This window comes from Macaca nemestrina, chromosome 4, assembly GCF_043159975.1.
Source record: "Macaca nemestrina isolate mMacNem1 chromosome 4, mMacNem.hap1, whole genome shotgun sequence".
Classification (NCBI taxonomy): domain Eukaryota; kingdom Metazoa; phylum Chordata; class Mammalia; order Primates; family Cercopithecidae; genus Macaca; species Macaca nemestrina.
In genome coordinates this window covers 129,017,684-129,158,993 of record NC_092128.1, presented here as the reverse complement: position 1 = coordinate 129,158,993, position 141,310 = coordinate 129,017,684, and the positions used below count along the sequence as shown (strand labels likewise).

Sequence of the window (141,310 nt, the reverse complement as noted above, 5' to 3'; positions counted from 1 at the left end):
TCCTGTCCAGGCCCAGCTCCTCATGCTCCTGGCTGCGGCCGCAGGCCCTGCTCTGGACTCCCAACAACTTCTTTGGACTCGGCTGCAGCCCAGCTCACGCTCAGCGGGCTTTTAGGCCCCAAACGTCCTGAAGCCGGGCCCCATGGTGGCCTCTCCGGGCCCGGCTCCTGCCCTCCGATGACGTCTTCATGCCCCACACTTCCTCCAGCCAGCCTCTCCAGGCCCAGCTCCTCCGCCCGGCGGCCTCTGCAGGCCCAAGCTGGCCTCGAGTCAGCCTCTCCAGGGCTCGCTACTGCTCCCGGGGGCACCTGCTGGCCCAACTCGTCGCCCAGTCGGCCTCCGCCGGCCCAGCTCCTGCCTCTCCGCGGCCTCTCCAGCGGCCAGACTTCCTCCGGTCAGCCTCTCCAGGCCCAGGTCCTCCTGCCTGCCACTGGCCTCTAGAGGCCCAGCCCCGCTCACGCCTCTGGGCGGCCTCCTCAGGCCCGGGACTTCACCTCCAGTCGGCCGCGCCAGGCCCAGCCTCCTGCCTCCAAAAGATCTGCACGGGCCCGTCCTCATGCGCCCAGCGGACTCTCCACGCCCAGCTCTCGCCTGACTGCGGCCTCCCCAGGCCAGAGCTCCTCCTGCCTTTCGGCAGCTCCGCCGGGGCCCGCTCCTGCCTCCCAGTGGCCTTCTTAGGCCCGGCGCATTTGTCACGGGGAACGGCCTTTCCCGGCCCAGCCTATGCCTTTTGGCGGCCTCCCCAGGCCCCGACCTTCCTGAGGCCGCCCTCTCCAGGCCCAGTTGCGGCCTCCCGGCCTCCCGTCCAGGCCCAGGTTCTCCTGCTCTCGGCTGCGGCCGCGAGCCCAGCCCCGGCCTCACGACAACCTCTTTGGACTCGGCTCCGGCCCAGCTCCCGCTCCGCCGCCTTTGTAGGCCCCAAATGTCCTGAAGCCGGGCGACACGGTGGCCTGTCCGGGCCCGGCTCCTGCCCTCCGACGGCGTCTCCACGCCCCAGACTTCCTCCAACCAGCCTCTCCAGGCCCGGCTCCTCCTCCCGGCGGCCTCTGCAGGCCCACGCTGGCCTCGAGTCGGCCTCTCCAGGGCTCGCTCCTGCCCCCGGCGCCCCCTGCGGGTTCAACTCGTCGCCCAGTCGGCCTCCGCCGGCCCAGCTCCTGCCTCTCTGCGGCCTCTCCAGCGGCCAGACTTCCTCCGGTCAGCCTCTCCAGGCCCAGGTCCTCCTGCCTGCCACTGGCCTCTAGAGGCCCAGCCCCGCTCACGCCTCTGGGCGGCCTCCTCAGGCCCGGGACTTCACCTCCAGTCGGCCGCGCCAGGCCCAGCCTCCCGCCTCCAAAAGATCTGCACGGGCCCGGCCTCAGGCGCCCAGCGGACTCTCCACTCCCAGCTCTCGCCTGACTGCGGCCTCCCCAGGCCAGAGCTCCTCCTGCCTTTCGGCAGCTCCGCCGGGGCCCGCTCCTGCCTCCCAGTGGCCTCACTAGGCCCCGTGCATTTGTCACGGGGAACGGCTTTTCCAGGCCCAGCCTTTGCCTTTCGGCGGCCTCTCCAGGCCCCGAACTTCCTCAGGCCGGCCTCTCCAGGTCCCGTTGCAGCCTCCCGGCCTCCCGTCCTGGCCCAGCTCCTCCTGCTCCCGGCTGCGGCCGCGGGCCCAGCCCCGGCCTCACGACAACCTCTTTGGACTCGGCTCCGGTCCAGCTCCCGCTCCGCGGCCTTTGAAGGCCCCAAAGGTCCTGAAGCCGGGCCCCACGGTGGCCTCTCCGGGCCCGGCTCCTGCCCTCCGACGGCGTCTCCACGCCCCAGACTTCCTCCAGCCAGCGTCTCCACGCCCAGCTCCTCCTCCCGGCGGCCTCTGCAGGCCCACGCTGGCCTCGAGTCGGCCTCTCCAGGGCTCGCTCCTGCTCCCGGTGGCCTCTGCGGGCCCCACTCGTCGCCCAGTCGGCCTCCGCCGGCCCCGCTCCTGCCTCTCCGTGGCCTCTCCAGCTGCCAGACTTCCTCAGGTCAGCCTCTCCAGGACCATCTCTTCCTGCCTGTCACTGGCCTCTTGAGGCCCAGCCCCGCTCACGCCTCTGGGCGGCCTCCTCAGGCCCAGGACTTCACTTCCAGTCGGCTTCGCCAGGCCCAGCCTCCTGCCTCCCGAAGGCCTGCACAGACCCGGCCTCTGCCTCCCAGCGGGCTCTCCACGCCCAGCTCTCGCCTGACTGCGGCCTGCCCAGGCCAGAGCTCCTCCTGCCTTTCGGCATCTCCGCCAGGCCCCGCTCCTGCCTCCCAGTGGCCTCATTAGGCCCAGCTCATTCTTCACGGGGAAGCGCCTTTCCAGGCCCAGCCTTTGCCTTTTGTCGGCCTCTCCAGGCCCAGAACTTTCTCTGGCCGGCCTCTCCAGGCCCAGTTACGGCCTCTGAGCCTCCTGTCCAGGCCCAGCTCCTCATGCTCCTGGCTGCGGCCGCAGGCCCTGCTCTGGACTCCCAACAACTTCTTTGGACTCGGCTGCAGCCCAGCTCACGCTCAGCGGCCTTTTAGGCCCCAAACGTCCTGAAGCCGGGCCCCATGGTGGCCTCTCCGGGCCCGGCTCCTGCCCTCCGATGACGTCTTCATGCCCCACACTTCCTCCAGCCAGCCTCTCCAGGCCCAGCTCCTCCGCCCGGCGGCCTCTGCAGGCCCAAGCTGGCCTCGAGTCAGCCTCTCCAGGACTCGCTCCTGCTCCCGGGGGCACCTGCTGGCCCAACTCGTCGCCCAGTCGGCCTCCGCCGGCCCAGCTCCTGCCTCTCCGCGGCCTCTCCAGCGGCCAGACTTCCTCCGGTCAGCCTCTCCAGGCCCAGGTCCTCCTGCCTGCCACTGGCCTCTAGAGGCCCAGCCCCGCTCACGCATCTGGGCGGCCTCCTCAGGCCCGGGACTTCACCTCCAGTCGGCCGCGCCAGGCCCAGCCTCCTGCCTCCAAAAGATCTGCACGGGCCCGTCCTCAGGCGCCCAGCGGACTCTCCACGCCCAGCTCTCGCCTGACTGCGGCCTCCCCAGGCCAGAGCTCCTCCTGCCTTTCGGCAGCTCCGCCGGGGCCCGCTCCTGCCTCCCAGTGGCCTTCTTAGGCCCGGCGCGTTTGTCACGGGGAACGGCCTTTCCCGGCCCAGCCTTTGCCTTTTGGCGGCCTCCCCAGGCCCCGACCTTCCTGAGGCCGCCCTCTCCAGGCCCAGTTGCGGCCTCCCGGCCTCCCGTCCAGGCCCAGGTTCTCCTGCTCTCGGCTGCGGCCGCGAGCCCAGCCCCGGCCTCACGACAACCTCTTTGGACTCGGCTCCGGCCCAGCTCCCGCTCCGCCGCCTTTGTAGGCCCCAAATGTCCTGAAGCCGGGCGACACGGTGGCCTGTCCGGGCCCGGCTCCTGCCCTCCGACGGCGTCTCCACGCCCCAGACTTCCTCCAACCAGCCTCTCCAGGCCCGGCTCCTCCTCCCGGCGGCCTCTGCAGGCCCACGCTGGCCTCGAGTCGGCCTCTCCAGGGCTCGCTCCTGCCCCCGGCGGCCCCTGCGGGCCCAACTCGTCGCCCAGTCGGCCTCCGCCGGCCCAGCTCCTGCCTCTCCGCGGCCTCTCCAGCGGCCAGACTTCCTCAGATCAGCCTCTCCAGGCCCAGCTCCTCCTGCCTGTCACTGGCCTCTTGAGGCCCAGCCCCGCTCACGCCTCTGGGCGGCCTCCTCAGGCCCAGGACTTGACCTCCCGTGGGCCGCGCCAGGCCCAGCCTCCTGCCTCCCGAAGGCCTGCACAGGCCCAGCCTCTGCCTCCCAGCGGACTCTCCACGCCCAGCTCTCGCCTGACTGCGGCCTCCCCAGGCCAGAGCTCCTCCTGCCTTTCGGCAGCTCCGCCGGGCCCCGCTCCTGCCTCCCAGTGGCCTCACTAGGCCCCGTGCATTTGTCACGGGAAACGGCCTTTCCAGGCCCAGCCTTTGCCTTTCGGCGGCCTCTCCAGGCCCCGAACTTCCTCAGGCCGGCCTCTCCAGGTCCCGTTGCAGCCTCCCGGCCTCCCGTCCTGGCCCAGCTCCTCCTGCTCCCGGCTGCGGCCGCGGGCCCAGCCCCGGCCTCACGACAACCTCTTTGGACTCGGCTCCGGTCCAGCTCCCGCTCCGCGGCCTTTGAAGGCCCCAAAGGTCCTGAAGCCGGGCCCCACGGTGGCCTCTCCGGGCCCGGCTCCTGCCCTCCGACGGCGTCTCCACGCCCCAGACTTCCTCCAACCAGCCTCTCCAGGCCCGGCTCCTCCTCCCGGCGGCCTCTGCAGGCCCACGCTGGCCTCGAATCGGCCTCTCCAGGGCTCGCTCCTGCCCCCGGCGGCCCCTGCGGGCCCAACTCGTCGCCCTTTCGGCCTCCGCCGGCCCACCTCCTGCCTCTCCGCGGCCTCTCCAGCGGCCAGACTTCCTCAGATCAGCCTCTCCAGGCCCAGCTCCTCCTGCCTGTCACTGGCCTCTTGAGGCCCAGCCCCGCTCACGCATCTGGGCGGCCTCCTCAGGCCCAGGACTTGACCTCCCGTGGGCCGCGCCAGGCCCAGCCTCCTGCCTCCCGAAGGCCTGCACAGGCCCAGCCTCTGCCTCCCAGCGGACTCTCCACGCCCAGCTCTCGCCTGACTGCGGCCTCCCCAGGCCAGAGCTCCTCCTGCCTTTCGGCAGCTTGGCCGGGCCCCGCTCCTGCCTCCCAGTGGCCTCACTAGGCCCTGTGCATTTGTCACGGGGAACGGCCATTCCCGGCCCAGCCTTTGCCTTTTGGCGGCCTCCCCAGGCCCCGACCTTCCTGAGGCCGCCCTCTCCAGGCCCAGTTGCAGCCTCCCGGCCTCCCGTCCAGGCCCAGGTTCTCCTGCTCTCGGCTGCGGCCGCGAGCCCAGCCCCGGCCTCACGACAACCTCTTTGGACTCGGCTCCGGCCCAGCTCCCGCTCCGCCGCCTTTGTAGGCCCCAAATGTCCTGAAGCCGGGCGACACGGTGGCCTGTCCGGGCCCGGCTCCTGCCCTCCGACGGCGTCTCCACGCCCCAGACTTCCTCCAACCAGCCTCTCCAGGCCCGGCTCCTCCTCCCGGCGGCATCTGCAGGCCCACGCTGGCCTCGAGTCGGCCTCTCCAGGGCTCGCTCCTGCCCCCGGCGGCCCCTGCGGGCCCAACTCGTCGCCCAGTCGGCCTCCGCCGGCCCAGCTCCTGCCTCTCCGCGGCCTCTCCAGCGGCCAGACTTCCTCAGATCAGCCTCTCCAGGCCCAGCTCCTCCTGCCTGTCACTGGCCTCTTGAGGCCCAGCCCCGCTCACGCCTCTGGGCGGCCTCCTCAGGCCCAGGACTTGGCCTCCCGTGGGCCGCGCCAGGCCCAGCCTCCTGCCTCCCGAAGGCCTGCACAGGCCCAGCCTCTGCCTCCCAGCGGACTCTCCGCGCCCAGCTCTCGCCTGACTGCGGCCTCCCCAGGCCAGAGCTCCTCCTGCCTTTCGGCAGCTCCGCCGGGCCCCGCTCCTGCCTCCCAGTGGCCTCACTAGGCCCCGTGCATTTGTCACGGGGAACGGCCTTTCCAGGCCCAGCCTTTGCCTTTCGGCGGCCTCTCCAGGCCCCGAACTTCCTCAGGCCGGCCTCTCCAGGTCCCGTTGCAGCCTCCCGGCCTCCCGTCCTGGCCCAGCTCCTCCTGCTCCCGGCTGCGGCCGCGGGCCCAGCCCCGGCCTCACGACAACCTCTTTGGACTCGGCTCCGGTCCAGCTCCCGCTCCGCGGCCTTTGAAGGCCCCAAAGGTCCTGAAGCCGGGCCCCACGGTGGCCTCTCCGGGCCCGGCTCCTGCCCTCCGACGGCGTCTCCACGCCCCAGACTTCCTCCAGCCAGCGTCTCCACGCCCAGCTCCTCCTCCCGGCGGCCTCTGCAGGCCCACGCTGGCCTCGAGTCGGCCTCTCCAGGGCTCGCTCCTGCTCCCGGCGGCCTCTGCGGGCCCCACTCGTCGCCCAGTCGGCCTCCGCCGGCCCAGCTCCTGCCTCTCCGTGGCCTCTCCAGCTGCCAGACTTCCTCAGGTCAGCCTCTCCAGGACCATCTCTTCCTGCCTGTCACTGGCCTCTTGAGGCCCAGCCCCGCTCACGCCTCTGGGCGGCCTCCTCAGGCCCAGGACTTCACTTCCAGTCGGCTTCGCCAGGCCCAGCCTCCTGCCTCCCGAAGGCCTGCACAGACCCGGCCTCTGCCTCCCAGCGGGCTCACCACGCCCAGCTCTCGCCTGACTGCGGCCTGCCCAGGCCAGAGCTCCTCCTGCCTTTCGGCATCTCCGCCAGGCCCCGCTCCTGCCTCCCAGTGGCCTCATTAGGCCCAGCTCATTCTTCACGGGGAAGCGCCTTTCCAGGCCCAGCCTTTGCCTTTTGTCGGCCTCTCCAGGCCCAGAACTTTCTCTGGCCGGCCTCTCCAGGCCCAGTTACGGCCTCCCAGCCTCCTGTCCAGGCCCAGCTCCTCATGCTCCTGGCTGCGGCCGCAGGCCCTGCTCTGGACTCCCAACAACTTCTTTGGACTCGGCTGCTGCCCAGCTCACGCTCAGTGGCCTTTTAGGCCCCAAACGTCCTGAAGCCGGGCCCCATGGTGGCCTCTCCGGGCCCGGCTCCTGCCCTCCGATGACGTCTTCATGCCCCAGACTTCCTCCAGCCAGCCTCTCCAGGCCCAGCTCCTCCTCCCGGCGGCCTCTGCAGGCCCACGCTGGCCTCGAGTCGGCCTCTCCAGGGCTCGCTCCTGCTCCCGGCGGCACCTGCTGGCCCAACTCGTCGCCCAGTCGGCCTCCGCCGGCCCAGCTCCTGCCTCTCCGCGGCCTCTCCAGCGGCCAGACTTCCTCCGGTCAGCCTCTCCAGGCCCAGGTCCTCCTGCCTGCCACTGGCCTCTAGAGGCCCAGCCCCGCTCACGCCTCTGGGCGGCCTCCTCAGGCCCGGGACTTCACCTCCAGTTGGCCACGCCAGGCCCAGCCTCCTGCCTCCAAAAGATCTGCACGGGCCCGGCTTCAGGCGCCCAGGGGACTCTCCACGCCCAGCTCTCGCCTGACTGCGGCCTCCCCAGGCCAGAGCTCCTCCTGCCTTTCGGCAGCTCCGCCGGGGCCCGCTCCTGCCTCCCAGTGGCCTTCTTAGGCCCGGCGCATTTGTCACGGGGAACGTCCTTTCCCGGCCCAGCCTTTGCCTTTTGGCAGCCTCCCCAGGCCCCGACCTTCCTGAGGCCACCCTCTCCAGGCCCAGTTGCGGCCTCCCGGCCTCCCGTCCAGGCCCAGGTTCTCCTGCTCTCGGCTGCGGCCGCGAGCCCAGCCCCGGCCTCACGACAACCTCTTTGGACTCGGCTCCGGCCCAGCTCCCGCTCCGCCGCCTTTGTAGGCCCCAAATGTCCTGAAGCCGGGCGACACGGTGGCCTGTCCGGGCCCGGCTCCTGCCCTCCGACGTCGTCTCCACGCCCCAGACTTCCTCCAACCAGCCTCTCCAGGCCCGGCTCCTCCTCCCGGCGGCCTCTGCAGGCCCACGCTGGCCTCGAATCGGCCTCTCCAGGGCTCGCTCCTGCCCCCGGCGGCCCCTGCGGGCCCAACTCGTCGCCCAGTCGGCCTCCGCCGGCCCAGCTCCTGCCTCTCCGCGGCCTCTCCAGCGGCCAGACTTCCTCAGATCAGCCTCTCCAGGCCCAGCTCCTCCTGCCTGTCACTGGCCTCTTGAGGCCCAGCCCCGCTCACGCCTCTGGGCGGCCTCCTCAGGCCCAGGACTTGACCTCCCGTGGGCCGCGCCAGGCCCAGCCTCCTGCCTCCCGAAGGCCTGCACAGGCCCAGCCTCTGCCTCCCAGCGGACTCTCCACGCCCAGCTCTCGCCTGACTGCGGCCTCCCCAGGCCAGAGCTCCTCCTGCCTTTCGGCAGCTCCGCCGGGCCCCGCTCCTGCCTCCCAGTGGCCTCACTAGGCCCCGTGCATTTGTCATGGGGAACGGCCTTTCCAGGCCCAGCCTTTGCCTTTCGGCGGCCTCTCCAGGCCCCGAACTTCCTCAGGCCGGCCTCTCCAGGTCCCGTTGCAGCCTCCCGGCCTCCCGTCCTGGCCCAGCTCCTCCTGCTCCCGGCTGCGGCCGCGGGCCCAGCCCCGGCCTCACGACAACCTCTTTGGACTCGGCTCCGGTCCAGCTCCCGCTCCGCGGCCTTTGAAGGCCCCAAAGGTCCTGAAGCCGGGCCCCACGGTGGCCTCTCCGGGCCCGGCTCCTGCCCTCCGACGGCGTCTCCACGCCCCAGACTTCCTCCAGCCAGCGTCTCCACGCCCAGCTCCTCCTCCCGGCGGCCTCTGCAGGCCCACGCTGGCCTCGAGTCGGCCTCTCCAGGGCTCGCTCCTGCTCCCGGCGGCCTCTGCGGGCCCCACTCGTCGCCCAGTCGGCCTCCGCCGGCCCAGCTCCTGCCTCTCCGTGGCCTCTCCAGCTGCCAGACTTCCTCAGGTCAGCCTCTCCAGGACCATCTCTTCCTGCCTGTCACTGGCCTCTTGAGGCCCAGCCCCGCTCACGCCTCTGGGCGGCCTCCTCAGGCCCAGGACTTCACTTCCAGTCGGCTTCGCCAGGCCCAGCCTCCTGCCTCCCGAAGGCCTGCACAGACCCGGCCTCTGCCTCCCAGCGGGCTCTCCACGCCCAGCTCTCGCCTGACTGCGGCCTGCCCAGGCCAGAGCTCCTCCTGCCTTTCGGCATCTCCGCCAGGCCCCGCTCCTGCCTCCCAGTGGCCTCATTAGGCCCAGCTCATTCTTCACGGGGAAGCGCCTTTCCAGGCCCAGCCTTTGCCTTTTGTCGGCCTCTCCAGGCCCAGAACTTTCTCTGGCCGGCCTCTCCAGGCCCAGTTACGGCCTCCGAGCCTCCTGTCCAGGCCCAGCTCCTCATGCTCCTGGCTGCGGCCGCAGGCCCTGCCCTGGACTCCCAACAACTTCTTTGGACTCGGCTGCAGCCCAGCTCACGCTCAGCGGCCTTTTAGGCCCCAAACGTCCTGAAGCCGGGCCCCATGGTGGCCTCTCCGGGCCCGGCTCCTGCCCTCCGATGACGTCTTCATGCCCCACACTTCCTCCAGCCAGCCTCTCCAGGCCCAGCTCCTCCTCCCGGCGGCCTCTGCAGGCCCACGCTGGCCTCGAGTCGGCCTCTCCAGGGCTCGCTCCTGCTCCCGGGGGCACCTGCTGGCCCAACTCGTCTCCCAGTCGGCCTCCGCCGGCCCAGCTCCTGCCTCTCTGCGGCCTCTCCAGCGGCCAGACTTCCTCCGGTCAGCCTCTCCAGGCCCAGGTCCTCCTGCTTGCCACTGGCCTCTAGAGGCCCAGCCCCGCTCACGCCTCTGGGCGGCCTCCTCAGGCCCGGGACTTCACCTCCAGTCGGCCGCGCCAGGCCCAGCCTCCCGCCTCCAAAAGATCTGCACGGGCCCGGCCTCATGCGCCCAGCGGACTCTCCACGCCCAGCTCTCGCCTGACTGCGGCCTCCCCAGGCCAGAGCTCCTCCTGCCTTTCGGCAGCTCCGCCGGGGCCCGCTCCTGCCTCCCAGTGGCCTTCTTAGGCCCGGCGCATTTGTCACGGGGAACGGCCTTTCCCGGCCCAGCCTATGCCTTTTGGCGGCCTCCCCAGGCCCCGACCTTCCTGAGGCTGCCCTCTCCAGGCCCAGTTGCGGCCTCCCGGCCTCCCGTCCAGGCCCAGGTTCTCCTGCTCTCGGCTGCGGCCGCGAGCCCAGCCCCGGCCTCACGACAACCTCTTTGGACTCGGCTCCGGCCCAGCTCCCGCTCCGCCGCCTTTGTAGGCCCCAAATGTCCTGAAGCCGGGCGACACGGTGGCCTGTCCGGGCCCGGCTCCTGCCCTCCGACGGCGTCTCCACGCCCCAGACTTCCTCCAACCAGCCTCTCCAGGCCCGGCTCCTCCTCCCGGCGGCCTCTGCAGGCCCACGCTGGCCTCGAGTCGGCCTCTCCAGGGCTCGCTCCTGCCCCCGGCGGCCCCTGCGGGCCCAACTCGTCGCCCAGTCGGCCTCCGCCAGCCCAGCTCCTGCCTCTCCGCGGCCTCTCCAGCGGCCAGACTTCCTCAGATCAGCCTCTCCAGGCCCAGCTCCTCCTGCCTGTCACTGGCCTCTTGAGGCCCAGCCCCGCTCACGCCTCTGGGCGGCCTCCTCAGGCCCAGGACTTGACCTCCCGTGGGCCGCGCCAGGCCCAGCCTCCTGCCTCCCGAAGGCCTGCACAGGCCCAGCCTCTGCCTCCCAGCGGACTCTCCACGCCCAGCTCTCGCCTGACTGCGGCCTCCCCAGGCCAGAGCTCCTCCTGCCTTTCGGCAGCTCCGCCGGGCCCCGCTCCTGCCTCCCAGTGGCCTCACTAGGCCCCGTGCATTTGTCACGGGGAACGGCCTTTCCAGGCCCAGCCTTTGCCTTTCGGCGGCCTCTCCAGGCCCCGAACTTCCTCAGGCCGGCCTCTCCAGGTCCCGTTGCAGCCTCCCGGCCTCCCGTCCTGGCCCAGCTCCTCCTGCTCCCGGCTGCGGCCGCGGGCCCAGCCCCGGCCTCACGACAACCTCTTTGGACTCGGCTCCGGTCCAGCTCCCGCTCCGCGGCCTTTGAAGGCCCCAAAGGTCCTGAAGCCGGGCCCCACGGTGGCCTCTCCGGGCCCGGCTCCTGCCCTCCGACGGCGTCTCCACGCCCCAGACTTCCTCCAGCCAGCGTCTCCAGGCCCAGCTCCTCCTCCCGGCGGCCTCTGCAGACCCACGCTGGCCTCGAGTCGGCCTCTCCAGGGCTCGCTCCTGCTCCCGGCGGCCTCTGCGGGCCCCACTCGTCGCCCAGTCGGCCTCCGCCGGCCCAGCTCCTGCCTCTCCGTGGCCTCTCCAGCTGCCAGACTTCCTCAGGTCAGCCTCTCCAGGACCATCTCTTCCTGCCTGTCACTGGCCTCTTGAGGCCCAGCCCCGCTCACGCCTCTGGGCGGCCTCCTCAGGCCCAGGACTTCACTTCCAGTCGGCTTCGCCAGGCCCAGCCTCCTGCCTCCCGAAGGCCTGCACAGACCCGGCCTCTGCCTCCCAGCGGGCTCTCCACGCCCAGCTCTCGCCTGACTGCGGCCTGCCCAGGCCAGAGCTCCTCCTGCCTTTCGACATCTCCGCCAGGCCCCGCTCCTGCCTCCCAGTGGCCTCATTAGGCCCAGCTCATTCTTCACGGGGAAGCGCCTTTCCAGGCCCAGCCTTTGCCTTTTGTCGGCCTCTCCAGGCCCAGAACTTTCTCTGGCCGGCCTCTCCAGGCCCAGTTACGGCCTCCCAGCCTCCTGTCCAGGCCCAGCTCCTCATGCTCCTGGCTGCGGCCGCAGGCCGTGCTCTGGACTCCCAACAACGTCTTTGGACTCGGCTGCAGCCCAGCTCACGCTCAGCGGCCTTTTAGGCCCCAAACGTCCTGAAGCCGGGCCCCATGGTGGCCTCTCCGGGCCCGGCTCCTGCCCTCCGATGACGTCTTCATGCCCCACACTTCCTCCAGCCAGCCTCTCCAGGCCCAGCTCCTCCTCCCGGCGGCCTCTGCAGGCCCACGCTGGCCTCGAGTCGGCCTCTCCAGGGCTCGCTCCTGCTCCCGGGGGCACCTGCTGGCCCAACTCGTCTCCCAGTCGGCCTCCGCCGGCCCAGCTCCTGCCTCTCCGTGGCCTCTCCAGCGGCCAGACTTCCTCCGGTCAGCCTCTCCAGGCCCAGGTCCTCCTGCCTGCCACTGGCCTCTAGAGGCCCAGCCCCGCTCACGCCTCTGGGCGGCCTCCTAAGGCCCGGGACTTCACCTCCAGTCGGCCGCGCCAGGCCCAGCCTCCTGCCTCCAAAAGATCTGCACGGGCCCGGCCTCAGGCGCCCAGCGGACTCTCCACGCCCAGCTCTCGCCTGACTGCGGCCTCCCCAGGCCAGAGCTCCTCCTGCCTTTCGGCAGCTCCGCCGGGGCCCGCTCCTGCCTCCCAGTGGCCTTCTTAGGCCCGGCGCATTTGTCACGGGGAACGGCCTTTCCCGGCCCAGCCTTTGCCTTTTGGCGGCCTCCCCAGGCCCCGACCTTCCTGAGGCCGCCCTCTCCAGGCCCAGTTGCGGCCTCCCGGCCTCCCGTCCAGGCCCAGGTTCTCCTGCTCTCGGCTGCGGCCGCGAGCCCAGCCCCGGCCTCACGACAACCTCTTTGGACTCGGCTCCGGCCCAGCTCCCGCTCCGCCGCCTTTGTAGGCCCCAAATGTCCTGAAGCCGGGCGACACGGTGGCCTGTCCGGGCCCGGCTCCTGCCCTCCGACGGCGTCTCCACGACCCAGACTTCCTCCAACCAGCCTCTCCAGGCCCGGCTCCTCCTCCCGGCGGCATCTGCAGGCCCACGCTGGCCTCGAGTCGGCCTCTCCAGGGCTCGCTCCTGCCCCCGGCGGCCCCTGCGGGCCCAACTCGTCGCCCAGTCGGCCTCCGCCGGCCCAGCTCCTGCCTCTCCGCGGCCTCTCCAGCGGCCAGACTTCCTCAGATCAGCCTCTCCAGGCCCAGCTCCTCCTGCCTGTCACTGGCCTCTTGAGGCCCAGCCCCGCTCACGCCTCTGGGCGGCCTCCTCAGGCCCAGGACTTGACCTCCCGTGGGCCGCGCCAGGCCCAGCCTCCTGCCTCCCGAAGGCCTGCACAGGCCCAGCCTCTGCCTCCCAGCGGACTCTCCACGCCCAGCTCTCGCCTGACTGCGGCCTCCCCAGGCCAGAGCTCCTCCTGCCTTTCGGCAGCTCCGCCGGGCCCCGCTCCTGCCTCCCAGTGGCCTCACTAGGCCCCGTGCATTTGTCATGGGGAACGGCCTTTCCAGGCCCAGCCTTTGCCTTTCGGCGGCCTCTCCAGGCCCCGAACTTCCTCAGGCCGGCCTCTCCAGGTCCCGTTGCAGCCTCCCGGCCTCCCGTCCTGGCCCAGCTCCTCCTGCTCCCGGCTGCGGCCGCGGGCCCAGCCCCGGCCTCACGACAACCTCTTTGGACTCGGCTCCGGTCCAGCTCCCGCTCCGCGGCCTTTGAAGGCCCCAAAGGTCCTGAAGCCGGGCCCCACGGTGGCCTCTCCGGGCCCGGCTCCTGCCCTCCGACGGCGTCTCCACGCCCCAGACTTCCTCCAGCCAGCGTCTCCACGCCCAGCTCCTCCTCCCGGCGGCCTCTGCAGGCCCACGCTGGCCTCGAGTCGGCCTCTCCAGGGCTCGCTCCTGCTCCCGGTGGCCTCTGCGGGCCCCACTCGTCGCCCAGTCGGCCTCCGCCGGCCCAGCTCCTGCCTCTCCGTGGCCTCTCCAGCTGCCAGACTTCCTCAGGTCAGCCTCTCCAGGACCATCTCTTCCTGCCTGTCACTGGCCTCTTGAGGCCCAGCCCCGCTCACGCCTCTGGGCGGCCTCCTCAGGCCCAGGACTTCACTTCCAGTCGGCTTCGCCAGGCCCAGCCTCCTGCCTCCCGAAGGCCTGCACAGACCCGGCCTCTGCCTCCCAGCGGGCTCACCACGCCCAGCTCTCGCCTGACTGCGGCCTGCCCAGGCCAGAGCTCCTCCTGCCTTTCGGCATCTCCGCCAGGCCCCGCTCCTGCCTCCCAGTGGCCTCATTAGGCCCAGCTCATTCTTCACGGGGAAGCGCCTTTCCAGGACCAGCCTTTGCCTTTTGTCGGCCTCTCCAGGCCCAGAACTTTCTCTGGCCGGCCTCTCCAGGCCCAGTTACGGCCTCCGAGCCTCCTGTCCAGGCCCAGCTCCTCATGCTCCTGGCTGCGGCCACAGGCCCTGCTCTGGACTCCCAACAACTTCTTTGGACTCGGCTGCAGCCCAGCTCACGCTCAGCGGCCTTTTAGGCCCCAAACGTCCTGAAGCCGGGCCCCATGGTGGCCTCTCCGGGCCCGGCTCCTGCCCTCCGATGACGTCTTCATGCCCCACACTTCCTCCAGCCAGCCTCTCCAGGCCCAGCTCCTCCGCCCGGCGGCCTCTGCAGGCCCAAGCTGGCCTCGAGTCAGCCTCTCCAGGGCTCGCTCCTGCTCCCGGGGGCACCTGCTGGCCCAACTCGTCGCCCAGTCGGCCTCCGCCGGCCCAGCTCCTGCCTCTCCGCGGCCTCTCCAGCGGCCAGACTTCCTCCGGTCAGCCTCTCCAGGCCCAGGTCCTCCTGCCTGCCACTGGCCTCTAGAGGCCCAGCCCCGCTCACGCCTCTGGGCGGCCTCCTCAGGCCCGGGACTTCACCTCCAGTCGGCCGCGCCAGGCCCAGCCTCCTGCCTCCAAAAGATCTGCACGGGCCCGTCCTCAGGCGCCCAGCGGACTCTCCACGCCCAGCTCTCGCCTGACTGCGGCCTCCCCAGGCCAGAGCTCCTCCTGCCTTTCGGCAGCTCCGCCGGGGCCCGCTCCTGCCTCCCAGTGGCCTTCTTAGGCCCGGCGCATTTGTCACGGGGAACGGCCTTTCCCGGCCCAGCCTTTGCCTTTTGGCGGCCTCCCCAGGCCCCGACCTTCCTGAGGCCGCCCTCTCCAGGCCCAGTTGCGGCCTCCCGGCCTCCCGTCCAGGCCTAGGTTCTCCTGCTCTCGGCTGCGGCCGCAAGCCCAGCCCCGGCCTCACGACAACCTCTTTGGACTCGGCTCCGGCCCAGCTCCCGCTCCGCCGCCTTTGTAGGCCCCAAATGTCCTGAAGCCGGGCGACACGGTGGCCTGTCCGGGCCCGGCTCCTGCCCTCCGACGGCGTCTCCACGCCCCAGACTTCCTCCAACCAGCCTCTCCAGGCCCGGCTCCTCCTCCCGGCGGCCTCTGCAGGCCCACGCTGGCCTCGAGTCGGCCTCTCCAGGGCTCGCTCCTGCCCCCGGCGGCCCCTGCGGGCCCAACTCGTCGCCCAGTCGGCCTCCGCCGGCCCAGCTCCTGCCTCTCCGCGGCCTCTCCAGCGGCCAGACTTCCTCAGATCAGCCTCTCCAGGCCCAGCTCCTCCTGCCTGTCACTGGCCTCTTGAGGCCCAGCCCCGCTCACGCCTCTGGGCGGCCTCCTCAGGCCCAGGACTTGACCTCCCGTGGGCCGCGCCAGGCCCAGCCTCCTGCCTCCCGAAGGCCTGCACAGGCCCAGCCTCTGCCTCCCAGCGGACTCTCCACGCCCAGCTCTCGCCTGACTGCGGCCTCCCCAGGCCAGAGCTCCTCCTGCCTTTCGGCAGCTCCGCCGGGCCCCGCTCCTGCCTCCCAGTGGCCTCACTAGGCCCCGTGGATTTGTCACGGGGAACGGCCTTTCCAGGCCCAGCCTTTGCCTTTCGGCGGCCTCTCCAGGCCCCGAACTTCCTCAGGCCGGCCTCTCCAGGTCCCGTTGCAGCCTCCCGGCCTCCCGTCCTGGCCCAGCTCCTCCTGCTCCCGGCTGCGGCCGCGGGCCCAGCCCCGGCCTCACGACAACCTCTTTGGACTCGGCTCCGGTCCAGCTCCCGCTCCGCGGCCTTTGAAGGCCCCAAAGGTCCTGAAGCCGGGCCCCACGGTGGCCTCTCCGGGCCCGGCTCCTGCCCTCCGACGGCGTCTCCACGCCCCAGACTTCCTCCAGCCAGCGTCTCCACGCCCAGCTCCTCCTCCCGGCGGCCTCTGCAGGCCCACGCTGGCCTCGAGTCGGCCTCTCCAGGGCTCGCTCCTGCTCCCGGTGGCCTCTGCGGGCCCCACTCGTCGCCCAGTCGGCCTCCGCCGGCCCAGCTCCTGCCTCTCCGTGGCCTCTCCAGCTGCCAGACTTCCTCAGGTCAGCCTCTCCAGGACCATCTCTTCCTGCCTGTCACTGGCCTCTTGAGGCCCAGCCCCGCTCACGCCTCTGGGCGGCCTCCTCAGGCCCAGGACTTCACTTCCAGTCGGCTTCGCCAGGCCCAGCCTCCTGCCTCCCGAAGGCCTGCACAGACCCGGCCTCTGCCTCCCAGCGGGCTCACCACGCCCAGCTCTCGCCTGACTGCGGCCTGCCCAGGCCAGAGCTCCTCCTGCCTTTCGGCATCTCCGCCAGGCCCCGCTCCTGCCTCCCAGTGGCCTCATTAGGCCCAGCTCATTCTTCACGGGGAAGCGCCTTTCCAGGACCAGCCTTTGCCTTTTGTCGGCCTCTCCAGGCCCAGAACTTTCTCTGGCCGGCCTCTCCAGGCCCAGTTACGGCCTCCGAGCCTCCTGTCCAGGCCCAGCTCCTCATGCTCCTGGCTGCGGCCACAGGCCCTGCTCTGGACTCCCAACAACTTCTTTGGACTCGGCTGCAGCCCAGCTCACGCTCAGCGGCCTTTTAGGCCCCAAACGTCCTGAAGCCGGGCCCCATGGTGGCCTCTCCGGGCCCGGCTCCTGCCCTCCGATGACGTCTTCATGCCCCACACTTCCTCCAGCCAGCCTCTCCAGGCCCAGCTCCTCCGCCCGGCGGCCTCTGCAGGCCCAAGCTGGCCTCGAGTCAGCCTCTCCAGGGCTCGCTCCTGCTCCCGGGGGCACCTGCTGGCCCAACTCGTCGCCCAGTCGGCCTCCGCCGGCCCAGCTCCTGCCTCTCCGCGGCCTCTCCAGCGGCCAGACTTCCTCCGGTCAGCCTCTCCAGGCCCAGGTCCTCCTGCCTGCCACTGGCCTCTAGAGGCCCAGCCCCGCTCACGCCTCTGGGCGGCCTCCTCAGGCCCGGGACTTCACCTCCAGTCGGCCGCGCCAGGCCCAGCCTCCTGCCTCCAAAAGATCTGCACGGGCCCGTCCTCAGGCGCCCAGCGGACTCTCCACGCCCAGCTCTCGCCTGACTGCGGCCTCCCCAGGCCAGAGCTCCTCCTGCCTTTCGGCAGCTCCGCCGGGGCCCGCTCCTGCCTCCCAGTGGCCTTCTTAGGCCCGGCGCATTTGTCACGGGGAACGGCCTTTCCCGGCCCAGCCTTTGCCTTTTGGCGGCCTCCCCAGGCCCCGACCTTCCTGAGGCCGCCCTCTCCAGGCCCAGTTGCGGCCTCCCGGCCTCCCGTCCAGGCCTAGGTTCTCCTGCTCTCGGCTGCGGCCGCAAGCCCAGCCCCGGCCTCACGACAACCTCTTTGGACTCGGCTCCGGCCCAGCTCCCGCTCCGCCGCCTTTGTAGGCCCCAAATGTCCTGAAGCCGGGCGACACGGTGGCCTGTCCGGGCCCGGCTCCTGCCCTCCGACGGCGTCTCCACGCCCCAGACTTCCTCCAACCAGCCTCTCCAGGCCCGGCTCCTCCTCCCGGCGGCCTCTGCAGGCCCACGCTGGCCTCGAGTCGGCCTCTCCAGGGCTCGCTCCTGCCCCCGGCGGCCCCTGCGGGCCCAACTCGTCGCCCAGTCGGCCTCCGCCGGCCCAGCTCCTGCCTCTCCGCGGCCTCTCCAGCGGCCAGACTTCCTCAGATCAGCCTCTCCAGGCCCAGCTCCTCCTGCCTGTCACTGGCCTCTTGAGGCCCAGCCCCGCTCACGCCTCTGGGCGGCCTCCTCAGGCCCAGGACTTGACCTCCCGTGGGCCGCGCCAGGCCCAGCCTCCTGCCTCCCGAAGGCCTGCACAGGCCCAGCCTCTGCCTCCCAGCGGACTCTCCACGCCCAGCTCTCGCCTGACTGCGGCCTCCCCAGGCCAGAGCTCCTCCTGCCTTTCGGCAGCTCCGCCGGGCCCCGCTCCTGCCTCCCAGTGGCCTCACTAGGCCCCGTGGATTTGTCACGGGGAACGGCCTTTCCAGGCCCAGCCTTTGCCTTTCGGCGGCCTCTCCAGGCCCCGAACTTCCTCAGGCCGGCCTCTCCAGGTCCCGTTGCAGCCTCCCGGCCTCCCGTCCTGGCCCAGCTCCTCCTGCTCCCGGCTGCGGCCGCGGGCCCAGCCCCGGCCTCACGACAACCTCTTTGGACTCGGCTCCGGTCCAGCTCCCGCTCCGCGGCCTTTGAAGGCCCCAAAGGTCCTGAAGCCGGGCCCCACGGTGGCCTCTCCGGGCCCGGCTCCTGCCCTCCGACGGCGTCTCCACGCCCCAGACTTCCTCCAGCCAGCGTCTCCACGCCCAGCTCCTCCTCCCGGCGGCCTCTGCAGGCCCACGCTGGCCTCGAGTCGGCCTCTCCAGGGCTCGCTCCTGCTCCCGGTGGCCTCTGCGGGCCCCACTCGTCGCCCAGTCGGCCTCCGCCGGCCCAGCTCCTGCCTCTCCGTGGCCTCTCCAGCTGCCAGACTTCCTCAGGTCAGCCTCTCCAGGACCATCTCTTCCTGCCTGTCACTGGCCTCTTGAGGCCCAGCCCCGCTCACGCCTCTGGGCGGCCTCCTCAGGCCCAGGACTTCACTTCCAGTCGGCTTCGCCAGGCCCAGCCTCCTGCCTCCCGAAGGCCTGCACAGACCCGGCCTCTGCCTCCCAGCGGGCTCTCCACGCCCAGCTCTCGCCTGACTGCGGCCTGCCCAGGCCAGAGCTCCTCCTGCCTTTCGGCATCTCCGCCAGGCCCCGCTCCTGCCTCCCAGTGGCCTCATTAGGCCCAGCTCATTCTTCACGGGGAAGCGCCTTTCCAGGCCCAGCCTTTGCCTTTTGTCGGCCTCTCCAGGCCCAGAACTTTCTCTGGCCGGCCTCTCCAGGCCCAGTTATGGCCTCCGAGCCTCCTGTCCAGGCCCAGCTCCTCATGCTCCTGGCTGCGGCCGCAGGCCCTGCTCTGGACTCCCAACAACTTCTTTGGACTCGGCTGCAGCCCAGCTCACGCTCAGCGGCCTTTTAGGCCCCAAACGTCCTGAAGCCGGGCCCCATGGTGGCCTCTCCGGGCCCGGCTCCTGCCCTCCGATGACGTCTTCATGCCCCACACTTCCTCCAGCCAGCCTCTCCAGGCCCAGCTCCTCCGCCCGGCGGCCTCTGCAGGCCCACGCTGGCCTCGAGTCGGCCTCTCCAGGGCTCGCTCCTGCTCCCGGGGTCACCTGATGGCCCAACTCGTCTCCCAGTCGGCCTCCGCCGGCCCAGCTCCTGCCTCTCTGCGGCCTCTCCAGCGGCCAGACTTCCTCCGGTCAGCCTCTCCAGGCCCAGGTCCTCCTGCCTGCCACTGGCCTCTAGAGGCCCAGCCCCGCTCACGCCTCTGGGCGGCCTCCTCAGGCCCGGGACTTCACCTCCAGTCGGCCGCGCCAGGCCCAGCCTCCCGCCTCCAAAAGATCTGCACGGGCCCGGCCTCAGGCGCCCAGCGGACTCTCCACGCCCAGCTCTCGCCTGACTGCGGCCTCCCCAGGCCAGAGCTCCTCCTGCCTTTCGGCAGCTCCGCCGGGGCCCGCTCCTGCCTCCCAGTGGCCTCACTAGGCCCCGTGCATTTGTCACGGGGAACGGCTTTTCCAGGCCCAGCCTTTGCCTTTCGGCGGCCTCTCCAGGCCCCGAACTTCCTCAGGCCGGCCTCTCCAGGTCCCGTTGCAGCCTCCCGGCCTCCCGTCCTGGCCCAGCTCCTCCTGCTCCCGGCTGCGGCCGCGGGCCCAGCCCCGGCCTCACGACAACCTCTTTGGACTCGGCTCCGGTCCAGCTCCCGCTCCGCGGCCTTTGAAGGCCCCAAAGGTCCTGAAGCCGGGCCCCACGGTGGCCTCTCCTGGCCCGGCTCCTGCCCTCCGACGGCGTCTCCACGCCCCAGACTTCCTCCAGCCAGCGTCTCCACGCCCAGCTCCTCCTCCCGGCGGCCTCTGCAGGCCCACGCTGGCCTCGAGTCGGCCTCTCCAGGGCTCGCTCCTGCTCCCGGTGGCCTCTGCGGGCCCCACTCGTCGCCCAGTCGGCCTCCGCCGGCCCCGCTCCTGCCTCTCCGTGGCCTCTCCAGCTGCCAGACTTCCTCAGGTCAGCCTCTCCAGGACCATCTCTTCCTGCCTGTCACTGGCCTCTTGAGGCCCAGCCCCGCTCACGCCTCTGGGCGGCCTCCTCAGGCCCAGGACTTCACTTCCAGTCGGCTTCGCCAGGCCCAGCCTCCTGCCTCCCGAAGGCCTGCACAGACCCGGCCTCTGCCTCCCAGCGGGCTCTCCACGCCCAGCTCTCGCCTGACTGCGGCCTGCCCAGGCCAGAGCTCCTCCTGCCTTTCGGCATCTCCACCAGGCCCCGCTCCTGCCTCCCAGTGGCCTCATTAGGCCCAGCTCATTCTTCACGGGGAAGCGCCTTTCCAGGCCCAGCCTTTGCCTTTTGTCGGCCTCTCCAGGCCCAGAACTTTCTCTGGCCGGCCTCTCCAGGCCCAGTTACGGCCTCCGAGCCTCCTGTCCAGGCCCAGCTCCTCATGCTCCTGGCTGCGGCCGCAGGCCCTGCTCTGGACTCCCAACAACTTCTTTGGACTCGGCTGCAGCCCAGCTCACGCTCAGCGGCCTTTTAGGCCCCAAACGTCCTGAAACCGGGCCCCATGGTGGCCTCTCCGGGCCCGGCTCCTGCCCTCCGATGACGTCTTCATGCCCCACACTTCCTCCAGCCAGCCTCTCCAGGCCCAGCTCCTCCGCCCGGCGGCCTCTGCAGGCCCAAGCTGGCCTCGAGTCAGCCTCTCCAGGACTCGCTCCTGCTCCCGGGGGCACCTGCTGGCCCAACTCGTCGCCCAGTCGGCCTCCGCCGGCCCAGCTCCTGCCTCTCTGCGGCCTCTCCAGCGGCCAGACTTCCTCCGGTCAGCCTCTCCAGGCCCAGGTCCTCCTGCCTGCCACTGGCCTCTAGAGGCCCAGCCCCGCTCACGCCTCTGGGCGGCCTCCTCAGACCCGGGACTTCACCTCCAGTTGGCCACGCCAGGCCCAGCCTCCTGCCTCCAAAAGATCTGCACGGGCCCGGCTTCAGGCGCCCAGGGGACTCTCCACGCCCAGCTCTCGCCTGACTGCGGCCTCCCCAGGCCAGAGCTCCTCCTGCCTTTCGGCAGCTCCGCCGGGGCCCGCTCCTGCCTCCCAGTGGCCTTCTTAGGCCCGGCGCATTTGTCACGGGGAACGTCCTTTCCCGGCCCAGCCTTTGCCTTTTGGCAGCCTCCCCAGGCCCCGACCTTCCTGAGGCCGCCCTCTCCAGGCCCAGTTGCGGCCTCCCGGCCTTCCGTCCAGGCCCAGGTTCTCCTGCTCTCGGCTGCGGCCGCGAGCCCAGCCCCGGCCTCACGACAACCAATTTGGACTCGGCTCCGGCCCAGCTCCCGCTCCGCCGCCTTTGTAGGCCCCAAATGTCCTGAAGCCGGGCGACACGGTGGCCTGTCCGGGCCCGGCTCCTGCCCTCCGACGGCGTCTCCACGCCCCAGACTTCCTCCAACCAGCCTCTCCAGGCCCGGCTCCTCCTCCCGGCGGCCTCTGCAGGCCCACGCTGGCCTCAAATCGGCCTCTCCAGGGCTCGCTCCTGCCCCCGGCGGCCCCTGCGGGCCCAACTCGTCGCCCAGTCGGCCTCCGCCGGCCCAGCTCCTGCCTCTCCGCGGCCTCTCCAGCGGCCAGACTTCCTCAGATCAGCCTCTCCAGGCCCAGCTCCTCCTGCCTGTCACTGGCCTCTTGAGGCCCAGCCCCGCTCACGCCTCTGGGCGGCCTCCTCAGGCCCAGGACTTGACCTCCCGTGGGCCGCGCCAGGCCCAGCCTCCTGCCTCCCGAAGGCCTGCACAGGCCCAGCCTCTGCCTCCCAGCGGACTCTCCACGCCCAGCTCTCGCCTGACTGCGGCCTCCCCAGGCCAGAGCTCCTCCTGCCTTTCGGCAGCTCCGCCGGGCCCCGCTCCTGCCTCCCAGTGGCCTCACTAGGCCCCGTGCATTTGTCATGGGGAACGGCCTTTCCAGGCCCAGCCTTTGCCTTTCGGCGGCCTCTCCAGGCCCCGAACTTCCTCAGGCCGGCCTCTCCAGGTCCCGTTGCAGCCTCCCGGCCTCCCGTCCTGGCCCAGCTCCTCCTGCTCCCGGCTGCGGCCGCGGGCCCAGCCCCGGCCTCACGACAACCTCTTTGGACTCGGCTCCGGTCCAGCTCCCGCTCCGCGGCCTTTGAAGGCCCCAAAGGTCCTGAAGCCGGGCCCCACGGTGGCCTCTCCGGGCCCGGCTCCTGCCCTCCGACGGCGTCTCCACGCCCCAGACTTCCTCCAGCCAGCGTCTCCACGCCCAGCTCCTCCTCCCGGCGGCCTCTGCAGGCCCACGCTGGCCTCGAGTCGGCCTCTCCAGGGCTCGCTCCTGCTCCCGGTGGCCTCTGCGGGCCCCACTCGTCGCCCAGTCGGCCTCCGCCGGCCCAGCTCCTGCCTCTCCGTGGCCTCTCCAGCTGCCAGACTTCCTCAGGTCAGCCTCTCCAGGACCATCTCTTCCTGCCTGTCACTGGCCTCTTGAGGCCCAGCCCCGCTCACGCCTCTGGGCGGCCTCCTCAGGCCCAGGACTTCACTTCCAGTCGGCTTCGCCAGGCCCAGCCTCCTGCCTCCCGAAGGCCTGCACAGACCCGGCCTCTGCCTCCCAGCGGGCTCACCACGCCCAGCTCTCGCCTGACTGCGGCCTGCCCAGGCCAGAGCTCCTCCTGCCTTTCGGCATCTCCGCCAGGCCCCGCTCCTGCCTCCCAGTGGCCTCATTAGGCCCAGCTCATTCTTCACGGGGAAGCGCCTTTCCAGGCCCAGCCTTTGCCTTTTGTCGGCCTCTCCAGGCCCAGAACTTTCTCTGGCCGGCCTCTCCAGGCCCAGTTACGGCCTCCGAGCCTCCTGTCCAGGCCCAGCTCCTCATGCTCCTGGCTGCGGCCACAGGCCCTGCTCTGGACTCCCAACAACTTCTTTGGACTCGGCTGCAGCCCAGCTCACGCTCAGCAGCCTTTTAGGCCCCAAACGTCCTGAAGCCGGGCCCCATGGTGGCCTCTCCGGGCCCGGCTCCTGCCCTCCAATGACGTCTTCATGCCCCACACTTCCTCCAGCCAGCCTCTCCAGGCCCAGCTCCTCCGCCCGGCGGCCTCTGCAGGCCCAAGCTGGCCTCGAGTCAGCCTCTCCAGGGCTCGCTCCTGCTCCCGGGGGCACCTGCTGGCCCAACTCGTCGCCCAGTCGGCCTCCGCCGGCCCAGCTCCTGCCTCTCCGCGGCCTCTCCAGCGGCCAGACTTCCTCCGGTCAGCCTCTCCAGGCCCAGGTCCTCCTGCCTGCCACTGGCCTCTAGAGGCCCAGCCCCGCTCACGCCTCTGGGCGGCCTCCTCAGGCCCGGGACTTCACCTCCAGTCGGCCGCGCCAGGCCCAGCCTCCTGCCTCCAAAAGATCTGCACGGGCCCGTCCTCAGGCGCCCAGCGGACTCTCCACGCCCAGCTCTCGCCTGACTGCGGCCTCCCCAGGCCAGAGCTCCTCCTGCCTTTCGGCAGCTCCGCCGGGGCCCGCTCCTGCCTCCCAGTGGCCTTCTTAGGCCCGGCGCATTTGTCACGGGGAACGGCCTTTCCCGGCCCAGCCTTTGCCTTTTGGCGGCCTCCCCAGGCCCCGACCTTCCTGAGGCCGCCCTCTCCAGGCCCAGTTGCGGCCTCCCGGCCTCCCGTCCAGGCCTAGGTTCTCCTGCTCTCGGCTGCGGCCGCAAGCCCAGCCCCGGCCTCACGACAACCTCTTTGGACTCGGCTCCGGCCCAGCTCCCGCTCCGCCGCCTTTGTAGGCCCCAAATGTCCTGAAGCCGGGCGACACGGTGGCCTGTCCGGGCCCGGCTCCTGCCCTCCGACGGCGTCTCCACGCCCCAGACTTCCTCCAACCAGCCTCTCCAGGCCCGGCTCCTCCTCCCGGCGGCCTCTGCAGGCCCACGCTGGCCTCGAGTCGGCCTCTCCAGGGCTCGCTCCTGCCCCCGGCGGCCCCTGCGGGCCCAACTCGTCGCCCAGTCGGCCTCCGCCGGCCCAGCTCCTGCCTCTCCGCGGCCTCTCCAGCGGCCAGACTTCCTCAGATCAGCCTCTCCAGGCCCAGCTCCTCCTGCCTGTCACTGGCCTCTTGAGGCCCAGCCCCGCTCACGCCTCTGGGCGGCCTCCTCAGGCCCAGGACTTGACCTCCCGTGGGCCGCGCCAGGCCCAGCCTCCTGCCTCCCGAAGGCCTGCACAGGCCCAGCCTCTGCCTCCCAGCGGACTCTCCACGCCCAGCTCTCGCCTGACTGCGGCCTCCCCAGGCCAGAGCTCCTCCTGCCTTTCGGCAGCTCCGCCGGGCCCCGCTCCTGCCTCCCAGTGGCCTCACTAGGCCCCGTGGATTTGTCACGGGGAACGGCCTTTCCAGGCCCAGCCTTTGCCTTTCGGCGGCCTCTCCAGGCCCCGAACTTCCTCAGGCCGGCCTCTCCAGGTCCCGTTGCAGCCTCCCGGCCTCCCGTCCTGGCCCAGCTCCTCCTGCTCCCGGCTGCGGCCGCGGGCCCAGCCCCGGCCTCACGACAACCTCTTTGGACTCGGCTCCGGTCCAGCTCCCGCTCCGCGGCCTTTGAAGGCCCCAAAGGTCCTGAAGCCGGGCCCCACGGTGGCCTCTCCGGGCCCGGCTCCTGCCCTCCGACGGCGTCTCCACGCCCCAGACTTCCTCCAGCCAGCGTCTCCACGCCCAGCTCCTCCTCCCGGCGGCCTCTGCAGGCCCACGCTGGCCTCGAGTCGGCCTCTCCAGGGCTCGCTCCTGCTCCCGGTGGCCTCTGCGGGCCCCACTCGTCGCCCAGTCGGCCTCCGCCGGCCCAGCTCCTGCCTCTCCGTGGCCTCTCCAGCTGCCAGACTTCCTCAGGTCAGCCTCTCCAGGACCATCTCTTCCTGCCTGTCACTGGCCTCTTGAGGCCCAGCCCCGCTCACGCCTCTGGGCGGCCTCCTCAGGCCCAGGACTTCACTTCCAGTCGGCTTCGCCAGGCCCAGCCTCCTGCCTCCCGAAGGCCTGCACAGACCCGGCCTCTGCCTCCCAGCGGGCTCTCCACGCCCAGCTCTCGCCTGACTGCGGCCTGCCCAGGCCAGAGCTCCTCCTGCCTTTCGGCATCTCCGCCAGGCCCCGCTCCTGCCTCCCAGTGGCCTCATTAGGCCCAGCTCATTCTTCACGGGGAAGCGCCTTTCCAGGCCCAGCCTTTGCCTTTTGTCGGCCTCTCCAGGCTCAGAACTTTCTCTGGCCGGCCTCTCCAGGCCCAGTTATGGCCTCCGAGCCTCCTGTCCAGGCCCAGCTCCTCATGCTCCTGGCTGCGGCCGCAGGCCCTGCTCTGGACTCCCAACAACTTCTTTGGACTCGGCTGCAGCCCAGCTCACGCTCAGCGGCCTTTTAGGCCCCAAACGTCCTGAAGCCGGGCCCCATGGTGGCCTCTCCGGGCCCGGCTCCTGCCCTCCGATGACGTCTTCATGCCCCACACTTCCTCCAGCCAGCCTCTCCAGGCCCAGCTCCTCCGCCCGGCGGCCTCTGCAGGCCCACGCTGGCCTCGAGTCGGCCTCTCCAGGGCTCGCTCCTGCTCCCGGGGTCACCTGATGGCCCAACTCGTCTCCCAGTCGGCCTCCGCCGGCCCAGCTCCTGCCTCTCTGCGGCCTCTCCAGCGGCCAGACTTCCTCCGGTCAGCCTCTCCAGGCCCAGGTCCTCCTGCCTGCCACTGGCCTCTAGAGGCCCAGCCCCGCTCACGCCTCTGGGCGGCCTCCTCAGGCCCGGGACTTCACCTCCAGTCGGCCGCGCCAGGCCCAGCCTCCCGCCTCCAAAAGATCTGCACGGGCCCGGCCTCAGGCGCCCAGCGGACTCTCCACGCCCAGCTCTCGCCTGACTGCGGCCTCCCCAGGCCAGAGCTCCTCCTGCCTTTCGGCAGCTCCGCCGGGGCCCGCTCCTGCCTCCCAGTGGCCTCACTAGGCCCCGTGCATTTGTCACGGGGAACGGCTTTTCCAGGCCCAGCCTTTGCCTTTCGGCGGCCTCTCCAGGCCCCGAACTTCCTCAGGCCGGCCTCTCCAGGTCCCGTTGCAGCCTCCCGGCCTCCCGTCCTGGCCCAGCTCCTCCTGCTCCCGGCTGCGGCCGCGGGCCCAGCCCCGGCCTCACGACAACCTCTTTGGACTCGGCTCCGGTCCAGCTCCCGCTCCGCGGCCTTTGAAGGCCCCAAAGGTCCTGAAGCCGGGCCCCACGGTGGCCTCTCCTGGCCCGGCTCCTGCCCTCCGACGGCGTCTCCACGCCCCAGACTTCCTCCAGCCAGCGTCTCCACGCCCAGCTCCTCCTCCCGGCGGCCTCTGCAGGCCCACGCTGGCCTCGAGTCGGCCTCTCCAGGGCTCGCTCCTGCTCCCGGTGGCCTCTGCGGGCCCCACTCGTCGCCCAGTCGGCCTCCGCCGGCCCCGCTCCTGCCTCTCCGTGGCCTCTCCAGCTGCCAGACTTCCTCAGGTCAGCCTCTCCAGGACCATCTCTTCCTGCCTGTCACTGGCCTCTTGAGGCCCAGCCCCGCTCACGCCTCTGGGCGGCCTCCTCAGGCCCAGGACTTCACTTCCAGTCGGCTTCGCCAGGCCCAGCCTCCTGCCTCCCGAAGGCCTGCACAGACCCGGCCTCTGCCTCCCAGCGGGCTCTCCACGCCCAGCTCTCGCCTGACTGCGGCCTGCCCAGGCCAGAGCTCCTCCTGCCTTTCGGCATCTCCACCAGGCCCCGCTCCTGCCTCCCAGTGGCCTCATTAGGCCCAGCTCATTCTTCACGGGGAAGCGCCTTTCCAGGCCCAGCCTTTGCCTTTTGTCGGCCTCTCCAGGCCCAGAACTTTCTCTGGCCGGCCTCTCCAGGCCCAGTTACGGCCTCCGAGCCTCCTGTCCAGGCCCAGCTCCTCATGCTCCTGGCTGCGGCCGCAGGCCCTGCTCTGGACTCCCAACAACTTCTTTGGACTCGGCTGCAGCCCAGCTCACGCTCAGCGGCCTTTTAGGCCCCAAACGTCCTGAAACCGGGCCCCATGGTGGCCTCTCCGGGCCCGGCTCCTGCCCTCCGATGACGTCTTCATGCCCCACACTTCCTCCAGCCAGCCTCTCCAGGCCCAGCTCCTCCGCCCGGCGGCCTCTGCAGGCCCAAGCTGGCCTCGAGTCAGCCTCTCCAGGACTCGCTCCTGCTCCCGGGGGCACCTGCTGGCCCAACTCGTCGCCCAGTCGGCCTCCGCCGGCCCAGCTCCTGCCTCTCTGCGGCCTCTCCAGCGGCCAGACTTCCTCCGGTCAGCCTCTCCAGGCCCAGGTCCTCCTGCCTGCCACTGGCCTCTAGAGGCCCAGCCCCGCTCACGCCTCTGGGCGGCCTCCTCAGGCCCGGGACTTCACCTCCAGTCGGCCGCGCCAGGCCCAGCCTCCTGCCTCCAAAAGATCTGCACGGGCCCGTCCTCAGGCGCCCAGCGGACTCTCCACGCCCAGCTCTCGCCTGACTGCGGCCTCCCCAGGCCAGAGCTCCTCCTGCCTTTCGGCAGCTCCGCCGGGGCCCGCTCTTGCCTCCCAGTGGCCTTCTTAGGCCCGGCGCGTTTGTCACGGGGAACGGCCTTTCCCGGCCCAGCCTTTGCCTTTTGGCGGCCTCCCCAGGCCCCGACCTTCCTGAGGCCGCCCTCTCCAGGCCCAGTTGCGGCCTCCCGGCCTCCCGTCCAGGCCCAGGTTCTCCTGCTCTCGGCTGCGGCCGCGAGCCCAGCCCCGGCCTCACAACAACCTCTTTGGACTCGGCTCCGGCCCAGCTCCCGCTCCGCCGCCTTTGTAGGCCCCAAATGTCCTGAAGCCGGGCGACACGGTGGCCTGTCCGGGCCCGGCTCCTGCCCTCCGACGGCGTCTCCACGCCCCAGACTTCCTCCAACCAGCCTCTCCAGGCCCGGCTCCTCCTCCCGGCGGCCTCTGCAGGCCCACGCTGGCCTCGAGTCGGCCTCTCCAGGGCTCGCTCCTGCCCCCGGCGGCCCCTGCGGGCCCAACTCGTCGCCCAGTCGGCCTCCGCCGGCCCAGCTCCTGCCTCTCCGCGGCCTCTCCAGCGGCCAGACTTCCTCAGATCAGCCTCTCCAGGCCCAGCTCCTCCTGCCTGTCACTGGCCTCTTGAGGCCCAGCCCCGCTCACGCCTCTGGGCGGCCTCCTCAGGCCCAGGACTTGACCTCCCGTGGGCCGCGCCAGGCCCAGCCTCCTGCCTCCCGAAGGCCTGCACAGGCCCAGCCTCTGCCTCCCAGCGGACTCTCCACGCCCAGCTCTCGCCTGACTGCGGCCTCCCCAGGCCAGAGCTCCTCCTGCCTTTCGGCAGCTCCGCCGGGCCCCGCTCCTGCCTCCCAGTGGCCTCACTAGGCCCCGTGCATTTGTCACGGGGAACGGCCTTTCCAGGCCCAGCCTTTGCCTTTCGGCGGCCTCTCCAGGCCCCGAACTTCCTCAGGCCGGCCTCTCCAGGTCCCGTTGCAGCCTCCCGGCCTCCCGTCCTGGCCCAGCTCCTCCTGCTCCCGGCTGCGGCCGCGGGCCCAGCCCCGGCCTCACGACAACCTCTTTGGACTCGGCTCCGGTCCAGCTCCCGCTCCGCGGCCTTTGAAGGCCCCAAAGGTCCTGAAGCCGGGCCCCACGGTGGCCTCTCCGGGCCCGGCTCCTGCCCTCCGACGGCGTCTCCACGCCCCAGACTTCCTCCAGCCAGCGTCTCCACGCCCAGCTCCTCCTCCCGGCGGCCTCTGCAGGCCCACGCTGGCCTCGAGTCGGCCTCTCCAGGGCTCGCTCCTGCTCCCGGTGGCCTCTGCGGGCCCCACTCGTCGCCCAGTCGGCCTCCGCCGGCCCAGCTCCTGCCTCTCCGTGGCCTCTCCAGCTGCCAGACTTCCTCAGGTCAGCCTCTCCAGGACCATCTCTTCCTGCCTGTCACTGGCCTCTTGAGGCCCAGCCCCGCTCACGCCTCTGGGCGGCCTCCTCAGGCCCAGGACTTCACTTCCAGTCGGCTTCGCCAGGCCCAGCCTCCTGCCTCCCGAAGGCCTGCACAGACCCGGCCTCTGCCTCCCAGCGGGCTTTCCACGCCCAGCTCTCGCCTGACTGCGGCCTGCCCAGGCCAGAGCTCCTCCTGCCTTTCGGCATCTCCGCCAGGCCCCGCTCCTGCCTCCCAGTGGCCTCATTAGGCCCAGCTCATTCTTCACGGGGAAGCGCCTTTCCAGGACCAGCCTTTGCCTTTTGTCGGCCTCTCCAGGCCCAGAACTTTCTCTGGCCGGCCTCTCCAGGCCCAGTTACGGCCTCCGAGCCTCCTGTCCAGGCCCAGCTCCTCATGCTCCTGGCTGCGGCCGCAGGCCCTGCTCTGGACTCCCAACAACTTCTTTGGACTCGGCTACAGCCCAGCTCACGCTCAGCGGCCTTTTAGGCCCCAAACGTCCTGAAGCCGGGCCCCATGGTGGCCTCTCCGGGCCCGGCTCCTGCCCTCCGATGACGTCTTCATGCCCCACACTTCCTCCAGCCAGCCTCTCCAGGCCCAGCTCCTCCGCCCGGCGGCCTCTGCAGGCCCACGGTGGCCTCGAGTCGGCCTCTCCAGGGCTCGCTCCTGCTCCCGGGGTCACCTGATGGCCCAACTCGTCTCCCAGTCGGCCTCCGCCGGCCCAGCTCCTGCCTCTCTGCGGCCTCTCCAGCGGCCAGACTTCCTCCGGTCAGCCTCTCCAGGCCCAGGTCCTCCTGCCTGCCACTGGCCTCTAGAGGCCCAGCCCCGCTCACGCCTCTGGGCGGCCTCCTCAGGCCCGGGACTTCACCTCCAGTCGGCCGCGCCAAGCCCAGCCTCCCGCCTCCAAAAGATCTGCACGGGCCCGGCCTCAGGCGCCCAGCGGACTCTCCACGCCCAGCTCTCGCCTGACTGCGGCCTCCCCAGGCCAGAGCTCCTCCTGCCTTTCGGCAGCTCCGCCGGGGCCCGCTCCTGCCTCCCAGTGGCCTTCTTAGGCCCGGCGCATTTGTCACGGGGAACGTCCTTTCCCGGCCCAGCCTTTGCCTTTTGGCGGCCTCCCCAGGCCCCGACCTTCCTGAGGCCGCCCTCTCCAGGCCCAGTTGCGGCCTCCCGGCCTCCCGTCCAGGCCCAGGTTCTCCTGCTCTCGGCTGCGGCCGCGAGCCCAGCCCCAGCCTCACGACAACCTCTTTGGACTCGGCTCCGGCCCAGCTCCCGCTCCGCCGCCTTTGTAGGCCCCAAATGTCCTGAAGCCGGGCGACACGGTGGCCTGTCCGGGCCCGGCTCCTGCCCTCCGACGGCGTCTCCACGCCCCAGACTTCCTCCAACCAGCCTCTCCAGGCCCGGCTCCTCCTCCCGGCGGCCTCTGCAGGCCCACGCTGGCCTCGAGTCGGCCTCTCCAGGGCTCGCTCCTGCCCCCGGCGGCCCCTGCGGGCCCAACTCGTCGCCCAGTTGGCCTCCGCCGGCCCAGCTCCTGCCTCTCCGCGGCCTCTCCAGCGGCCAGACTTCCTCAGATCAGCCTCTCCAGGCCCAGCTCCTCCTGCCTGTCACTGGCCTCTTGAGGCCCAGCCCCGCTCACGACTCTGGGCGGCCTCCTCAGGCCCAGGACTTGACCTCCCGTGGGCCGCGCCAGGCCCAGCCTCCTGCCTCCCGAAGGCCTGCACAGGCCCAGCCTCTGCCTCCCAGCGGACTCTCCACGCCCAGCTCTCGCCTGACTGCGGCCTCCCCAGGCCAGAGCTCCTCCTGCCTTTCGACAGCTCCGCCGGGCCCCGCTCCTGCCTCCCAGTGGCCTCACTAAGCCCCGTGCATTTGTCACGGGGAACGGCCTTTCCAGGCCCAGCCTTTGCCTTTCGGCGGCCTCTCCAGGCCCCGAACTTCCTCAGGCCGGCCTCTCCAGGTCCCGTTGCAGCCTCCCGGCCTCCCGTCCTGGCCCAGCTCCTCCTGCTCCTGGCTGCGGCCGCGGGCCCAGCCCCGGCCTCACGACAACCTCTTTGGACTCGGCTCCGGTCCAGCTCCCGCTCCGCGGCCTTTGAAGGCCCCAAAGGTCCTGAAGCCGGGCCCCACGGTGGCCTCTCCGGGCCCGGCTCCTGCCCTCCGACGGCGTCTCCACGCCCCAGACTTCCTCCAGCCAGCGTCTCCAGGCCCAGCTCCTCCTCCCGGCAGCCTCTGCAGGCCCACGCTGGCCTCGAGTCGGCCTCTCCAGGGCTCGCTCCTGCTCCCGGCGGCCTCTGCGGGCCCCATTCGTCGCCCAGTCGGCCTCCGCCGGCCCAGCTCCTGCCTCTCCGTGGCCTCTCCAGCTGCCAGACTTCCTCAGGTCAGCCTCTCCAGGACCATCTCTTCCTGCCTGTCACTGGCCTCTTGAGGCCCAGCCCCGCTCACGCCTCTGGGCGGCCTCCTCAGGCCCAGGACTTCACTTCCAGTCGGCTTCGCCAGGCCCAGCCTCCTGCCTCCCGAAGGCCTGCACAGACCCGGCCTCTGCCTCCCAGCGGGCTCTCCACGCCCAGCTCTCGCCTGACTGCGGCCTGCCCAGGCCAGAGCTCCTCCTGCCTTTCGGCATCTCCGCCAGGCCCCGCTCCTGCCTCCCAGTGGCCTCATTAGGCCCAGCTCATTCTTCACGGGGAAGCGCCTTTCCAGGCCCAGCCTTTGCCTTTTGTCGGCCTCTCCAGGCCCAGAACTTTCTCTGGCCGGCCTCTCCAGGCCCAGTTACGGCCTCCCAGCCTCCTGTCCAGGCCCAGCTCCTCATGCTCCTGGCTGCGGCCGCAGGCCCTGCTCTGGACTCCCAACAACGTCTTTGGACTCGGCTGCAGCCCAGCTCACGCTCAGCGGCCTTTTAGGCCCCAAACGTCCTGAAGCCGGGCCCCATGGTGGCCTCTCCGGGCCCGGCTCCTGCCCTCCGATGACGTCTTCATGCCCCAGACTTCCTCCAGCCAGCCTCTCCAGGCCCAGCTCCTCCTCCCGGCGGCCTCTGCAGGCCCACGCTGGCCTCGAGTCGGCCTCTCCAGGGCTCGCTCCTGCTCCCGGGGGCACCTGCTGGCCCAACTCGTCGCCCAGTCGGCCTCCGCCGGCCCAGCTCCTGCCTCTCCGTGGCCTCTCCAGCGGCCAGACTTCCTCCGGTCAGCCTCTCCAGGCCCAGGTCCTCCTGCCTGCCACTGGCCTCTAGAGGCCCAGCCCCGCTCACGCCTCTGGGCGGCCTCCTCAGGCCCGGGACTTCACCTCCAGTCGGCCGCGCCAGGCCCAGCCTCCTGCCTCCAAAAGATCTGCACGGGTCCGGCCTCAGGCGCCCAGCGGACTCTCCACGCCCAGCTCTCGCCTGACTGCGGCCTCCCCAGGCCAGAGCTCCTCCTGCCTTTCGGCAGCTCCGCCGGGGCCCGCTCCTGCCTCCCAGTGGCCTTCTTAAGCCCGGCGCATTTGTCACGGGGAACGGCCTTTCCCGGCCCAGCCTTTGCCTTTTGGCGGCCTCCCCAGGCCCCGACCTTCCTGAGGCCGCCCTCTCCAGGCCCAGTTGCGGCCTCCCGGCCTCCCGTCCAGGCCCAGGTTCTCCTGCTCTCGGCTGCGGCCGCGAGCCCAGCCCCGGCCTCACGACAACCTCTTTGGACTCGGCTCCGGCCCAGCTCCCGCTCCGCCGCCTTTGTAGGCCCGAAATGTCCTGAAGCCGGGCGACACGGTGGCCTGTCCGGGCCCGGCTCCTGCCCTCCGACGGCGTCTCCACGCCCCAGACTTCCTCCAACCAGCCTCTCCAGGCCCGGCTCCTCCTCCCGGCGGCCTCTGCAGGCCCACGCTGGCCTCGAATCGGCCTCTCCAGGGCTCGCTCCTGCCCCCGGCGGCCCCTGCGGGCCCAACTCGTCGCCCAGTCGGCCTCCGCCGGCCCACCTCCTGCCTCTCCGCGAACTCTCCAGCGGCCAGACTTCCTCAGATCAGCCTCTCCAGGCCCAGCTCCTCCTGCCTGTCACTGGCCTCTTGAGGCCCAGCCCCGCTCACGCATCTGGGCGGCCTCCTCAGGCCCAGGACTTGACCTCCCGTGGGCCGCGCCAGGCCCAGCCTCCTGCCTCCCGAAGGCCTGCACAGGCCCAGCCTCTGCCTCCCAGCGGACTCTCCACGCCCAGCTCTCGCCTGACTGCGGCCTCCCCAGGCCAGAGCTCCTCCTGCCTTTCGGCAGCTTGGCCGGGCCCCGCTCCTGCCTCCCAGTGGCCTCACTAGGCCCTGTGCATTTGTCACGGGGAACGGCCATTCCCGGCCCAGCCTTTGCCTTTTGGCGGCCTCCCCAGGCCCCGACCTTCCTGAGGCCGCCCTCTCCAGGCCCAGTTGCAGCCTCCCGGCCTCCCGTCCAGGCCCAGGTTCTCCTGCTCTCGGCTGCGGCCGCGAGCCCAGCCCCGGCCTCACGACAACCTCTTTGGACTCGGCTCCGGCCCAGCTCCCGCTCCGCTGCCTTTGTAGGCCCCAAATGTCCTGAAGCCGGGCGACACGGTGGCCTGTCCGGGCCCGGCTCCTGCCCTCCGACGGAGTCTCCACGCCCCAGACTTCCTCCAACCAGCCTCTCCAGGCCCGGCTCCTCCTCCCGGCGGCCTCTGCAGGCCCACGCTGGCCTCGAGTCGGCCTCTCCAGGGCTCGCTCCTGCCCCCGGCGGCCCCTGCGGGCCCAACTCGTCGCCCAGTCGGCCTCCGCCGGCCCAGCTCCTGCCTCTCCGCGGCCTCTCCAGCGGCCAGACTTCCTCAGATCAGCCTCTCCAGGCCCAGCTCCTCCTGCCTGTCACTGGCCTCTTGAGGCCCAGCCCCGCTCACGCCTCTGGGCGGCCTCCTCAGGCCCAGGACTTGGCCTCCCGTGGGCCGCGCCAGGCCCAGCCTCCTGCCTCCCGAAGGCCTGCACAGGCCCAGCCTCTGCCTCCCAGCGGACTCTCCACGCCCAGCTCTCGCCTGACTGCGGCCTCCCCAGGCCAGAGCTCCTCCTGCCTTTCGGCAGCTCCGCCGGGCCCCGCTCCTGCCTCCCAGTGGCCTCACTAGGCCCCGTGCATTTGTCACGGGGAACGGCCTTTCCAGGCCCAGCCTTTGCCTTTCGGCGGCCTCTCCAGGCCCCGAACTTCCTCAGGCCGGCCTCTCCAGGTCCCGTTGCAGCCTCCCGGCCTCCCGTCCTGGCCCAGCTCCTCCTGCTCCCGGCTGCGGCCGCGGGCCCAGCCCCGGCCTCACGACAACCTCTTTGGACTCGGCTCCGGTCCAGCTCCCGCTCCGCGGCCTTTGAAGGCCCCAAAGGTCCTGAAGCCGGGCCCCACGGTGGCCTCTCCGGGCCCGGCTCCTGCCCTCCGACGGCGTCTCCACGCCCCAGACTTCCTCCAGCCAGCGTCTCCACGCCCAGCTCCTCCTCCCGGCGGCCTCTGCAGGCCCACGCTGGCCTCGAGTCGGCCTCTCCAGGGCTCGCTCCTGCTCCCGGCGGCCTCTGCGGGCCCCACTCGTCGCCCAGTCGGCCTCCGCCGGCCCAGCTCCTGCCTCTCCGTGGCCTCTCCAGCTGCCAGACTTCCTCAGGTCAGCCTCTCCAGGACCATCTCTTCCTGCCTGTCACTGGCCTCTTGAGGCCCAGCCCCGCTCACGCCTCTGGGCGGCCTCCTCAGGCCCAGGACTTCACTTCCAGTCGGCTTCGCCAGGCCCAGCCTCCTGCCTCCCGAAGGCCTGCACAGACCCGGCCTCTGCCTCCCAGCGGGCTCTCCACGCCCAGCTCTCGCCTGACTGCGGCCTGCCCAGGCCAGAGCTCCTCCTGCCTTTCGGCATCTCCGCCAGGCCCCGCTCCTGCCTCCCAGTGGCCTCATTAGGCCCAGCTCATTCTTCACGGGGAAGCGCCTTTCCAGGCCCAGCCTTTGCCTTTTGTCGGCCTCTCCAGGCCCAGAACTTTCTCTGGCCGGCCTCTCCAGGCCCAGTTACGGCCTCCCAGCCTCCTGTCCAGGCCCAGCTCCTCATGCTCCTGGCTGCGGCCGCAGGCCCTGCTCTGGACTCCCAACAACTTCTTTGGACTCGGCTGCTGCCCAGCTCACGCTCAGTGGCCTTTTAGGCCCCAAACGTCCTGAAGCCGGGCCCCATGGTGGCCTCTCCGGGCCCGGCTCCTGCCCTCCGATGACGTCTTCATGCCCCAGACTTCCTCCAGCCAGCCTCTCCAGGCCCAGCTCCTCCTCCCGGCGGCCTCTGCAGGCCCACGCTGGCCTCGAGTCGGCCTCTCCAGGGCTCGCTCCTGCTCCCGGGGGCACCTGCTGGCCCAATTCGTCGCCCAGTCGGCCTCCGCCGGCCCAGCTCCTGCCTCTCCGCGGCCTCTCCAGCGGCCAGACTTCCTCCGGTCAGCCTCTCCAGGCCCAGGTCCTCCTGCCTGCCACTGGCCTCTAGAGGCCCAGCCCCGCTCACGCCTCTGGGCGGCCTCCTCAGGCCCGGGACTTCACCTCCAGTTGGCCACGCCAGGCCCAGCCTCCTGCCTCCAAAAGATCTGCACGGGCCCGGCTTCAGGCGCCCAGGGGACTCTCCACGCCCAGCTCTCGCCTGACTGCGGCCTCCCCAGGCCAGAGCTCCTCCTGCCTTTCGGCAGCTCCGCCGGGGCCCGCTCCTGCCTCCCAGTGGCCTTCTTAGGCCCGGCGCATTTGTCACGGGGAACGTCCTTTCCCGGCCCAGCCTTTGCCTTTTGTCAGCCTCCCCAGGCCCCGACCTTCCTGAGGCCGCCCTCTCCAGGCCCAGTTGCGGCCTCCCGGCCTCCCGTCCAGGCCCAGGTTCTCCTGCTCTCGGCTGCGGCCGCGAGCCCAGCCCCGGCCTCACGACAACCTCTTTGGACTCGGCTCCGGCCCAGCTCCCGCTCCGCCGCCTTTGTAGGCCCCAAATGTCCTGAAGCCGGGCGACACGGTGGCCTGTCCGGGCCCGGCTCCTGCCCTCCGACGTCGTCTCCACGCCCCAGACTTCCTCCAACCAGCCTCTCCAGGCCCGGCTCCTCCTCCCGGCGGCCTCTGCAGGCCCACGCTGGCCTCGAATCGGCCTCTCCAGGGCTCGCTCTTGCCCCCGGCGGCCCCTGCGGGCCCAACTCGTCGCCCAGTCGGCCTCCGCCGGCCCAGCTCCTGCCTCTCCGCGGCCTCTCCAGCGGCCAGACTTCCTCAGATCAGCCTCTCCAGGCCCAGCTCCTCCTGCCTGTCACTGGCCTCTTGAGGCCCAGCCCCGCTCACGCCTCTGGGCGGCCTCCTCAGGCCCAGGACTTGACCTCCCGTGGGCCGCGCCAGGCCCAGCCTCCTGCCTCCCGAAGGCCTGCACAGGCCCAGCCTCTGCCTCCCAGCGGACTCTCCACGCCCAGCTCTCGCCTGACTGCGGCCTCCCCAGGCCAGAGCTCCTCCTGCCTTTCGGCAGCTCCGCCGGGCCCCGCTCCTGCCTCCCAGTGGCCTCACTAGGCCCCGTGCATTTGTCATGGGGAACGGCCTTTCCAGGCCCAGCCTTTGCCTTTCGGCGGCCTCTCCAGGCCCCGAACTTCCTCAGGCCGGCCTCTCCAGGTCCCGTTGCAGCCTCCCGGCCTCCCGTCCTGGCCCAGCTCCTCCTGCTCCCGGCTGCGGCCGCGGGCCCAGCCCCGGCCTCACGACAACCTCTTTGGACTCGGCTCCGGTCCAGCTCCCGCTCCGCGGCCTTTGAAGGCCCCAAAGGTCCTGAAGCCGGGCCCCACGGTGGCCTCTCCGGGCCCGGCTCCTGCCCTCCGACGGCGTCTCCACGCCCCAGACTTCCTCCAGCCAGCGTCTCCACGCCCAGCTCCTCCTCCCGGCGGCCTCTGCAGGCCCACGCTGGCCTCGAGTCGGCCTCTCCAGGGCTCGCTCCTGCTCCCGGTGGCCTCTGCGGGCCCCACTCGTCGCCCAGTCGGCCTCCGCCGGCCCAGCTCCTGCCTCTCCGTGGCCTCTCCAGCTGCCAGACTTCCTCAGGTCAGCCTCTCCAGGACCATCTCTTCCTGCCTGTCACTGGCCTCTTGAGGCCCAGCCCCGCTCACGCCTCTGGGCGGCCTCCTCAGGCCCAGGACTTCACTTCCAGTCGGCTTCGCCAGGCCCAGCCTCCTGCCTCCCGAAGGCCTGCACAGACCCGGCCTCTGCCTCCCAGCGGGCTCTCCACGCCCAGCTCTCGCCTGACTGCGGCCTGCCCAGGCCAGAGCTCCTCCTGCCTTTCGGCATCTCCGCCAGGCCCCGCTCCTGCCTCCCAGTGGCCTCATTAGGCCCAGCTCATTCTTCACGGGGAAGCGCCTTTCCAGGCCCAGCCTTTGCCTTTTGTCGGCCTCTCCAGGCCCAGAACTTTCTCTGGCCGGCCTCTCCAGGCCCAGTTACGGCCTCCGAGCCTCCTGTCCAGGCCCAGCTCCTCATGCTCCTGGCTGCGGCCGCAGGCCCTGCTCTGGACTCCCAACAACTTCTTTGGACTCGGCTGCAGCCCAGCTCACGCTCAGCGGCCTTTTAGGCCCCAAACGTCCTGAAGCCGGGCCCCATGGTGGCCTCTCCGGGCCCGGCTCCTGCCCTCCGATGACGTCTTCATGCCCCACACTTCCTCCAGCCAGCCTCTCCAGGCCCAGCTCCTCCTCCCGGCGGCCTCTGCAGGCCCACGCTGGCCTCGAGTCGGCCTCTCCAGGGCTCGCTCCTGCTCCCGGGGGCACCTGCTGGCCCAACTCGTCTCCCAGTCGGCCTCCGCCGGCCCAGCTCCTGCCTCTCCGCGGCCTCTCCAGCGGCCAGACTTCCTCCGGTCAGCCTCTCCAGGCCCAGGTCCTCCTGCCTGCCACTGGCCTCTAGAGGCCCAGCCCCGCTCACGCCTCTGGGCGGCCTCCTCAGGCCCGGGACTTCACCTCCAGTCGGCCGCGCCAGGCCCAGCCTCCCGCCTCCAAAAGATCTGCACGGGCCCGGCCTCAGGCGCCCAGCGGACTCTCCACGCCCAGCTCTCGCCTGACTGCGGCCTCCCCAGGCCAGAGCTCCTCCTGCCTTTCGGCAGCTCCGCCGGGGCCCGCTCCTGCCTCCCAGTGGCCTTCTTAGGCCCGGCGCATTTGTCACGGGGAACGGCCTTTCCCGGCCCAGCCTTTGCCTTTTGGCGGCCTCCCCAGGCCCCGACCTTCCTGAGGCCGCCCTCTCCAGGCCCAGTTGCGGCCTCCCGGCCTCCCGTCCAGGCCCAGGTTCTCCTGCTCTCGGCTGCGGCCGCGAGCCCAGCCCCGGCCTCACGACAACCTCTTTGGACTCGGCTCCGGCCCAGCTCCCGCTCCGCCGCCTTTGTAGGCCCCAAATGTCCTGAAGCCGGGCGACACGGTGGCCTGTCCGGGCCCGGCTCCTGCCCTCCGACGGCGTCTCCACGCCCCAGACTTCCTCCAACCAGCCTCTCCAGGCCCGGCTCCTCCTCCCGGCGGCCTCTGCAGGCCCACGCTGGCCTCGAGTCGGCCTCTCCAGGGCTCGCTCCTGCCCCCGGCGGCCCCTGCGGGCCCAACTCGTCGCCCAGTCGGCCTCCGCCGGCCCAGCTCCTGCCTCTCCGCGGCCTCTCCAGCGGCCAGACTTCCTCCGGTCAGCCTCTCCAGGCCCAGCTCCTCCTGCCTGCCACTGGCCTCTTGAGGCCCAGCCCGGCTCACGCTTCTGGGCAGTCTCCTCAGGCCCAGGACATGACCTCCAGTGGGCCTCTCCAGGCCCAGCCTCCTGCCTCCCAAAGGCCTGCACGGGCCCAGCTTCTGCCTCCCAGCAGACTCTCCACGCCCAGCTCTCGCCTGACTGCGGCCTCCCCAGGCCAGAGCTCCTCCTGCGTTTTGGCTGCTCTGCCGGGTCCCGCTCCTGCCTCCCAGTGGACTCACTAGCCCCGCGCATTTGTCACGCTGAACGGCCTTTCCAGGCCCAGCCTTTGCCTTTTGTCGGCCTCTCCAGGCCCCGAACTTCCCCAAGCCGGCCTCTCCAGTCCCCGTTGCGGCCTCCCGGCCTCCCGTCCAGGCCCAGTTCCTCCTTCTCTCGGCTGTGGCCGCGGGCCCAGCCCCGGCCTCACGACAACCTCTTTGGACTCGGCTCCGGACCAGCTCCTACTCCACGGCCTTCGTAGGCCCAAAAGTCCTTAAGCCTGGCCCCATGGTGGCCTCTCCGGGCCAGGCTCCTGCCCTCCGACGGCGTCTGCACGCCTCAGACTTCTTCCAGCCAGCCCCTCCAGGCCAATCTCCTCCTCGCGGCGGCCTCTGCAGAGACACGCTGGCCTCGAGTCGGCCTCTCCAGGGCTTGCTCCTGCTCCTGGCGTCCCCTGTGGGCCCAACTCGTCACCCAGTCGGCCCCCGCCAGCCCAGCTCCTGCCTCTCCACGGCCTCTCCAGCTGCCAGACTTCCTCAGTTCAGCCTCTCCAGGCCCAGTTCCTCCTGCCTGCCACTGGCCTCTTGAGGCCCAGTCCGTCTCACACCTCTGGGCGGCCTCCTCAAGCCCAGGACATGACCTCCAGTGGGCCTCTCCAGGCCCAGCCTCCTGCCTCCCGAAGGCCTGCACGGGCCCAGCCTCTGCCTCCCAGCGGACTCTCCACGCCCAGCTCTCGCCTGACTGCGGCCTCCCCAGGCCAGAGCTCCTCCTGCGTTTTGGCTGCTCTGCCGGGTCCCGCTCCTGCCTCCCAGTGGACTCACTAGCCCCGCGCATTTGTCACGCTGAACGGCCTTTCCAGGCCCAGTCTTTGCCTTTTGGCGGCCTCTCCAGGCCCCTAGCGTCCTCATGGCGGCCCCTCCAGGCCCCGTTGCAGGCTCCCGGATTCCGTCCAGACCCAGCTCCTCCTGCTAACGGCTGCGGACGCGGGCCCAGCCCTGGCCTCACAACAACCTCTTTGGACTAGGCTCCGGCCCAGCTCCCGCTGCGCGGCCTTTGTAGGCCCCAAACGTCCTGAAGCCGGGCCCCACAGTGGCCTCTCCGGGCCCGGCTCCTGCCCTCCGACAGCGTCTCCACGTCCCAGAGTTCCTCCAGGCAGCCTCTCCAGGCCCAGCTCCTCTACCCGGCGGCCTCTGAATGACCACGCTGGCCTCCAGTCGGCCTCTCCAGGGCTCGCTACTGCTCCCGCGGCCCCTGCGGGCCGAACTCGTTGCCCAGTCGGCCTCCGCCGGCCCAGCTCCTGCCTCTCCGCAGCCTCTCCAGCTGCCAGACTTCCTCAGGTCAGCCTCTCCAGGTCCAGCTCCTCCTGCCTGCCACTGGCCTCTTGAGGCCTACCCGCTCACGCCTCTGGGCAGCCTCCTCAGGCCCAGGACTTGACCTCCAGTGGGCCTCGGCAGGCCCAGCCTCCTGCCTCCCGAAGGCCTGCGCAGGCCCAGCCTCTGCCTCCCAGCGGACTCTCCACGCCCAGCTGTCGCCTGACTTTGGCCTCCCCAGACCAGTCCTCCTCCTGCCTTTCGGCAGCTCCGCCAGGCCCCGCTCCTGCCTCCCAGTGGCCTCACTAGGCCCCGCACATTCGTCACGGGGAACACCTTTCCAGGCCCAGCCTCTACCTCTTGGCGGCCTCTCCAGGCCCCGAACTTCCTCACGCCGGCCTCTCCAGGACCCGTTGCGGCCTCCCGGCCTCCCGGCCTCCCGTCCAGACCCAGCTCCTCCTGCTCCCGGCTGCGGCTGCGGGCCCAGCCCCGGCCTCACGACAACCTCTGTGGACTCGGCTCCGGCCCAGCTGCCGCTCCGCGGCCTTTGTATGCCCAAACGTCCTGAAGTCGGGCCCCACGGTGGCCCGGCTCCTGCCCTCCGACGGCGTCTCCACGCCCCAGACTTCCTCCAGCCAGCCTCTCCAGGCCCAGCTCCTCCTCCCGGCGGCCTCTGCAGGCCCACGCTAGCCTCGATTTGGCCTCTCCAGGGCTCGCTCCTGCTCCTGGCGGCCCCTGCGGGCCCAACTGGTCGCCCACTCGGCCTCCGTTGGCCCAGCTGCTGCCTGTCCTCCACCTCTCCAGCTGCCAGACTTCCTCAGTTCAGCCTCTCCAGGCCCAGCTCCTCCTGCCTGCCACTGGCCTCTTGAGGCCCAGCCCCGCTCACGCCTCTGGGCGGACACCTCAGGCCCAGGACTTGACTTCCAGTGGGCCTCGCCAGGCCCAGCCTCCTGTCTCCAGAAGGCCTGCACAGACCCGGCCTCTACCTCCCAGCAGACTCTCCACGCCCAGCTCTCGCCTGACTGCGGCCTCCCCAGGCCAGAGCTCCTCCTGCCTTTTGGCAGCTCCGCCCGGCCCTGCTCCTGCCTCCCAGTGGCCTCACTAGGCCCCGCGCATTCGTCACGGTGAACGGCCTTTCCAGGCCCAGCCTTTGCCTTTTGGCGGCCTCTCCAGGCCCCGAACTTCCTCAGGTTGGCGTCTCCAGGTCCCGTTGTGGCCTCCCGGCCTCCCGTCCAGGCCCAGCTCCTCCTCGTCCTGGCTTCGGCCGCAGGCCCAGCCCCAGCCTCACTACAACCTCTTTGGCCTCGGCTCCGGCCCAGATCCCGCTCCACGGCGTTTGTAGGACCCAAATGTCCTGAAGCCGGGCCCCACGGTGGCCTTTCCGGGCCCGGCTCCTGCTCTCCGACGGCATCTCCACGTCCCAGAGTTCCTCCAGCCAACCCCTCCAGGCCCAGCTCCTCCTCCCGGCGGCCTCTGTAGGCCCACGCTGGCCTCGAGTCGGCCTCTCCAGGGCTCGCTCCTGCTCCCGGCGGCCCCTGCGCGCCCAACTCGTCGCCCAGCTCCTGCCTGTCCGTGGCCTCTCCAGCTGCCAGACTTCCTCAGGTCAGCCTCTCTAGGACCAGCTCTTCCTGCCTGTCACTGGCCTCTTGAGGCCCAGCCCCGCTCATGCCTCTGGGTGGCCTCCTCAGGCCCAGGACTTCACTTCCAGTCCGCCTCACCAGGCCCAGCCTCCTGCCTCCCGAAGGCCTGCACAGACCCGGCCTCTGCCTCCCAGCAGGCTCTCCACGCCCAGCTCCCGCCTGACTGCGGCCTGCCCAGGCCAGAGCTCCTCCAGCCTTTTGGCATCTCCGCCAGGCCCCGCTCCTGCCTCCCAGTGGCCTCATTAGGCCCAGCTCATTCTTCATGGGGAACCGCCTTTCCAGGCCCAGCCTTTGCCTTTTGTGGCCTCTCCAGGCCCAGAACTTTCTCAGGCCGGCCTCTCCAGGCCCAGTTACGGCCTCCCAGCCTCCTGTCCAGGCCCAGCTCCTCATGCTCCCGGCTGCGGCCGCAGGCCCTGCTCCGGACTCCCAACAACTTCTTTGGACTCGGCTGCAGCCCAGCTCATGCTCAGCGGCCTTTTAGGCCCCAAACGTCCTGAAGCCGGGCCCCATGGTGGCCTCTCCGGGCCCGGCTCCTGCCCTCCGATGACGTTTCCATGCCCCAGACTTCCTCCAGCCAGCCTCTCCAGGCCCATCTCTTCCTCCTGTCGGCCTGTGCTGGCCCGTACTGTCCTCGAGTTGGCCTCTCCGGGGCTCGCTCCTACCCCTGGCGGCCCCTGCAGGCCCAACTCGTCCTCCAGTCGGCCTCCGACGGCCCAGCTCCTGCCTCTCCATGGCCTCTCCAGCTGCCAGACTTCCTCAAGTCAGCCTCTCCAGGCCCAGCTCCTCCTGCCTGCCACTGGCCTCTTGAGGCCCAGCCCCGCTCATGCCTCTCGGCGGCCTCCTCCGTCCCTGGACTTGACCTCCAGTCGGCCTCTCCAAGACCAGCCTCCTGCCTCCCGAAGGGCTGCACAGGCCCAGCCTCTGTCTCCCAGCGGACTCTCCACCCCTAGCTCTCTCCTCACTGCGGCCACCACAGGCCAGAGCGCCTCCTGCTTCTCCGCTGCTCCGACCGGCCCTGCTCCTGCCTCCCAGTGGCCTCTTTTTACCGAGCTCATTTTTCACGGGGAATAGCCTCTCCAGCCCCCGTCTTTGCCTTTTGGTGGCCTCTCCAGGGCCAGACGTTTTTTAAGCCGGCCTCTCCAGACCCAGTTGCTGCGTCTCATCATCCCCTTCTTGCCCAGGTCTTCCTCCCAGTTTTGGCTGGTGCTTAAATTTTTCCTCACCACAATCTGTTTGGACTCAACTCCTGTCCAGCTCCTCGTGGCCATTTAGACCGAGAAGTTTCTCAAGTCCAGCCCTCCAATTTCACTACCTTACTTGTGGCAGCATGAGCTGTCACAGCTTTTGCCTGACTATTTCTTCTCCAAGCTACCTTAGCATTCTCACATTGGTGTTTCTAGGCCCGGATGCTGCATTTTGCTTTTTTCACGTTGCCCGTCTCTTTCCTTGTGCCTGCCTCCCAAGTCCCAGCTTCTGTCTTATTGTGTTGTGTGTTATACTAGCTCCTGTCTCACGATGGCCTCTTCTGGCCCACCTTCGTCGTTATAGTGGACAGTCAAGCCCATCCTCTGCCTCTTCGTGGCCTTTTCTCCCTTTCCTCTTGCCCCACAGTCACCTCTTCTGGATCCATCTTTTTAATCTTTGGTGGTCCAGAGTATCAAGGAACCTAAAGCTTCTCTGGACTCTTATTTATTGGTAACTTTAAAGCAGAGTGCTTTAGCAAAACACCTGCCTCTTCTTTTAACCTTGAAAATGGATTTGTGACAAATTTATAATAAATTCTACCTGCGTGGTTTCATACTGAGTTTTGTTTTATTTAGTGTCTCATCATTTTTCTTTTCTTTTTTTGGTGGTAATGGGAATGAGCCTCTGCTCGGGCCCTTTTTCTTCACTCTGGACATGGTAGCTTCTCACTTCATGTCTTCTGTATTTATGTTGTTTACAGTTACGTTTTTTTTAGGGTCTTGCTCTGTCACCCAGGCTGGAGTGGAGTCGTGTGATCATGGCTCACTGCAGCCTTGGCCTTTTGGCCTGAAGTAATTCTCCCAACTCAGCATCTTGAGTAGCTGATACTACAGGCACATGCCACCATGCCTGGCTAATTTCTGATTTTTTCTGAGAGATTGGTTCTCACTATGTTGCTCAGGCTGTTCCCAGACTTTTGGACACAAGCAATCCTTTTGCCTGAGCCTCCCAAAGTGCTGAGATTACAAGCATAAACTACCATACCTGGCTTGCTATTTGCTTGTCATGAACTATTAAGAGTTTGCTTTTTGATTAATATACTATTTCTGTATAGATTTATGTAGATGTAGACAGTTTAAATTTTTCATGGATACCAATTTTTTCCCTTTCTTTGAGGCAAAGTACCACTTTTCCTTTAGGATTTAGTGCAGTGGTATAATCCCGGCTTACCACAACCTCTTCTTTCTTGGCTTAAGTGATCCTCCCCCCTCAGCCTGCTGAGTAGCTGGGATCCCAGGTTCGAGCTGCCATAGCCAGGTAATTTGTATATTTCTTGTAGAGAGGGGGTCTCACCATGTTTCCCAGGCTGGTTTCAAACTCCTGGACTCAAGCGATCCTCCCCCCTCAGCCTCTTACAGTGCTGGGATCACAGGTGGGAGCCACCACTCCTGGCCTACCATTTTCTTTTCATGGATCATTAAGAATTTACTTTATGCCAGCACAGTGACTCACGCCTATAATCCCAGCACCTTAGGAGGATGAGGTGTGTGGATTACGAGGTCAGGAGTTCAAGACCAGCCTGTCCAAGGTGGTGAAACCCCATCTCTACCAAAAGTTAGCCAGGTGTGGTGGCAGGTGCCTATAATCCCAGCTACTCCAGAGGGTGAGGCAGGAGAATTGCTTGAATCTGGGATGCGGAGGTGGCAGTGAGCTGAGATTATGCCACTGCACTCCAGCCTGGGTGACAGAGTGAGACTCTATCTCAAAAAAAAAAAAAATTACTTTTTTTTAGTATAATGTAAATATATAAATGTGTGTATGTATTCGTATGTGAATATATGTGTGTATATATTTTCATAGCATACACACACGCACATATACAGTGTGAAATAGATATTTGAATACCTAGAAATTGATAAGCTTCTTCCTGGTTTTGAAACCACCTTTAGCACAAACACGAAAGAAGTACAAACTATCATTATTAATGACAATGGACCAAGATGACCGTGAGTCAATAGTACTTTGCACCTCAACCACCTTCCAGCAGAGCATCTCAAAGGGCTGGGTATATCTGAAAATCACACCCTTTCACATAGACTAGGATGATTTGTAATTCTAACTTATTTTAAGACCTCATTGTGATCCTTGTCAGAATGAAATCAAACCATTTCTCAAATCACAGAGATACTGAATAACAGGTTTGGTCAGGAAATAGGTATTGCATTTGGTTTGTCATGACAAGCTCCTGGCCTAGGCAGATGGAATATAGCAGAAATGTGTGTGTGTGAACATTCTTGCTCACAGATGTGGCTGAGGAAGTGGGGGGTAGAATTTGATAAAACCAGCAGGGAGCAGGCTTCTGGGAAGAGGGCACTTGTTTTGGCAGCAGCTGTGTAACTCTAGAATGAACAAAGTCTTGTAATCCACAGTTTTTCCTCCTAGAAAATAAAGATTATAATTCCTTCCTTGATATGTGGACTACGTGATTTGCTATATGCAAAATATCTAGTATATAATAGGTGCTGAAGTAATACTACTTTCTGTAGCTCATTCTTAATCACTGCTTAATTTTAAAAAGTTTAGAATGACTACTGCTTTTGTAAAAATTGTTTGTTATTATTATATAAAATCTAAGTCCTATAGAAAAGTACAAAGCAGGCCGGGTGCTATACCTTACACCTGTCATCCCAGCACTTTTGAAAGGTAGGGTAGAAGGATTGCTCAAGGCCAGGAGTATGAGACCAGCATGAGGAACATAGCAAGATCTCATCTCTATAAAAAATTAAAACCCAGTTATGGTAATATGCACCTATAGTCTCAGGTACTCGGGACTCTGAGGCAGGTGGATCACTAGAACCCAGGAGTTTGAGACTGCAGCCTGGGTAACAGAGTGACACCCTGTCAGAGAGATGGAGGGGGAGAGAGAGAGAAGAGAGAGAGAGAGAGAAAAAAAGTACAAAGAAGCCAGTAATAAATCATGAAATTTTCAGCCACCAAGAAATAACTCAACATTAAGTGATATTGCCAGGCCTGATAGCCCATGCCTGGCCGAGGCACAAGAATCACTTGAGCCTCGGAGGCAAAGGTTGCAGTGAGTCAAGATTACATCATTCCACTCCAGCCTGGGCAACAGAGACAGACTCTGTCTCGGAAAAAAAAAAAAAATGTTGATAATTCATACCCCTTTTTTTGCTAATAGGTAGTTAGGTAAGTTGATATATTAATGCATTAAAAATAACTTTGCCTGGTGTGGTGGCTCAGGCCTGTAATCCCAGCACTTTGGGAGGCCAAGGTGGGCAGATCATGAGGTCCGGAGTTAGAGATAATCCTGGCCAACAGAGTGAAACACTGTCTCTACCAAAAATACAAAAATTAGCCGGGCATGGTGATGGGTGCCTGTAATCCCATCTTCTTGGGAGGGTGAGGCAGGAGAATCGCTTGAACCTGGGAGGCGTAGGTTAGATTGAGCCGAGATCACGCCACTACACTCCAGCCTGGCAACAGAGTGACACTCTAAAAAAACCAAACAAATAACTTTACGTATTTTATATGTGTTTTAGTTCAAATATATATAACTTTCATTTTGCTTGATACAACAGAAGCTGAAGAAACTAAAGTAAGGTGGGAGAATTTCTGAACTTCAGATAAATGCCTATGTGAAAGTGATATCTTTTTATTCGACATTCATTAAAATTATGAAAGAAGATAATAAAAGTATCATGATTCTTTTTAATCTGCAGTTTCTATTTTCACCTACAGCTGCCGTATTTTTTGAATTGGTGCATGTTTGAGAGTTTCTGTTTAATGCGTTTATACTTGGATAGCTATTTCTTTTTATTTTTATTATTTATTTATTTATTTTTTTGAGAAGGAATCTTGCTCTGTCGCCCAGGCTGGAGTGCAGTGGTGCAATCTCGTCTCAGTGCAACCTCCACCTCCCGGGTTCAAGCGATTCTCCTGCCTCAGCCTCCTGAGTAGCTGGGATTACAGGTGCACGCTACCATGCTTGGAAATTTTTCTTTTTTAGTAGAGATGGGGCTTCACCATCTCGGCCAGGCTGGTCTCGAACTCGTGGCCTCAGGTGACCTGCCCGCCTCGGCCTCTCAAAGTGCTGGGATTGCAGGCGTTCAGCCATCGCGCCTGGCCTGGGAGAATATTCTTGATTCATTTTCCTTTTCTTCAGTTTTTCCTTTAACTTCTGACTTTATTGTCATCTAGCTTTGGCTGGGGTTATGGGAACTCTGAGCCTGGCTGGAGGTTCTTCCCACATGTACTTATGTTTTCCTGCCCAAAGGCCACTGGAATACTTTCTTTATCATTAAAATTCAATAGTTTAGCCAGGGTTGGCTCCAGGCCAGTCATTCTGTATTAGTTTTTCCAGGTATACGGTTTGCCCTTTGATTACTATGTACTTCTCTATCTCTGCACACAATCTTCTCTTTCTTTCTTTCTTTCTTTCTTTCTTTCTTTCTTTCTTTCTTTCTTTCTTTCTTTCTTTCTTTCTTTCTCTTTCTCTCTCTCTCTCTTTCTTTCTTTTTCTCCCTCTTTCCTTTTCCTTCCTTCCTTCCTTCTTTTTTCTTTCTTTCATTTTTTTCTCTCAATAGGAAAAAAAATCTAATAATCTGATTTTTAAATGGGCAAAAGATCAGAATAGATATTTCTCAAAAGAAGACATACAAATGACAAATGGGTATTTGAAAATGTACTCAACATCATTGATCATCAGAGAAACAGAAATCAAAACTACAATGAGCTATCATCCCACCCCAGTTAAAATGGTTTATATCCAAAAGACAGGCAATAACAAATTCTATTGAGTATGTGGAGAAAAGGGAACCCTGGTACACTGTTGGTGGGAATGTACATTAGTACAACCACTACGGAGAACGGTTTGGAGGGTCCTCAAAAAGCTAAAAGTAGAGCTACTTTATAATCCAGTAATCCTACTGCTAAGTATATATCCCAAAGAAAGAAAATCAGTATATTGAAGAAATATCTGCATTTCTATATTTATTGCAACACTATTCACAATAGCCAAGACTGGAAGCAATCTAAGTGTATATCAACAGGTAAATGGATAGAGAAGATGTGTTACATACACACAATGGAGTATTATTCAGCCATGAGAAAGAATAGAATCCTGTTATTTGCGACAACGTGGGTAGAACTGAAGATCATTATGTTAATTAAAATAAGCCAGACACAGAAATGCAAATTTTGCACGTTCCCAGTCATTTGTGGGTGCTAAAAATTAAAACAATTGAACTCAAAAATAGAGAGTAGAATGATGATTACCAGAATCTGGGAAGGGTAGTAGGCTGGAGGGGGTGCACAGGAATAATTAATGGGTACAAAAATACAGTTAGAATGAATAATATGTAGTATTTAGTAGTACAACAGGGTGACTGTAGTAAACAATAATTTATTGCATATTTAAAAATAGCTAAAAGAGGTCAGATGTGGTGGCTTATGTTTGTAATCCCAGCACTTTGGGACGCCAAGGCAGGTGGATCACCTGAGGTCAGGAGTTCGAGACCAGCGTGACCAACATGGCAAAACCCAGTCTCTACTAAAAATACAAAAATTGGCCAAGTGTGATGGCACACACCTGTAGTCCCAGCTATGCAGGAGGCTGAGGCAGGAGAATTGCTTGAACCTGGGGGAGGGGGGTGGACGTTGCAGTGAGCCAAGATCGCACCACTGCACTCCAACCCAGGTGACAGAGATAGACTCCATCTCAAAACAAAACAAACAAAACAAAGCAAAAAAGTGATAAGAGCATAATTGGATTGTTTGTAAAGCAAAGAAAGGATAAATGCTTAAGGTGATGGGTATCCCAGTAACCCTCCTGTAATTATTACACATTACATGCCTGTATCAAAACGTCTCATGCACCCCAAAAATATATATACCTACTAAGTACCCACAAAAATTTAAAGTAAAGCTTTTAAAACTCCCTATCTTGGCCATATGTGGGGCATCCACCTGTAATGCCAGTGTTTTTTGAGGCCAGGATGGGATGATCACTTGAGTCTGGGAGTTTGAGACCGAGACCCACCCAGGCAACATAACAAGACTCCTGTCTCTAATAATAAAAAAACTTAGCCAGGCATGGTGGGGCTCATGCCAGTAGTCCCAGCTCCTTGGGAGCCTGAGACAATAGGATCCCTTGAACCCAGGAGGTTGAGGCTTCAGTGAGCTATGATTGCCCCACTGCACTCCAGCCTGGGTGACAGAGCAAGACCATGTCTCTTAAAAAAACAAACCAATCCTAGCATGATCTGACCCTGCCTGCCACCCTCTATTCTTTTCCTCTTGCTTATTGTGCAGCAGGCATCTGGGCTGCTTTTCTACTCCTGTAAATGCCAAGTGGTTTCCCTCTTCAGGACCTTTGCACATGCTCTCCCCTGCCCGAAATGGACTTCCCATACCTCCTGCTGAAGCTGGATATTTCTCATGTTTCAGACCTCAGCTCCCATATCACCTTGGCAGAGAAATCCTCCCTCATCCTGTGGAGGGGGAATCATCCTCCTTTTCATTGCCTCCTCCTGCCGGGTTTTCCCAAAGCAGATATCACACTCAAAAATCAGCTTGCTATTTATTGAATTGCTTGTCTGTATGTCCTCCTCCCAAACTCACACCAAACCAGAACAGAGGCTCCCTGCGGCAGGAGTCCCATCTTATTCATTCTCAGAACCTAATACAGTACTTGGGACATAGTAGACACACAATAAATGTCATTAGAATGAATAAGTATCAAGGGGCCGGCTGTAGTGGCTCATGCCTGTAACCTCAGCTCTTTGAGAGGCCGAGGCAGGTGGATCACCTCAGGTTAGGAGTTTGAGACCAGCCTGGCCAACATGGTGAAACCTCGTCTCTACTAAAAATACAAAAATTAGCTGGGCATGGTGGTGCACACCAGTAATCCCAGCTACTGGGGAGGCTGAGGCAGGAGAACCACTTGAATCTGGGAGGTGAATATTGCAGTGAGCTAAGATTGTGCGACTACACTCCAGGCTGGGTGACAAAGTGAGACTCCATCTCAAAAAATAAATAAATAAAAAGAACAAAAAAAGAAAGAATAAGTATCAAGGAAGGAAGATTTTGTGATTTGCCATCTTTACATGGAAATCCTGCTTAACATTGACATTTTCTATTTGATGGTATTTCTATAATAAGAAATTGAAACTGAGCTAATTGAAAGAGAATGAGTTTGGGCACGGTGATTCATGCCTCGAATTCTAGCACTTTGGGAGGCTAAAGGGTGAGGATCATGTGAGGGTAACATTTTGAGACCAGCCTGGGCAACGTACAGAGAACCCTGTCTCTGCAAAAATAACATTTAAAAACTGAACCAGGTGTGCCAGGTGCAGTGGCTCATGCCTGTAATCCCAGCACTTTGGGAGGTTGAGGCTGGTGGATCACCTGAGGTCAGGAGTTCAAGACCAGTCAGGCCAACATAGTGAAACCCCATCCCTACTTAAAATACAAAAATTAGCCAGTGTGATGGCGAATGCCTGTATTTCCAGCTACTTGGGAAGCTGAGACAGGAGAATTGCTTGAACCTGGGAGGCAAAATTTGTAGTGAGCTGAGATCAGGCCATTGCACTCCAGCCTGGATAGCAAGAGTAAAACTTCATCACATGTGGTGGCACGTGCCTGTAGTGCCAGCTCTCAGGAGGCTGAGGGGGGAAAATCACTTGAGCCCAGGAGATAGAGGCTGCAGTGAGCCATGGTTGCACCACTGCACTCCAGCCTGAGGGACAGAACTAGACCTTATAGCAAAAAACAAAAAACAAAATAATCAAATGAAAAAAACCGGGCACGGTGGCTTATGCCTGTAATTCCAGGACTTTGGGAGGCCAAGGCGGGTGAATCACCTGAGGTAAGGAGTTCAAGTCCAGCCTGGCCAACATGGTGAAACACTGGATGTCTCTAGCCCACAGCCAGAGAGGACCTGAGGCCTGCCAGCAGCCGCGGAAGGGGGTTTGAAAGAGGATTCTGAAGCCTTGAGAGAGCTGCAGCCCTGGCTGACAGCTCGATTGTATCCTGGTGAGAGCCTGAGCCAGAGGACACAGCTAACCTCACCCAGATTCATAGCCCATGGAAACTGTGAGAAAAAAAAAAAAAAAAGTTTATTGTTTATTAAGCTGCTGAATTGGGGGCAATTTTTACCCAACAAGAGATAACGATTACAAGGATATTGCTTATTGCTCAAAATCACTATATAAAGCCCCTGAAAAATTGAAAGCTGCAACCAGGGAAACACTGAAAATCTCCAAGAACACTGTGTTTCTTCTTGAAGACAGTGAGAAAGCATATACATTTGTTTCCCTTTTAGTTTTGGCCACCAGGAAGCTCAGAGCCAAATTTACGACGCAATTTTATAATTTTGTAAGCCCCTATAGCCTGCTTATCTGTGTTCTGATTCCTGGCCTTTCATTTTATTCTGACTTTTGGTTTTCTTCGTCCTGATTGTATTAGCTCATCTTTATATTTTTCTATATTATTTGAATTATGGCAAACCACCTCAAATTCGGCTTACAGAGAAGCAAGGCATTCGTAAGTTTTTGTTGTTGTTGAGTCTTTCACTCTGTCACCCAGACTGGAGTGCAGCGGCACGATCTCAGCTCACTGCAACCTCTGCCTCCTGGGTTGCAGCAATTCTCATGCCTCATCCTCCCTAGCAGCTGGGATTACAGGCGCTCACCACTACACTCGTCTATTTTTTTTTTTTTTTTTTTTTTTTTTTAGACGGGGTTTCACTATGTAGACCAGGCTGGTCTCGAACTCCTGACCTCAAGTGAGCCACCTTCCTCGGCCTCCTAAAGCGTTGGGATTACAGGCTGTGCACCACCGCGCCCGGCCCATAAATCAATTTATAAAAACAGTTTTTTAATTTAAAACATAGTTTCGCACATTAAAAAAAAAAGTTTTGCACAGGTTGAACACAGAGTGCCTAGAGATGGTAGTGGGAAGATGAGGTCATAGGAGTGTGGCTCTAAAGTTCCGAGAATTGGCCAGGGTTGATTTGGATTGGGTCAGAAATACCAAGTGATAACGACGAAAAAGTGAAAAAGGATGGGAATCCAGAGGGAGGGGCCGAGGCCTCCCCCAGTCACCCACAGTAGCATCCTTGCAATGTTTTCCTTGCACCGGTCCCCTAAATCCCTCCCGCGCTAGCCGCCCGGTCCCGCCCGGTCCCGCCCGGTCCCGCCCGGCCCCGCCCCTCCCCGGCCCCCCCCTCCCCCGCCCTGCTCCTCCAGACACCGCCCCTCCCGGCTCCGTGCCTCTCTCTCCCGGGCCCCACCCTTCCCCGGGCCCCACGCCTGGAGCACGCCTGCCCCCTGGCCTCAGTCTCCGCCGGCCATCGGGGGTCCCGGCGGTTGCGTGCTCCGCCCCCTCCCTCCGCGCGGCGCTCGCCTTTCTCGGCCCACAGGCCTCACTCGGTTCAGGGCGGTTGGGCCACACGCCTGTGGGGGCGGGGCCGGAGCGGGAGACGGAGCCAATAGGGCGCGGCGGCAGCGGTGGCTGTTGCGGTGGCGGCTGCGTCGGACCCAGGCGGGCTGAGAAGGAGGCGGAGGGAGGCGGAGGAAGGCGGCGGCGGCGGCGGCGGCGCCCGTCCTGCTGAGAGTGTCGGTGCGGCGGTGGGAGAGGGTAACCGACATGCAGTGTGCGCCGCCGCTGGGATCCTGCTCTCCATCTGCGCCTACCATGTGGAGCTGGAGAAGAAGCGGGACCACGGGCCCTCTGCGACCTGGGACCCTGGATGAAGTGCTGCGCTGCACTTGCCTCCAGGTAGCCAGCGTTGGGGAGTGGGGCCGGGAGCGGCCGAGCGGGGCGAGCGTGGAGGCCGAGGCCGGGGAGCGCGCGGCTGGAGCTCGGGACTGTAGGCCGCGGGGGGACTGACGTGGTCGGGCCGGGCGGGGGCGACCCAAGCCCAGGTCGCGGGGAGGAGGTGGCGGTGCCGCGAGGCAGCCGGGGAGGAATGAGGTGGCAGAGTGCAGCCGGGAGGCCGGGGCAGACGGGGAGCGGTCGGGCGGGCTGGGACCGGGCTGGGCAGGAGCGCGAGGTGGCTGCGGAGGGTGGGTCTCGGCCGGCTTGACAGGTTTCCTGGTTCTCGGGAGGCGGCCGGGGGTGTGGGACCCTGTCCGCCGCACCCGCGACCAGCGGCCGCCTCTTGTCCCCACCATCACTGCAGCCGAGGCTCTGGGGCCGGCTCCGACCAGAGGAGGGTTGCGGTTCCCACTGTCTTCGTGATGCTGGGTCAGGTGTTTCCGTGGTCAGGCCTCTTTGTACTCCAGCACTGGTGAGAATTTGCAGACTTACTGGGACGGTGACATTTGCGGATAAACACGAATTTGACCCTATTCTGGAAGAAGTTACCGGCACTTAACATATCTGATTTCTTGGATTCCCTCTCGTATATTTCAGTGTGCCAGGAAGGGGGGAAATGATCTGAGTTCGAGTCTAGTTTAAGCTTCATTGGAGTAAAGGACAAGTATGTTATTTTTATGGCGGTGTTTTAGGCATTGGGATGACTTTTAAACATTGTTGCTTATTAATATAATAGGGTACCCATAACAGATTAAAAACACACGCTTTGCTAAACTGGAGCTATTGGTTTGTGTTACTGATCATTTTAGTGTTTTTTTTTTTTTTTTTTTAATGTTTTAATTGGTTTGTCTGTTAGGTTTTATTTTAATGCATTAAATTTCCCTAGGCAAGTTACTTTGAAAAAGGGGGGAATTTACATTTTAAAAGAGGCTGCTTTTTTTTTTTTTAATGCGGTGATTAAAAACATAACAAAAGTCGAAGGAATGATTTCAAAATTGACAGGTTACGATTTTAATAGAGACTATGTCTGATATTCAGATGTTTGTTAACAGTAGTCACATTTAAGCGATTTCTTCTCCTGTTGATTGGTAAATTGGTATGTATCAGAAATGTATAGCTCACTAGTTTATTTCGACTCACATATTGTTGATTACATGAACAAGGTAGCATTGGAGTTTGTCTTGTTATTGGTACAAACTTTAGGGAGCTGATCTTTCCACTTAGCTTTTTTCATGGACCAGATACTCTTTCTCATTTGCTCTTAAACAAAATTCCTGTAGCTTTTTACAGGGGAAATAATTATCATAGGGCCAAATGAAACTTTTTAAAAATACATTTAAAATGTAGGTATCAGGTTACAGGGGAAAATACACGGATGTGACAAAAAGCTCACATTTGTTGATGGTTATTCAGACCAAGGTTAATAGGCTGATTAGACTCTCAGATACTCTTTGAGAACCATTGAGTGTATTTTATGCAAATATTTTTATGTTATTTCCACTGTCAGAAAGGACTTTTAAACTTGTAAGTACCTTCCACCCAAAGTTAGTTGAATGAATAAATACATAAGAAAGAAATGTAGTAGCACATTTCAAGTATTTAAGAAACAAGAAGAGCTAAAAATAACTTTTGATCCTAGTTTAATATGGAATTTAAGCAGAATTTTTACCAATTTTTGATTTTTTTTTTGAAACAAGTAGTCTATAATGAATGGACCTTTTAACATTGGGGCATGGAAAGAGTACTTTACTGTATGCTTAAGTTGTTTTATTTTTTAAGAGGGAGTCTTGCTGTTGTCGCCCAGGCTGGAGTGCAATGGCGCGATCTTGGCTCACTGCAACCTCCGGCTCCGGGATTCAAGCGATTCTCCTGCCTCAGCCTCCCCAATAGCTGGGATTACAGACTCCCGCCATCATGCCAGGCTAATTTTTGTATTTTTAGTATAGAGGGGGTTTCTCCGTGTCGGCCAGGGTGTCTCAAACTCCTGACCTCGGTTAATCCGCCTGCCTCGGCCTCCCAAAGTGTGGAATTACCACCGTGAGCCACTGCGTGAGCCTTAAGAATTTTAAGTTCTTAAAATTGCCGTTTCTTGGCTGGGCGCAGTGGCTCAAGCCTCAATCCCAGCACTCTGGGAGGCTTAGGTGGGCGGATCAACCGAGGTCAGGAGTTTGAGACAGGCCTAGCCAACATAGTGAAACCCCATCTCTACTAAAAAATACAAAAATTAGCCGGACTTGGTGGCGCATGTCTGTAGTCCCAGCTACTGGGGAGGCTAAGGCAGGAGAATCTCTTGAACCCAGGAGGCAGAGGTTGCAGTGAGCCGAGATCGCGCCATTGCACTCCAGCCTGGGCGACAAGAGTGAGACTCCATCTAAAAAAAATAAAAATAAAAAAATAGTAAGAATGAACATTTCTTTAAAAAAGAGAGTTTTGAACCATTTAATAAGCATACACTCCAACTATTCTCATAGTTATATATCCTGCAAAGCTGTGTGTTTGTGCACCATAAAACATCAAGTAGTATATTAAAAGTATATAAGTACATGTAAGACTAAAGGTAACTGGATCTCTTTATAGTTTTCAATGTGAATTTAATACGTTGTGACTGAAAGTGATGTTTCATTGTATAGCTGTTGACATAAAATAATTTAACTTAGATGCTTGCTAAAGGAGGATGGGTAAAAATAAGATACGCTAATAAGAAGAGTAAGTAACTTATTTGCCATCTACACAGTGAAATTACTTTAAGAAATTTGTTCAATTTGATGAGCCTGTTTATAAACTACTTGCAAAAATCAAGTAGTTTATAAACTTATCATTTCATAAATGAATTTACAAATCAACTTGTTTTTCAAGTAGTTTATAAACAGGCTGATCAAAATCACATGTGTGTATATACATATATAATCACATATATTTGTACATGTATAGACTCATTCTTTTGGAAGTGGGTAGACAAAATATTGAAAGTTTTTATTTTGTCAACCTGAAAGAGACTTTAAATGAAAGCTGATTATTGGAGACCTCAAGTTAGTTTATTATGATAGTGATTGCCATGTAGCAGTACTATCCCAAATGTGACTGTTTTAGGAAAAGACAGTTTGAGCCCAGAGGAAAGTTAACAGATGAAAAAGATTCCGAAGAAAGTAATCTTCGAGGATCCAGAGTCAGCTCATGGTTTTGAATTGCTTAAACTCACTTTATTCTCATTTCACAATCCCTAAATGTCTTAACCCAAACAGAATAAGGTAGAGATTAATGAGAGAATCTTGAGGGGCATCTGTGTGTAAAGTCCTCTATTATTCTGGGGAGGCATAATGATGGGACGTTCCAGACTTATAGATTTCTAAAGAAATATTTTCCCCAAATTAGGAGGCTACAGTAGAAATGCTGATTTTTTAATTCTACCAGGTACAGCCAATAAAAAGAGTAACACACCACTATCTCCTATCACCATCATTTCATTTAACAAGAGGATATTTCCATTCAAACAATTTGAAAGAACAGAATCTCTCAGAATAAAAGATCTTTAAATGGGGAATCATTTAGCTCTATGGAAAAGTTTACTTTCAGACCAGCCTGGTCAACATGCTGAAAGCCTGTCTCTAGTAAAAATACAAAATTATCTGAGTGTGGTGGCATACACCTGTAATCCTAGCTACTCCAGAGGCTGAGGCAGGAGAATCACTTAAACCCTGGAGGCCGAAGTTGCAGTAAGCTAAGATCGCACCATTGCACGCCACCCTGTGTGACACAGTGAGACTCAGTCTCAAAAAAAAAAAAGAAGTTTACTTTCATGTTCTTACTATTTCCCATAAATCATTGAAAACTCTGCTGCAAACCTGCACCAGCCTGCCAGCTAACATTAAGTTAGCACTCCCTGCCCCCTTGGTTTGGTACACTGAGCTCAAATCTAAGGAATCGGTGTGGGCTTCCAGCCCTCCCAGTTCTTAGACTTGTAGCCTTATCTTCATGATGCCTCAGTTTCTTATCTTTATTTTATTTTATTTTATTTTTGAGATGGACTCTCGCTCTGTCACCCAGGCTGGAGTGCAGTGGCCGGATCTCAGCTCACTGCAAGCTCCGCCTCCCGGGTTCACGCCATTCTCCTGCCTCAGCCTCCCGAGTAGCTGGGACTACAGGTGCCCGCCACATCGCCTGGCTAGTTTTTTGTATTTTTCACTAGAGACGGGGTTTCACTGTGTTAGCCAGGATGGTCTCTATCTCCTGACCTGGTGATCCACCCGTCTCGGCCTCCCAAAGTGCTGGGATTACAGGCTTGAGCCACCGCGCCCAGCCTCATTTTCTTATCTTAACTAGAGATTTTAACATCTACTTAGGGCCTGGTGCAGTGGTTCACACCCGTAATCCCAGCACTTTGGGAGGCTGACACCTGGCAGAGCTCTTGAGCTTAGGTTTCAGACCAGCCTGGGCAACAGGGCAAAACCCTGCCTGTACAAAAAATACAAACGTTAACCGGGCATGGTGGCATATGCCTGTATTTCCAGCTTCTTGGGATGCTGAGGTGTGAGGATCACTTGAGCTTGGGAGGCCGAGGTCCATAGTGAGCCATGATGGTGCCACTGCACTCCTGCCTGGTTGGTAAAGAGAGACCCTGTCTCAAAAAAGAAACAAATAAACCAAAAAAAAACCTACTTTGCTAGATGAGTGTTAGGATGAAAAGTGATACATGTATGTTCCTGAAATAAAGTTTGTCCTCAGTTGTAGCTGTCACCATTGATTGGAGATGTTCCTTTTTTTTTCAGTGTTTGATAATAAGTGCCTTTAAGTATAATAAGTTTCTTGTATATACTTGTTTATATATTTGGATATTAATTGTTTTAATGTAGCATATTGCTGACATAAAGACATGTTCATTTAAAACAGTTTTGAAGTTGTGCAAGAGAAACTAATATGCAGAATTTTTTTTTTTAGATGGAATCTTGCTCTGTCACCCAGGCTGGAGTGCAGTGGCGCGATCTCAGCTCACTGCAACCTCCGCCTTGTGGGTTCAAGTGATTCTCCCATCTCAGCCTCCCGAGTAGCTGGGATTTCAGGCACCCGCCAGTATGCTTGAGGAAGTTTTGTATTTTCAGTGGAGACAGGGTCTCGCCATGTTGGCCAAGCTGGTCTTGAACTCCCGACCTCAGGTGATCCACCTGCCTCAGCCTCCCAAAGTGCTGAGATTACAGGTGTCAGCCACTGTGCCCGGTTTTAATATGCAAAATATTCTACGTAAGTATTTCCTGTATATTAGACCCCGTCTAAGAAGGGTTTCTATGTAAGCATAGTACAAATGATCTAGAAAGGCTAATAGACTTGGTAAATCTACATTTCTTAAAACTATAAAAATAGTCCGGTTGTCCTATGGTATATGTATAGGACATATACTATAGGGGATTGGTTCCAGGACCCCTGTTTTCACCAAAATCCTGGCATAGTCAAGTCCCCACTGTGGGCCGTGCAGTACCTGGGTATATGAAAAGTTGGGCCTCCATATATGCAAGTTTCATTCTGCATTTGGTTGAAAAAGATCCACATATAAGTGGGCCCACGGAGCTTAAACCCATGTTGTTCAAGGGTCCACTGTATTTGAAAATCAAGTCCATGAAAAAGTTGCCATGTTTTACAAAATGTTGAATTACTACCTCCCCCATATCAAAATGTTGGATTATTACCTCCCCTGTATCTTAAAGTGCAATCTATTTACTACCCCATTGAGATAATGAGACTTTTAGAATTAGAATAGAACCTGGAGCAGGACATGTTGGTTCACACCTGTAATCCCAGCTGATGTGGGTGGGTCACTTGAGTTTAGGAGTTTGAGAACAGCCTGGCCAACACAGTGAAACCCTCTCTCTACTAAAATTGCAAAAAAATTAGCTGGGTATGGTGGTGGGTGCCTGTAATCCCAGCTACTCAGGAGGCTGAGGCAGGAGAATCGCTTGAACCTAGGAGGCAGATGTTGCAGCGAGCTGAGATCACACCACTACACTCTAGCCTGGGCAACAAGAGCCTTAAAATAAAAAAGCCGGGTATGGTGGCGGGCACCTGTAATCCCAGGCAGGAAAATCACTTGAACCTGGGAGGAAGAGGCTGCAGTTAGCCGAGATTGCGCCATTGGACTCTAGCCTGGGCAACAAGAGAAAACTCCATCTCCAGAAAAAAAGAATGTAGAAGTATTTACTGCTTCTTGCTTTGTCTGAGATTCACAGGTTAAGTGACTTGCCCAACACAGGTTGTTGTTATCTTGGGCAAGATATCTTGGGCAGGATATCTTGGACAAATTGAGACTTGACACCTGGCTTCCAGAGTACTTCTTTAGAGTCCCCTTTGCACCCTACTGCCTGAGCCTGAAAGTTCTAGATGAGTTTGAACAACATAGTGAGGCCCTGTCTCTACAAAAAATAGCCAGGCATGGTAGCATATACTTGTAGTTCTAGCTACTCAGGAGGCTGAGGTGGGAGGATCGCTTCAGCCTGGGAGGTTGAGGCTGCAGTGAGTTGTGATCACGCTACCGCACTGCAGAGAGGGCCACAGAGCAAGACCCTCCCTCTCTCAAAAAAAAAAAAAAAAAAAGGGTTAAAAATATATCTTCTTTTTAAAAAATAGAAGGCCAATATAGATATCACAGAAATTGTCATATTGTCAGATTCTTTTCTGTACTCAGCCCTAAAAAAACATGCTGTCTTCAACTTTACTTAGTTGAAGACAACTTTATTTAGTTGAAGAGAGAAAAGGTTCTAATTTGAGTTCCCTTTATCCAAGGAGTTTCCACTTTTACTATGTATTTTTCAAACTGAAAAGAGACTTTGTATTTAATCTCAGATGTCATTAAGTACTTGAAATAAATTAGATTTCTAGTTAAATTAAGAGCTGCTTCAGGTTCTTAATTAGTAGTACATTCAATAGTCAGGAGTGCACACTGTTGTTGTTGAGACGGAGTTTCACTCTTGTTGCCCAGGCTGGAGTGCAATGGTGCGATCTCGGCTCACTGCAGCCTCTGCTTCCTGGGTTCAAATGATTCTACTGCCTCAGGCATGAGCCACCATGCCCAGCTAATTTTGTATTTTTAGTGGAGATGGGGTTTCTCCATGTTGGTCAGGCTGGTTTTGAACTCCCGACCTCAGGTGATCCGCCTGCCTCAACCTCCCAAAGTGCTGGGATTACATGCATGAGCCCCCATGCCTGGCCAGGATACACACTCTTAATTTCATGGTCTCCTGTTACCATGAAGCCATTTTCCAGATATATAAAATCTGTAATTTTCACAAAACCAATATATAGAGTATGTGGCTACTGTCTTTCTTTTTTCATTTTTTGAGACAAGGCTTCTCTCTGTTGCCCAGGCTGGAGTGCAGTGGCATGAACAAGGCTCACAGCAGTCTTGACCTTTCAGGCTCAAGGGATCCTCCCACCTCAGCCTCGAGTATCTGGGACCACAGATGTGTGCCCACACGCCTGGCTCATTTTTAGATTTTGTAGAGACGGGGGTCTTGCCATATTGTCTGGATGGGTCCAGAAATCCTGGGTTCAAGTAATCTGCTGGCCTCAGCCTTCTAAAGTGCTGAGGTTATAGGCGTGAGCCACCGTGCCCTGCTTGTCTTCTTTTTCAAGTTGGTCAGTTCTCCTTGCAATGAATGCCTTTCCCCTTACTTTTTTTTTTTTTTTTTTTTTTTGAGACGGAGTCTTGCTCTGTAGCCTGGGCTGGAGTGCAGTGGCCGGATCTCAGCTCACTGCAAGCTCCGCCTCCCGGGTTTGCGCCATTCTCCTGCCTCAGCCTCCGGAGTAGCTGGGACTACAGGCGCCCGCCACCTCGCCCAGCTAGTTTTTTGTATTTTTAGTAGAGACGGGGTTTCACCGTGTTAGCCAGGATGGTCTCGATCTCCTGACCTCGTGATCCACCCGTCTCGGCCTCCCAAAGTGCTGGGATTACAGGCTTGAGCCACCGCGCCCGGCTTTCCCCTTACATTTGAACATCTGAGGAATTACTGACATAAAAAATTTCCGTTTCTTTCTCTGTCTTTTTTTTTTTTCTGAGATGGAGTCTCACTCTGTCACCCAGGCTGAAGTGCAGTGGCTCGATCTTGGCTCACTGCCACCTCGGCCTCCCAGGTTCAAGTGATTCTCCTTCCTGTCTTCTGAGTAGCTGGGATTATAGGTGCTCACCACCATGCCCAGCTAATTTTTGTATTTTCTAGTAGAAACAGCATTTTCATCATATTGGCCAGGCTGATCTCGAACTCCTGACCTCAGGTGATCCACCCGCCTCGGCCTCCCAAAGTGCTGGGATTATAGACAATGAGTCACCATGCCCGGCCTGTCCATGGATTTTTTTTAAAAATGTGCTTTGAGCAATCTAAAACGAAAGCAGTCTGCCTAAAATTTATATTCATATATTTCTACTATACTACAGATATTGATTTTGTGGAGCTATGATTTCATAAGATATTTTAACAGTAATGAAACATTTTATAATTCTGTATATTGTTATTTTCTAAAAAGTTTAGTTATTTAAGTGCAAATGCAATGGACAGGAGTGATCATATTGAAGCACTAGGAAAAACTTTGTGGGTAAAAATTCGACCTCAAATATGCAAAAATTTAACTTCCCCTGTGGAAATAATGTCTTTTTACAAAAGAAAAATGAACATATTTGTTTGCAAGGTGTTCTTATACACACACACACACGTGCGTGTGCCTTTAGAAATGGTACCCAGGCCGGGTGCAGTGGCTCATGCCCGTAATCCCAGCACTTTGGGTGGCCAAGGTGGGTGGATCACCTGAGGTCAGGAGTTTGAGACCAGCCTGGCCAACATGGTGAAACCCTGTCTCTACTGAAAATACAGAAGTCAGCTGGGTGTGGTGGCATGCGCCTGTAATCCCAGCTACTCGGGAGGCTGAGACAGGAGATTGCTTGAACCTGGAAGGTAGAAGTTGCAGTGAGCCTAGATTGCACCATTCTACTCCAGCCTGGGCGACAGAGTGAGACTCTATCTTAAAAAAAAAAAAAAAAAAAAAAGAATATGGTAACCAATCTATATTCTTTTTAGGTGATCTTTGAAAAACAAAACCTGTCTGCAAACACATCGAGGTGGGGCAAGAGTGTGTGAAAATGGGACATTAATTAAGATTGATTGATGGAATAAGTGATGTAGAAAGCAGACAAAGTCCTTTCCACAATTTTGATGAAAGTTCTTTCAATTTGTCTCATCACTCAGCTTAATAAGAAATAAAATTGAAAATAATTTACATTGTCCTACTATTTACATTTTACTAACTCCATATGTGTAGAGGTATAAGGGATTTTTAGAAGAGAAACAAAGTTAAGACTTTTAAACCTGAATTTGGATAAAAGATGAATCTTCAAAAGTATTGATAATTTTGGAAAATAATTTTTAAGAAAGGCATGACAGCCAGTGATTATCTAGTTAGGCAATTTGTTGCCAGGAATTGTGAAGCTTTACTATAAAAACTATAGGATGAATGATGAATCCTCGATGCTGAGATTTTATTTGTCTTCTTTTTTAATAGATGGACATTGTACCATTGATTACCAAAGCAGATACAATTTCTAGAAATGATTTACAGATGTTTAAGAGTAAGATAATGAGTGAATTGATTTGCAGTGGCATCCAGATACATCAGCTCTTAACAGATGAAGAAACTGCTGCTCAAGCGATCTCCTCAATTAATGTAAGTTTCAGTAACAATATCTGACAAAGAGGCTATAAAAGAGTGTTTATCCAGAATCTAGTGTGAGAATTTTTACATTTTCTTCATTTTGAAAAGTGTCTGCTGATAATTGATTCTTTGTAAGCAGATTTATTTAGATTTAATTCAAACACTGTGTTCCTCAAGGATATTGGCCTATAATTTTCTTCTTGGAAGTATATTTTCTTGCTTTGATATCAAGGGGATGCTGCCTCATAAAATGACTCTGAAGGTGTTACCTCTTTTTTCTATTTTTTCAAAGAATTTGAGGATGTTTTATATTAAAATTTCTTTGAATGTTTGGTAGAATTTACCCATGAAGTAATCTGGTCCTGGGCTATATTTTGGAGTTTTGAAAAATTACTTCTTTAGTTTCTCTTTTTGTTATTGGTCTCTTTAAGCTCTCTATTTATTCTCCATTCAGTCTTGGTAGGTTATATGTTTCTAGTCATTTCACCATTTCTTCCAAGTTGTCAAATTGGTTGATTTATAATTGTTCATACTAGTCCAGTATAATTCTGTTTATTTCTGTAAGAAATAAATTTCTGTAATAATTTGTAATATCTTCTCTTTCATTTCTTATTTTATTAACATGTTCTCTATTTTTGCCCTTAGTCAAGGTAAGGGCTTTGATTTTGATTTTTTTTCCCCCAAATCAACTCTTAGCTTAATTGATTATTTTTTTTTGTTTTAGTTTTTGAGACAGAGTCTCACTGTGTTGCCCAGGCTGGAGTGCAGTGGCACAATCTTGGCTCACTGTGACCTCCATCTCCTGGATTCAAGCGATTCTCCTGCTTCAGCCTCCTGAGTAGCTGGATTTACAGGAGCGTGCCACCACGCCTGGCTAATTTTTGTATTTTTAGTTCAGACAGGGTTTCACCATGTTGGCTGGGCTGGTCTCGAACTCTTGGCCTCAAGAGATCTCCTGGGATTACAGGCATGAGCCACCGTGCCTGGCCGATTAAAATTTTTTAAATTCTCTATTTCATTTATTTATGCTCTAATCTTTGTTATTTCTTTCCTTCTGCTAATTTTTTTTTTTTTTTGGTGTAAGGTTAGGTTGTTTATTTGAGATCTTTTTGGGTTTTTTTGAGACGGAGTCTCCTTCTGTCGCCCAGGCTGGAGTGCAGTGATGCAATCTCGGCTCACTGCAACCTCCGCCTGCCAGGTTCAAGCAATTCTCCTCCCTCAGCCTCCCGAGTAGCTGGGACTACAGGCCTGCACCACCATACCCAGCTAATTTTTTTTGTATTTTTGGTAGAGATGGTGTTTTACCGTGTTAGCCAGGCTGGTTTTGAACTCCTGACCTCAGGCAATCCACCTGCCTCAGCCTCCCAAAGTGCTGGAATTACAGGCATGAGCCACCATGCATAGGCGAGATCTTTTTTTTAAAAGATGTAGGTGTTGGCCGGGCGCGGTGGCTCACGCCTGTAATCCCAGCACTTTGGGAGGCCAAGGTGGGCGGATCACAAGGTCAGGAGATCGAGACCACGGTGAAACCCCGTCTCTACTAAAAATACAAAAAATTAGCCGGGCGCGGTTGTGGGCGCCTGTAGTCCCAGCTACTCGGGAGGCTGAGGCAGGAGAATGGCGTGAACCCGGGAGGCGGAGCTTGCAGTGAGCCGAGATCGCGCCACTGCACTCCAGCCTGGGCGACAGAGCGAGACTCCGTCTCAAAAAAAAAAAAAAAAAGAAAAAAAGATGTAGGTGTTTACTACTATAAACTTCCTTTGTTTTTTATTTTAGATTCAGAGGGTGTAAGTGCATATTTGTCAAATAGATATGTTGAATAATGGTGAGGTTTGGCTTCTAGTGTAACTATCCTGAGATAGTAAACTTTGTACCCAACAGATCTTTTTTTTTTTTTTTTTTTTTTGAGACATGGTCTCACTCTGTTGTCCCAGCTGGTGTGCAGTGCCGTGATCACATCTCACTACCAGTAGATAATTTTTTGACCATCAACCTCCTTCCAATCTCTGCCTTTTGGAGTCTTGTTATCTGTTGTTTCCATCTTTATGTCCTTGTGTACTCATTGTTTAACTCCTGCTTATGAGAACATGTGGTACTTGATTTTCTGTTTCTGAGTGGTTTCACTTAGGATTATGGTCCCCAACTCCATCCATGTTACTGCACAGAGCATGATTTCTCTTTTTTTATGGCTGCGTAGTAATTCATGGTGTAGATGGACTACATTTAAAAAATCCAGTCCACTGTTAATGGACATTTAGGTTAGTTCCATGACTTTACTATTATGCGTAGGAATGTAATACACTTATGAGCGAAAGTGACTTTTTTATATAATGTTTACTTTCAGGTAGATGCCTAGTATAATCACTGGGTCGAATGGTAGCTCTATTTTTAGTGCTTTGAGAAATCTCTATATTGTTTTTCATAGAGTTTGTGCTAATTTATGGTCCCACCAACAGTGAATAAGCATTCATTATTCTCTGCATCCACACCAACATCTGTTGTGTTTGCAGTAATAGCCATTCTGACTATGTAAGATGATATTTTGTGTGTGTGTGTGTGTGTGTGTGTGTGTGTGTGTGTGTGTTTGAGACAGAGTCTCACTCTGTCACTCATTCTGGAGTGCAGTGAAATGATTTCAGCTGACTGCAACCTCCACCTCCTGGGTTCAAGCAATTCTCCTGCCTCAGCTTCTGGGGTAGCTGGGATTACAGGTGCTCACTACCAAGCCCAGCTAATTTTTGTATTTTGAGTAGAGTTGGGGTTTAACCTTATTGGTCAGGCTGGTCTCAAACTCCTGGCCTCAGGTGATCCACTCGCCTTGGCCTCCCAAAGTGCTGGGATTACAGGTGTGAGCCACTGTGCCCGGCCTTTATTGTGGCTTTAATTTGCATTACTCTGATGATTGGTGATGTTGAGCAAGATTTCATATGTTTGGTGGCCACTTGTATGTCTTCTTTTGAGAAATGTCTGTTCATATCCTTTGTGGTCTTTTTAATGGGGTTGTTTATTCTTGGTTGTTGTTGAGTTGTTTGTGTTCTTTGTAGATTCTTCGTATTAGTCCTTTTTCAGATGCAAAGTTTGCAAATATTTTGTTTCTATTGTGTAGATTGTCTGTTTACTCTGTTAATCATTTCTTTTGCGGCGCTCTTCAGTTTCAGTCCAATTTGTGTATATTTGGTTTTGTTGCATATGCTTTTCAGGACTAATTTATGAATTACTTGCCTACGCCAATATCTAGAAGAGTTTTTCCTACATTTTCTTCTAGGATTTTTATAGCATCTGGTGTTTCATTTAAGTCATTAATGCATCTTGAGTTAAAGTTTGCATATGATAAGAGATGGGGATTCAGTTTCATTCTTTTGCCTATGGGTAGCCAATTTTCCCAGCACCATTTATTAAATAGAATGCCCTTTCCCCATTGTTTATTTTTGCCAACTTTGTCAAAGGTCACTTGGATATAGGCATGTGGCTTCATTACTGGTTCTTTATTCTCTTTTCTTTCACAATTGTTTTCTCCCTTTTTTAGCTGTATCCTTCCTAGCAATGGACTCTTTATTCTGTTCTATTAATCAATCAGTCCGTTTTTGTACCAATGCCATACTGGTTTATTTAGTATTGCATTATAGTATAATTTGAAGTCAGACACATGATGCCTCTTAGTTCTTTTTGCTTAGGATTACTTTGGCTATTTAGATGCATTTTTGGTTCCATATGATATTTAGGATCTTTTTTTCTAATCCTGTAAAAAATGTTATTGGTAATTTGATAGGAATTGTGGTGAATCTTTAGGTTGCTTTGGTTAATATGGTCTTCGTAATGTTATTGATTCTTGCAATCCAAAAATTCCATAAATTTTTGGAATAGTTTCAGTAAGATTGATACCAGCTCTTCATTGCACTTCTGGCAAAATTTGGCTGTAAACCCATTCGTTCTTTTTGTTTGTTTGAAATTATTTTATTACTGTGTCTATTTCATTACTTGCTATTGGGCTATTTAGGGTATCTATTTTTTTTCTGATTCAGTCTTAAGAGGTTGTATGTTTCCAGGAATTTATCCATTTTCTTTCTTTTATTTTTTTAAAGAATATAAAACTATTATTGACAGCTGTTCACCAGTACTTACAATAAGGTAAACAACATACAGTTGGATAACATTCTCATGACCACAAAGGTGTTTTTCCTGCCTTTTGCTAAACCATTAAAGCAAGTACTGAAAAGATTGAGCCTACATGTAAGGAATGAGTTGGGGTAAAGAAAAAACTTGTAAGTCTTTTAGTTTACTTTTGTAATTTAAGTTATGAAAGGCTTGTTTTAAATTTATTTTTATTTATTTTTTATTGAGACAGAGTCTCGCTCTGTTGCCCAGACTGGAGAGCAGTGGCACCATCTCGGCTCACTGCAATGTCTGCCTCCCAGGTTCAAACAATTTTCTAGAAGAGGCCATTTTTTATTGCAGACTTGAAGAGCTATTATTCACTGCCTCCAAGCTGCTCTGGGTTGAAGCTCTGCAGCATCTCTGGCCCTGTGCGCCTCTGGCTCAAGCCACATCTGAGCATGGAGGGATAAATTTAACCATTTTGTCTAGGTTTTCTAGTTTGTATGCATAGAGATATTCATATTAGTTTCTGATCTTTTGTTTTCTGTGGTATCAGTTGTAACGTCACTTTTATCACTTCTGATTGTGCTTGTGCTTACTTAAATCTTCTTTTTTCTTGGTTAATCTAGCCAGCACCATATCAATTTTCTTTCTTTTCTTTTCTTTTTTTTTTTTATTTCTTGAGACAAGTTTCACTTTATTGTCCAGGCTGGGGTGCAGTGGCACGATCTTGACTCACTACAACCTCTGCCTCCCAGGTTCAAGCAATTGTTATGCCTCAGCCTCCTGAAGCTGGGATTACAGGCACCCGCCCCCATGCCCAGCTGATTTTTTGTATTTTAGTAGAGACAGGGTTTCCCCATCTTGCCCAGGCTGGTCTCGAACTCCTCAGCTCAGGCGATTCACCTGTCTCGGCCTCCCAAAGTGGTAGGATTGCAGGCATGAGCCACTGTGCCTGGCCTAACACCATATCAATTTTCTTATCTTTTCAAAAAACAAAACAGGTTTTTTGAACTAACACAGGTAAAAAATAAAGAAAATTTAAATAAATAAGAGGTCAAGAAATAGGAAATTAAGTAAAGCAACCCAACTTATGAGTTGTAGGCATTCCTGAGAGAGAATAGGAGAAGATAAAAAGATTGGAAACATATTTGAGGGAATAATCAGAAAAACTCTTTTGGTGTTGCTAGAAAGGTACACATCCAGATGCAAGAAGCTCAGAGAATACCTGGAAATACTTTGCAAGATGAACTTCACCAGACTATCTAATAGTCAACTAGAAGGAAAATACTCTGAAAGAAGCCAGAGAGAAATTTCAAATCACCTATAAAGGAAATCACATTAGACTAACTACAGACTTCATAGAAGAAACTTTACAAGCCAGAAGGCATTGGGATTTTATTTTCTGTCTGTCTTCTGCTTAGTCTAGCCTATTGTTAAAGCTTTCAACCGTAAATCGATCCTTCAGTGTGTTTTTCATTTCTAGAAATTCCATTCTTTTAATTTAAAGATATCTGTACTTAATTCACATTCTGCATTATTTTGATAGCTTTGTGATGATTTTCAATCTTCTCTTGGATCTCATTGAGCTTCCTTATCTATATTTTAAATTCATTATCTTTCATTTCAGAATTGTCATTTTGGTTGGTTAGGATCCATTGCCAGAGAGCTAGTGCATCCTTTGGTAGTATCAAAACATTCTGAGTTTTTTTGTTTTGTTTTGTTTTTAAATTCATGATGCCAAATTTCTTATGATGGTTTCTTCTCATCTGGGAAAGTTGTCCCTTCTTATTTTTGAATTTACTTTAATTTAGATGGGGCTTTTCCCCCTTGTGGGTGTAACTATAGCGTCTATAGGGTAGGGGGCTTTGGCTTTGTTTCTTTAGTCCTGTGCCCTTCTGTCAGTAGACTTTTTATTGGTTTGTGCCATTTAACCTCCATGCCAGTAAGTGGCACTCATGAATAAGAGCCAGCTATGGCAGAAACAGATGGTGTGTGTTTGATCTTTGTTTACTGTGATTTCGTCTCTGTTGTTTCAGGTGATAGGCTGGTCTATGTAATGCCTAGACTCTGAGTTGCCTATTCAGCCCAGAGGGGAAGACAAAGCTGGGCAGAGCTGCACCACAAAGCTTACCCACCAACATCTCAAGATGAACGTGAACAGTAGCCTTTATGGGGGTGGCTGAGGCAGCTCCTGTTGAAATGCTCACAGGTCTCTGTAGGGAGGGAGGAGCTGTACCAACTCTGCCTCCTGTGTAGGTAGGAACATGATCTGTTTCCCTATCCTACCCCTGTCCCAGAGCTCATGACTCTTAGTTCAGATGTTGTCATCTACCTCCAGGTCATAATGTAGCCAAGAGCCATTGAAAATGCCTGTCTGATAACTCTTCATAGGAGCAACCTGAGGGTAGGAGGTTGCTCAGCCCAATACAGACAGCCCTGTGGCTTGCCTGTTCTCTCATGCAGGAACGCTGCTACTTTGTGTACACAGGGGAAGCAGCTTCACCTTTCAGCACAGGAAGGTGGGTTTCAGCTGTTGTAGTGTCGGCCGGCTGGGTCGGCACAGCCTTATTCTCCAGAGGGAGTGATCAGGTGCCAGTGGTGGACTGGGCTAGCCATTTTCTTGATTCTCAGATCCCTATATGTTGTTCTGGATGGCATGCATAAGTACTGGAGGGACTGGATCAGAAACTGGCTGGCATATGTGTCCTCAGGTACCCAGGGTTCAGATGCTGGCTGTGATAGAGAGGGGCAGGCTGGCCCAACACAACTGGCAGAAAACTTAGGCAGGGGCAGGAAGAATGCTCAGGCAACTGCAGACTGCTAAAGCGACAGCAGTGCCAGGGCTGATTGCAAGTGCCTGGGGGCTGGGCTCTCAGAAGAGTGCCAGGCCACAGCTGAAGTGATCAGATGGGAACATTGTTCTTAATTCTTTTTCTTTGAGACAGAGTTTTGCTCTTGGTGCCCAGGCTGGAGTGCAATGGTAGGGTCTCAGCTCATTTTAACCTCTGCCTCCTGGGTTCAAGCAATTCTCCTCCCTCAGCATCCTGAGTAGCTGGCATTACAGGCACCTGCCATCGCACTGGCTAATTTTTGTATTTTTAGTAGAGATGGGGTTTTCCACGTTGGCCAAGCTGGTCTTGAACTCCTGACCTCAGGTGATTTGCCTGCCTCAGCCTCCCAAAGTGCTGGGATTACAGGCGTGAGCCACCGCACCCAGCCCGTCCTTTGTTCTTAAAGGACAGTTTTTGGGGGGTAAAGTATTCCTTTTGGTCTTCTCTTTCTTCCAGTACATTGAATCATCCCACTGTTTCTTGACCTGCAAGATTTCTGTGGAGATATCCATTGATAGTCTTATGCAGGCTCCCTTATATGGGACAAGATGTTTTTCTCTTGCTGCTTTCAGAATTCTCTTTGTGATATAGGACAGAGTATACAAAGATTCAGTTTGCAAAATGAGTAATTTCTTTTTTTTCCTTTTTTTTTTTTTTTGGAGATGTAGTCTCACTCTGTTGTCCAGGCTGGAGTACACTGGCGGTGATCTTGGCTCACTGCAAGTTCTGCCTCCTTCTGAGATTTCTATAATGCGTACATTGGTTTTCTTGACAATTTTCTGTAAGTTCCATAGGCTGTCTTCACTTTTTCCATCCTTTTTGTTTTTGTTCATCTAATAATAATTTCAAATAATTTGTTTTAGAGTTCACTCGTTCTTTCTTCTGCTTGATTGAGTCTTGCATTGAAGCTGTCCACTAAAATTCTCAGTGCAATTATTTTACTTTGTAGAGACAGAATTTTTGTGTGTTTTTTCTTTCTTTATTGAACTTCTGATTTTGTTCATGTATTGTTTTCCTGATTTCATTTTGTCATTTATCTGTATTTGCTTGAAGTTTATTTAGCTTTCTTTGTGGACAGTGATTTTGAATTTTTGCCGGGTGTGGTGGCTCACACCTGTCATTCCAGCACTTTGGGAAGCCGAGGTGGGTGGATCACCTGAGGTCAGGAGTTTGAGGCTAACCTGGCCAACATGGTGACACCCCGTCTCTACTAAAAATAGAAAAACTAGCTGAGCATGGTGGTGCGTGCCTGTAGTCCCAGCTACTCAGGAGGCTGAGGCAGGAGAATCGCTTGAACTTGGGAAGTGGAGGTTGCAGTGAGTTGAGATCACACCACTGTACTCCAGCCTGGATGACAGAACGAGACTCTGTCAAAACAGACAAACAAACAAACGTAATTATTTTGAATTTTTTTCAAGTAGCACATGGATCTTCATTATTTTAGGGCCTGTTAATGGCTCTATATTAGGGATTTTTTTCTCTTTTTGTTTTTGTGGGGTCATGTTTGACTTCTTCCTCATGATCTTCATAGTCTTGCATTGGTCTTTGCTTATTTAAAGGAGCAATCTTGTCTTCTCATCTTTACAGACTTGTCTTATTAGGTAAAGACACTCTCATCTTAGGCTCCCAACTGGTGTAACTACCTTAGGGACCATGGTCATATGGGATGGATCGGGTCCTGGTCTTCTGTGAGTTCTGTAGTCAGTCTGTATGTGGGTGAAGCTCTTGGAAGGACTTTGGACAAGGAGCTTCAGTGCTTCGGGCATGTGGGGTTGGAGCCAAGTCCACAGAGAAATGCAGATGCGTATAGGTCTGCTGAGTCTGCACTTAATGTATTTGCTACTAAAGTGTGAGCCTGCCTTCTTAAAGGGGCTTTCCTTGGTCTTCAAATGTACTAGAATATCATAATCTGCTATCTGGATCCCAAAGCTCCCACAATGGCACTTTTGTCCATAGATGCTTGCCAAATTAGCATTTTCTCGGGGGATAAGAACTGGGATCTCCTATTCTCTTATCTTGCAGGTGTCACTCTCCTTTAATTCTCTAATCTTGGTTACTCTTAGATCTGTGGACCTAATTATAATGACTATTGGAAATAAAATATTTTTTGAATAAATCCAACATCTTAACAGTCTCACAGCCAGTTTCTGTTGACCACTTTTTTTCTTTTTTTAGGGGTATATTTTATTTTATACATTCCATGTAATATTTTGTTACAAATGGAGTATTTTAGATACTGCATTGTAACAACTTGGGATGAGAGTTCTGTCTCCTCCCGTAGAGCTTGTTATTGTTATGTATTTGTTCAGTAACTGGCAGAATTGTTTGAGTAAAGTCTGTTTCTCCTCCTACAGTGTTAAGCCTTTGATGTTTCTCCTCGTTAAGGTGCAGTTTTAGGCAGGCCCATAGCCACACTGAATGAAGTGGTTTTGGTTGCTCTCTTTTCACATGATCATACCCAGCTGATAAGCTCCACTAATTGCCAGCAGATTGCTCAATTGTTTGCAACACTGCCCTGTTAAAGATATTGTTCTGTAAATGAATTCTATCAAATTGTGTCTCCTTTTAAGGAATGATTTCTGAGGTCAGTGTTTGACATTTGTTGCAACCCCAGGATGCCTCCTCCCAGCTTTCTTCTTGTTTGTTTCTCTCTTGCAAACTAATTGGACTATAATTTAGCCTTTATTGGAGTCTCTTTATACTTTTATTTCACCCCAACCTCGATCTTTTTTTTTTTTTTTTTTTTTTTTTTGAGATAGAGTCTCACTCTGTTGCCCAGGCTGGAGTGCGATGGCATGATCTTGGCTCACTGCAACCTCCACCTCCTGGGTTCAAGCAATTCTCTTGCCTCAGCTTCCTGAGTAGCTGGGATTACAGGCACCTGCCACCATGCCTGGCTAATTTTTGTATTTTTAGTAGAGACAGGGTCTCACCACTTTGGCCAAGCTGGTCTCAAACTCCTGACCTCAAATGATCCACCTGCCTTGGCCTCCCAAAGGGCTGAGATTACAGGTGTGAGCCACATGCCCAGCCCCATCCTTCTTTTTAAATGTAAAAGACTAGTTTTTTTTTTTTGAGTAGTTTTATGTTTGTAGAAAAATTGAGCAGAAAGAACAGAGAGATCTTAAGGCCCTCCCTTAATTTTCTTCTATTATTAACATCCTGCCTTAAGTGTGGCGTATTTGTTACATTGATGAAGCAATATTGGTAATTTGTAAACTACAGTTCGTATCTGACAATTCTTCACTGTGTTGAACATTGTATGGGTTTGAACAGATGTCTAGTGACCTCTATCCCATACTACAGTAACATTCACCATAGTTTCACTGCCCTAAATATCACCTGTATTTGACCTATTCATTTCTGTCTCCTTCTCTTCCCTTTACCCTTGGCAACTATTGATCTTTTTACTCCATAATTTTCCATTTTGGGAATATCATATAATTGGAATCATAGTTCGTGTAGAACTTTCAGATTGGCTTCACTCTACTTAGAAATAAGTATTTAAGGTTTCTCTGTGTCTTTTTTTGTGGCTTGGTAGCTGATTTCTTGTTGTCATTGAATAATATTTCATGTTTAGGTATGCCACAGATTGTTTATCCACTCACCGATTGAAGGACATCTTGGATGCTTTCAAGTTTAGCAATTACGAACAAAGTTGCTGTAAACATTTGTGTGCGGGCTTTTGTACAGACGCAAGTTTTCAACTTAATTGGATAAATACTGATGAGTGCACTTATGGATCATATGATAAAAGCACATTTAGTTTTGAAAGAAACTGCCAGTCTTATAGTGTGGCTACGCCATTTTGCATTGCCACAGGCAATGAGCGATAGTTCCTGCTGCGCTCTCTTTCCCAGGATTTGGTGTTGTCAGTATTTTGGATTTTGGAAATTAAAAAAAATTTTTTTTTTTGTTTTTGAGATGGAGTCTCATTCTTTTTTTTTTTTTTTTTTTTTTTTGAGACGGAGTCTCGCTCTGCTGCCCAGGCTGGAGTGCAATGGCCGGATCTCAGCTCACTGCAAGCTCTGCCTCCCGGGTTCACGCCATTCTCCTGCCTCAGCCTCCCGAGTAGTTGGGACTACAGGCGGCCGCCACCTCGCCCGGCTAGTTTTTGTATTTTTTAGTAGAGACGGGGTTTCACCGTGTTAGCCAGGATGGTCTCGATCTCCTGACCTCGTGATCCGCCCGTCTCGGTCTCCCAAAGTGCTGGGATTACAGGCTTGAGCCACCGCGCCCGGCCGAGATGGAGTCTCATTCTTGTCACGCAGGCTGGAGATTACAGGCGTGCACCACCACAACTGGCTACTTTTTGTGTGTTTTTAGTAGAGATGGGGTTTCACCATGTTGGTCAGACTGGTCTCAAACTCCTGACCTTGGGTGATCCACTCACCTCAGCCTTCCAAAGTGCTGGGATTAACAGGGGCGAGCCACTGTGCCTGACCTAAAAATTTTTTTAGCTTTTATTTTAGATTCAGTGGGTGGAAATTTAATAAATGTGTAGTATCATGTATTTTAATTTGCAATTCCTTGAGGATGTATGATGTTGATCATCTTTTTTACATGCTGATTTGTTATCTGAATATCTTTTCTGTTGACGTGGCTATTTGGATCTTGTGCCCATTCTTAATTGGGTGGTTCATTTTCTTGTTGAGTTTTAAGAGTTCTTTGTATATTTTGGACATCAGTGCTTCATCAAGTGTGTGTTTTTTAAAGATTTTCTCTCAGTCGGTGGCTTATCTTGTTGTCTTTAACAGTGTCTTTTGCTAGCAGAAGTTTTAGTTTTAATGAAGTCCAACTCATCAATTCTTTCCATTCATTGATGATGTCTTCAGTATTATATCGATGAAGTCATTGCTAAACCCAAAGTCACCTACTTTTCCTTTTATGTTATCTGTTGCAAGGGAGTGATGACCATCTGAACTGGTGGTGTAGGCATAAAAGAATTTACCGGGTGGGCTTGGTGGCTCATGCCTGTAATCCCAGCACTTTGGGAGGCCGAGGTGGGTGGATCACCTGAGGTTGGGAGTTTGAGACTAGCCAGACCAACATGTTAAAACCCTGCCTCTACTAAAAATGCAAAATCAGCTGGGTGTGGTGCCGCATGCCTGTAATCCCAGCTACTTGGGAGACTGAGGCAGGAGAATCGCTTGAACCTGGAAGGCGGAGGTTACTGTGAGCCGAGATCACTTCATTGCACTCCAGCCTGGGCATCAAGAGCAAAACTCTGTCTACAAAAAGAAAAAAAAAAATTTACCTTGTTGAGGCAGAGGTTGTAGTGAGCCAAGATTGCACCACTGCCCTCCAGCCTGAGTGACAGAGTGAGACTCTCTCAAAAAAAAAAAAAAAAAAAAAAAAAAAAAAAAAAAGTTTACCTTGTTGTAGGTAGGGAAGGTAGACTTATTAAAGAAAGTAGGAAAATACATTGCTGAGGAGGCAATAGGCAGCTTGCAAGAAAGAAGCTGACTGCAAACAAAGGATTGCCTGAGATTTTATAAGCTAGTTCTTAGGCTGTATGCTGAAGAGGGCTTTGTGTAGTGCTGATAATGCCAAGGTTGTGATGCAAGAATCTTCTCAGTCATTTTGCCAGCCAGGGACCTCTGGCCAGTGACAAACCCACCTGGGCCTTGCTTGGGCATGCTACCTGCCACACAAGAGGCTTTCCATTCACTTGGCCCAGTCTGGCTTGCACAGTGGCTTGGCCTGTGGCTGTACCAGCATGCCCCAGCCTGCCGTGTTATAGCTTCTACCCGAGATGGGGGGTTCACGAGCTCTTTTCCCATGTCCACGAAGAATGAGGATACCCTGACAATTGAAGGACGAGGAAGGCAGAGAAGAATTTTATTGAGTGATGGAATAGCTGTCATTGGAGAGGGGACCTGGGGGTGGTTTCTCTCCTTTTTGTGGCTAAGCCCTGGGATTTTATGGGCTCAGAATAGGGGAGTGCATGCTGATTGGTTTGTGAGTATGCAAAAAGGTTAAAACAAAGGCACCACCCAATGGTGGGCAGAACAATGTGAAAAAACAATTAGGAAGCGTAGGTGTATGTAAACCAGGTGAAGGGCGGGGATCAGTCAGAGGAAAGAGCACCAAGCCAGAAGACAGCTTCTCAGTCCAGTCCATGGATTTGACTTGTAGCTTGGCTTTCAGGCTTTAAACTGTCCTTGGCTTGGAGGTGGGGTTTCCCTGGGGACTTGCCTCTATCTGCTTAGGCATTTGTCTGCCTCCTGCCACTATCAGTGCAGTGAGCTAACTTGCAATTTTTTGTATCAGCCGAGGGTCTGCTGGTAGCCAGGCAAAGGAAGATTGTGAGTTGTTTGTGCAGGAGGGCTGTGTGTTCTGGATTATGAAGAAAGGCAGACTTGTAGCTTATCTGCTTCCCTTTTTTTGGTTTCCTTTGCTCCCACCAGCCTGACTGCCCTTCCCTAATTAGGACTCTACATTATCTTCTAGGAATTTTATCATTTTATGCTTTATGTTTAGGCCTATGATCTGGTTTGAGTTAATTTTGTGAAATATGTAAGGTCTATTTATAGATTCTTATTTTTGCATGTAAATATCCAGTTCCAGCACGATTTATTGAAAAGAATATCGTTTCTCTATTGAATTCCCATTGCTTCTTTGCCAAATATCAATTGACTATATTTGTGTAGGCATATTTCTGGGCTCTCTATTCTGTTCCATTGATCTGTTTGTCTATCATTTTGCCCAGGCCATGCTGTTTTGATTACTATGGATTTGTAGTAAATCCTGAGGTTGAATAGTATGTCTTCCAACTTTGTTCTTCAATGTTATGTTGGCTATTCTAGTTCTTTTGCCTTTTCATATAAATTTTGGAGTTAGTTTATTATTTACAAAATAATTTGGTGAAATTTTGATTGGGATTGTGGTGAATTCATAGGTTAAGTTATGGAAAATTGACATCTTGACAATATTGAGTCTTTCTATCCATGTACATGGAATGTCTCTCCATTTATTTAGATAGTCCCTGAGTTTTTCTTTTGTTTTCTTTCTTTTTCTTTCTTTTTTTTTTTTTTTTTTTTTTTTTTTGTATTTTTAATAGAGATGGGGTTTCACCATGATGGCCAGGCTGGTTTTGAACTCCTGACCTCAGGTGATCCACCTGCTTTGGCCTCCTAAAGTGTTGGGATTATAGGCATGAGCCACCACGCCCAGCCTGTCCCTGGTTTTTTCAATGGAGTTTTGTAGTTTTTCTCATGTAGAACCACTATGAAAAACAGTATGGTGGTGGTGTGGTATGGCTGTGTCTCCACCAAATCTCAGCTTGAATTATATCACCCAGAATCTCCATATGTTTTGGGAGGGACCCAGGGGAGGGTAATTTAATTATGGGGGCCGGTCTTTCCCATGCTATTCTCGTGATAGTGAATAAGTCTCACAAGATCTGACGCGTTTATCAGGGGTTTCTTCCTAATTTTCTCTTGCTGCTGCCATGTAAGAAGTGCCTTTCACCTCCCACCATGCTTCTAAGGCCTCCCCAGCCATGTGGAAGTGTAAGTCCAATTAAACCTCTTTTTCTTCTCAGTCTCGGGTATAAGTTTATCAGCAGTGTGAAAACGGACTAATACAGGTGGTTTCTCCAAAATTGAAAATAAAATTACCATATGACCTCACAATCCTGTTTCTGGGTATATATCTGAAAGAATTGAAAGCAGGGTTAGATATTTGTAAAGGCATATAAATTGTGTTATTATTCACAGTAGCTGAGAGCTGCAAGCAACCCAAATGTCTGTCAACAGAAGAATAGGTAAGGGAGGATTAACTCTGGGATCTGTATTTGATTCCATTGTTCTACATGTCTGTCTTTATGCTACTTCCAAACTGTTTCGATTACTGTAGCTTTGTAATATGTTTTGAATTCTAGAAGTGTGAGACCCCTAATTTGGTCTTTCTTTTCAATTTTTTTTTTTGGCTGTTCAGGTCCCTTAGGATGACATTTAAATTTTTGTATGGGTTTTCTCTGTTTCGTGGCCTGTTTCCCCTCCAAGGCAAAATCTCTGCGGCATTGTTCTGTAATTGTGGGTGGAAATGATGACAGGTTACCACCCCCCCCCAGCTTCAGGCACCCGCTGGTAACCGAGAGCTCATTGTGGAGGAGCAGCAGTCTGAGGTTCTTTGGATTGCTTCCCCACATAATGAGCCACTGCCTCATGTACTAGGCAAGGATGGTCAGGGCCCCCATCTTCTCCATTTGCTGCATCCAAGGCAGGGCCCCCTATTTCACAAGTAGGTCTTCAGTGTTAAAAGGGAGCCTCCAACTCTCAAATGCACTTGCCTCAAAACCAATAGATGGGGGTTGGATGCAGAATGCTGTGTTGTCTCTGGTTTTAGAGTCAGGGCAGTAGTATAGATGACTAAACTCTTTATTTGTATAAATATTTTATGGTAGTAAATACCTAAAATATTAGCTTAAAATTTGAAAGATGATAATTTTTTATTTATTTATTTATTTTGAGATGGAGTCTTGCTCTTGTTGCTCAGGCCAGAGTGCAATGGTGCGATCTCAGCTCACTGCAACCTCTGCCTCCTGGTTTCAAGCAATTCTCCTGCCTCAGCCTTCTGAGTAGCTAGGATTATACATGCCCATCACCACACCCAACTCATTTCTGTATTTTTAATAGAGATGGGGTTTCACCATGTTGGCAAGGCTGATCTGAAACTCCTGGCCTCAGGTGATCTGCCCACCACGGCCCGTCAAAGCACTGGGATTATAGGCATGAGCCACTATGCCCGGCTGAAAGATATAAATTTTGAAAGTATGTAGATTTAGATTTCCATCCTATCTTCTCTACTTAAAAGCCAAGAGATCCTGCACAATTCACTCATCTTCCCTGAGACTTGTCTATGTTGTGGAATCAATGACACCTCTATTAAGGCTTTTTTTTTTTTTTTTTTTTTGAGGTGTAAGTGCCAAAATCTTTGTGAAGGATCTGAAACACAGAGTCTAAACTGATAACTGTTAATTCCATTTCTTCCATTTCTCTTTTCTTATTATTTACACCTCCTTTTTTAAATTTCTTTCTTTATTTTTTTTGTGTGAAACACCTCCTTTATTTTAAGATACCTCAAACACTAAATAGATTTCTGAATTGAAATGCTAAGTACTATAAAATTTTAAAAATTCTTTTTGCTGGGCATGGTGGCTCATGCCTGTAATCATAGCACGTTGGGAGGCCGAGGTGGGCAGATCACCCGAGGTCGGGAGTTTAATACCAGCCTGGCTAACATGCTGAAACTCAGGGTCTACTAAATAATACAAAAATTAGCCAGGCGTGGTGGCAGGTGCCTGTAATCCCAGCTACTAGGGAGACTGAGGCAGGAGAATTACTCAAAACTGGAAGGTGGAGGTTGTGGTGAGCCAAGCTCACACCACTGCCCTCCAGCCTGGGTGACAGAGCCAAACTCTATTGCTTATTAATACATTTTATATTGTATCCATTAATTATTCTAATAGTTGTAGTTATTTTTAATATTTTTGTCTTTGAACTTTATACCAGAGTTACAAGTTATTTGTATGTTATTTCTTCGACATTCAGGGTAAAAATGGTTCAGGGTAGAGATAGTGTGAGAAAAATGATGTCTACTAAAAATCTTTTTTCTTTGTGTTTCCCACAGCAGGATACCTTGCTTTAGGCTCTACTCAGTAGACAGTTTCCAACTGTGTGCACAGCCTGAAACTGATGCTGACAGAAACCAATTGGCGCATATTGTTAAGTCTTAAAATGAGATACAGGGTAGATCCCTAATTAAATTTATTACAATATCATCATCGCTGTCATTTTTGTAACAGGAGTGAGAGTAATAGAGTGAGCTCTATTGGTGCTAGAGAATTCAATTGATATTCTTGTTCTCTAGGCGCTGTTACCCTTTGCTGTGGTAGGGAGTGTGGATGAAGTGAAAGTTGCAGAAAGGATGGTCAGAGGCCGTCACTACCCTTGGGGAGTTTTGCAAGGTAAAAATGAAAGAGGGCAGGCTTTGGAATGATTAAATTAAATATATGTGTATCATTCATAGTCTCAAAGTAACATTTTGACTTGGGCTAATATTGGTAACTCTTGTAATCTGTAAGTTAACAGTTACTAATGAGGAACATAAACTCTGTTAATGCTTACTTTGACCATGATTCATTCTCATAGAAGTTTGCTGAACGCTCTTTAAGCCAAAACCTACAGAGTCTGGGAAGAACCTCTTTGTTTATCTCAGTGCTCCCAATGCGCCATGTGCATATTGTCTGTCTCTGTGTCAATCATGACATTGAGAATGCTGGAAAGCACTTTAAACAAAATGGAAGCAAAAATACTAGTGTGTAGACATGTTACATAAACTCATTACTACCTAATGTAAAAACCATTTTAAACTGGTCACTACAAAAAAAGACTGATAGACTTTTTAAAACAAGACAGTACAGTTTAGCTTTGGCTAAAGATTATACCTTTGACGTTTATATAATTATTTAGCATCATATTAAGTTAGAATAGTGTAGTAAGCAGTAATTTATTGTCTGATTCATATACTTGTGGTACTAATTATTGGAGAATGGAAAATTTCTACTTGTACTGGTTTCCAAATGATGTTTTTTGGGTTTTTTTGTTTTTTTCGAGACAGAGTTTTGCTCCTGTCACCCAGGCTGGAGTGCAGTGGCACGATTTTGGCCCACTGCAACCTCCACCTCCTGGGTTCAAGTGATTCTCCTGCCTCGGCCTTCTGAGTAGCTGGGATTACATGTGCCTGCCACCACACCTGGCTAATTTTTGTATTTTTAATAGAGACGGGGTTTCACTGTATTTGGCTGATCTCGAACTCCTGATCTCAGGTGATCCACCTGTCTCAGCCTTGCAAAGTGCTGGGATTAAGGCATGAGCCACCGTGCCCAGCCCCAAATGATGTTTTTAAAAAATTGACATATTAGAAATTTTAAAATTTGTTAAACATTAGTATATTAGTATAAAATATATAACTATACTATATGTGGATGTATAAAATGTGGTCACAGTATTAAACACAATAAATCATATATTGTGGTCAATCTTCTGGACATGATAAACACAGGAGAGAGTCATACAAATTATTTTTCATTAATTAATCTTAATTGACAAAATTGTATGTACTTATGTACAACATGTTGTTTTGAAATACATATACATTGTGAAATGGTTGATTTAATTAACATATGTGTTATCTCAATTATTTTTGTGATGAAAACTTAACATCTATCTTAGCAATTTTCAAGAATATAAAATATTGTTATTAACATGGTCACTATGTTGTACAATAGATCTCTAACTTTTTCTTATCTAACTAAAATTTTGTATCCTTTGACTAACATCTCTCCTACCATACCCTCCACCTAAATCACATAACCACCATTCTACTCTGTTTCTACAAGTTTAACTTTTAAATATGTGATCTATTAGTGAGATCATTTACTATTTGTCTTTCTGTGCTTGGAGTATTCACTTAGTGTAAAGTCCTCCAGTTCCATCCATGTTGCTGCAAATGATAGGATTTCCTGATTTTTAAGGCTGAGTAGTATTCCATTGCACATGTATGCCACACTTATTTTCTTCATGCATCTATTCATGGACACTTAGATTGCTTCCATATCTTGGCTTTTGTGAATAATGGTAGTGTAGGTATCTCTCTGACATACCGACTTCATTTTTGGGAGGTAATATATCCAGTAGTGAGATGGCTGAATCATATGTTAGTTGTTTTATTTTTAATTTTTTGAAGAAACTCCATACTGTTTTTCTATCCTAATTTACTGCTATCCTAATTGACATTGCCACAAACAGTGTACAAGGGTTCTCTTTTTTCCATGTCCTCACCAGCACTTGTTTGTCTTACTGATAATAGCCATTTTAGCATGGGGGAAGTAACAGCTTATTGTGTTGTTAATTTTTTTTTTTTTTTTGAGATGGAGTTTAGCTCTTGTTGCCCAGGCTGGAGTGCAATGGTGTGATCTTGGCTCACTGCAACCTCCGCCTCCTGGGTTCAAGCAATTCTCCTTCCTCAGTCTCCCAAGTAGCTGGGATTTTTTTTTTTTTTTTTTTTTTTTTTGTATTTTTAGTAGAGACAGGGTTTTGGCATGTTGGTCAGGCTAATCTCGAACTCCTGACCTCAGGTGATCCACCTGCCTCAGCCTCCCAAAATGCTGGGATTACAAGCATGAGCCACCACACTGTGCCTGTGTTTTTTAATTTTTAATTTTTATGGATACATAGTAGGTGTATATATTTATAGGGTGCATGAGATTTTTGATACTCTCATTCAATGTGCAGTAATCACATCAGGGTAAATAGAGTACCCATCAACTCAAGCATTTATCCTTTCTTTGTGTTACAGACAATCCAATTATACTCTTAGTTATTCTAAAATATACAGTAAATTGTTGTTGACTGTAGTCACCCTTTTGTGCTATCAAATACTAGATCTTATTCATTCTATTTATGTATTTGTACCCATCAACCATCCCCACTTCTCTCCCTCCCAATCGTTTCCTAGTTACTGGTGATTAACATTCCACTCTTTATCCCCATGCGTTCAATTGTTTTAATTTTTAGCTCCACAAATGAGTGAGGACATGTCTTCCTGTGTCTTGCTTATTTCACTTAACATAATGTCCTCGGTTCCATCCACGTTGTTGCAAATGACAGGATCTCATTTTTTTTATGACTGAATAGTACTCCATCATGTATGTGTACCGCATTTACTTTATTCATTCATCTGATGATGGATACTTAGGTTGCTTTCAAATCTTGGCAATGTTTGTTATTTCACTATGTCAATAGTGCTGTAACAAACAAGGGAGTGGATCTATCTCTTTGATATACTACTTTTCTTTCTTCTGGGTATACACCTACTAGTGGGATTGCTGGATCATATGGTAGTTCTATTTTTAGTGTTTTTTTTTTTTTTTTTTTAGGAAACTCCATACTGTTTTCTATAGAAACTGTACTGATTGACATTCCTACCAACAGTGTACAAGGATTCCTTTTTCTCCATATCCTCACCAGCATTTGTTATTGCCTGTCTTTTGGATAAAAGCTTTTTTAACTGGGGTGAGATGATATCTCATTGTAGTTTTTATTTGCCTTTCTCTGGTAATGAGTGATGTTGAAAACCTTTTCATTGCTTGTTTGGCATTTTAAAAAACCCACCATGAACCGTTACTTCACACATGTTAAAATGGCTGTTGTCAATAAGACAAAATGTCTTCTTTGGAGAAATGTCTGTTCAGATCTTTTGCCCATCTTAAATTGGATTATTAAATTTTTTCCTATTGAGTTGTTTGAGCTTCTTAAGTATATTCTGGTTATTAATCTCTTGTCAGATAAATAGTTTGCAAATATTTTCTATTGTGTAGGTTGTCTCTTCACTTTGTTGATTGTTTCCTTTGTTTCACAGAAGTTTTTAACTTGAGGTGATCCTATTTGTCTATTTTTGCTTTGATTGCCTGTGCTTGTGGGGTATTAATAAATGTCCTAAAGAGTTTCCCCATTGTTTTTTGTAGTTGTTTCATACTTTGACATCTTAGATTTAAGTCTTTAATCTATTTTGATTTGATTTTTATATGTGGTGAGAGATAAAAGTCTAGTTTCTTTCTTCTGCATATGGATATCCAGTTTTCCCAACACCATTTATTGAAGAGCTTATCCTTTCCCCAATGTATGTGCTTGGCACCTTTGTTGAAAATGAGTTATGTGTGCCTATATGGACTTATTTCTGGGTTCTGTATTCTGTTCAATTGGTCTATGTGTCTGTTTTTATGCTAATACCATGCTGTTTCACTTATTATAGCTTTGTAGTATAATTTGAAGTCAGGTAATGCGATTCCCCCCAGTGTTGTCATTTTTGCCCAGAGTTGCTTTAAGTATTTTTTTTTGGTTCCACGTACATCTTAGGATTGTTTTTTCTTTTTCTATGAAGAATGTCATTGGTATTTTGATAGGGATTGCATTTAATCTATAGATTGCTTTGGGTAATAAGGATATTTTAACAATATTATTGATTCTTCCAATCCATGAACATGAACTATGTTTCCATTGTTTTGTGTCCTTTTCAATTTTTTGCATCAGTGTTTTACAGTTTTCATTGTAGAGATTTTTCATTTCTTTGGTCACATTTATTTCTAGGTATTTTATTTATAGCAATCGTAAATTGAATTAGTTTTTATTTCTTTTTTAGATTGTTTTTTCTTTTTCTGGACATGTCTTTGCTGGGAGACTTCTTATATCGGTTTTGATCTCATTACTTGTTATTGGTCCATTCAGGTTTAGAATTTCTTCATGGTTCAATCTTGATAGGTTGTATGTGTCTAGAAATTCATCCCTGTCTTTTACGTTTTTTAATTTATTGGCATATAGTTGCTCATAGTAGCCTCCAATGAGCCTTTGGATTTCTGCGGCATCAGTTTGTAATGCCTCCTTTTTCTTTCTTTCTTTTTTTTTCTTTATTTTAGAGAAGGGGGTATCACTATGTTGCCCGGGTTGGTCTCAAACTCCTGGCTCAAGCAATCCTCTTGTCTCAGCCTCCCAAAGTGCTGGAATTACAGGTGTGAGCCACTGCACCTGGTCATAATGTCTCATTTTTCATCTCTGAGTTTATTTGGGTCTACTCTTTTTTTTCCTTAGTCTGGCTAAAGGTTTGTAGATTTTGTTTATATTTTGAAAAAATAAACTTTTCATTTCATTGACCTTTGATTTTTTTTCATTTTAATTTCATATATTTCTGCTCTGATTTTTATTCTTTTCTTATACTAATTTTGGGGTTGGTTTGCTCTTGCTTTTCTAGTTCTTTAAGATGCACTGTTAGATTGTTTATTTGATGTTTTTCTACTTTTTTGATGTGGGAACTTATTTGCTATAAACTTTGTTCTTAGTACTACTTTTGCTGTATCCCATAGGTTTTGGTATGCTATATTTCCATTTTCATTTATTTCAATAAATTTTAAAATTACCTTCTTTATTTCCTCATCGACCTACTGGTCATTCAGGAATATATTGCTTAATTTCCATGTGTTTGTGTAGTTTCCAAAGTTCCTCTTGTTATTGATCTATACTTTTATTCCATTGTAATCAGGGATAATACTTGATGATTTCATATTTTGAATTGTTTAAGACTTGTTTTGTGGCCTAACATATTCTCTATCCTTGAGAATATGCTACATGCTGAGGAGATGAATGTCCTATAACTATCTTTTAGGTCCATTTGGTCCATACTGCAGATTAAGTCTGATTCTTTTGCTGATTTTCTGTCTGGATGATCTGTGCAATGCCAAAAGTGGAATGTTGAAGTCTCCAGCTATTATTATATTGTAATCTTTCTCTTTCTTTAGCTCTAACAATGTTTCCTTCATATATCTAAGTGCTCCAATGTTGGGTACATATGTATTTATAGTGGTTATGGTCTCTTTCTTAATTAATCCCTTTATCAACATAATGGACCTTCCTTGTCTGTTTTTATGGTTTTTGTCTTGAAATGTATTCTATCTGATATAAGTATAAATTTTCATGTTCTTTTTTGGTTTCCATTGGCATGGAATTATCTTCCCATCCCTTTATTTTTAGTCTGTTAGTGTCTTTTTGGGTGAAGTGTGTTCTAGTAGGCAACAGACCATTGTTGTTGTTGTTGTTGTTGAATCCATTCAGCCACCCTGTGTCTTTTTTTTTTTTTTTTTTTTTTGAGACAGAGTCTTGCTCTGTCACCCAGGCTGGAGTGCAGTGGCACAATCTCAGCTCACTGCAACCTCCAGGCCTCCAATTTTGACTTTCCGGGCTTAAGCAATTCTCCTGCCTCAGCCTCCCTAGTAGCTGGGATTACAGGCGCCCACTACCATGCCTGGCTAATCACTCTGTATCTCTTGATTGGAGAGTTTAATCCATTTACATTCAATGTTGTTATTGATAAATAAGGACTTACTCTTGTCATTTTGTTATTTGTTTTCTGGTGGGTTTGTGGTCTTCCTTTTTACCTACCTTCTTGTCTTCCTTTTAGTCAAGGTGATTTTCTCTGATAGTATGCTTTTTAATTTCTTGCTTTTTATTTTTTGTGTATCTGTTGTACTTTTTTTTAATTTGAGGTTACCATGAGGTTTGTATATAACATTTTATAACCCATTATTTTAAACTAATGACAACTTACCCCTGATTGTATAAATGAACAAAGAAACTAACGAACAAGCAAAAACTAGTAAAAACTTTACACTTTAACTTCCTGCCTCCACTTTATTAACATTTTTAAAATTTCTATTTATATTTTATACTGTCTATGTCTTGAAAAGTTGTTTGTTATTACTTTTGATAGGTTTACCTTTTAGTATTTCTACTCCAGATATGAGTGCTTTACCCACCACAATAAGCTTGTTATAACATTCCACATGTATCTGTATACTTACTATTAGGTTGGTGCAAAAGTAATTGCAGTTTTTGCCATTAAAAGTTATGGCATTAAAAGTAATGGCAAAAAAAACAGTTCCTCTTTTTTTTTTTTTTTTTTTTTTTTTGAGATTTAGTCTAGCTCTGCTGCCCAGGCTGGAGTGCAATGGTGCGATCTCAGCTCACTGCAACCTCTACCTCCCGGGTTCAAGCAATTCTCCTAACTCAACCTCCCAAGTAGCTGTGGTTACAGGTGCCCACCACCATGCCCAGCTAATTTTTGTATTTTTAGTAGATGTGGGGTTTCACTGTGTTACCAGGCTGGTCTCGAACTCCTGACCTTGTGATCCTCCTGCCTCAGCCTTTCAAAGTGCTGGGATTACAATCATGAGCCACTGTGCCTGGCCCACAGTTCCTCTTGAGCCTACCTAATATTACCAGTGAGTCTTGTACCTTCAAATGGTTTCTTATTGCCCATCAATGTTTATATGTATATATACACATATAAACATCTATATATGTATAAACATCCATATATATATATACAAAGGAATTCTCTTTAGTGTTTATTTTAGGACAGGTTTGGTGTTAATGAAATCCTTCAACTTTTATTTGTCTGGGAAAGTCTTCATTTCTCCTTCATGTTTGGAGGATATTTTTGCTGGTTATACCATTCTTGGCTAAAAGGTTTTCTTCTTCAGCATTTTACATATGTCATGCCACTCTCTCCTGGCCTGTAAGGTTTTCACTGAAAAGTGCGCTGCCAGACACATTGAAGCTCCATCGTATGTTATTTGTTTGTTTTCTCTTGCTGCTTTCAGGATCCTTTCTTTATCCTTGACCTTTGGGAGTTTGATTATCACATGCCTTGAGGTAGTCTTCTATGGGTTAAATCTGCTTGGTGTTCTATAACCTTCTTGTACTTGAACATTGATATCTTTCTCTAGGTTTGTGATGTTCCCTGATATTATCCCTTTGAGTAATCTTTCTATTCCTATCTCTGTCTCTCTTCCTCCTTTTTAAGACCAGTAACCCTTAGATTTGCCCTTTTGAGGCTATTTTTAGATCTCATAGGTACACTTTATTTTTAATTTCATTTTTCTTTTTTCTCCTCTAACTGTATTTTCAGTTAGCTTTCTTCAAGTTCACTAATTGTTTCTTCTGCTTGACCAGTTCTGCTGTTAAGAGACTCTGATGCATTCTTCAGTATGTCAATTAAATTTTTCAGTTTCAGTATTTCTGCTTGGTTTTTAAAAATTATTTTAATCTCTTTGGTAAATGTATCTAATATAATTCTGGATTTCTTCTCTGTGTTATCTTGAATTTCATGGAGCTCTTTTAAAACAGCTATTTTGAGTTCTCTGAAAGGTTACATATCTCTGTCCTGAGATGTGTGATTGGGATTGGTCATTAGTGCCTTATTTGCTTCATTTGGTGAGGTCATGTTTTCTGGGATGGTCTTGATGCTTGTCATTGTTCATCTATGTCTGGACATTGAAGAGTTAGATATTTATTTTAGTCTTTGCATTCTGGGCTCAGTTGTGCCTGTTCTTCTTGAGAAGATTTTCTAAGTATTCAAAGGGAATTTACTAGGGAGTACCCTAAGCCCAGTAACACTGTGACTCTAGCAGACTCATACTGCCTCAGTGGTCTTGGATAATATCTGGGAGAATTCCTTGGACTATTAGGCAGAATCTCTCAAACTCTTTTCTCACTTTCTCCCAAACTGAAGGAGTCTGTCTGTCTGTGCTAGGTTGCTTGGAGTTGAGGGAGGGGGTGACAGTTTCTCCTGTGAACACCACAGCTGCTACTGTGCTGGATCACATATGAAGCCAGCAAATTACTGGGTCCTGCCCAAGGCCCATGGCAACTACTGCCTTGCTACTACTGATGTTTAAGGCCCAAGGGCTCTTTAGGTGAAAAGAGTCAGCAGGTGGTGAGTCCTGCTGGCTGGGTCCATCTCTTCAGTGCAACAAGTTCCCTTCTGTCCCAGAGTGGCTCTAGAAATGTCTAGGAAGTAGGGCTTGGAATTGGGGGCTTCAGGAATCAGTTTAGTGGTGTGCTTTCCTGTGGCTGAGCTGCTACTCAAGTTTTAAGACACAGTTCTCTTCTAATCTTCCTTCTCTTTCCCACAAATGGAGAGTCTCTCTTTGAGCTGCACTGCCTGGAGTTGGGGGAGGTGTGATACAAGCACTTCTTGGCCACCAAAACTGATGTCTCACGGGGTCATGCGCATTCCCATTCCACTGGCTCTGAGCAAGTTCAGCACCTTGATTTGCCCAAGAACTGCAGACTTTGTGGCCTGACTGCCTTTCAAATTTATTCAGGACCCCAGGGCAGTTTAATTAACTAGTGGTAGAGGTAGCTGGAACTTAAGTTCCTGTCAGTCTCCATCATCGGGGGTTCCTCTTTAGTGGGATCTAGGTTAAATACTCCTTTTGGCCAGGAGTGGTGGCTCACATCTGTAGTCCCAGCACTTTGGGAGGACAAGGTGGATGGATCACCTAAGGTCAGGAGTTCAAGACCAACCTGACCAATATGATGAAACCCTGTCTCTACTAAAAATACAAAAATTAGCTGGGCATGGTGGTATGCAGCTGTAGTCTCAGCTACTCGGGAGGCTGAGACAGGAGAATCACTTGAATCTGGGAGGTGGAGGTTGCAGTAAGCCGAGATCACGCCACTGCACTCCAGTCTGGGTGAAAGAGTGAGACTCCATCTAAAAAAAAAAAAAAAAGTTCCCTTTGTGGGCACTAGCAGAATTCTGCCCTGTGTTGTGTTCCACTGTGATAGGGCAGTCACTGAGTTCCAATGCAAAGTCCCATAATCACTTCACTCTCCCTCCCCAAAGCACACAGATTCCCTCTCAGTTCAGTATGGTGCTGCTGGGGGATGAATGTCAGATGGTATAGGCTATGCAAGACTCTCTTTACTGCAATCTTCAGTGCCTCTTTTCTTGATATAATGTTAAAAGCAGATACTGTGATTGCTTACCCGATTTTTTGTTCTTATGAAGGTGCTTTCTTGCATGGATAATTGTTCAATTTGGTGTTTATGTAGGGGAATGATTGATGAGGGGTTCTGTTCAGCCATCTTGCTCCACCCCACTCCACATTTCAGCAATTTTGAAATATACAGTAGCTTATTATTAACTGTGGACACCATGCAATACAATAGATCACTGAAGCTTATTCCTCCAGTCTAACTACAGCTTTGTACCATTTGGTCAATATTTTCTGTTTCCCCATCCCTCGGCCTCCTCACTCTCCTCCATTCACCACCTGTCAACTCTCTATTTCTGTGAGATTGACATTTTTAGTTACCACATATAAGTGAGATTATACAGGATTTGTCCTTCTGTCCCTGGTTTATTTCTCTTAGCGTAATGTCCTACTATTTCATTCATGTTTTACACATGACAAGATTTCATTCTTTTTAAAAGCTTTATAGTATTTTATTGTGTACCTTGTTGATGGGCACTTAGATTGTTTCCGTATCTTGGCTATTGTGAATAATGCTGAAAAGTAAAATGTTTAAGAATAAATCTAACCAAAGAAGTAAAATATCTGCACACTAAAAACAGTAAAACTTGGCCAGGCGCGGTGGCTGATGCTTGTAATCCCAGCATTTCGGGAGGCTGAGGCGGGTGGATCACTTGAGGCCAGGAGCTTGAGACCAGCCTGGCCCACATGGCAAAACCCCTTCTCTACTAAAAATACAAAAACTTAGCCGTGTGTGGTGGCAGGCACCTGTAATCCCAGCTACTCAGGAGGCTGAGGCAGGAGAATCACTTGAACCTGGGAGGCATACGTTGCAGTGAGCCGAGATCGCACAACTGCACTCCAGCTTGGGTGACAGAGCGAGACTCCATCTTAAATAATAATAATAATAATAATAATAATAATAATAATAATAATAAAATAAAAATTGCTGGGTGCTGTGGCTCACACCTGTAATCCCAGCACTTTAGGTGGCTGAGGCAGACAGATCATCTGAAGTCAGGAGTTCAAGACTAGCCTGGCCAACATGGCGAAACCCCTTTTGTACTAAAAAAATGGAAAAATTAGGCCAAACGCGATGGCTCAAGCCTGTAATCCCAGCACTTTGGGAGGCTGAAGTGGGCAGATAACCTGAGGTTGGGAGTTCGAGACCAGCCTGACCAACGTGGAGAAACCGCATCTCTACTAAAAATACAAAAGTAGTTGGGTGTGGTGGTGCATGCCTGTAATCCTAGCTACTCGAGAGGCCGAGGCAGGAGAATTGCTTTAACCCAGGAGGCGGAGGTTGCAGTGAGCCTGATTGCACCATTGCACCCCAGCCTGGGCAACAAAAGCAAAACTCCATCTAAAATAAAACAAAAATTAGCCAGGCGTGGTGATGCGTGCTTGTAATCCCAGCTACTTGGGAGGTGGAGGCGGAAGAATCACTTGAACCTGGGAGGCGGAGTTTGCAGTGAGCCAAGATCACACCACTGCACTCCAGCCTGGGCAACAGGGCAAGACTACGTCTCAAAAAAAAAAAAAAAAAAAAAAGAACTGTCAAACTTGATTTAAAATTGGAGGAGAGTTTGTCTTCCCCTTATGTGTTGCTCCCCACAGCTTCCACCAAGCACCATGGCTCCTAGGAGGGCAGCAGTTGTGTGGCCAAGACCAACTCCTTAGGGAAGTGGAAACTCGCCTCCTTTCTTAAAGACTTCGACCGTGAAGTGGAAATACGAATCAAGCCAATTGAGTCAGACAGGCAGAACCTCTTCAAGGAGGTGGATAAACTCTACAACATCCAGATCCTGTGGCTCCCCAAGGCATTGCACATAGATGAATGGCTCGACTACTTCTCCCTTGGAGGAAACAAACAGGGCTTGGAAGAGGCAGCAACAGCTGACCTGGATATCACTGAAATAAACAAACTAACCACGGAAGCTATTCAAACGCCCCTGAAATCTGCTAAAACATGAAAGGTGATACAAGTAGATGAAATGATAGTGGAAGAGGAAGAAGAAGAAAATAAACATAAGAATCTTCAAACTGCAATAGTCAAAAGGTGTCCTCCATCCAAGAAGAGAACTCAGTCTGTACAAGAAAAAGGCAAAAGGGAAAAGTCAAGCTGTGCCATCACCATTACCCCAGCTTTGGGCCGATTGGACGTGTCCATAGTGAAATCAACTCCAGGCCTGACACCCAGGTTTGACTCGAGGGTCTTCACAATCCCTGGCCTGCACACTCCTGCCACAGGAGAGTGGATTTACAACATCTCAGGAAATGGCATCCCCCTTGCCCACAGCAAAGAGATCTTTCTCACTGTGCCAGTGGATGGCAAAGGGCGCATGTGATTATTGGCCAGTGACTTGCAGAGGCTTAGCATCACCCAGCTAGATCCAGAGGCCTTGGGAAATGTTAAGAAGCTCTCCAACCATCTTGCCCAAATCTGCAGCAGCATACAGACCATAAATGAGAAGCCAAAGTTGACAGGGTGGACCTTTTTTTTTGTTTGTTTCTGGGGATGGAGTTTCACTCTTGTCACCCAGGCTGGAGTGCAATGGTATGATCTTGGCTCACTGCAACCTCTGCCTCCTGAGTTTAAGCGATTCTTCTGCCTCAGCCTCCTGAGTAACTGAGATTACAGGCATCCACCACCGTGCCCAGCTAGGTTTTTGTATTTTTAATAGAGACAGGGTTTCACCATGTTGGCCAGGCTGGTCTCGAACTCCTGACCTCGGGTAATCCCCTCACCTTGGCCTCTGAAAATGCTGGGATTACAGGCTTGAGCCACCATGCCCAGCCAAGACTTCTTCCCTTCAGGCTTGTTGTTTGAGTGTGAAGTTCCAAAGCAAAGAGCCGTGTTCCTCTGTGGGAATTCAGGAAGGGGAGACATGCTGTTCCCACACCAGTTAGGTAGGGCTGTGCTCTTCAGCCCTCCATCCCAGCTGACCCCAGCCATTTCTTGCAGGAGCCATGCCATGGAAACATCCTGTCAGTCTCCAGCTGAATCCTCCCTGCCCTCTGAGCTGCTGCCTTCTGCCCGCTGTACCTCAGCATCCTCTTTGCCCTGCCCTGCCCTGCCTGCAACCGAGGTGGTGCACAAGAACCCTGTGTTCTCCGGAAGACTCCCTCCACCACCCCTACCCAGAGAGCCTTTGCATCTGGCATTTCTGTTCTCTATGCTTGAGACTGAGAGGTTTGGGCTCAGAGAAGTGAGCTTTGGGCCATGAGAGGGCTGGTCCAGAAAGTGGGGGGGACTGTACAAATCATCAGATCAGGACAGTTTGCAGCAGTAACCTCAACAGGGAACACGCACGTCTCCCCTCCAGCACTCATCTCTCCTCCCCCTCCTCCCTTTCTTCCTCCTCCTGCTGTTGGAGGTGCTCAATGGGACTTTGGGATCTTTCACCTGCTGTGCCCAGTAGTTCTTTCGAAGCCCACTTGTGAAACAGTGTTTGGTTTTTTTTGTTTTTCTTTTTTTGAAATGGAGTCTCAATCTGTCACCGAGGCTGGAGTGTAGTGGCATGATCTTGGCTCACTGCAACCTCCATTTCCCAGATTCCAGAAATTCTGCTGCCTCAGCCTCCCAAGTAGCTGGGATTACAGGCACGTGCCACTACACTGGCTAATTTTTGTATTTTTAGTAGAGACGAGGTTTCACCATGTTGGCCAGGCTGGTCTTGAACTCCTGACCTCAAGTGATCCGCCTGTCTCGGCCTCCTGAAGTGCTGGGATTACAGACGTGAGCCACTGTATGCAGCCGAAACAGTGTTTTATGTTTATTCTTGTTTACTGAAGACCAACTACTGGTTTGGAGACAGCTTCTGTGTCTGACTCTTCTACCTCACTAGTGTCAGTGGGCATTTGGATAAGGGAATTGTAGGGCTTCGATTCTAGGGTTTTCATGTGACTGATCACAAAATAATTCTCTCTAAGCTATCTATGGCCCAGTGTTCCCTGCCAAGTCTGTCGGTTTCAGTAAGCACTTCTCTTTTATGGGGCTCATGTTGGCAGGGGTGGGTATGATTTGCCTGGTGGCCTCATTCCCTGTGTTTAGCCTGTGCCTGGGGCATGGACTTTGTTAAATGGAGTCAGCAGTGAGGCCCTCGTGCTGCAGCCAGCCTCTCTGTCGCAGAGAATCATGTGCTGTGTTCTAAGAATTTGAGAACCAGAGTCCTCACTCACAGGCTTGAAGGCACATGGTTTTCTCAAGTAGGGCTCTTTGTGGTATTTGTTATTACTTTGCAACAAGACCATTTTCATAATATAGTCGTATTCAAGTTGAATTCTTTTAAGTTATTCTCCTTTTCTTGAGATTTTTGTATATATTATATATATTCTCTCTCTCTCTCTCTGTGTGTGTGTGTGTGTGTGTGTATATATATATATACATTTGTATGTATTGTTCTTCTCAGTAATGGTATCTCTAAGCTGATTTGTTCTAATCAGAGCTGGTACCTGCTTTCAACAAATTCTGGTTTTGTGTTTAAAAAAAATTGAAGAAGACACAAATAAATGGAAAGTTACCCCATGTTCATGGATTAGAAGAAATAATATTGTTAAAATGTCTATACTACCCAAAATGGTCTACAGATTTAATACCATTGCTATCAAAATTCCAAAGTCATTTTTTAACAGAAACAGAAAAAAAATCCTAAAATTATACGGAATTAGAAAAAAAAAACCTGCATAGTGAAAACAATCTTGAGCAGAAAACAACAAAGCTGAAAGCATTGTACTCCTTGATTTCAAGATATATTATAAAGTGATTGTAATCCAGACAGCATGGCACTGGCATAAAAGCAGACACATCAATCAATGTAACAGGATAGAATGCCCGTAAATAAACTTAAGTAATTATAGTCCATTGATTTTTGACCAAGGTGCCAAGAACACATACTGGGTACAGTATGATCTTTTCAATAAATAGTATTGGTTAAACTGGATATTCACATGTGGAAGAATAAAACTTTACTCTTATCTCACAGCATGTACAAAAATCAACTCAAAATGGATAAAAGTCTTAATACTTAAAATTGTAAAGCTATTAGAACAAAACATAGGGGAAAAGCTCCATGACATCGGTCATGACAATTATTTCTTGAATAGAATTCCAAAAGCTGGCCAGGTGCAGTTACTCATGCCTGTTATCCCAGCACTTTGGGAGGCTGAGGTGGGTGGATCACCTGATTTCAGGAGTTTCAGACCAGCCTGACCAACATGGTGAAACCTCGTCTCTACTAAAAATATAAAAATTAGCTGGGTGTGGTGGTGGGTGCCCATAATACCAGCTACTCAGAAGGCTGAGCAGGAGAATGGCTTGAACCCAGGAGGCGGAGATTGCAGTGAGCCGAGATCTTGCCACTGCACTCCAGCTGGGGCAACAGAGCGAGACTCCACCTCAAAAAACAAACAAACAAAAAACTTCAAAAGCACCAGCAACAAAACCAAAATAAATAACTAATAGCATGAAGATACAACCCAGAAATTGGAAAAAATATTTTCAAATTATACATCTGATAAGGGGCTAATGTTCAAAATATGTAATACTTTTGCTATGACTCTAACAACTCAATAGCAAGAAAACAAAGAACAAAATAACACAATGAAAAATGGGTGAAGGATCTGAACAGGCATTTCTCAAAAGAAGAAATACAAATGGCCAAAAGAAATATGAAAAAAAAATAGCATCTCTAATCATCAGGAAAATGCGAACTAAACACATGATGAAGTATCACTTCATGTCTGTCAGAATGACTGTTATCAGAAAGACAAACCATCACCAGTGTTGGCAAGCATATGGAGAAAAGAATTCCTTTCTTTTTTTTTTTTTTTTTTTTTTTGAGACAGAGTCTCGCTCTGCCGCCCAGGCTGGAGTGCAGTGGCTGATCTTGGCTCACTGCAAGCTCCGCCTCCCAGGTTCACGCCATTCTCCTGCCTCAGCCTCCCGAGTAGCTGGGACTACAGGCGCCCGCCACCTCGCCCGGCTAGTTTTTTTGTATTTTTTAGTAGAGACGGGGTTTCACTGTGTCAGCCAGGATGGTCTCGATCTACTGACCTCGTGATCCGCCCGTCTCGGCCTCCCAAAGTGCTGGGATTACAGGCTTGAGCCACCGCGCCCGGCCAAGAATTCCTTTTTAAAAAAAAATTTGTATTTTTGGTTCAGGGGTACATGTGCAAGTTTGTTGTATAGGTAAATTTCGTGTCATGGGGGTTTGGTGTACAGATTATTTCATCACACAGATAATAAGCATAGTACTGGCCAGATGCAGTGGCTCGAGTCTGTAATCCCAGCACTTTGTCAGGCCAAGGCGGGTGGATCACCTGAGGTTAGGAGTTGAGCCTAGCCTCACCAACATGTCAAAACTCTCTCTCTCCTAAAAAATAACCAAAATTAGCCGGGCATGGTGGTGGGTGCCTGTAATCCCAGCTACTTAAGAGGCTGAGGTGGGAAAATCACTTGAACCTGAGAGGCGGAGGTTGCAGTGAGCCGAGATCACACCATTGCACTCCAGCCCCGGCAACAGAGAGAGACTCCATCTCAAACCAACAGAAAAAAGTGCTCACTTCGGTAGCACATATACTAAAAAAGAAAAAGAAAAAAGGAGTAAGCATAGTACCTTTTCTATCCTCACTGTCCTCCCTCCCTCAAGGAGGCCCCAGCATCTGTTGTTCCCTCTGTGTTCATGTGTTCTCAATATTTATCTCCCACTTATAAATGAGAGTGTGTGGTGTTTGGTTTTCTGTTCCTGCCTTACATCACTTTGGATAATGGCTTCAGCTCCATCCATGTTGCTGCAAAGGACATGATCTTGTTCTTTTTTCATGGCTGTGCAGTATTCCATGGTGTGTATATACATTTTCTCTACCTAGTCTACCACTGATGGACATTTAGGTTGATTCTGTCTTTGTTATTGTGAAAAGTACTTTGTTATTGTGTAAAGTGCTGTGATACACATGCCTGTGTCTTTATAATAGAACAATATCTATTCCTTTGGGTATAAACCTGGTAATGGGATTGCTGGGTCAAATGGTAGTTCTGTTTTAACTTCTTTAAGAAATTGTCAGGCCAGGGGCCTTACAAGTATGTATAATTGTAAGGCATTTTTGCTAGCAGAATTTACTTTAATAAAATTATTTACACTAGTGATGTTATATTACATATTCTGTCAGCACTCCAAAATACCCAGAGGTGGTTTGTAACATACAACACAATTGTTAATAAAAACCTGTACATATATGTATATAAAATATTATTTCAATCTTTCCTGCTTGTTCTTCAGGTAATAAGTTTAAAGCAAATTTGATAACCTGTAAATAATCTCTGCCTACAGTTGGTACGTATAGTACAACCACACTTACATGGTTTAAATAATTATAGCTGTTAATCAAGTTGTTCCGTTGTGTGTTGTTTTAAACGTTTTTTATTCATGTATTCATTATTTCATGATTTCATTCATTCATGATTGTCAAGGATTGATAATAAGTGTTGTTTATTCATTATTTTTTTTTTACTAGTGGAAAATGAAAATTGCTCTGACTTCGTTACGCTCTGAGATATGCTTCTTTGTACCAATATGGAAAATCTAAAAGAAAAAACCCACACTCAGCACTATGAATGTTATTGGTACCAAAAACTGGAGAAAATGGGCTTTACAGATGTGGGCCCAGACAACCAGCCAGTTAGGTGAGTAAAAATATTGCTAGCACAACCAAATGGATAATTTAGGAGTCCTTACAAACACAAAGTACAATAATTTGGGTATGAGAATAATTATACTTCTCCTGCCTTGAACCATCCTAAAGAAAACAAGCTGAATGTTAGGTGTTTTTATCATGTTTTGATGAAGATTGAGACAGTAGGAACAACATAATGTGAGATCTCATTTTTATGCTGAAATATGAGTATTCAATATGGATATATGCTGAAATGTGTCTTGAAGAACAATCCCAGCATTTTGTTCTATTTTTTGTATTTGTATGAAATGTGTATATATTATATGAAAGACAGGATAGGCTGGGCATGGTGGCTCATGCCTGTAATACCAGCACTTTGGGAGGCTGAGACATGCAGATCATCTGAGGTCAGGAGTTTGAGAGCAGCCTGGCCAACATAGTAAAACCCTGTCTCTACTAAAAATACAAAAATTAGCTGGGCGTGGTGGTGCACACCTGTATCCCAGCCACTTGGAAGGCTGAGGCAGGAGAATTGCTTGAACCCAGGAGGTGGAGGTTGCAGTGGACTGAGATCGCCTCACTGCACTACTCCAGCCTGGCCAACTGAGCAAGACTCCAACTCAAAAGAAAACCAAAAGGATAAAGAAAAAGATGGAAAAATATTAGCAAAGTTTGACAAAAGGTATTAAGCATAGTTTGATGGAAGAACCAGCTGAAAAGCAGTAGTGCAGTGTCCTGGAAGTTAAAGGAGAGAAGTTGGAGAGCAAGTGTATTTCTCTAACTTGAAAAAGAATAGAACTGGGTGTGGTGACTCCCACTTGTAATCCCAGTACTTTGGGAGGCAGAGGCAGGCGGATCACTTGAGGTCAGGAGTTTAAGATCAGCCTGGCCAACATGGTAAAACCCTGTCCCTACTAAAAATACAAAAAAAAATTAGCCGACATGGTGACAGGTGTCCATAATCCCAGTTACTTGGGAGGCTGAGGCAGGAGAATTGCTTGAACCTGGGTGGCGGAGCTTGCAGTGAGCTGAGATCATGCCACTGCACTAGCCTGGGCAACAAAGCGAGACTCTGTCTCAAAAAAAAAAAAAAAAAAAAGACAAATAGTACTTCTGTTGCAAAAACGTGGCACTGTAGTGTATATAATCCAGTTATAACATTCATTGTTCTTTGCAGACACCCAAAAGTTAACTCTCTTAAATAAATGATAATATTTTGGAAGACTGTTTGCTTTATTTTAGACTATTTTTGAACATCGTCTCATACGTTAGAGGTTTCCCTGAATTTTACTGTCAAAAGATGTGAAGAAGTATGATATGCTGGAAAGTGTTGGGGATAAGAATTCACTCATACAAGTGTTGGAAATTTCTCCTATTCTTTACATATACTCTGATCTTAAGTTTATGCCTTGGTTTTTACATCTTATGATACAGAAATTTCCATTTTGTGCAGCTAAACACGAGAGAATGTTGGTAAATTTCCTTATATAGGACCTTACATATAATATACATTTTTTTACATGTTTATACTAGCATTTTTTTTTTGAGATGGAGTTCAAGCGATTCTCCTACCTCATTTTAATATAAAACTAAGAAAACATTTCTCTTTAGTTTTCAAGAAATCTCTGAAGCCAAAAGACAAGAGTTCTACAATCAATGTCAGAGGGAAGAAGAAGAGTTGAAACAGAGATTTATGCAGTGAGTCAAGGAGAAAGAAGCAACATTTAAAGAAGCTGAAAAAGAGGTCAGTACTGATATTTGATATAATTTGCATTAATTTTTAGGTGCCCCGATTAATTTGGGCATTTCAATCTCAAGAGTTTAGTTGATGTTTTTGGAGAATACTTGCTATTTTTCAAAAAGTAGCTTTTTACCATGTAGATTTGAATATAGCCTTTACAAAAGTATAGTCTGTAGTGTTTCTTCTAGAGAACTTAGAGATAATTTCCCTTTAAATAACTCTTAAGATAATTTTATAAAAATTTATTTATTTTATTTATAATTTAAATTTTCATGCAATAAGTTTAATTTTTGACAAACCCAAGAAGAGTCTTGGACTGTCTAATGCTATGAATGCACTAGAAAATTGTCTTCACTTTTATAAATAAGCAAATGTTGACTAGTGCTGGCCTTGATTAATGAGAAAATTTGAAGTTGGTAAATTATGTAAATTTATTTTATTCCATGACATTTCTAATAAAATGGAAAAGAAGGCTATTAATATAGTTTTAATTATTTGTCACAAATACATTTTTGGTGAAGACATATTTTTGAAACCATAATTTCTTTCTCTCAAGTGTAGGTGGCTTTAGTTTAAGAACATTTAGTTTTATTAGGTAAATTGGAACATGAACTTCCTTTTTCATAAAAATAAAATGGTAATTAGGTGCTAGAGGCCAGATGTCTCACTCAAAGACAGTTGAATTATAAGTAATAAAAATTGTGGCTTGGCACAGTGGCTCACACCTATAATTCCAGTACTTTGGGAGATGGAGATGGGCAGATCCCCTAAGGTCAGGAGTTTGAGATGAGTCTGGCCAACATGGTGAAACCCTGTCTCAACTAAAAGCACAAAAATTAGCCGGGCATGGTGGTGCATGCCTGTAAATCCAGCTACTCAGGAGGCTGAGGCAGGAGAAATGTTTGAACCTGGGAGGAGGAGGTTGCAGTGAGCCGAGATCTCGCCACTGCACTCCAGCCTGGGCAACAGAGTGACACTCCATCTCAAAAAAAAAAAAAAAAGTTCAGGCTCACTGTCCATTTTCAGAATGAGGTTGTTTTCATACTATTGAATTGTTTGAGTTCTTGCATATTTTGGGCATTAACCCCTTATTAGATGTACGGTTCGCAAATATTTTCTCACATTTCATAGTTTGAGTCTTTATTCTGTTGATTGTTTTTTTGGCTGTGCAGGAGCTTTTTAGTTTGATATAATTTTATTTGTCCATTTTTGCCTATGTTGTCTATGGTTTGGAGTTTGTATCTAAAAAATCATTGCTCGGACCCAACTTAAGGAATTTAATCCTAATTATTTAAAGTAGTTGTACAGCTTTAGACCTTACAGCAGTGAAGTCTTTCAACCGTTTTGAGTTGAGATTTGCATATGGTTTGAGATAAAGATCTAATTTTCTTTTTCTGCATGTGGTCACATTTATTGATTTGTGTAGTTGAATCATCCTTGCATTCCAAGAATAAATTCTACTTGGCCATCTGGTATTTAATGTGTGATCTAATTCAGTTTGCTAGTATTTTGTTGAAGATTTGCGAGTTTGCTCATCTTTTTTCTTAATATAGGCATTTACTGCAATATACTTCACTCTTAAACTGCTTTTGCTATATCCCATAACTATTGATATGTTGTTTTTTTATCTTCTTTTGTGTAAAGATCTATATATCTATATATATAGTATATCTCTATATATAGATATATATATATAGATATTTTTGTTTGTTTGTTTGTTTGTTTTGAGACGGAGTTTTGCTCTTGTTGCCCAGGCTGTAGTGCAATGGTGTGATCTCGACTCATCACAACCTCTGCCTCCCAGGTTCAAGTGATTCTCCTGCCTCAGTCTCCCGAGTAGCTGAGATTACAGGCATGAGCCACCATGCCTGGCTAATTTTGTATTTTTAGTAGAGACAGGGTTTCTCCATGTTGGTCAGGCTGGTCTTGAACTCCCAACCTCAGGTGATCCACCTGCCTCGGCCTCCCAAAGTACTGGGATTACAGGTGTGAGCCACTGTGCCCAGCCTAAGAGATGTATATTTTTTAATTTTTAATTTCTGTGGGAACATAGTAAGTATACCTATTTATGGGGTACATTAGATATTTTGATAGAGGCATACAATGTGTAATAATCACATCAGGGTAAATGGGATATCTATCACTTCAAGCATTTGTCCTTTGTGTTACAAGAATTCCAATGATAGTTATTTTAAAAGGTACAATTAATTATTATTGCATATGGTCACCCTGTTGTGCTATCAAGTACTGGGTCTTATTTATTCTTTATATTTTTGTACCTATTAACTGTCCTCACTTCCCCCGACACCTACTATCCTTCCCAGCCTGTGGTAATCATCATGAGTTCAACTGGTTTTTTTTTTTTTGTTTTTTGTTTTTTTTGAGATGAAGTCTTGCTCTGTCACCCAGGCTGGCGTGCGGCTATGGAATCTCAGCTCGCTGCAACCTCTGCCTCCCGGGTTCAAGCGATTCTCCTACCTCAGCCTCGCAAGTGGTTGAGATTACAGGCATGCACCACCATACCCAGCTAATTTTTGTATTTTTAGTAGAGATGGAGATTTTCCATGTTGGCCAGGCTGGTCTCAAACTCCTGACCCCAGGTGATCCACCTGCGTCAGCCTCCCAAAGTGCTGGGATTACATGCATGCACTACTGTGCCCAGCTGAGTTCAATTGTTTTAATTTTTAGCTCCCACAAGCAAGTGAGAACATGTGAAGTTTATCGTTCTGTGCCTGGCTGATTTCACTTAACGTAAGGTCCTCCAGTTCCATCCATGTTGTTGCAAGTGACAGGATCTCATTCTTTTTATGACTGAATGGTACTCCACTGTGTATATGTGACATTTGTTTTCATCCAGTCGTCTGTTGGCGGACAGTTAGGTTGCTTCCAAATTTTGGCTATTATGAATAGTGCTTCAATATAAAATCTTTCTGTTATTGATTTCTAATATTATACTATTGTGATAAAAAGATACATAATATGATTTCAAACTTTTAAAATTTATTAAGAGTCGTTTTGTGGCCCAATATATGATCTATGTTGGAGAATGTTCCTGTGGCCTTGAGAAGAATGTATTCTTCTACTGTTTGGTGAAATAATCTATCTATGCCTCTTCAGTCTATTGGGTCTATAGTTACTCACATCTACTGTTTCCCTACTTACTTTCTGTTTGGATGGACTCTCTGGTGCTGAAAGTGGGATACAGTAGTCCCCTACTGTTCTTATATTGCTGTAAGTTTCTTCCTTCATTTCTGTTAATATTTGCTTTATATATTAGGTGCTCCAATGTTGTCATATATTTGACAATTGTTATAACCTCTTTATGAATTGATCTCTATTATTATATAGTGATCTTGTCTCTTATGACAAAATTTGACCAAAAGTCTAATTGTCTGCAATAAGTATACCTGCCCTATCCTCTTTTGCCTATAATTTGCATATAATATCTTTTTCTTTTTCCTTTTTTTTTTTTTTTTTGAGACAGAGTCTTGCTCTGTCACCTAGGCTGGGGTGCAGTGACGCAATCCTGGCTCATTGCAATCTCCACCTCTTGGACTCAGGAGATTCTCCTGCCTCAGCCTCCTGAGTAGCTGAGGCTACAGGTGCCCACTATCGTGCGTGGCTAAATTTATTTTCTTTTATTTTTTTTTTTGTATTTTTAGTGGAGATGGAATTTCACCGTGTTGGCCAGACTGGTCTTGAACTCTTGACCTCAAGTGATCTGCTTGCCTCAGCCTCCCAAAGTGCTGGGATTACAGGCATGAGCCACCCTACCTGTCCATCTTTTTCTATTCTTTCACTTTTAGTCTAAGTATGTCCTTAAGGCAAAAGTGAGTCTCTTGTAAGCCACATATTAGAATTATTTCTTTATTCATATTCTGCTACTTGATGTCTATTGATTAGTGGGATTCATGTATTTATTTTTAACTTTTATAGGTAAGGACCTACTATTGTCATTTTATTAATTGTTTTCTGATTGTTTTGTAGTTCCTTTGTTCCTCTCTTTCCTTTGTGATTTGTTGGTATTTTTGTAGTGGTATGCTTTGATTTATTTTTTGAGATCGAGTTTTGCTCTTGTCACCTAGACTGGAGTGCAATGGCACAATCTCGATTCACTGCAACCTGTGCCTCCCTGGTTCAAGCAATGCTCCTACCTCAGCCTCCCAAATATCTGAGATTACAGACATGCACTACCACACCCGGCTAATTTTTTTAATTTTTTTGCGATGGAGCCTTGCTCTGTTGCCCAGGCTGGAGTGCAGTGGTGAAACCTCAACTCACTGAAACCTCCAGATCCTGGATTCAAGCGATTCTCCTGCCTCAGCCTTCCAAGTAGCTGGGATGACAGGTGCCCAACACCACTCCCAGCTAATTTTTATATTTTTAGTAGAGACAGTGTTTCACCATGTTGGCCAAGCTGGTCTCAAACTTCTGACCTCAGGTGATCCACCCGCCCCGGCCTCCCAAAGTGCTGGGATTACAGGCATGAGCCTCCGGTCCTGGCCTCTAATTTTTTCTTTATATCTTGTGTATCAATTCCAAAAGTATGGAATTTTGGAATTGTGGCCACCATCTTATAAAAATTGCGGGAGGTAATTGTTTTGGAGTGAGTTTCTGCACCAGGCCCCAACAGATCAGGCCAAACCAATGTGAAGTCAAGTTTTTATTTTACTATTATTATTATTATTATTAGTTGGTGTTAAACACCTTTAATGTCAGTCATCGCGGCTTCTCAGCACAGTAAAAAATATCGCACATGATCAGCATGTTCTGTTCTGGGGAAGGGGGCAAGGGCAGGGGGAATCACCTTCTTAGAAAGTACAACTCAAGTTGGAAGGGCAGGAAGGGGTGGGGAGAAAACCCTCCCAGTTCCTGTGGCAAAGTGCAGGAGCCCCCACCCCCAAACTAAGCTGAGTCCAGCCCCTCTGGGGAAAAAAGGGGTGCATGAACTCCCCCTACTCTGCAGGCGCCTCCCTGTGGCCCAAGGTTCGCACCACACTCCAGCTTGCAGCCCTGGCAGGAGCTGTCTTGGATAGTGAAAAGCTCTGAAGATCACATACTCCAGGTTATGTACAGGGGCTTGGAGGAGGGAGACTGCCCCTGCGGCGCCCCCAGCTGTCACCAGCAGGGTACCCCAGGGGGTATCTAAAAGAGGAGCAGGCTTCATTCTGCCCCAAACTGGAAAGGATGAAATGGCTTTACCCGGGAGGAGATAACCATCCTGCCCTCCATTGCTACCCCCACATACTGTCCATGTTCTCAGGGGCTACTGTGAGTCCTGGATCTTCTCCGGGGTCCCCCAACTGCCTGTGATAGCTGTGTGAGGGACCCAGGGGTAGGGAGCAGGGCTGGGGAGTCCCCTTTCAGCCAGGCTGTCCAGGCTGTCTGGGGCAGAAGGAGTGGTGGGCAGAGCCAGAGTCTGAGCCCGGTGATGTGGGGTCAGGACCCCCTCAGGGCTGGGAGTCAAGGCAGAGGCAGCAGTGGTGCCAGTGGGTGGCGGTCCAGGGGGAGAAGCCTCAGCCCCGAGGGCTGCTCCGTGGGAGTGGCCGCTGCATGATCTTCTGGGCACCTCACCGATCTTCAACTGCAGGTGAAACGGATGCTGGTGATGGGTGCAGGGCCGCCAGGAGGAGCTGCCTGGGTCCCAGGGGCTGGTGCTGAGGCAAGTACCGCCTGAAGCTGGTGGGATAGCGTGGGCAGGATGTTCAGCACACAAACCTTGGAGGGGAAGATAGGTACATAGCGGGCCTGGAGGGAGGCTGTGCCCTGGGGAACGGGATGAAGCCGTGGTCCTGGAAGAGCTGCATGACCAGGGCCCGGCGCTAGTCCAGGGCACACACACTGTGGAGGACCGCACCTTCTCCGACTCCGGTTCCCTGAGCCCGTCCTCTGCTTCTCTGCCTGTGCTGGCAAAGGGGAAGCTGTCCCCCTCGCACTTGGCACACTTTGCTGTTTTGGGCTCTAGGCTGCAGCTGGAGCATCTTTTCATCTTGCACTTGGGCGAGGTGGGGTCCTTGGGTGTGGGATCCAGGTCGTGGGGTTTCCTGTGCCCCACCCCACAAAGCCCAGTCAGTTTCTCCTTTGCAGGCGCCGTCCCCCGGGTGGCTCAGCCAAGCTGGTGCCTAGGAAAGCCTGTGTTGGGAGGGGCCGCGATGACTGTGGGGCCTGGTGGCTCCAGGCCGCCCACACTTTCAAGTCTCTTGTGCAAGAAGGTGGCAGGATCCATTGGGAGGAACCAGGTTGCCTTGGAAGGTGTCACTGGGTCCCCAGCTCCAGGGGTGGAGGTCCATAGGGGGCCTGCTGTGCTGCCCTGACCAGACTCTTTCCTGGGCCCAGTGAGAAGGAGGTGGCTGCCGAGGTTGAGGAGGAAGCATCCAAGTACATGGAGGAGGAGGACAGGGTGGGACCATAGCCTTGCCAAGGCTGCAGGTGGATTGGGGGGGCCTTGGGGGCTCAGGGTCCAGCAAAGGGGTGGCAGGGGATAAAGGAGGAGCAGATGACAGGTGCAAACACCTTCCCACCAAAGCCCTTGTTGCCCTCTGGGTCCTCCTTAGAGCCGTCCCTACTCTCACTGTTGGTCACCCGCTCCTTGCACTTGAGATCAATGTCAGTGGTGCTGAAGCCATCATCAGCAATGACATCATCACCCCTTCCTTCTCACGGCTGACCTCTCATCACTCACTGTGTCCTCACTGGCCACATGCTGGGAATGAGAAGCTCAGGTGGGCAGCAGCAGGGCTGCCCACTGGCCACCAAGGCACCTCCCTCACCAAGGGCTGCAGAGGGGCCTAGAGCTCCATACTGGGTAGAAGGCTTTGGGCCAGAGTCTGATGCAGCGCCAGACACCACTTGCATCAATTCCTGTAGTGCCTGATGGTCACTTCCCTGCCGTCCAGGCTGCGTACCCCACTGTGGGAGAAGGCTTGGGGCCCAGCTGAGCCAGGTTCCCTGTGTGCAGCTCTTCTGCCCCACAGAAGCTGCTCCTTGGTATCCCAGCTCAGGAGTGTCTGGGCTGCAAATGACAGGAGCTCAGAGGACACCACAGGGCAGTGGCAATGCCCATCTCCAACATGCTCTGCTCCGCGAGCCCTTTTTCACTCCTGCCAGGCCCAAGCTCGTGGGGTTGGCCTCTGAGCTGGACTTCTTTCGGTCCTTGTTGCAAGTGGACCACCTTCACCTGGGAGGTCAGGTCGTGGTACTTCTGCGTCTCATTGGACCCCAGGGTGTTCCACCACTTGCTCAGGTCTGGTTGTCGTAGTTGGGGTGACGCTGGTGGGCCCTGCCAGGGCCTGGTGCCACTTGCTGAAGATCATGACTGCCACTCATGGGCCACTGCATGTGGTCCTTGTCCCATTTGTTGGGGCTGCATCCATCCTTCTCAGAAGATGAGTCCTGTTCCTTGTGCAGGGCACTGAGGGACTGGGTCCGACATCTTCTGGGTGCTAGAGGCAACTGGGTGTCAGGAGACATGAGGGACAGGAGGGCATTATTGTCATCATTCTCTGTCTCACCATCCAGCAGGGGCTCCCCGAGGGGCCCAGGGCTCCTCCCCCATGGTGGGAGGTGGGCCCTTACCAGGTTCCACCACCCACAAAGTGTGTGGAGGTCTGGACCCTGGGCTTTCAGGACAGGTGGTTCCAGGGGGCCGCCCAGGGTTAGCACTCCCTGTCCCACCTGGTGGATGCTCATGAGCAACAGCTGCCAACTTGGCAGGTTCTTTTGTCTGGTTAGAGGCCACTGAGTGACTGGCAGGTTGCTGGGCCTCGGGCAGCTGCAGGGAGGGATCAGGAAGGGGACGGAATACCAGGGGGACACGGCCACAGAGCGAGGTTCCACGTTCCTCCACATGAACATGCCGACGCCACTGGAGGCCTCGCTGGACGCAGGCATCAGGGGCCTGTGGGCCGAGTTCTTGGTCTGGGCAGGGGGTTCCTGGCAGGGGCTCTCACCTCCTCAGCCCCCTCCTCAGCCAAGGTGGCTTGGGCCCAGAGGATGGGGGGTTGGAGGGGAGCAGAAGGCCAGGCCTCAAGTTTTTGTTTTTGTTTTTGTTTTTGTTTTTTTTTGAGATGTAGTTTGACTCTTGTCGCCCAGGCTGGAGTGCAGTGGTGCAATCTCAGTGACCTTCACCACACCTGGCTAATTTTTTGTATTTTTAGTAGAGATGGGGTTTTGCCATGTTGGCCAGGCTGGTCTTGACCTCCTGACCTCAGGCAATCCACCCACCTTGGCCTCCCAAAATGCTGGGATTATTGGCATGAGCCACCGCGCCCAACTTCATTCTTTCGTTTTTACTTGAAAAACTCCCTTAAGCATTTTTTTTAAGGTAGACCTAGTGGTCCTGAATTCCCTCAGCTTTGTTTGTCTAGGGAACATGTTATTTCTTCTTTCTTTCAGAAGGATAGCTTTGTCAGACATAGTATTAGTTGCTGGCAGTTTTTTTCTTTCAGCACTTTGAATGTATTATTTGAATCTGTCCTGAACCGCAAAGCTTCTTCTGAGAAATCTGCTGGTAGTCTAATGAAGATTCTCTTGTCTATGTCACGCCACCTTTCTCTTGCCTCTTCAACATTTTAAAAAATCTTTAACTTTTGACTATTTGATTATATTTTGACTTGGTGAGTATCTATTTGGTTTGAACCTCTTTAGAAATCTTTTTTTTTTTTTTTTGACGCGGAGTCTTGCTCTGTGCCCCAGGCTGGAGTGCAGTGGCGTGATCTCGGCTCACTGCAAGCTCCGCTCCCCTGGGTTCACGCCATTCTCCTGCCTCAGCCTCCCGAGTAGCTGGGACTACAGGCGCCCACCACCTCGCCCGGCTAATTTTCTTGTATTTTTAGTAGAGACGGGGTTTCACCGTGTTAGCCAGGATGGTCTCGATCTCCTGACCTCATGATCCGCCCGTCTCGGCCTCCCAAAGTGCTGGGATTACAGGCTTGAGCCACCGCGCCCGGCCTAGAAATCTTTAAGCTTCGTGGATTTGGATGTCTAAATCTTTCCCATGATTTAGGCAGTTTTGAGCATTTCTTTCTTTAAATAAGCTTTCTTCTCCTTTCTCTATTTTCCATCTCAAACTCCCATAACCTGAAAATGGTTTGCCTAATGGTGTCTCGTTGGCTTTCTTTTCTCCTTCTTTCTTTTTTTTTTTTTTTTTTTTTGAGACAGAGTCATGCTCTGTTGCCCAGGCTGAAGTGCAATGGCATAGTCTTGGCTCACTGCAACCTCCGCTTCCTAGGTTCAAGCAATTCTCCTGCCTCAGCCTCCTAAGTAGCTGGGACTACAAGTGTGTGCCACCACACCTGGCTAATTTTTGTATTTTTAGTGGAGATGGGGTTTTGCCATGTTGGCCAGGCTGATCTTGAACTCCTGACCTCATGATCTGCCTGCCTTGGCCTCCCAAAGTGTTGGGATTACAGATGTGAGCCACCATGCCCAGCCTTCTTTTCTCTTTTTTTTCCTTTGTCCTCTGACTGGATAATTTCAGAAGATCTATATTCAAGTTTACAGATTCTCCTGTTGAAGTTTACTATTGTGTATATCACCCAGTCTGGTCTTGAACTCCTGAGCTCAAGCAATCCTCCCACCTTGGCCTCCCAAAATGCTGAGTTTACAAGCATGAGCCACTGTATCCAGTCAGTCCCAGCACTTTGGGAAGTTGAGGTAGGAGGATCACTTGAGCTCAGGAGTTTGAGATCAGCCCAGGCAACATACTGAGACCTTGTCTCTATATTTAAAAAAAAAAAAAAAAAAAAGTCTTTGGGAGGCCAAAGCGGTAGGATCACCTGAGGTCAGGAGTTCGAGACCAGTCTGGCCAACATGGCAAAACCCCATCTCTACTAAAAGTACAAAAATTAGCTGGGTGTGGTGGTACATGCCTGTAGTCCCAGCTACTCAGGAGGCTGAGGCAGGAGAATTGGGAGATGGAGGTTGCAGTGAGCCGAGATCACACCACTGTACTCCAGCCTGGGCAATAGAGTGAGACTCCATCTAATAAAAGGAAAAAAGAAAGAAAAGAAAAATTCCATATCTGAGTGTTTACTCCTGAGTTTTTGAGATTGTTATTAAGATCATGCTCTACTCTGATGATTTGGGTTTGTTTGATCAGAAAAAAGCATGTTCTTCTGGGTGTTCAGCCACACTGTGCTTTGGTGTCACAACTGCACATTGGTTTCACAGCTGCAGGACAAGTTCGAGCATCTTAAAATGATCCAACAGGAGGAGATAAGGAAGCTTGAAGAAGAGGAAAAACAACTGGAAGGAGAAATCATAGATTTTTATAAACTGAAAGCTGCCTCGGAAGCACTGCAGAGTCAGCTGAGTACCGATACAAAGAAAGACAAAATCTAAGAAATAATAGTTTCTCTTACTATTCTATCTGAGAGCCTTATCATTCTACATTCCATCTTCCTGAGGGGCCCAAGGAAGAGTGGAAACGCTCAACAGGTTCACCTTGCCTGCTGCCTAGACAGAGCTGATTTACCAAGACAGGGGAATTGCCATGGAGAATAATTCACACAGAGGTGGCTGTGCTGGAGACCTGAGTTTTATTATTACTCAAATCAGTCTCCCTGAGCATTCAGTTATCAGGGATTTTGTTTGTTTGTTTGTTTGGAGACAAAGTCTTGCTCTGTCACCCAGGCTGGAGTGCAATGGCGCGATCTCGGCTCATTGCAACCTCTGCCTCCCAGGTTCAAGCGATTCTCCTGCCTCAGCCTCCAGAGTAGCTGGGATTACAGGCATGTGCCACTGCGCCTGGCTAATTTTGTGTGTTTAGTAGAGACAGAGTTTCCCCATGTTGGTCAGGCTGGTCTTGAACTCCCGACCTCAGATTATCCTCCCGCCTTGGCCTCCCAAAGTGCTGGGATTACAGGCGTGAGCCACTGCACCCGGCTTTCATCAGATTTTTCTAAAAACCAAGTGGGAAATCCCCTGTGGTCCCCAAGATGGATTCGGCCCCTGGACCATATCTTGTGATTTTCAGAATGAGAGGCTGGAGGGAGTCCTCAGCCTGTATCTTCAGCGGCAATAGCGCTCTCAGCCACAAGAGGGGGATATGTGCTCAAGACCTGTCGGGCCCCGGATGCCCTGGTTCAGCTTCCAGCCTCCTTCCCTGTTGCCTGCCACCCCACACACTGTTTTTGGACAGCAGTGGGCTTATGTCAGCTGTGATTGTGTTCACTCACCTCAGCCACCGGCAGAACTTCCTGCATGCTGCTTTTTTCCTTTTTTTTTTTTTTTTTTTTTTTTTGAGATGGAGTCTTGCTCTGTTACCAGGCTGGAGTGCAATGGTACAATCTTAATTCGTGGCAACCTCCGCCTCCCAAGTTCAAGCGATTCTCTTGCCTCAGCTTCTCAAGTAGCTGGGACTATAGGCACCCACCACCAAGCCTGGCTAATTTTTTGTGTTTTTAATAGAGACAAGGTTTCACCATGTTGGCCAGGCTGGTCTCGAACTCCTGACCTCAGGTGATCCACCCGCCTTGGCCTCCCAAAGTGCTGGGATTACAGGCGTGAGCCACTGCACCCAACCTGAATTTGGCGAACCTTTGGACAGCTCTCCCCTTGTGTTGTAGCCTCGGGCTTTGCGGGTCATCTCCCCCAGCTTCACACTCTTCACTGGTTTCCCATCATTGCCCAGGACCCAGTCTGAACTCCTAATAAGGCCTGTCAGGCCCTGATGCCCTGGCCCCACTTCCGGCCTTTTTCCCTGCTGCAGCCACCCCACGTACTGTTACTAGACAGCTCTGGGCTCATGTCAGCTGCAATTGCGATCACTCATCTCTGCTACGAGCAGACCCTACTGTATGTACCTTTCCAGAAGGATCTTCACAGCATTTCTTTATTTTATTTATTTATTTATTTATTTATTTATTTATCGAGATGGAATCTCACTATGTGGCCCAGGCTGGAGTGCAGTCGCACAATCTCGGCTCACTGCAACCTCCACCTCCCGGGTTCAAGAGATTCTTCTGCTTCAGCCTCCCAAGTAGCTGAGATTACAGGCACACGCCACCACACCCAGCTAATTTTTATATTTTTAGTAGAGATGGGGTTCCACCATGTTGGCCAGGATGGTTTCAATCTCTTGACCTTGTGATCCGCCCACCTCAGCCTCCCAAAGTGTTGGGATTACAGGTGTGAGCCACCACGCCCAGCCTTCCCAGTATTTCATAAGCAGCTACCTCTTTCCAGAAGTCTCCCTCCACCCTGTGAGTGTGTGTAATTCTCTGAGCTTCTATTGAGCCCACTGAGCCCCTGTCACACCACTTAGCATGCTCAGATGGAAGCTCCATGAGGGTGAGCACATGTCAGCCTCATGTACACACATGCCCAGCACCTCGATACCGTGCTTTGCACACCACAGGGCTCAGTAAGGATTTTATTAAATATGGCCAGGTACAGTGGCTTGCACTAATCTCAGTAATTTGGGAGGCCAAGGTGGGAGGATCACTTGAAACCAAAAGTTTGAAACCAGCCTGGGCAACATACTGAGACCCCATCTCTTCAAAATATTAAAAACTTGGCCAAGTGTGGTGGTGTGTGCCTGTAGTCCCAGCTACTCAGGAGGCTGAGGTGGGATAGTCGCTTGAACCCAGGAGTTCAAGGTGCAGTGAGCGATGATTGTGCCACTGCACTTCAGCCAGGCTGGCAGAATGAGATTCTGTCTCTAAAAAAAATTGACTAAATTTAGTCAATGGAAACCAGTGTGAATGAGGGAGTGAATGAGTGTATTCTTCCCTGTTCCCTGAGAAGGGTCTGTAAAAGCCAGTGCACTTCCTTCCATCCCCTTCCCTCCCTGTTCACCGGGTGCCTCTCATTGTCTCCCAAGCCTCTGCAGACACATCCCAAGGAACAATGCTGCTGAAGGACTAGTTCTGTTCCTTGTGATGGTGGAAAGAAATGGGATTTGGGCTGGGCGCAGTGGCTCACACCTGTAATCCCAGCACTTTGGGAGGCCGAGGCAAGAGGATTGTTTGAGGCCAGCCTCGGCAACATAGTAAGACTCCCATCTCTACAAAAAACAAAGATTAGTCAGGTGTGGTGGTACATGCCTGTAATCCCAGCTGCACAGGAGGCTGAGGCAGGATGATAGCTTGAGCCCAGAAGGTTGAGGCTGCAGTGAGCTATGATCACGCCAGTGCACTGCAGCCTGGGTGACAGGTGGATCCTGTCTCTAAAAAATAAAAAGAGGCCAGGCACGGTAATTCCAGCACTATGGGAGGCCAAGGTGGGTGGATCACCTGAGGTCAGGGGTTCGAGACCAGTCTGGCTAACGTGGTGAAACTCCATCTCCCCTAAAAATACAAAAATAAGCTGGGTGTAGTGGGCGGGTGACTTCGCTGTGCTGGTAAAACGTGTGGGGATTCCCACCCCCTGCAGCACGCCATCCCATTTGCCAGGTGCGGTGACTCACACCTGTAATCCCAGCACTTTGGGAGGCCAAAGCAGGCAGATCACCTGAGGTCGAGAGTTCGAGATCAGCCTGGCTAAATGGTGAAACCCCTAGCTTTGCTTAGAGAAGCCAGAAAGAGGCGCAGTGGCTCAGGCCTGTAATCCCAGCACTTTGGGGGGCCGAGGTGGGCAGATCACGAGGTCAGGAGTTCAAGACCAGCCTGACCAACACGGTGAAACCCTGTCTCTACTAAAAATACAAAAAATAGTTGAGTGTGGTGGCCCACACCTGTAATCCCAGCTACTTGGGAGGCTGAGGTAGAAGAATCACTTGAACCCAGAAGGTGGAGGTTGCACTGAGTCGAGATTGCGCCACTGCACTCTAGCCTGAGTGACAGAGCAAGACTCCATCTCAGAAAAAAATAAAAAATAAATATAAATAAATAAAAGAAATGGGATTTGGAGGAAGGCTGACCCAGCCTCAGAACTGGCTCTACCACTTACCAGCTGTGCAGGTACCTTATTTTCTCCATTTGCAAAGTGAGGAAAACAGGACCAAGCTTGCAGGGTTGCTGTGAGACATTGCCTGCCAGCTTGACACGCGGTAGTCAGTCTTTATATCAGGGTCTTCCTCCATCTTTCCCAGTGTCCCCGCCTAAGCTCCCTCCCCTATGGAATCTTGGGACACACACACTCCTGTAATCTCAAGTAGCGGCCGCTACTTCCTGACCCAACACCGTCCTCTCCAAGGTTACCCTATTCTCTATCCTCCCACAAAGAGTAGTGCCAGGCACAGAACAGATGCTCCAAAGATAAAAAGAATGAAGGAATGAATGAAGCAGCCATCACAGTATCCCCTGGGGCATGTTCCCCAGTAGCCACCAGTCTCTTTTATTTGTGTGTGAAACAGAGTTACTCTGTCACCCAGGCCAGAATGCAGTGGTGTGATCTCGGTTCACTGCAATCTCCGCTTCTGCCTCCTGGGTTCAAGTGATTCTCCTGCCTCAGCCTCACAGGTAGCTGGGATTACAGGCACCCACCACCATGCCTGGGTTTTTTTGTTTTGTTTTGTTTTTTGAGACGGAGCCTCACTCCATCACCAGGCTGGAGTGCAGTGGCGCAATCCCAGTTCACTGCAACCTCCAACTCTCAAGTGATTCTCCTGCTCAGCCTCCCGAGTAGCTGGGATTATAGGCACACACCACCACGCCCAGCTAAGTTTTGTATTTTTAGTGGAGATCAGATTTCACCCCCACCTCAGCCTCCCAAAGTGGTGGGATTACAGGTGCGAGCCACTGTACCCAGCCAAAAATCACTTTCTAAATTTGCCCCTTTCATCTGAAATGTTTTCCTCTTGTGAATGTTTTATGTCATGTGTACCCTTAGGCCCCCCTGACAGCCCTCCTGAGGCCGCCTCTGCAGCCTTCATTATATGTGATCGGAGCACCCCAAGAGCTTCATCATCTGTGACGAGCATCTGTCCTCTCTCCAGTCGGAACCATCAGCTGATGAATAAGGGCTGTTTCTTCTCAAATGATTACCACCCCCAATTCATTACATTGCAAAGACTGAGCTCAGAATGGCTTGTCTGATGCTTGATGCAGTTGTGCTTTTTTGGAATGCCATTCATTGAGGATGCAAGTTCTCTCCCATGTGATGCTCTCAGGTGCAAGCTGTGACATGGTTCCATGTGCTTCTGTGCTTTGTCCTCCCCTGTGATTTTTGTGTCTCCAATAACAGCTCGCCTCTGTCTGAGGATTTTTCTCCACTGGTGCCATTCATTGGGAGTCTCTGTACTATGAATTATGAGATGAATGGAAATTTTCCCTCATTCATAATATTCGAAGCTTTCCTCTGCTCTGTGAGTTCTTTGATATTCTACTGGAAATCCTGACCAAGTGTTTTGCCATGTGTATCAGGCCAGTAGAGTTTAGGCTTAGAGTCTGCAGTTTCTCCAAAGTGGTACCTTTTTTTTTTTTTTTTTTTTCAAGGGGTGGGGTCTTGCTCTGCATTCCTAGGCTGGAATGCAGTGGCATGATTATAGCTCACTGCAGCCTTGACCTCCTGGGCTCAAGTGATCCTCCCACCTCAGCTTTCTAAGTAGCTGGGACTACAGGCACACACCAGCATACCTGGCTAATTTTTAAATTTTTTATAGAGTTACGGTCTCACTGTGTTGCCCTGGCTGGTCTTGAACTCCTGGGCTCTAGCAATCCTCCCATCTCGGCCTCCCAAAGCACTGGGATTACAGGTATGAGCCACCGTGCTCAGCCCAAACTCTATTCTGAGTGCCGTGTCATTGCTGATGGTCAGCGCCCCCTGGAATACAGCGGGGTGCCCACCCCTGCCACTCCGCATTCTGCCCATCCTTTAAGCCTGGCCCAAAGCCCCCTGTTCCTAAAGCCTTCCTGGGATGCTGCGAGCCTGAAGCCCCGCTCTCCCGCTTCCCTTCTGTGAGAATTCATGGCCTGTGAAACCCATTTAACACTCATGCCACATTTAGCCCTTCGTTATCTTTTGATGACTTTTTCTTCCCAAGCAGACTGAAAGATCTTTGAAGAGGGGCCTCCCCTTGTCCTCTGGATGGTCCAATAATCCTTTGCACCCCGAGACACTCCGGGTGGCTTGGCGGCCTGTGTAGACAGGCAGACTGCTTGTAACTGTCACGATGTCATCTAGGCAGACGGGTTTGTGGTGCAGGGTGTTTACCTTCCACTGAAGATGTAGTCTGCCTTCTTCAGGGTGGCTGCCCCTTGAAGGTCACACAGGGAGGAAGGTGATCTTATACTTACTGCTACCCCTTCCTCCCCTCCCAACCTCCAGCCCCAGGCAGGCCAGCCGCACTAGCCAAGGTGGCCGATGCTTGGTCTCTGCAGCCTCAGCTCTGCCTGAGAGGTGTTGCTAGTTGCCCTACATTGCACTAGGCCCTGGGAGTGATTTTGGGGATGGAAAGGCAAGGAACAAGCAAGAAGTCAGTATTGTTGGCCAGGTGCGGTGGTAGCTCCCACCTGTAATCCCAGCACTTTGGGAGGACAAATTGGGCAGATCACCTGAGGTCAGGAGTTCAAGACCAGCCTGGCCAACATGGTGAAACCCCATCTCCACTAAAAATACAAAAAATAGCCAGGTATGGTGGTGCACACCTGTAATCTGAGCCACTCAGGAGACTGAGGCACTAGAATCACTTGAACCCGGGAGGTGGAGATTGCAGTGAGCTGAGAGCATTCTACTGCACTTCAGTCTGGGTAACAGAGAAAGACTGTCTTAAAAAAAAAAAAAAAAATAGAAGTCACCATTGCTGCGGAGCTGTGCAATCACAGTCCTAGTTAAGTATGACCAGCTCAGGGACCACCCTCGATGTGAACCTGGGGCTCCTTGAAGGCAAGGCTATGCCTTAGGCTTGTCTGTGTGTCCACAGTGTCCAGCTCAGCATCTGGCTCATAGTACGTATGCATTTAGTATCTGCTGAATGAACGTTGCACTCTGGTTCCCAGGCAGCCAAGGAGTTCATGGAGCTAGCAAGGAGAACAGACCTTGAGGATTGTACTGAAATGTCCCACCTGTGTCTGCTCCTGCCCCCAGGGAGGACATCGTCCCTTTGGTATATGGCTAAGTTCTGGGTCTCAGGGACACAGAACAGAAAAGGCCTCTCTCGTCTTTTGTTGGTGGTGAAATGTCAATCTCCCCTGAAAAAAAGGGAACATATTTTGTGTACAAGTCCAGAGTTGTTTTTGTTTGTTTGTTTTTGAAATGGAGTCTTGCTCTGTTGCCCAGGCTGGAGTGCAGTGGTGTGATCTCAGCTCACTGCAACCTTCGCCTCCTGGGTTCAAGCAATTGTCCTGACTCAGTCTCTCGACTAAGCTGGGATTGCAGGCAGGTGCCACCATGCCCAGCTAATTTTTGTATTTTTAGTAGAGATGGAGTTTCACCAGGTTGACCAGGCTGGTCTCAAACTCCTTACCTTATGATCTGCCCACCTTGGCCTCCCAAAGTGCTGGGATTACAGGTGTGAGCCACCATGCCCGGCCAAGTCCAGAGTTTTATATAGCCTTGGACCTCTCTTCTAACTTTAAAAGCTATTAGCTGGGCACGGTGGTTCACACCTGTAATCCCAGCACTTTCAGAGGGCGAGGCAGGCGGATCACCTGAGGTCAGGAGTTGGACACCAGTCTGGCCAACATGGTAAAACCGCAACTCTACTAAAAATACATAAATTAGCTGGGCGTAGCAGCATGCACCTGTTATCCCAGCTACTTGGGAAGCTGCGGCAGAAGAATTGCTTGAACCTGGGAGGTGGAGGTTGCAGTGAGCCAAGATCACACCACTGCACTCCAGCCTGGGTGACAGAGCAAGACTTTGTTTAAAAAAAAAAAAAACCTAGTAAGTTCAATATGTTCTTGGCATCTTGATACAGATAGTAAGAACTAGTTCTTAGTGTTGGCACTGCCTGTGAGAACTGCATTTCCTAGAAAGCCAAGTTTTCCACACTGCTGAACTTTGATTTGCTGAACATGTCAGCAGGTCATTGAGCATTCAGGAGAGAAGGAAAGGGAGTTCCCTGGCCAGCTGCCTATCCATCTGCTTACCAGAGGTCCATGTATTTTACCCAGTTCTCTCCAGGCCACAGGAGACAGCCGTTGCTGGCTTCATTGCTGCAGTCCTGGAATTGTATAACTGGAATGCCATTTACAGTGAGCCTCCAGAATAACCTCAGCCAGGCGTGGTGGCTCACGCCTGTAATCCCAGCACTTTGGGAGGCCAAGGTGGGCAGATTACTTGAGCCCAGTAGTTTGAGACCAGCCTGGGCAACATGGTGAAACCCCATCTGTACTAAAAACACAAAAATTAGCCTGGCGTGGTGGTGTGCACCTGTAATTCCAGCTACTTGGGAGGCTGAGGCAGGAGAATCACTTGAACCTGTAAAGCAGAGGTTACATTGTGCCACTGCACTCCAGCCTGAGCAACAGAGTGAGACTCAGTCTCAAAAAAAAAAAAAAAAAAAAAAAAAAAACCCTCTCAAATCCCTCCTTTGATGATGATCCCCAGGCCAAATTGGATAAGAAATTACAAAAACAGGTGGAGGTGGCAGAGATTGAAATTAAGAACCAGGCAAGGCATAGTGGCTCATACCTGTACTCCTGCACTTAGGGAGGCCACAGCAGGAGGATCACTTGAGTCCGGAGTTCTGGACTGGCCTGGGCAACATAGCAAGACCCTGTCCCTGCAAACAATAATATTTAAAAATTAGCCAGGTATAGTGGAGCATGCCTGTAATCCCAGCTACTCAGGAGGCTGAGGTAGGAGGATTGCTTGAGCCCAGAAGGTCGAGGTGGCAGTGAGCTGTGATACGCTGCACTCCAGCCTAGGTGACAGATCAAGACCCTGAGAGAGAGAGAGAGGGAGAGAGGAGGAAGAAAGAGGAGGAAGAAAGACCAGGTGAAGGCTATTGGAGAAGCTAGAGATCCCCATGGGGGTAGCAAAGGCCATTCTAAACAGAATGGGAGGGCCAGGCATGCCTGTAATCTCAGCACTTTGGGAGGCCAAGACGGGCAGATCACTTGAGGTCCAGAGTTCAAGACCAGTCTGGCCAACATGGTGAAACCCTGTCTGTACTAAAAATATGAAAGTTAGCAGGGCATGGTGATGCAGACCTATAATTCTAGTTACTCAGGAGTTAGGCTAAGACAGGAGAATTGCTTGAACCCAGGAGGTAGAGGTTGCAGTGAGCCATGATCAAGCCATTGCACTCCAGCCTGGGTGACAAGAGTTAGACTCCAACTCAAAATAAATAAATAAATAAATAAATAAATAAATAAATAAAGAGAACGAGAGGCTTCTATGAAATTGCTCAAGAAACTGGATCTAGATGGAGAGCTGTAAAGATACCCCTACCCCATCCCCAGTCCCCACCATGGAGGGCACCAAATCCCTGTTCAAAAGAGCCAAGCCAGTGCCCTGAAGTTCTAGCTGGGTCTCTCACTGGGCCTTTGGCCCTCACTTGCCAAGTGCATAAGCGACTCATAATTGCAGTCCCCGTCATGCATCCAGGGCCAGCGGTGCCAATTGTTTCCCATGCAGTATCTCATTTAGTCCTACCAGCAACCCTGTGAAAGAGGTGTGTTTCTATCCTCTTGTTACAAATGAAAAAAAAAAAAAACTTAAAAAGGCTAAATAACTTGTCCGAAGTCATGCAGCTAGTAAGTAGAAGAGCAGAGGGTCAAATCCAGCTCTGCCCATTACCCACGCTTCTAAAAGTTCTCATTTTTCCACTGAGGAATTTTAAAATTCCATTTACTGGAAGAACCAGCCCATTTTCTGTCTGTAACAGGGCCATCTTGAAATAGTCCTGCCTCCACAGTTCCTTCTTCAGCCTGTCAAAGCCACAAAAAGTTTCCCAAGGCCAGGCACAGTGATTCATGCCTGTAATCCCAGCACTTTGGGAGGCCAAGGTGAGTGGATCACCTGAGGTCAGGTGTTTGAGACCAGCCTGGCCAACATGGAGAAATCCCATCTGTACTAAAAATATAAAAATTAGCCAAGTGTGGTGGTGCATGCCTGTAATCCCAGTTACTTGGGGGCTGAGGCAGAAGAATCGCTTGAACCCAGGAGGCAGAGGTCACAGTGAGCCGAGATCATGCCATTGCACTCCAGCCTGGGTGGAGATCAAGACTTCAATTCAAAAAGAAAAAAAAAAAATTAGCCAGGCATGGTGACGCACATCTGTGGTCCCAGCTGCTCAGGAGACTGAGGCAGGAGAATCGCTTGAATCTGGGAGGTAGAGGTTATAGTGAACCGAGATCGCACCACTGCACTCCAGCCTGGGTGACAGAATGAGACGCAAAAAAAAAAAAAAGTTTCCCAATATCCTAAATCCAGTGGGCAAGAAACACTTCCAATCACTATTGAAGCCATGTTCATGAGCGAACTCAAGCTTTCTAACTGCAGCCACTGGAATTTCTGCTGTGGGAATTGGGGGACATTCTTGAGTCATGGAAACCTTAAGGCCGCTGGGACTGAAGAATCTGTGATGATGGCTTCAGCTCCGTGAGGCTTGTGTTCCAGTTTATTTCTGCTCCAGTATGTCCGAGGCCGCCTCTCCTCACAGCAGTTATTGGGGCTGAAATGTCCAAAGTGGCTTTTGCAGTCACGTGACTGGTGCATCATGTTCCTCTATGTGGTCTCTCTCCCTGACAGAGTAGCCGTGTCATCTTGTACAGTTGATGGGCTCTGAGCACCCTCTGTGGATACTCTACACCACTGCACCATCACCTGTGCTACCCCCAGCCCCTCCATGGAAACCGCTGCCCAGGCAGCTATGTTGCACCATGTGACCCTGCCTCTCTGCCATCCCCCAAGCCCCCAAATACACAGTTCATTGGACCAGGATCCCATATAGGCTGGCCAATGATTTTTGAAGTCATCTGGCTCGAAAATGTAGGGAAAGCTGGCCAGGCCAGTCAGATGGCCCCTTTTGGAAACTGGAGCAGAAAAACCAGGCAGTAGAATCAATAAGCAACAAGATGTCCTGCGGGCAAGTAGGGCCTGGTCGGACCAGTGTCCTGGCCAGAATTACACTGGAGAAGAAACTTGGTGATTGAAACAAAACCAAAATAAGCTATGCCTTGGAGAAAATCCCCTCGTGAAGGGAAAATGAGCTTGGTTTTGGCAAGAGGATAAAGGAGCACAGAGCAAGAACCAAGCTGGGACTCCACAAAGGGCCAAGAGAAGCCAGCCCAGGGGGACCTCCTGCCTGTGAGTGTCATTGCAGCCAGTTTGCCACTTGTTCCCTTTGCTGTCCGTTGGCTTAGAAGTGGGCGGGTGACTTAGCTGTGCTGCTAAAACATATAGGGATTTCCAGCCCATGCAGCTTGCCATCCCATTTGCCGGGTGTGGTGGCTCACGCCTGTAATCCCAGCACTTTCAGAGGCTGGGGCAGGTAGATCACGAGGTCAAGAGTTCAAGACCAGCCTGGTCAAGATGGTGAAACCCTGTCTCTACTAAAAATACAAAAATTGTGGGCCGGGCATGGTGGCTCACGCCTGTAATCCCAGCACTTTAGGAGGCTGAGGTGGATGGATCACCTGAGGTTGGGAGTTTGAGATCAGTCTCGGAAACGGTGAAACCTGGTCTCTACTAAATATGCAAAATTAGCTGGATGTGGTAGCACATGCCTGTAATCCCAGCTACTTGGGAGGAGGAGGCAGGAGAATTGCTTGAACCTGGGAGGTGGAGGTTATGCCTCCACCAGTGAGCCGGGATCATGCCACTACACTCCAAACTGGGCGACAGAGTGAGACTCTGTCTCCAAAAATAATAAAAATACAAAAATTAGCTGGGCACAGTGGCAGGCACCTGTAATCCCAGCTACTTGGGAGGCTGTGGCAGGAGAATCACTTGAACCTGGGTGGCAGAGGTTACAGTGAGCCGAGATCATGCCACTGCACTCCAGCCTGGGCGATAGAGTGAGACTCCATCTCAACAGCAAAACAAAACAAAACAAAAACATATGGGGAGATGGCTGGGACCATCTTGAGACCATGAGGCAACAAGACCAAGGGGAAAAGTCCACATACTGAGGATGGCAGAGCCTATGTCCTCCATGACAGTGTTGAGCCACCATACCTATCCTGGAACCCCCACTTCCAGTCTTACTTATCTGTAAGTCACGTGTCTTTATTTTCTAGGCAGACTTCTGCCACCTGCAGCCTAAAGCATCCCTCACCCCTTCTCAGAACCCCGTGACTGTTGCTGTAACTCCCAATGGAAAATCAACCTAAGTTTAAACATTAGAAATCAAATTATTGCTCATATGGAGGGAATAAGAATCAGGATTGGTCTTAGCCTACAGAGGAATCCCAGCTCTGAGTCCTAACCCTAAGGCCTAGGGGACATAGACAAGGAAAGAAAGAGATATTCACGAAAGTTCCAGACGTCTTTTTCTATTTTGAGACTGAGTCTTGCTCTGTTGCCAGACTGGAGTGCAGTGGTGCGATCTTGGCTCACTGCAACCTCTGACTCCCTGGTTCAGGCAATCCTTCTGCCTCTGTGTCCTGAGTAGCTGAGATTACAGGCAAGTGCCACCACGCCCAGCTAATTTTTTTTTTTTTTTTGTATTCTTAGTAGAGACGGGGTTTCCCCATGTTGGCCAGGTTGGTCTCGATCTCCTGACCTTATGATCCCCCCGACCTTGGCCTCCCAAAGTGCTGGGATTACAGGCGTGAGCTACCTTGCCTGACCTTAGACATCTTCTAAAACAGGACTCAATGATGAATTGTGGCAATTCAGTGGGGCTTTAATGCCTGAGATTTCAAGCATGAGCAAGGGAACTAATTGGAAAAAGTTGATGGCATCCGGAACTAAACTGGCCTAGTGAGAACTAGGCCTTTCAGTTACTCTCCAGCCATCAACCTTAGTGCCACCTTAGATTCTCAGGAATAAGGTGTCCTCAGTTGCCGTTCTCTGTGTGCATAGCCACCGCCCCCCCACCCCTTGTGCAACTTTGTTCATTCCTCATCTCCCCTACCTCTCCTCTTTTTTCCTACATTTTCTTTCTAGTTTCTCTCTCTCTTTTTTTTCCCTTGTGATGGAGTTTCACTGTCTCCCAGGTTGGAGTGTAGTGGTGCAATCTCGGCTCACTGCAACCTGCGTATCCCAGGTTCAAGCAATTCTCCTGCTTCAGCCTCCTGAGTAGGTGGGATTACAGACATGTGCCACCACACCCGGCTAATTTTTGTATTTTTAGTAGAGATGGGGTTTCACCATGTTGGTCAGGCTGGTCTTGAACTCCTAACCTCGTAATCCACCCGCCTAGGCCTCCCAAAGTGCTGGGATTATAGGCATGAGACACTGCACCTCTTTCTGGCTTCTCTAAGCAAAGCTAGGAACCAAAAATCTACAAAACCTAACTCATTTCTATTAAGAACTCAGTGGGCCAGGTATGATGGCTCATGCCTGTAATCCCAGCACTTTGGGAAGCTGAGGCAGGTAGATCACAAGGTCAGGAGTTCGAGACCAGGCTGGCCAACATATGGAAACCCTGTCTCTACTAAAAATAAAAAAATTAGCCTGGTGTGTTGGTATGTGCCTGTAGTCCCAGCTACTTGGGAGGCTGAGGCAGGAGAATTGCTTGAACCTGTGAGGCAGAAGTTGTAGTGAGCCGAGATTGTGCCACTGCACTCCAACCTGGCTACAGAGTGAGAATCCTTCTCAAAAAAACAAACAAAAACAGAACTCAATGGGAGAGTTACTGTAGGGAGAGACAAGGATGTATTGGAAGACTTAGAATGCTGGTTCAAGGACAAGGAATGAGGTTGGTAGGAGAAAAGCAATCAGTTGATGAAGACTAAAGAAAGCTTTCTTCTGGTCTGACTTTTGCCAAACAACATGTTTGTGTGTGTGTGTGTGTGTGTGTGTGGCTTCAACACAAGAAATATGCCTGATTCTTCCCTTATGGATTAAGAAGCTGAACGCGAGAGCTCTAGCCCGTCCTCTTTAAATCTCTAGTTTTGAAAATAGGAAGCAAAGAGAAACTGGCATTCTCCTAATGTATCTTAGAAATACACATTATTTCATTTTACTCAGACCTGGAGGAAAAGCACCCCCACTGCATTTTCCCATCTCCAAATAATCTTCAGCATTTGTAGAGATGCGGCCCTGGAAGTTCATCAGCTGTATGGGGTCCACCCATGAGTGTGTTGTGATGACACTAGAATTTGCAACTGCCAGATTCTGGCACCAAACCCAGCACCTCTCAAAGCTGTCCTTCTGCACGCCACATATTGTGTGATGTTTTGAAAGGCAAAGCCAGTGCACCATTGAATCTTGCCTGTTTCTTCATTCCCTCAACAGAGATGTAAGAAATGAAAGCTTCGATTGGGGTTAAAGAAACAAAACAGTTTAAACCCCTACTTTAGTGGGATTAATGCTTTAATGTGAATCTTAGTAAACCCTGAATTCCTCCAGCAAGTTTCCCTATATGTCACTGAGGATTCTCTGAAATCCAGTCAGGAAAAAAACTGGAAGACCTTTTCCCCTTTTCCATCATCAAGGTTTTTCTCTGAGATGAATTAGTCTGATTAGTGCCTAAAAGTTCTCCCATGATCCGTCGAAGCTCATTCGTTTCTTTGTGTGAATTCTCCAATGATGAGAAAGCTAAGCTTGTCCCCAAGTGAATTTCCACACTCATTGTACTGCTAAGACTTCTCTCCAGTGTGGATGCTCTCACATTCCGTATTCCCCACGCTTCCCCGAGTTTTCCATCTTCATTACGTATGACCATTTTAAGTCCCACCCGAATTAGCTGATATCATCTAAGTATGGAACTCTGATTGAAGGTTCTTCCTCACACATTATGCTCACAAGGCCCCTGTCTGCTACAAAATCCCAGATGTCTGATTAGCTCTCGGCACCATCTCAAAGCATTTTTACATCCATTACACACATACGATTTTCTTCCATTGTGAATTCTCTGATGTTGAATGAGCTGTACTTTCCCAAAAGCTCTTGTACATTTCTGCATTGATAGAATCTTTGTTGCATGTGAATTCGCTGATGCTGCATTGGAATGTTGACGATGCCTCCCCCATTTCCACCGATTCTATCCAAAATAAACATTACAGTGTTCAATAACATGTAGCCCCAGGGAAAATTGCCTATGTAAATGACAAAGATGTTCTCTGTGATATAAACGCTGTAATATTGAATAAATTCTGAATTCTGTTGCACAACTTGGCCATATCATATTTGGAGTTTCTCGCACTTCTAAAACATGTAAATGGAATCATGATTTTTTTCTGTATTCCTGGCACTCAATAGGATGGGGTCCCTAAAATGGTCCTCTACAATGTCCCCATATTTGTAATGGCCAAAGGGGTTCTTCCTGACCCCCACAGAAACAAAATCCACTGAAGACCATGACATTAAAGAGTTTCATTGTTGGGAAGCCAGCTATGCCACATGGGAGATGGAGTTACTACTCAGATCAATCTGGCTAACGGCTTGGAGATTAGGAATTTTTCCAAGATAGTGTTGTGGGCAAGGGGCTGGGGATGGGGCCTACTGATTGGTTGGGTGCAGGAGATGAAATCATAGGGAATTAAAGCTGTCCTCTTGGGCTGAGTCAGTTCCTGAGTGGGGGGCACAGGACTGGTTGGCAGGTGGGGACATCCAGTTGTCAGAAATGCAAAAATTTGAAAAGCATTTTTTCTTTTTCTTTTGAGACAGAGTTTCACTCTTTTTGCCCAGGCTGGAGTACAATGGTGTGATCTCGGTTCACTGCACATCTGCCTCCTGGGTTCAAGCGATTCTCTTGCCTCAGCCCTCCCTAGTAGCTGGGATTATAGGCATGCGCCACCATGCCCAGCTAATTTTGTATTTTTAGTAGAGATGGGGTTTCTCCACGTTGGTCAGTCTGGTCTTGAACTCCTGACTTCAGGTGATCCACCCACCTCAGCCTCCCAAAGTGTTGGGATTACGGACATGAGCCACCATGCCCAGCCCTGAAAAGCATTTTTTCTAAACACATATAGATTTGCCCCATTAATCAGATTTTTCTTTTCCTTTTTTTTTTTTTTTAATTTTTATTTAGAGACAGAGTCTTGCTCTGTCACCCAGGCTGGAGTGCAATGGCGAGATCTCAGCTCACTGCAAACTCTGCCTCCTGGATTGTTCAGGTGATTCTCCTGCCTCAGCCTCCCGAGTAACTGGGATTATAGGCACCTGCCACCATGCCCAGCTAATTTTTGTATTTTTCATAGAGTCAGGGTTTCACCATGGTGTCCAGGCTGGTCTCGAACTCCCGACCTCAGCTGATCCACCTGCCTCGGCCCCCCAAAGTGCTGAGATTACAGGCATGAGCCACCACACTTGGCCTACGCTGACTTTTCAAAATGCTTGTGGTAAAAACAAGATAGATATGTTGGAGTTGAAAGGAGCTGGGCACATTCCTCAGCCCCGGGCTCAAAACTCCCTGAGCCTAGCACAAACACATCCCATCCTCCCATCCCACCACCATATATCTCTCAAACTCCCTGAGCCCAGTACAAACACCACCTGGAAAGTCTCCAATAAGGGGACAGCCGTTCAAGGTTACTGAAAGCGCAGGAGCCAAAAGAATTTCTTTGTTCCCCTGCAACTTTCGGGCTATAAAAAACAAACGCTCACATTGTTCGGGGCCCTCTTGTATACTGTGTATAGGAGGGACCAGGTTCGAACTTGTAGTAAAGATCCTTGCCGCTTGGCTTTGACTCTGGACTCTGGTGGTCTTCTTTGGGGAACAAACAGTCTGGGCATAACATCTGGGGGCCCGTCCGGGATTCCCCAAGCCCACCAGACCCCTGGTCAACGGATCTGCTAAGATCGATCTACTGATAGGTGAGCTGGCTCATCTCCGTTTGTCTGTCTGTGTCTGTGTGTCTGTTCTGAATCTGAATCTGTGACTCGCGAGGTCTGAAACTGAGGCTGGCACAGTCCTGGCGGACGCGCTATAGGACGGCCAGTGGAGACCGGTGGGAGACGTCCCCTGGCTCTCTTCTGATTTAAATTGTGATCTGAGTTGCTGGAGCGCGTTCGCGATCCGGGCAACAGCTGAATCTGACCCCAGTTCCTGGCTGCGCGCTTGCGGTCTGAATTGCCCCGGTCCCCGGGTGCGCGCTTGCGGTCTGAATTGCCCCGGTCCCCGGGTGCGCGCTTGCGGTCTGAATTGCCCCGGTCCCCGGGTGCGCGCTTGCGGTCTGAATTGCCCCAGTCCCTGGGTGCGCGCTTGCGGTCTGAATTGCCCCGGTCCCCGGGTGTGCGCTTGCAGTCTGAATTTCCCCGGTCCCCGGGTGCGCGCTTGCAGTCTGAATTGCCCCGGTCCCCGGGGTCCCCGGCTTCCGGCGCCACGCTCCCGGCCCCGGTCCCCGGGCTCCTGGCTTCCTGCGCCGCGCTCCCGGCCCCGGTCCCCGGGCTGCTGAGGCGCGCCTGCGACTAGCTATCATTAATAAGTCAGATAAGATTTCCTCTATAGGGATTCTAACCCACATTCCTTTACAGGAAGAGACACAGAAAGTGAGACTGGGGAGAGGGAGAAAGTGAGAAGGGAAATCGGAAAGAGAAAGGGGAGGAAACGGCAGACGTGGAAGTCAGAGAGAGAGACAGAAAGAAAAAGAGACTGAGTGTGAAGGAGAAAGGACACGGGATGACAGAGAGAAAGAGAGCGCGCGCGAATGAAATAGCGGGAGAGAGCAGGCGGAGGGGAGGCAGCCGGCACTCACGGGCCTGCTGAAAGGGAAAGTAACTTTGAGGGGCCGGTGGGGCCGACGTGAGGGTGCACTTCGCGGACTAGCCCCCCCCAGCCGCCTGACTCCATGGTGGCTTTACCCCTCCGGGAAATAGGACCCCCAGATGACACAGGAATCCCCAGGCTCCAGTACTGGCCATTCTCCACCAGTGATCTGTATAACTGAAAACTCGGTTTTCAGACAACCCCAAAGATCTACTGGCTTTACTGGATAGTGTCATGTTCACCCACCAGCCCACTTGGGATGATTGTCAGCAGCTCCTCCGAATCTTGTTTACCACGGAAGAGCAAGAGAGAATACAGGTAGAAGCTAGAAAGCTGGTCCCAGGGGACGACGGTCAACCGACTGCCAACCCCGACCTCATAAACGTGACCTTTCCTCTGACCAGGCTGGCATGGGACTACAACACGGCCGAAGGTAGGGGACGGCTACGCCTTTATTGCCAGACTCTAATGGCAGGTCTCCGGGCAGCTGCTCGCAAGCCCACTAATTTGGCTAAAGTATATTCTATTCTGCAAGAAAAGACAGAGAGCCCAGCCACCTACTTAGAAAGATTAATGGAAGCTTTTAGACAGTACACCCCCATAGATCCAGAGGCTCCAGGAAGTCAGGCAGCTGTTGTAATGTCTTTCGTAAATCAGGCAGCCCCAGATATTAAAAGAAAACTCCAAAAATTAGAAGACTTGGAAGGAAAGCAGATTCAGGACCTCCTTCAGATAGCCCAGCGGGTTTACAATAACAGAGATACTCCAGAAGAAAGGCAATTTAAGGCCACTGAAAAAATGACCAAGGTCCTGGCAGCAGTAGTACAGAAAGAGCATCTACAGCCAGAGTACACCCAACCCAGGCGGCCCCCCAGGCATGATAATCTGAAAAAAGACCAATGTGCCTACTGCACTGGGTAAGAGACTGCCCCAAAAAGAAACAACGAGGACCGGGACCCCCTAGGTCTACACCCATACTAGTCACTCAAGATGAAGACTAGGGAAGACGGGGTTCGGATCCCCTCCCCGAACCTAGGGTAACTTTGCAAGTGGAGGGGTCCCTGGTCCAGTTCTTGGTCGATACGGGAGCACAGCACTCAGTCTTAGTTAAAACTAATGGAAAATTATCCTCCAGGTCCTCGTGGGTACAAGGGGCCACAGGAGTTAAGAAATACCCATAGACCACACAAAGAACAGCAACCTCGGAGCCAAGAATGTAACCCATTCTTTCCTGGTCATCCCTGAGAGCCCCTGTCCCCTATTAGGGAGAGACCTGCTAACTAAAATGGGAGCACAGATCCATTTCCTCCCTGAGGGGCCCGTCGTGACAAACTCCCACAATCAACCCATGTCCGTCCTGACTATAACCCTAGAAGATGAATACCGGCTCCACCAGGAGCAAACGTCCCCTGACCAGGACATAGCAACCTGGCTCCAGCAATATCCAGAAGCTTGGGCGGAAACGGGGGGCTTAAGACTAGCAAAACACCGTCCTGCTTTATTTGTTGAACTTAAACCTAGGGCAGACCCCGTGCGGGTACGCCAATACCCGATGCCCCTAGAGGCCAAGAAAGGAATTGCCCCGCATATCTGCCGGCTCCTTGACCAAGGGGTCCTTCGCTCATGCCACTCACCCTGGAATACTCTGTTGTTGCCAGTACGAAAACCTAATAGTGGAGAATACAGACCTGTACAAGACTTAAGAGAAATCAATAAGAGGGTTGTGGATATACATCCAACTGTGCCTAACCCATATACCCTCCTGAGTACCCTAAACCCTAAACATCATGGTACACCGTTTTAGATTTAAAAGATGCTTTCTTCAGTTTGCCTTTAGCCCCTCAGAGCCAAAAGCTCTTCGCCTTCGAGTGGAATGACCCTGATAGAGGCATAAGTGGCCAACTGACATGGACCAGACTGCCGCAAAGATTCAAAAACTCTCCTACCCTGTTCGATGAGGCCCTCCATGAAGACCTGGGATAACAACGACCTTAAACCCTGCCTCGCTGCTGCCCAACCCAGACCTGGACGCCCCACTCCACGACTGCGCCGAGATACTAGCTCAGGTGCACGGAGTTCGAGAAGACCTGCAGGGCTGCCCACTTCCTGACGCCGACCTCGTCTGGTTCACTGATGGGAGCAGCTTCATGCATCAGGGCCAGAGGTACGCTGGAGCGGCAGTGACTTCAGAGACTGAGGTAATCTGGGCAGAACCCCTGCCCCCGGGGACATCGGCCCAGAAGGCCGAATTGATAGCGCTCACCCAAGCTCTTACCTTAGGGGCGGGGAAAAAGCTGACGGTATATACAGACAGCCGATATGCTTTTGCAACAGCGCATATACATGGGGCCATTTACAGGGAGCGGGGGTTACTGACAGCTGAAGGAAAAGAGATAAAAAAACAAGCAAGAAATCCTAGCCCTGCTAACAGCCCTATGGAGGCCAGAAAAGTTAGCCATTGTGCATTGCCCAGGGCATCAGAAACTAACTACTCCAACTGCTCAAGGCAACTTTCTGGTGGACCAAACTGCAAGAAAGGTGGCGAAGGCTCCCAGCCAACTCCTTGCACTCCAGCTCCCTGACCCGGGCCCCCGGGACTTGCCATATTTCCCTGATTATTCAGAACAAGATCTCCAGTGGATTGACAAGCTTCCCCTGAAACAGATCCAGAATGGGTGGTGGACTGATACTAATGACCAAACCATCCTACCAGAAAAATTAGGACAACAAGTGTTAGAACACATCCACCGAACCACCCACCTGGGTGCTCGGTGGATGATAGACCTGATCAGACGCTCTAAGCTCAAATTCAGACATACAGCCGAGATGGCCAGCAACATCGTGACAAGTTGCAAAGTCTGCCAGCTTAACAATGCCTACCCCCAATCCCAGGCTGCAATGGGAACAAGGCTCAGGGGAACCAGGCCCGGTATCTACTGGGAAGTAGATTTTACTGAGATAAAGCCAGGAAAATACGGGTATCGGTACTTACTTGTCTTTGTAGATACTTTTTCAGGGTGGACTGAAGCATTCCCCACCAAGAAAGAAACTGCTCAGGTTGTAGCAAAGAAAATCCTGGAAGATATCCTCCCCAGGTATGGCTTCCCCGTCCAGATAGGGTCAAATAATGGGCCGGCCTTCGTCGCTAAGGTAAGTCAGGATTTGGCTTCCATCCTTGGGGCAAATTGAAAACTACATTGCGTTTACAGGCCCCAGAGTTCCGGACAGGTAGAGAGAATGAATCGGACCTTAAAAGAGACCTTAACTAAATTAACTATGGAGACTGGCGCTAATTGGGTGGTCCTTCTCCCCTACGCTCTGTTCCGGGCCCATAATACCCCTTACAGACTGGGCCTTACTCCTTATGAAATTATGTATGGCAGACCCCCACCCTTAGTTCCCGGCCTAAAAGATAATCTGCTCAAGTCCGAAACAGAAAATGTCTCTGAACTCTTATTTTCCCTACAAGCCTTGCAGAAAATTCATCAAGAAATCTGGCCCAAGCTGAAGGAACTATACGAGACCGGTCCCCCGCCGACACCCCATCCGTACCAGCCGGGAGACTGGGTCCTAGTCAAGCGACACCGACAAGAGACCCTAGAACCCAGGGGGAAAGGACCACTCTAGGTACTCCTAACCACACCCACCACCCTGAAGGTAGAAGGCATCGCATCGTGGATCCACTACTCCCACGTCAAGCCAGTGGACCCAACCTCCGATCTTCTGGGACCAATCACGGCGGCGGCTGAAGCACCGGACACGTGGACTGTGGACAGAGCTAGGAACAACCCCTTAAAACTCACCCTGCGCCGGCAGCATAGCTCACTGCAAACATGCAGTTAGGTAGTCTAACCCTAACGTTAGTCGCCCTAGTGGCCGCTGAAGAAATCACAAAACCAGCTCATAATCCCTTTGTCTAGAGATTCTGGCTTTATGAAAACCGAACCCACCCTGGGCAACCTCATAAGCCCGGAAAATTATTGGCCAGTGCTGATTGCCCTTCCTCAGGGTGCAACAGCCCAATTCTACTAAATTTTACTGGTTTTCAAATAGCCAAACCTATGACACCAATAATATGCTTTGAGTTTGATCAGACTAAATACAATTGTAAACACTATTGGTGGCACCAAAATGCCGGCTGTCCTTATAACTATTGTAACATCCATAGACCCCGTTATTGGGGAGAGAGAAAACAGTTAGACCCTAAGTGGCCCTTCCATCGTAGATGGGATAGAGACTTTTCATATACATGTATAGTTAGAGACCCCTGGAACTCCCACTGGACCACACCTCAACATGGGGCTGTATACTACTCCCCCTCCTCCACATGGCCTAGCAGTCACCTCTATCTGTGGCGAGGCCTAGTGCAAGTACTGCCCCTGGTCCACGGGAATATCCAACGACAGGAAAACAGACTAACACAAGACTTACGTCCTTTCTCCTGGTTAAAGTTATTACAAGAAGGACTAGAACTTGCTAACCTTACAGGACTTCATAGCCTGTCTGGCTGCTTTCTGTGCGCCACTCTAGGGCGTCCACCGCTAACCGCTGTCCCTCTGCCATGGGGATCCTCTACCTTTGCCCAAGCTAACAACCTCTGAAACCTCTCGTATGCTCCTATCCTGAACGTGCCCCTATACCTAAACCCCAGTCAGGAGAAGTTTCCCTACTGTTTCTCAGGAACCAATTCCAGCCTCTGCAGCATCACTGCAACGCCCCCTAATATCACCTTAAGGGCTCCATCAGGCATATTCTTCTGGTGTAATGGAACCTTATCTAAGAACCTACCTAGTCCTTCTGTTAATAACCTACTGTGTCTCCCTGTCACATTAGTTCCCTGGTTGACTCTACTAACTGCTGGCGAGTTCCTAGGGCATACTGGTAACTGGACTAGTGCTGTTATTCACCCAGACCCTAGACCAAGACCTGCACGAGCCATATTTCTCCCCCTCATTGCAGGAATCTCCCTCACTGCATCCTTCATTGCGGCCAGACTGGCGGGGGGAGCCCTAGCTCACACCCTCATAGAAAGTAACAAGTTGTACCAACAATTTGCCGTTGCTATGGAGGAGTCGGCTGAGTCCCTTGCCTCCCTTCAGCGGCAGCTCACGTCCCTAGCTCAGGTAACCTTGCAGAACCGGAGAGCCCTAGACCTACTCACTGCAGAAAAAGGTGGTACATGTATATTTCTAAAAGAAGACTGTTGTTTCTACATAAATGAATCAGGACTTGTAGAGGACCGGGTCCAACAGTTACGCAAGTTAAGCACTGAAGTAAAAACACGGCAGTTTGCTTCAGCTGCAGACCAATGGTGGCATTCCTCTATGTTTTCTCTGTTAGCCCCCTTCCTTGGACCCCTGCTAAGTCTACTATTTCTGCTTACCGTAGGACCTTGTGTTGTTAACAGAATTTTATAATTTGTTAGGGAGAGATTTGACACCATAAAACTCATGGTCCTCAGAGCCCAATACCAACCTGTAAACGCCGAAACAGAATCAGACTTATAAGACCCAAGATTGGCTCTAAAGATACCTGAAAAGAAGGGGGGAATGAAAGGAGCTGGGCACATTCCTCAGCCCCGGGCTCAAAACTCCCTGAGCCTAGCACAAACACATCCCATCCTCCCATCCCACCACATACCGCCATATATCTCTCAAACTCCCTGAGCCCAGTACAAACACCACCTGGAAAGTCTCCGATAAGGGGACAGCCATTCAAGGTTACTGAAAGCGCAGGAGCCAAAAGAATTTCTTTGTTCCCCTGCAACTTTCGGGCTATAAAAAGCAGACGCTCGCATTGTTCGGGGCCCTCTTGTATACTGTGTAAAGGAGGGACCAGGTTCGAACTTGTAGTAAAGATCCTTGCCGCTTGGCTTTGACTCTGGACTCTGGTGGTCTTCTTTGGGGAACAAACAGTCTGGGCATAACAGAGTTAGTATTCATTTAGAGATTTAAAAATGTCTTCAAGAGTGGTTAAGTGTGGTCAGTTGTGTCTTATGGCCAAGCACTTAGATAAATTGAAAAAAGATGAAAGGAAAATCGTGTAACATAATCACAAAAGGTTGTGTTCACAATGATGTCGGGGATCTCACGAAGGTTCCTTAATATACACAACATTTTAACAATAGCCATATTTTAAGCAGTCATCTATTTTCTGTACAATGTATTCCCGGACTGCTTTGTTAAAAAGTCACATTTTCTTTTAATAATTACTCATATCCTGAAGCAGCATCAAACAAAGTCTAATTCTAATGAATATATCATAAAAGCAAAAACATGGCCAGATGCGGTGGCTCACGCCTGTAATCCCAACACTTTGGGAGGCCGAGGCAGGTGGATCACCTGAGGTCAGGAGTTCAAGACCAGCCTGACCAACATAGTGAAACCTTGTCTCTACTAAAAATACAAAAATTAGCTGGGCATGGTGGCATGTGCCTATAATCCCAGCTACTCAGAAGGCTGAGGCAGGAAAATCGCTTGCAACTGGAAGGTGGAGGTTGCGGTGAGACAAGATCATGCCACTGCAGTCTAGCCTGGGCAACAAGAGGAAAACTCCATCTCAAAAAAAAAAAAAAAAAAAAAAAAAGGCAAAAACATAACAGTAGGGTAGTCTTTAGTAATATACAAGGGTTATACTATGGTTGGAGTCCTATGACTTTGGATACAGATGTCTAACAAGATTGGTTATTTTATAGCCTTCAGTGCACTCCGAAGTCCACACAAAACACAAACTATTCTGCTATTTCTGTCCAGTCCAAAAATAGCCTTAGGAAAAAACCTTTTAACATTAACGTTGTGCTTCCCTTTTTACAACTCTAGAGAATCATGAGGAAATTATGTACAAGATCTAGGGCTTCAAAATCAGCTTTTCAGAGAAAACTGAAATATCCTTTCTCTTTCTTTGGATAAATTTCCGTGAAAGAAACAGAAACACACCAAGTAATACCATTGAATTTTTTTTTTTTTTTTTTTCCTGAGATGTAGTCTTGCTCTGTCATTTCAGCTGTAATGCAGTGGCATGATCCCGGCTCACTGCAACCTCTGCCTCCCAGGTGCAAGCGCTTCTCTTGCCTCAGCCTCCCAAGTAGCTGGAATTACAAGCACTTAACACCAAGCCTAGCTAATTTTTGTATTTTTAGTAGACATGGGGTTTCACCATGTTGGCCAGGCTGGTCTCAAACTCATGACCTCAGGTGATCCACCCACCTCAGCTTCCCAAAGTGCTGGGATTACAGATGTGAGCCACCATGCCTGGCCTCAGTTTCGATACTTTGTGTATGTGTGTGAGATGGAGTTTTGCTCTTGTTGCCCAGGCTGGAGTGCAATGGCGCAATCTCAGCTCACTGCAACCTCTGCCTCCCGGGTTGAAGCAATTCTCCCACCTCAGCCTCCCAAGTAGCTGGGATTACAGGCATATGCCACCATGCCCAACTAATTTTGTATTTTTAGTAGAGATGGGGCTTTGCCATGTTGGCCAGGCTGATCTTGAACTTGTGACCTCAAATGATCCACCCAACTTGGCCTCCCAAAGTGCTGGGATTGCAGGTGTGAGCCACCGTGACTGGCCAGTTTGAGTTCTTTCTATCAATCCACGTTTGTCTACTGACTCTTCCTCACCTTCGTATTGTTAATTGAGTCCATCTAGTGAGTTTTAAATTTTTGTTATTATATTTTTGTTTTAAAATTTCCATTTGAGGCTAGGTGTTGTGGCTCATGCCTGTAATCCCAGCACTCTGGGAGGCCGAGGCGGTCAAATCATTTCAATTCAGGAGTTTGCCACCAACCTGGGTGACATGGCAAGACCCTGTCTCTACAAGAAATACAAAACTTGGCCGGGCGCGGTGGCTCAAGCCTGTATTCCCAGCACTTTGGGAGGCCGAGACGGGCGGATCACGAGGTCAGGAGATTGAGACCATCCTGGCGAACACGGTGAAACCCCGTCTCTACTAAAAAAATACAAAAAACTAGCCGGGCGAGGTGGCGGGCGCCTGTAGTCCCAGCTACACAGGAGGCTGAGGCAGGAGAATGGCGTAAACCTGGGAGGCGGAGCTTGCAGTGAGCTGAGATCCGGCCACTGCGCTCCAGCCCCGGCGACAGAGCGAGACTCCGTCTCAAAAAAAAGAAAGAAATACAAAACTTGTGCTCACTTCGGTAGCACATATGCTAAAATTGGAAAGATACAGAGAAGATTAGCATGGCCCCTGCACAAAGATGACACTCAAATTTGTGTTGTGTTCCATATTCTTGGTGGCTCATGCCTGTAATCCCAGCTACTCAGGAGGCTGAGGTAATAGAATCGCTTGAACCTGGGAGGGGGAGGTTGCAGTGAGCTGAGATCATGCCAGGGCACTTCAGCCTTGGGTGACAAGAACAAAACTCCATCTCACAACCATAAAACAAAACAAAACAAGGCCAGGTGTAGTGGCTCATGCCTGTAATCCCGACACTTTGGGAGGCGGAGGCAAGTGGATCACCTGAGGTCAGGGGTTCAAGACCAGGGCAACATGGTGATACCCCCGTCTCTACTACAAATACAAAAATTAGGCCAGGCATGGTGGCTCACGCCTGTATTCCCAGCACTTCGGGAGGCCAAGGGGGGTGGATCACAAGGTCAGGAGATCAAGAAAATCCTGGCTAACACGGTGAAACCCTGTCTCTACTAAAAATACAAAAAATTAGCTGGGCATGGTCGTGGGTGCCTGTAGTCCCAGCTACTCAGAAGGCTGAGGCAGGAGAATCGCTTGAACCCAGGAGGTGGAGGTTGCAGTGAGCCGAGATCGGGTCACTGCACTCCAGCCTGGGCGACAGAGCAAGATTCTGTCTCAAAAAACCAATTAGCCAGGCGTGGTGGCGGGCACCTGTAATCCCAGGTACTCTAGAGGCCAAGGCAGTAGAATCGCTTGAACAAGGGAGGCAGAGGTTGCAGTGAGCTGAGATTGTGCCATTGCACTCTAGCCTGGGTGACAGAGCAAGACTCCATCTCAAAAAACAAAACAAAACAAAAAAAATAGTAAAAGGACAGTAAGGGAATACTAAGCAACTCTACCCGTATAAATCCACTAAGTTGGATGAAATGGACTAATTCCTTGAAAACTACAAACTACCAAAAAACACTCAATATGAAACATAATTTTTAAAATCTTGTAGCAATTTTCAAGATTGAATTCATGGTTTTTTATTTTTATTTTACTCTATTGTGAGACTGAATCTCACTCAGTCACCCATACTGGAGTGCAGTGGCACAGTCACGGCTCACCGTGGCCTTGACTTACTGGGGTCAGGTAATCCTCCCACCTCAGCCTCCTGGGTAGTTAGGACAGCCTCCCAAAGTGCTAAGATTACAAGCATGAGCCACTAGGCCCAGCTGAATCCTTTTTTTTTTTTTTTTTTTTTTTTTTTTTTTTTTTTTTGAGATGGTGTCTCAGTCTGTCACCCAGGCTGGAGTGCAGTGGCACAATCTTGGCTCACTGCAACCTTTGCCTCCTGGGTTCAATTGATTATTTTACCTCAGCCTCCCAAGTAGCTGGGACTACAGGTGCCCACCACCACGCCTGGCTAATTTTTTGTATTTTTAGTAGAGACAGGGTTTTATCATGTTGGCCAGGCCGGTCTCGAACTCCAGACCTCATGTGATCCACCCACCTCAACTTCCCAAAGGGTTAGGATTACAGGCATGAGCCACCACGCCTGTCTTTGAATTCATAGTTTTAATATAAGAATTTCTTGTCTTCACGGTCACATACAACTAAGTTGGTACCCAGAGCCCCAAAGATAGTGAGCTGGGACTGGCAAAAATAGTGGGCTGGGACTGGGGCTCCGGGCAGTAAGAAACCACCCCCTCTCAGTCCCATGTCACAGAGAGGTGGGCCCCTATCCTTCTCCTGAAGAGTGTCCTCACCCACACTGGACCCTGCTAGCCCATCCAGCTCTGCGAGGCTGGGCTAATCAGACCCTAGGAATTCAGGAACCAAGCCAGGGTCTCTGTGTCTATGGGTAGGATGGTCCCAAATGTTACTGCAAGGAAACGAGGAAATATACAAATAGGCAGAAATGAGGAGTGGGAGACTGGGGCCGTGTCTTTTCTTTGTAATGTTTGGGACTTCAGGTGTGGTCCCAGCAAAGAATGGCTTCTTGCATTTTTTGTTTGTTTGTTTGAGTTGGAGTCTTGCACCGTCACCTGGGCTGGAGTGCAGTGGCACAATCTCTGCTCACTGCAACCTCCACCTCCTGAATTCAAGTGATTATCCCACCTCAGCCTCTTGAGTAGCTGGGAATACAGGTGCCCACCACCATGCCTGGCTAATTTTTTGTGTTTTTAGTAGAGACACGGTTTCACCATGTTGGCCAGGCTGGTCTCGAACTCGTGACCTCAAGTGATCTGCCCACCTTGGCCTCCCAAAGTGCTGGGGTTAGAGGCATGAGACACATGTCTGGCCAATGCCTCCATTTCTGAGTGGACAGTCTCACTGCTCAGAGGAGCATCTGGTTGGCCTTCATTTGTTAAAGAGTATCTCAACAGAAGGGGGAAATGGATCCCCAAGGCCCACCCATTGGTAGTGGTTGAACTAAGTTTGGACATTCAGACATGGTGGGTCAGGTGCTTATTAGAACCCCTTGGAAGCAAGAATGGCTGAGTAAATCAGGATTTTGTTGCAAAATGGAGTTGGTCCTGAATTCTCACAGTTAGAGTCACCAGCTGGGGGAGGAAAAGTGACCCTTCTAGTAGCCCCCAGGATCAATGACTAAAGTGCAGTGGGCAGGCCTGGGGAGCCGGGAATGATGCAGGTGTACCCAAGCTCTGAAGGCAACCTCTACAAGCCAGTGCCAGTGGGTGGGGGCAGACAGAAATCCTCCCGGAACCTGTTGGGGCTAGAGGGAGTTGCCATGTCCCCAGCATGCTTCCGGGGTGGTGGGGGCATCAGCAGCAGCATCACTGGATGGCCTGTTCTCCCATCCTCTGGTGTTTCACAGACCCACCATGAATGGGACAGGTTTAGTGACCACTCAGGGACTTTTCAGAAATCTGGGGGGTACCTTTTTCAGGTCTGGAAGCAAGAAACATCCCATGGCTGACAGTCCCTACCAGGGAAACGAGAGCTATATGGAACATCTTCCTCTTTACCTGGGGACAGATCCTGGGGGCTGGAGAAGGAGTGTTGACACCAAGGGACTGGCTTCTCCTGAGATGCCGAACTCGCCACCTTCTGGGAGGAAATGCATATAATGGATAATGCATGTTTGGATATGTGCACATAATGAGTACACATGTTTGAATGTGTGCATTGTGTATATATGTGTGTGCATTTGTGTGAGTCTGTGTGAGTGCATGAGGGAAGGTGTGGGATATATGAGGCCACCCTGATGGAGTTTGGTGGCATTCTAGAGGCCCCTGAGAGGAAGGGAAAATGTGCATGTGTGTGTGTGTGCCTGGGTGTCTGTGTGTGAGTAGGATGTGTGTGTCTATGTGAGTGCAAGGATATGTAACTGTGAGTTTGTGTCTTAGTCCATTGAGGCTGCTATAACACAATGCCACAGACTGGGTGGCTTCTGAACAATAGAAGTTTATTACTCACAGTTCCTGAGGCTGAATGTCCAAGATCAAGACACTGGCAGACTCGTTGGCTGGTGAGGACCCACTTTCTGGTTCATAGACAGCCCCCTTCTTGCGATGTTCTTATGTGGCAAAAGGGGTGAGAGTTTCTTTGGGGCCTTGTTTATAAGGGCACTAATCCTATTCATGGGGACTCTTCCCTCATGGCCTATTCACCTACCAAAGGGTCCCTCTCTCAAAACCATCACATTGGAGATTAAGGTTTAAGCATATGCATTTTTGGGGACACATTAACTCTATAGCAGTGTGTGTGTGTGAGCTTGAGTGTGAGTAAGTTGTGTGTGTCAGTGTATATGTGTGTGAGTACATATAAGTATATGTGTGCAGGCGGCAGTGTGTGTGTAGCTGTGAGTGCAAGTGACTAATGTGAGCCTGTGTATGAAGGGGCATGAGTGTATTGTGAGTGTGAGTGGGTACAGGTATATTTGATGTGTGCATATAATGGGTACATGTATGTTTGAATTCATGCATATAATGGATACATATATGTTTGAATATGTGCACACAATGGACACACATATGTTTGAATGTGTGCATTGTATATATGTGTGTGTGCATTTGTATGAGTCTGTGTGAGTGCATGAGTGAATGGGATATATGAATATATGTGTATGTGAGCTTTGAGTGTCTGCATTTGTAAGTATGTTTGTATGTGTGAGCATATGTTTGAACATGTGAGGTGGAGTGCATGATTTGCTATTTACTATTCTTTAGTTAAGAGCTAATTCTCAAGAACAGGAACAATGGAAGGGGAAAATATTAGAGGAGAATCACAGGGCAGAAATTCAGAAATGCAGGGTGGATTGAGGGCCCCAGAGAGGAGGAGGGAGAAATAAATGGTAGCCAGCTTACTGCATGAATAAGCTGTAGAGCTATTTTAGCAGATGCCAGTAGTGGGAAATTTGGAGAGAGAAAGAGATGTCTGGTGAGGATTTCCGGAAAATTTCCATGAGAGGATTTGCCTAAAGCGTGTGGGCCTCCCTTTTGATGAAGCTGAAATGAAAGATTTACAAAAGTATACATTGCAAGGACTGGCTGAGAACAGTCAGATATATTCAGGTGATGCAAGGGAATAAAGGTCTAGCAGCTGTTGCTCTGGGACGTCCTGCTGTGTAAATTCCAAAGGACACTCAGAGAAGCTCGATATAGATTTGTAAAAAGATAATGTTTTGAAAGTCCATCAGGATATGATAGGTTTCTAAGAAAGAAACCCAAGGGGCAGAATAGCTGTTCCGCTATGACCATTGGCCCAATACCTCTCCAGGGAGCATGGCGGTGCATGGGAATGCCATTTGATAGGAACCGCAAAGGCACAGCCACATTCATCAAAATATGTTCAGCTGTTTGCATTCACTCTGGCTCAAACATTAGAGGAGATTTCCTAACTGAAAGACCAGAGGCAGGGTGGGTGCCAGCATGGATTTCATTTGGTAAGTCCAGTGTCATGAGGGTTTCTTCCTATCTCTGCTTTGCTTTCTGTGATCAAAGCTTTATCCCCAGGATGGCTCCCCTTCCTGGGTCCACATCATCTGTGTCACCACAACTTCATACCACACCATCTGGGTAAACAGGGAGACACTCTGGCCCAGGATGTCAAGAATGAGTCCTGAGGTCCACCTGGCCTGACAGTAATGACCATGGACTGGGAACAGGCTATGCTGAAGGGCTGACGCCAACTGAGCTGCCTACTGAGCCAATCTGTTGTGGGTTGAACTGTGTCACTCTCTCCCCATATTCATTCACTGAAGCCGTCGCCCCCAGTGACTATATTTGGAGACCTCTTTAAAAAGGTGTTTAAGTTAAAACGAGATCATTAACATGGGCACTAACCCAATATAAACTGTTCTAAGAAGAAGAGATTAGGACATAGACGTACAGAGGGAGGACCATGTGAAGACCCAGCAAGAAGACGGCCGTCTGCAAACCAAGGAGAGAGGCCTCAGGAGGAACCAACTTGCTGAGACCTTGGACTTCCAGCCTCCGGGACTGTAAGACAATATGTTTCTGAGGCTGAGTGGAGAGCCAGTGGATCCTGCCTCACATGTCCATGGGCTGGAAGAGGAGGGAGGCAAGAAGGACTGTCTTTTCTTCCTGATCCCTGAGGTCTCTGCCTAGAGAACAGGTGCAGCAGTCTCTGGTCTCCTGGTAGTACCAGCCCTTGCCAATCTCACAATCAAAGTCATCACTCACTGGAAGTGACAGGAATGGAAAAGGAAAGAGAACTAGGTTGTCACCCCCACAGGAGTATCTCCCGGGGAGGCAGAAGTTCCTATTTTAGGAACCAAGGTGGGAGCTCGACTTCCTTCTCAGGGTAGGGGCCAGGGGTGGGCTTCCTTTAGGGACCAGTAAGGTTCAGACACCAGCTGAGTTTGGATCTGTGGCCTTTGGGTTCTAGAGGACTCAGCCCCAATAGCAACAGGGTTTTGCTGTTGTTGTTGTTGTTGTTTATTTGTTTTTTTGAGAGAGAGTCTTGCTCTGTCACCCAGGCTGGTGTGCAGCAGTGTGATCTCAGCTCACTGCAACCTCCATCTCCCGAGTTCGAGTGATTCTTCTGCCTCAGCCTCCCAAGTGGCTGGGATTATAGGTGCCCGCCACCACACTCGACTAAGTTTTAGTAGAGATGGGTTTTTGCCATGTTGGCCAGGCTGGTTCGAACTCCTGACCGCAAGTCTTCCACCTGCCTCGGACTCCCAAGCTGCTGGGATTACAGGTGTGAGCCACTGCAGGTGGCCTAAGACTGACTTCTTTTCCTAGCTCTGCCCCCACTGAATACCATAGGGGACTTCCGCTCCTGGAATGATCAGAGCCTCCTCGGGGCCAGCTGCCCCTCGGCAGCCACAGATGCTGAGCTGGGTACTCAGAGGACATCAATGATGGCCAGCTTCTTCCCAAGAAGGCCCTCATGCAGAGTGATGGTGGAGATGCCCCTGAATTTCTGGGCTGTGGGCGGAAGGGTTAGGGTGCAGAATGAATAGGGGGTGGGACCCAGTGTGTATGGGGGCAGCCTGGATTTTGAATCCCAAGCTTGGAGGATACAGACCATCTGTTTCCGCAGTCTGACATCTGAAGCCCTGTCCTACACATTCCCAAAGCTCCTCCTTAAGCGTCTCGGTGGGCAGTGGGGACACCGCCCACTCTAGCAACTGAAAACACGAGGTCTTCCATTCCCAGCATGCCTTGCAGCCTGAGCATGTGACCAGAGTTCAGCCAAGGTCTGCTCTTCCAGGGGCATTCTTTCCAGTGATGGTGGTCACGTGGACCGTGTTGTCTCAGGGCAGCCATGCCTTCCCCAAATGCAAACGTGTGGACTCCCTAGTACTCTGCCCATTAGTTCCCTTCTCCTATCTAATTAACCAGATCCATCTCTGTTGCTTGCAACTTATAAGGTGGCTGATACAAAAGGGAATGCAGCCCACCAAAGTCAGCCTGGGCATGTGGAAAAGGGTCCAGGGAGCAGGGCTGGACACCCCAGGACAGGGCAGCCACGGTGGGAACCTGGGTCAAATGTAGGGGGCCCCTGAAGTGAGGGACAATGAAGGATCCACTGCACAGCCCAGTGAAAGCAAAACTGTCAGTCCCCGATGCCATCCTGCCCCAACCGTCCAACAGCCTGTGTGACTTTGGACCACCACCTCCCCTCTCTGAGCCTGGCTTCTCCTACATGGGCTGGGGGCTGGCAGTGGTAATCTCCAGGGGGCCCCCTCCTCACCTTCGCCTTTCTGTCTCTGCATTTGGGCTGCCATGCTGGCGGCTCTGTGTGCTGTCTGCCTATCAGTCCGAAGCCTCCGGAGTCAGGTCAGGCCTTGGTCCCCCTGGGGAGTGCAGCAAGGTTTATTTTCTCTTTCCAGGCTTTGGCAAAAGGCTATCCCAGGTGGGGGGACAGCTTGGGGGGTTCCGGAGGCAGGAGGGAGATGAGCTCCAGACTGCCTAAGGCAAAACCAGGCTGGGTGGGGGCCCAGCCCAGGCTGGAGAAGCAGCTACCACTGGCAGGTATAAATAATGAAACGCTGCAGCTACTTACAGAACCACACTATTCGAAGGGTGCTTGTGGATTATCCTTGACTTCTCCTATGCACCTGAGGAGTGCCTGCCATGTGTGTCCCCACCTCCTGGGGAAGCCGAGAGGCCTGGCTGCCTCTTCGGGTTTGAGTGAGGACAGCAGCTTGGTTCTTGGTTGAGCAGATTGCATCAGAGGTAGCCAAGCATTCAGGCTTCTGCTGCTCTCCCGCCCCCCGCCCCCCACTGCCCCGTGTTCCCCAGCCAGTCAGGGCTGCCAGGGACCCCTTTGCCCACACTGGCCACTGGGCTAAGAGGGGCTTCTGCCAGAGAGCCATTCATGAAGGTGTGTAACACACAAGGCCCAGTCAGGAAAAGAGAAACCACTCTGGGTACTTCAGAGTGAACTTGTTGGTTACCCCGGTAGAATAGGGAGTTAA

General features: G+C 52.5%; 1 non-coding gene and 2 pseudogenes across 1 annotated transcript; all 3 read left to right on the top strand.

Moving 5' to 3' along the window:
- The first annotated feature begins 51,908 nt into the window (after window positions 1–51,908).
- Window positions 51,909–122,727, top strand: LOC105466770 (septin-14-like; annotated as a pseudogene).
- LOC139362493 (borealin pseudogene) lies at window positions 88,096–91,159 on the top strand (annotated as a pseudogene).
- Window positions 122,728–133,402: 10,675 nt separating the features above from the next.
- On the top strand, window positions 133,403–133,509 carry LOC139363054 (U6 spliceosomal RNA). Its single transcript, XR_011622935.1, has one exon. It is a non-coding gene; the product is annotated as a U6 spliceosomal RNA (small nuclear RNA).
- The last annotated feature ends 7,801 nt before the right edge of the window (window positions 133,510–141,310 follow it).